The sequence below is a fragment of the Notamacropus eugenii genome, chromosome 5 (assembly GCF_028372415.1).
Source record: "Notamacropus eugenii isolate mMacEug1 chromosome 5, mMacEug1.pri_v2, whole genome shotgun sequence".
Lineage (NCBI taxonomy): Eukaryota > Metazoa > Chordata > Mammalia > Diprotodontia > Macropodidae > Notamacropus > Notamacropus eugenii.
This window is the reverse complement of record NC_092876.1, coordinates 20,625,094-20,769,272: the sequence shown is the minus strand read 5'-3', so window position 1 is coordinate 20,769,272 and position 144,179 is coordinate 20,625,094. Positions and strand designations below refer to the sequence as shown.

Genomic DNA, 144,179 nt, shown 5'->3' with positions numbered 1-144,179 from the left:
GGCTACTCACAATCTTAGGAGTAATTTCAAATGATCAGTTCCCGAAATATTTCTGATTAATTTCACAACATACAAATCTGCGAAAATGATTTTACCTAAGATGATCTAACTTTCCATTGTAATTCCAGGTTGGCCAGACCGGAATGACAAGGAAAAGTCTCAAAGTTTTGTTTATTTCCCTAGCTGCAGCCCTTGAAGTCTGGCTGCTTGCACTTAAATCTTACAAGATAACACACTCATTCACAGCACACATGATACAGACAGGGACATACACCAACAGACAAATTGACAACAGGACAAATACAAACGTAGCTCACAAAAAAAACAACCCAGAGAGAGAGGGCAATTAGAAGCTTGCTAGAAATCCCCATCATGAATTGGCTATTATCATTCTGAGGAAAGGGGGTTGCAAGAATCCAAGGTCTGATAATAAAGGGGAATCCTGCAGCCTTTGCTCAGAGCACCCCTGCGGTCATTGGAGGGGTGGGGAGCCTTGGTGCCCCAAAGTTTCCGACTGTCTTAAAGAAACAGGCCCCATGGGAATAGGTTCAGGCCTTTAGTTCTTAGGTGGATTGTAACTGTCCTCTTCAGGACCAGAGCCCTTACGGGAAAGCGGGAAGGGGGAATGGGGAGGAGGGAGGCAACAGAGGCTTGAACAGAAGCTGCCTTCCTCAGGTCTAAGGTAGGGGAAGGCCAGGGGGAAAGATTGCATCTAGGTGCCGTCATTTTCCCCAGATCAGAGGCCTTCAAGGGGAAGGGGAGGAAGGAAAGGGGTGAGGAATAGGACGGGGGGAGTGAAGGGAAGGACAGACTGGAGCCCTTGAAGAAGAAAGGAGTTTTGCCAGCTCATGGCTAGGTGCTGAAGCAGCTCCCAGCCTTACAGGGAAGAGGCTTCCTGTCTTTTGTTCTCTCTCAGCCAAGTCAGCAAGCCCAAGATGAAACATTCTCACTGCTGGGTAGTTGTTTTGTTGGCCTTTCTTAATTTGGTTGTAAGATAAAGTAACTTTGACTGGTCCAAAAGAGCCCTGTGGTGGCCAACGTAATTTAGGGCTATCTTTAATTAATTGACACTAGTGCTAGTAATACCTGTGATCATCAGGTTGGTAACGGCTTGACACAAAAGAAGCAGGGGTCTTGTCAGCCAGATTTCTACTTCTAGTTTTTGACTGACCCATAGCTAGCTGATTTCCCTAGATTGATCTTCAGAGGAGACCTAATTAATACAGAGGCGTTTTCACGCAGAGTGGTCTCTGTCCTGCGGTTATCTTGAAAGGGAATTTTTGAGTCCCTTGGAAGCTGGGAATGGAAGGACTTACCCCGACCCCGTCAAGGCCCAGGACTCTAGGAAAAACAGTTCCTATTGGCACCGGAGTCCTGGCGTTGGCGAGATGAGGCAATGCCCATTCGGTTCCACAGTTCCAATCCACGTTTGGGCGCCATAACTGTTGACCTGAAAACTTGTTAAGAAAAGGCAACAAGCTAAATGCATACATTTTATGATTTAATTAATTAATTCATCAATTCCCTACTAAAGACAACGGTAACATAATGCATTATGGAGCCAGAAATGTTCTGGCTACCCAGTGCAGAAATCTTCTGACTTATATACATTTTGCCATGAGAAAGGAACTCTCCTAGTTGAACAAATCATAAATTTAGAAAGACAAGACAATTAACAAAGCAATGTTGGTCAGGCCTTGGGATTCCAGGCTGGATAAACATATGTCTCGGTGATAAGGAAATCCCACCACTAGTGAGTGGCAGGCTTCCTGCCCTAAACAGATAACTGACATAGGAAAGGGTAAACAAAGTTCAATAGAAATTACGACCTAAGATGTCTGTGTTTTCTTTACCATTAACATGCCATAACATAGTGTATGTCTGCAAATATTAAGATATGGAAAACGTCCCATTATTCAAGATAGTGTCTTAGGTTAAAGGTCTCTTAAGGAATGTAGAGTGATAATGTTTAATATAAAATTTTGGAATAATCTCTTTGTTCTCTCTGAAGTAAACTCAGAGAATGCCTCTTCCTATGTCAGCAAAAGCCAGCCAAGGCTGACTCTGCATTCCTTGGAGACCTTTAACCTATGACATATCTTGAATAATGGGTCTTTCCTTTGTATCTTATTATCTATAGACACATACTATGTTATGACATATCTTGAATAATGGTAAAGAAAATATAGACATCTTAGGTCATAATTTCTATTGAACATTGTTTGCCCTTTCCTGCATCAGTTATCTGTTTGGGACAGGAAGCCTGCCACTTACTAGTGGTGGGATTTCCTTACCACCTGGGACATATGTTTACCCAGCTTGGAATCTCAAGACTTGACTGACATTGCTTTGTTAATTGTCCTGTCTTACTGAATTTATGATTTGTTCAACTAGGAGAGTTCCTTTCTCACGGCAAAATGTATATAAGCCAGAAGATTTCTGCACTGGGTAGCCAGAACATTTCTGGCTCCATAATGCATTATGTAACTGTTTTCTTTATGGGGAATTGATTAATTAATTAATTAAATCATAAAATGTATGCATTTAGCCATGTTGCCTTTCTTAAACAAGTTTTCAGGTCAACAAGAGTCAGCCTTGGCTGGCTTTGTTGACATAGGAGAGGCATTCTCTGAGTTTGCTTCAGAGAGAACAAAGAGATTATTCCAAAATTTTATATTAAACATTATCAAGGACTACTATGAAGTCCCATCAAGATCCTCCGTGAATTTGATCTACATTCCAGGCTGACCTCCCCTATCTAGACCATGGGGGTGGGGTGCCCCAGACTATTTGGCAACACTTGGATTCTTCCCTCAGTCTTTTTCTGTATTAAAATTCCATCTCATCTCCATGAAGGAGGTTAGATTCAGCTCTGACTCTGTCCAGCTGAGATTCTATCTGACCCACTTGTTAATACAAGCGTTACAAATGCTTAGGCTCCTGAAGAGTCAGCCCAGTATGGCGAATCTTAAACTTTGTTTTTCTTTGATTTTAAGAAGGCTTGTGTCGAATTCATTAGAGCTGGACCCAATGTGTTGGTATTTTGGGGTCCCCAGCACCCTGAACCTCAACAAGTGGAGCTAAAGATGCTGTTGGCTGTATCTGGGCACTCTAGCAGTTTCATTGCTAGGGACACAGTAGGAGCAGAAAGGTCTGGGGAAGAAAACAAAGAAAAGGGGGCTTACCTCTCATCACAATGGCTAAGAGAAGATCTTCAGAATCCAATTAATATTTGGACTCTTGGGTTTCACCACCATAATGTTGAAGAGAGAGGTGGGAGAGCTGGTTTAAATGTGAATGAATTCATTTAGACCTTCTCTTTAGCCAAAGGGAGCTTTATTGACTCAAAAGCAGGGGCCTAGCCCTGTTAGAAGGATTAGCAATTTATAGAGGGACAGGAGCTTGTTTTTATAAGGACAGGATAAGGGAGATAGGGAGAGACACGGAATTCCAAGGTCCAGGATAAAGAGGAAGTTTTATGGTATTCCAAGATAAAGGGAGACTTTAAGGTTCCAGGGAAAGAGCAACTCAACCCTTAGGGTGCTTTTGTATCAAGAGACTTTGGGCCACCTCTAGAGGATGAAGCAGAGAAAGGGCAGCTCAACCTTTAAGGCACCTTTGCATCCACATCAGGAGACAAGGTCAAGACGAGGGAGAAGTTTTATGGTTTAAAGATTTAAGAACAGGGCAAGAGGATACAAGTTAAAGATTAAAGAACGTGAGGGACACAACATAAGGGAGACAAAAGCAATTCTATTGGTACAGGTTCAAAATAAGTGGGGAAAGTAGTTTAGGGCACATTCAGGTTACAGAATAAACAAAGGGCCTCACAAAGAAACTCTTAATATTATTTTTTCACCCCTAGGGGACTGTATCTGTATCACCCAGGGTATGGGAGAGTCAAAGGAGACTGAAGGAGAACAAGGTGCCAGGCACAGTGCTAAGCACAAGGGATACTAAAAGAGGAAAAAGACAGTCCCTGTGCCCAGGCAGCTCACAATTCCATGGAGAAACCACATTCCAATGCTTACACCATGAGATATTTAGAGCATAAATAAGAGGAGATAACTAACACTGAGATGAAGGGGGGGTGGGGTTGGAGAAGGCTTTGTGTAGATGGGGGGATTTTAGGTGGGACTTAAAGGGAGCCACGGAGGTCAGTGGTCAAAGCAGAGGAGGGAGAGTGTCCCAGGTTTTGAAAGGCAGCCAGAGAGAATGCCACAGATGTACAGAAATGTTTCTGTTCCATTCCTCCCCTCTCTAGACTACCTAGTGAGGGTGACTTTTGTTTCTTGGGAGAATCGAATAAAGAACTTTTCATTTGTACTTTGAGATGCCTCCGAGTAGTCAATTTAAGTAGGAGTCTTGCCATCCCACACACAAGGAAAAAAGAATAAGGTCTGTGGGGAATCCTCAGTCTGACTCAGTCTGGGAGTCGGTGCAGGGGTGGGTCTGGGATCAGATCTCCCAACTCAAAGGAAGGAGAGGTCTTTGTTTCGAGGCAGCTCTGCATTATTGGGGCAGGGGCAGCAGCACTGACCCCAAGTCACCCAACTAACCCAGGGTGGTTAAAGGAAGCCTTGGACGTTCAGCCCTGTCCCACCCAATCGCCCCCCACTCCCACCCACACACACCAGGTTTTGGAGGAGCCAAGTTAACCTTGCCTGGCTAGGAAGGCAAAGGGGCAGAGGGAGGAGAGATATAAATACGCGTGGCTTTTCAGTCTCTGCTTCCGTACTGCTCTGTAGCAGGACCTAGAAGACATCAAAGAACCTGGAGTCTTTGGCCAGAGAAAGTAAGTCTGGGGTTCAGGTGCCCCCACCCTCACCCCTCCCAAACCCTGGTCTCCGCAGGCATCTGCCCTCCCCTCCCCTCATTAGATAGGTAGACCCCCTCGGGACCAGGAAATGAAGGGTTTTTCCGAATCTCATTAGCCTCCCTTTTGCCTTCCGGCCTTTGTTGGGGATCTGCTGGGACAATGAAATGCTAATGGTTCTCCCCGGATTTGTCCAAATCCCTCCTTCTCCCTGAATCCATCCCACCCACCCCCAGTCCTGAGTTTTTGCTTTTTTGTCTGGTCCATAGCCTCATGATCCCTTCCTCATCCCACTTTTCTTACAAAATGCCAGTCTCTGCCAATCAATTCCTGTAGAGAGAAAAATAAAACCATCCTTGCCCTGGGGGAGTTCACCCTCTAAAGTAATGTTGTGGGGGGGTGCCACATAATTATGAATATTGTGAGCTCTATGGGGTGGAGTGCCTGTCTTCTGGGAGATGATCCCAGACCTCTGAATATCAGAGCTGGCCTGGATCTTGGAAATATTCCAGGTCATTAATCTCTTCTCAGTGACTTGCTGAAGGTGTCTCTGCCAGCCAGGTCTGAGGCAGGGCTTGGACCCTGGCCCTCCTGACTTTGATTATGGCTCTCCATTCATAACAAGTGAAGAATTACTTTGATGAAGCATGTAGGGAGAGTAGACACATGGAAGGTAATCTCTGAGGAAGGCTCTAGCAACTGGGGATGAAGGAAAAAAACCAGGGCAAGCCTGAAGAAAGGAGGATTTGAACACCATCTTGAAGGATGCTAATGCTGAGGGGAGAAGAGGAGAACTTTATCAGACTGGAGGGAGCAGAGCTTGGGGATAGTTTTCTGTCTGTCTTGGGGGGGAGGGGCAGAAAGGCCAGTGAGTGGAGGCTGTGTCTGGAAGGGGGCTAATAATAAAAGAAGGATTGAGAAGTCTGCAGCTCACTTGTATTCCATCTCAAGGGTCTCATTTGAGGAATTAGGAGGTTGAATTAGATGACATACTTTCCCATACGTACATGGCATAGAGTTTGTAAAAGCCTTGGTTTCTATGACGAAGGCCATATAATTATAGAGGAGTGGCAAGTCACTTTCTCAGGATGAACATAACAATGTCTTGGTGGAATTTGAACTCAGGTCTTCTTTACAGCTGGGCAGGTTTGTGGAGAAGTAGATGGAGCCCCTGGTGTGGAAGACTCACCTTCTTGAGTTCAAATATAATGGCAGACCACTTACTAGTTATGTGACCCTGGGCAAGTCACCTAACCCTGTTTGCCTCAGTTTCCTCATCTGCAAAAGGAACTGGAGAAAGAAATGCCAAGGCACTCCAATGTCCCTGCCCAGAAAACTCAAAGTGGTGATTTTTTATACTTAATTGACTAAAGAGCTAACCCAAAATATGAAATGTCCACATCTCTCCCATCTTTAAAAACACTTCCCTTAGCCCTCTCATCCCTAAGCTTATCCTCTTTCCTCCTTTTCACCGGTAAATGCTTAATCAAAAAGCCCCCACCTCTTTGTGAGCTAGCTGGGTAGAGCAGTGAACACAGCAGTGGCTTAGAGCTAGGGGGATCTGAGTTCAAATGTGGCCTTAGATACTACTTGTGATCTTGAGTCAGTGACTTAACCAGTCTGCCAGAAAAAAAAAAAGCAAAAGAATAAGTGCCAGTACTGGATTTTCTTCCTTTTCCCACCCCTTCTCTCCCTTCTCCATCTCCTGCAAATTGGGTCTCATTCACTCAGCTGAAAGCCATGGTCTCCTTATTGCTAAAGACCTTAGCCCCTTCTTTGGCTTTTCCTGACTTCTCTGTACCCATCATTATGGACAGCTGTCACTTCCTGTGGGATAAACACTTACTCTGGGAGATTCTCTCTTTTCCTGGGTCTCCTCCTTCCTGTGGGACTCATAACCAAGGGATCCATAAGCCTTAGAAAGTCCTTCCTCTGATCTGACCTGGTGTCCTTTTCTCCCCTCCCACCTCCTTCCCCATGGGGGTAACTCTTCCTCAGTTCTAGGTCTGCTTTTTTGTATCTAACTCTCAGTCATCTCCATGAAGGGAAGTAGCTGGGTGGTGCAGTGGATAGTACTGGACCTCAGTCAACTAGACCTGAGTTCAAACCCTGCCTCAGATACCAATCAAGCTGTGTCAGGTCACAGTGATCTCTTAGCCTCAGTTTCCTCCTGTGCACTGGGGTGGAAAGGAGAAACTGTTCACCTGAAGTAAGTTGAGTTTAGTCCTGGGGAATCCTCAGCCCAGGTTTCTCAAGAACCTCCTGTAGAAAAATAAAAATAATAAAACCTGCCATTTATATCACACCCATGTGCCTGGCACTGCCAAGCACTTGGCCAATGGAATCCTCAGGGCAAACTTTGCGCAGAGGTGCCATTATTCTCCCCACTTTATAATTAAGGAAAGTGACACAAACAGGTCTAGTGACTTGTCCAGAGTCACACAGCTAGGATTTATAAGCACTTGCTTTACAGTCTTCCCCAGACTGCCTGCCACAGGGCCCTGGCATAGACTCTAATTCTCTGTCTCTGTCTCTGTCTCTTTGTCTCTCTGTGTCTCTGTCTATCTCTCTCTATCTTTGTCTGTCTGTCTGTCTCTACACACACACAAACACACTCTGCACAAAAAGCCCAAAAGTCCTAGCCTAACAGAAGTTTCTGTTCTCCCCAGAATAAGGAGAAAAGGGTGATGTGTGAGCAGCAGAAGGTGAACTTTGCTGAATGGATGACTGGGGGTGATGGGGGAAAGGAGGAAGCAAATTGGGAAGACAGGAAGGGGGCCATTTCTGGAGCTTTAATGGCCAGCATGGAGAGGACTTTCTAGTCCCTTGTATTTGTTGGAATCGGGAGCTTCTGCAGAGCAAGGAAAATGAAACCATTTCAGAAAAGTTTGTTTAGCACCCACCCTTCCCCACCCTATTCCCATCAGGCAAATATTCCTGGAAATTCTGTGCAATAGGGTACCTGGTCCAAATGAGGTTGGAGGGGTCTGGAGCAATGAGTTCTGATGAATCAATGCCCATATTCCCATTTCCAGGCTGTTTCAGGAAACATCCTTCTGTCTTCAAGGTTTCTTTGCTGTCCCATCCCTTGTTTTGGCTCCTGGAGGGTGGGGGAAGGGGCTGGACAAGGAAGTTTCATCTCTAGTGAAGACAAGCCATCTCATCTGCCTCCTTGAAGCCAGATTAGAAATACAGTGGGGGTCTCTAAGTTGTGGGGGACAGAAATTCCCCTGGTTTGTCCCAAATGGGATCCTCTGTGTTGACAGAGATAGGAAAGTATTTCCACTGGGCACATGACAGTTTGAGAAATTCCCACTGGAAAACAGGTAGGGAAGTTGTTGTCTAGTCTGAATTACCTGAGGAATGCTCCAAAAGTTCTAAGGATTGTCATCTGGGGTTGTATTTCTCTTCTCTCTGATGACTGTCCAATTATCCTTAAAGTGCTTGGCTGTCAGGGGCAGGTTGGGGGTGCAGTGGATAGAGTGCTGACCCTGGAGTCAGGAAGACATGAATTCAAATTCACACTACCTAGCTGTATGACCCTGGCCAAGTCACTTTACCCTGTTTCCCTCACTTCCCCATCTGTAAAATGGGACCACACTGGAGAAGAAAATGCAAAGCACTCCAGTATCTCTGCTGAGAATCCCATGAACTATGTCCATGGGGTCACAAAGAGCCAATTCCACAGTGACCAACACCACTGAATGACTCCAACACAACACGTGTTATTACTGTCATAGAATCAGAAGAATTATTGGATCTGGAGAAGACCACAGAGGCCAGGCAATTCTGTTCTCTTGAATTCAACATATCTAAAACAGGAAATATCATTTTTCCTCCCTCAATGACTTTTTAAAAATTTACTTAGTATTTAATTTTTCCCCAGTTACATCTAAAAACAATTTTTAACATTTGCTTTTAAAACTTTGAGGTCCAAATTAACTCCTCCCCAATCCCTCTCACTGAGAAGGCAGGCAGTTCCATATAGGTTATATATGTGTAGTCATGCAAAACATACCCATAATAGTCATGTTGGCAACGAAAACAGATGAAGAACTACAAGTAAAATGAAGAACATGAAAATAACAAAAACAAAAATTGCTTTGATCGGTATTCAGACATCATCAGTTCTTTCTCTGGGGACAGATAACTTTTTTCATCCTAAGTCCTTCAGAGCTGTCACAGATCCCTGTATTGCTGAGAACAGCCACGTCATTCCCTGCTGATCATCTTACACTATTGCTGTTGATTTGTACCCAGTTCATTTCACTTTGCTTCAACACATGTGAATCTTTCCAGGTCTTTCTGAGAGCATCCTGCTCATCATCTCTTAGAGTGTAATAGAATTCCTTCATAATGACATACCACAGTTTATTCAGCCATTCCCCAGTTGGTGAGCCTTCCCTCAACTTCTAATTCTTTACCCGCAGAAAAGAGCTGCTATAAACATTGTTCATACACGTCCTTTTCCTTTTTGTTTTTTATCTCTTTTGGGATACAGACCCAGTAGTGGTATCGCTAGGTCATTACGTGGTTTTATAGCCCTTTGGCATGGTTCCAAGTTACTCTGTAGCGTGGTTTAGTCAGTTTCCAACACTTCCATCAGTACATTAATGTCTCACTTTTCCCACGTCCCTCCACCATTTGAATGACTCCTCTTTTAAACCTTCCTGCTTCTATCAGGGTTTTCTGTGTTGTTCAGCTGACTCTTCATGAGGTCATTTGGGGTTTTCTGGTACACATACTGGAAGGGTTTGCCATTTCCTTCTCTGGCTCATTTCACAGATGAGGAATTAAGGCAAATGGGGAGAAGGGATTTGACCAGGGTCACCCAGCTGAGTATCTGAGGTTGTGATGAGTCTTCCTTATTCCAGGGTCAGTGCTGTGTCCACTCTGCCACCTAGTGGCCTTCAAGGGCACCACCAGCCTTTTCATTAACCAGGTTCACAACATTGTACCACCAGGTCCTAGCTTAGTGCCTGGTACATAGTTGGTCAAGAAGTCAACAGATATTTGCTCTGTCTTTGTGGTTTGCTTCCTTCAATTACAGTTGCTGCACCTGCCTGTTTTCCAACTAGTTTGAAAGACTGAAAGTAGTAGAAACATGTTGCTGTGTGGACCTTGGTTTCTCCAACTTCACTCTTGGGGCCCATCTTGCAACTCCCTGGTGACAGTTTTCATTTCTTGTGGCATTTTGCTACCTGACTTGCTGCAGTCTTTCCATGTCTTGGCCTCCCCTGACAGTGCAATTGGATAAAGTATCCTTTACCCTGGGGATAAAGATATCACTGTCAAGGTGGTCTAAGGTTAGAACGATGGGCCACTGTTTCACCCACCTTGAATCTAAATATAAGACCGAGCTCAGGTCAGATGCTTGGGACAGAATGCCCTCCCCCCAAAATCCCTCATCTTCCTTTCAGGACTGAGTGAGAATGCCTTCTCTGTCTATATCATGAGGGCATCACCCTGATGCAGTTTAATATGTTCATGGACCCCTCCCCATCAAACAGTCTAGTACAAGAGAGAATCCTCTGGAATGAATTCAGGGACTCCACATTCTTTAAGTCAAGGTGGCAAAGATTTGTTTTAACACCAATGTAGTAGGCAGAGCTCTTTAAGGAGCTTGATTTCCTCTAGGAACTTGCAACTTAACTGGGTGATGCTAAAGCTTATATAGGAAAAGCAGTAGATTATCTGGCAGTTATGGTAATTAGGTGATAACTTATAAACTTTTTCACAGGTGTCACTCACTTCTGGAAACCAGGGGAAGCAGTTCTTCAGGGGCGTAGTTTGTTTTTCTGTTACCTCTTTAGCAAGATAGTTTTGAGACGTGATGTCTATATCTTGACCTTTGGATTGAATATGATAACTTTGGGAATCAATACATGATAATTCTGTGGTTACAAGATAGTCCTGTTTTTAGAAGAGAATTTCTTCATATGTCATCTTGTTCTTTTGATAGGGAAAGATACTTTGTCTTACTGGGGCCCAGACATGAGTGATTGCTAGGTATAGCAATCCCCTTGGGCTGGGGAGAAAACTGTCAGTGATAGTGTTTTGAAGCTATGGAGAAATGTGATCTTGGAAATGGGGTCTAAGCACAAGCACCCCATCAATCTCAGAGAAACCATAAACACCCCTTCAAATCTCCAGTGGGTGCAACATTCACCAACAGTTCTGGCCTGTTTGACTGGGCCAACCCACTCCTGAAGCCAACTTATGGCAGAATTTAAGGGAAAGGTCAAACAGGAATGTGTTGTCCCCCAGCAAGTAGAGACAACACTGGCTGTGTGGAAGGATGCCATATAAGTGTGTGGACCAGTCCTTGCTACATGGCATTGCTTACCAACTGAAAGTGTCCAGCCAGAAAATGAGATTAAGATTCTGCGAGAGGCAGAAAACCCCAACTCTCATCAGTGCCCCTCCTCCAACACACAGACACACACACACACACACACACACACACACAAACACATACACACAACACAAAACAATGGTGGTGAGGGGAACTAGAGGGACAAAGGAGAGGCAGCCTGGAAGCTGAGTCAGGAGCCCTAGTTGAGCTCCTTCAGAACTTTCTGGTATTATGTTTCTCTCTCTACAGAGGAGATAGGGACCATCAACAGGGGACATAAAGCACCTCTCTTACACCAATAACCAGTATGAAATTCACCCTTTGGGTGCATGCATTTATTCACCAAAAATAGTGGGCAGTTAGGTGGTACAGTGGATAGAGCACCTGGCCTGAAGGCAGGAAGACTCATCTTCCTGAATTCAAATCTCGCCTCAGATACCTACTAGCTATATGATCCTGGATGAGTCACTTCACCTTGTCTAGGTACAGTTTCCTCAGTTGGAGAAGAAAAGGGCAACCCCCTTGAGTATCTCTTCTAAAAAACCCTCTAAGTCCTGATTCTCAGGGTTGCCCCTTCTACTTGTCCAGGCTTCCTGTCACATTCCAAACATTCTAGGGTGCAATCCCCAGTTTTACCAATGGGTCACAGTTGCCTGACCCACATATCTCACCCACAGTATCACTTGGAGGCAGAGCTCTTGTTCTAGTCATTGAGTCTCTGTTTGGTCTCATCCCTTCTGAGATCCCAAGCCCCTTCTGGTCTCTGCAGGAGGATGGGAGAGGGGCATGAGGTCAAAGGGAAGGAGTTAGAGAGGGTGGCAAATCCTCTTCGTGCTCAGACTAAGCTCACTTGCAAGTCTCACCCTCATTGTAGCCTACTCCTGAGGTGGAGTCTCTCCCCTGAGGGCAGAGCAGGGCTTTTGTGAGAGCTCACCCTGTGTCATTCCTGGCAGGTCAGCATCCACCCTAGGGAGAGAAGGCAAAGACAGTGTCTCTCCCAGTCTCACATTCTTCTCCCTTCCCAGGTCAGCTTGCAAAGAGTTTTTTCCTAAAAGAGAGTGTAGAACCAGAGAGAATGGCCCCTGGTACCCAGAGACCTTCATCCCAGGTGAGTGCAGTCCATCCACAGACCTGACCAGCATCAGCAAACCTGGATTCAAGAGAGCCACGGAAGTTTTATCCTGTTAGACTTAGTATCTCTCTTTAGAATCATTTTCATACTTTCAAGTAGTTAAGAATTTATTTCAGCCTTTTAGGAAATTTACTAGATCATTCTTTTTCCTTTGTTTTTCCTTCAGTAATTACTGTTTATTGTCTCCCCACATACACACACATACATAGGAATACACAGTACTTACCAGCTTCTCACAAAGTTTCCGCTGAATTTTCTTAATATGACACTTGTGGGGAGGAATTTTGGATGACCTTATCTCTTTCTCCATAGGTTCTTTTTAAAAATTATTTTATTTTTTATTTTCAGCAATCACTTTCTTAACCTTTTGAGTCAGTGTTCTCTGAGTCCCTCCCCTCCTCCTTCCCTAAGATGGTGTGCAATCTCATATGGGCTCTACACATACATTTATATTAACCATTTTCACATTATTCATGTTGACAAGAAGTATTAGAATGAATGGGAGGAACCAGAAGAAGCAAAATAAAAGAAAAAAAGTGCAAATAGTCTGCTTCCATCTGCAGTCAGACTCCATAGTTCTTTCTGTGGATATGAATAGCATTTTCCATCATAAGTCTTTTGGAGTTGTCTTAGTTCCTTGCTTTGGTGGGAAGAGCTAAGTCTCCCAAAGTTGACCATAATACAATGTTGCTTTTACTGTTTCCAATGTTCTCCTGGTTCTGCTCACATCACTCGGTATCAGTGCATAGAAGTCTTTCCAGATTTTTCTGAAGTCTGCCTGCTCCTCATTTGTTAGAGTACAATAGTATTTCATTACATTCATATACCACAACTTGTTCAGTCATTCCCCAGTTGATGGGCATCCCCTCAATTTTCAGTTCTTGATCACCACAAAAAAGAGCTGCTAGAAATATTTTTATACATGTTAGGCATTTTCCCATTTGTTTGATATCTTTGGGATACAGCCCTAGAAGTGGCATTGCTACGTCAAAAGGTATGCACTTTTCTATCTCTGGAATGGTTACATCAGTTCACAAGTCCACCAAAAATGAATTAATGTTCCAATTTTCCAACATTACCAACATTTACAACTTTCCTGTTTTATCATGTTGGCAATGTGATAGGTGTCATGTGGTCCCTAAGAGTTGTCTTAATTTGCATTTCTCTAATCAATAGTGATTTAGGGAATTTTTTCCTATGACTATAGATAGTTTTAATTTCTTCCTCTGAAAACTGCCAGTTCACATCCTTTGGCTATTTATCAATTGAAGAATGACTTGTATTCTAATAAATTTGTCTCACTTTTCTATATATTTATGGAAATGAGGTCTTTATTAGAAATACTTATTGTTAAAATTGTTTCCCATCTTTCTGCTCCCCTCCTAATTTTGGCTGCATTGTTTTTGTTTGTGCACAAAACCTTTGTAATTTAATGTAATCAAAATTATCCATTTTACATTTCATAATGTTCTCTATCTCTTGTTTGGTCATTAATTCCTCCATTCACCATAAATCTGAGGGGTAAACTATTCCTTGCTCTCTTAATTTGCATATAGTAATAGCCTTTATATCTAAATCATGTACCCCTTTGGATTTTATTTTGTTTTATGCTGTAAGATCTTCATCTATGCCCATTTCCTGCCATCCTTTTTTCTTGTTTTCCCAGCAGTTTTTGTCAAATAGTGATTTCTTACCCCTGAAATGTTTCTTTGAGTCTATCAAACAGTAGATTCCTACAGTCACTGACTATTTTGTCTTGTGTGCCCAACCTATTTCACTTATATACTTCTCTATTTCTTAGCCACTACCAAGTGCTTTTGATGATTGCTGCTTTATAATACAATTTAAGATCTGATGTGGCTAGGCTACCTTCCCTAGCATTTCTTTTCATTAATTCACTTCATATTCTTGATCTTTTGTTCTTCCAGATGAATTTTAACATTTTTAATAGCTCTATAAAATAATTTTTGGTAGTTTGATTGGTGTAGCACTGAATAAATAATGTGGAATTGTCATTATTATTATATTAGCTCAGCCTACCCATGAACAACTGTTATATTTTCCCAATTATTTAGAACTGACTTGTTTGTTTAAAAAGTTTTTTGTAATTATGTTCATATAGTTCTGGGTTTGTTTTGACTGGTAGACTCCCAATTATTTTATGATGTCTACGAAAACTTTAAATGGAATTTTTCTTTGTATCACTTGCTGTTGAGTTTTGTTAGTAATATATAAAAATGCCAGTAATTTATGTGGGTTTATTTTGTATCCTGAAACTTTGCTAAAGTTGCTTATTTTCTCAAGTAGTTTTTTACTTGATTTTCTAGTTTTCTCTAAGTATATCATCATATCATCTGCATAAATTGTTTTTTCTTTGCCTAGTCTAATTCCTTCAATTTATTTTTCTTTTCTTATTGCTAAAAGTAATGTTTCTAGTTGGCATACAGTTGGGCAAAATACTTCCTAATTATTGTTTTAATTTCCTCTTCATTGGTGGTGATGTATTCACCCTTTTCATTTTTTTTTGAGGGGGCAAGGCAAGGCAATTGGGGTTAAGTGACTTGCCCAGGGTCATACAACTAGGAAGTGGTGTCAAGTGTCTGAAGTCAAATTTGAAAGCAGGTCTTCCTGAATTCAGAGGCAGTGCTTTATTCACTGTGCCACCTAGCTGCCCCAACCCTTCTCATTTCTGATATTCACAAGTTGGTTTTCTTTTTTTAAATCAAATTAAACCAAAGATTTTATTGGTTTTTCCATAAAACAAGCTCTTAGGTTTTTTGTATTAGTTCAATAGTTTTCTTAATTTTAATTTTATTAATCTCCTTTGGTTATAAATATTTCTCAGATGGTGTTTAATTGGGAATTTTTAATGTGTTCTCTTGCTAGCTATTTTAGTTACATACCCAATTCACTGAATTCTTCTTTTTCTATTTTAATCATGTGAGCATTTAGAGATATAAAATTGCTCTTAAGAACTGCTTTCACTGTATCCCTTAAGTTTTGCTACATTGTCTCATTACAGTAATTTTATTGTATGAAATTATTCATTGTTTCTATGCTTTGTTGATGGACTCACTCATTTTTTAGGATTAGATGGTTTAGTTTCCAATTAATTTATCATCTCATTACAAATAACTTTTATTCTATCATGACCTGAGGAAGGTGCATATCATATTGCTGCCTTTCTGCATTGGATTATGAGGTTATTATTCCCAGAACATGGTCAGTTTTTGTGTAGGTGCCAAGTACTTCTGAGGAAAAGTATATTCCATTGTATCTCCATTCAATTTTCTCCAGAAGTCTACCATATCTAATTTTTCTAAAATTCTATTCATCTCCTTAACTTCTTCTTTTTTTTAACAATACTTTCATTTTCTTTGAATTTTTATTCTTTTCAGGGAAAACATGCATTTTTATCAACTTGTTTACACTGATTTGTGAGTATATGTTGTGAATCAATATGTTTACACTGATTTGGTACATTTTGGAATTTTGGAATACTTGTCAGTCCCAATGCAATATACAACAGCAAAAAAGGGAGGAATACATTAAATTAGGACAGTTTATGGTTTAAAATACTCATAGCCTCAGTTTTTTGAAAGACAATTTTATTAAATCAAGTCATTGCCCTTGGTACTTTTACTGCTACAGCAAAACAAGGCCATTTTATTATTTTTAACACCTTTCATTTCTAATTTTAATTGATTGTCTTATTCTTCTCATCCATTGTAAGTTTCCATGTGGATAAAATGTTTGAAAACAATTTGGAGCACATTTCATTGTGCTATGATCATAGTGAGAAATATAGAAAATAAATCTGTATGACATGAGACCTACTTTTCTATTTTAATCTTAATACTTGTAAGAAAAAAAGTTACAGACACAACAAACATTTTTAAAATTGGGAGCGTACATTTTTGATGCCTTCAGGAAGGTAATGAATACCGACTCAGTGCATTACACTTTAAAAACTGGTATACCTGTATATGTAGTACCTTCTCAGATAATTCAAAATTATAATAGCCACTACAAATATCGCACACTTGACTCAGGGTTTTGTGCTTATGGCTACATTTACAAAGAAATTAATCAGTAGATGAAAATTGCACCCCTTTTAATAATGCAAATTCCACATACCTACATACAGTATTTCTAAATACAATAATATGATGATATAGCTCTCATGAACAGGAATTTCTAGCTATGTCCTGTACCAAAACTGTACTGGTGGATTTCCATATTGAAGGAAGATTTTTCTTCTTTAAATGGAGATGAATAAGTTGAGATCAATAAGGCATTTTTTTTTCCTTATCTATTTAAGAAGGAAGTTAGGGTAAGAGCAGCTAACTGATACCAGGGACTTTCGTAAATAGTTATTTTTTTCATATCTCAAATTTTAAAAATTTTAAAAATCTTTGTCATCGTTGTGTTATGATCAACATATGAATAATCTTAACTGCCACCAAACCAAGGAAAGAATATTTAATTTCTCAACTTCTTGCCAAGAAGGAAAAGAAAACCTTTCTCAAATATACTTTCTAATGAAAATGATTCCTAGAATATAAAGAGCTTAACATTGTTTCCCCTTTAACACTATCATTAAAACTGGGTATGGGAAAAGGTTAGGGTAAAAAAAGAAAAACTTCATTTGCTTGGTCATTTTAAAAATGCACATAAAAAAATGCACATGAAATACCGGTAGGTAATTTTGATTAGTAGTCATTTCAGTGGGACAGAAGTCTGTAATTTATCCAGCTACCCCAAAAATTGCATTATGTATTATTTCTATACCTATATGAATCAGTATATTGATAATCCTGTATTGAACAAAATGTTTCACTTTTACAAAATTAAATTGCAAAGCAAAAGATTGTATTGAATTTTAAGTTAAAGTAACACAAAAAAACTTAAAACGTTCTGGCATACACACTGTCCCCCCACAACCTACAAGTCTTGTAATTTAATATATTGGAAATTCGCTGGCCATTTGCTATAATGGAACTATTCCCTGAACTGTGGTATTGTTTGAAATATTTTACTTCCTCTTCTCTTTATCTGGGTAATTTATATTTTTTGCAAATATTCATCCATTTCCCTAAGATTGTCAAATTTATTGGCATACAACTGAGTAAAATGGTTCCTAATTATTGTTTTAATTTCCTCTTCATTGTTAGTAAATTTACTCTTTTAATTTCTAATACTGGAAATTTGGTTTTCTTTTTTTTAATGAAATCAAACAAGAGTTTATCTATTTTGTTGGTTTTGTCATACATCCAGGTCTTAGTTTTATTTATTAGTTCAATCTTTTCTTATTCTTAATTTTACTAATCTCTCTTTTGGTTTTCAGTATTTCTAATTTGTTATTTAATTGGAGATGTTTAATGTGTTCTTTTTCTAGCTTTTTTAGTTGCATGCCTGATTCATTGACTTCCTCTTTCTGCATTTCATTTCATAGAAACATTTGGAGATATTAAACTTCTTCTAAGAACTGCTTTCACTGTATCCCTTGCATTTTCTCATTATTGTCATTTTCTTGTATGAAATTATTGAGTGTTTATGATTTGTTGTTTGAGCCACTCATTCTTCAGAATTAGATTATATAGTTTGCAATTAATTTTTAGTCTCTTTCTTTGGTCCCTTATTGCTTACAATTTTTATTCCATCAGGACCTGAAAAGGATGCATTTCACATTTCTGCCTTTGTGCATTGGACTTGGAGGTTTTTATGCCCTAGTACATGGTCAGTTTTTGTGTAGGTGTCATGTACTGCTGAGGAGAAGTATATTCCATTGTATCCCCATTCAATTTTCTCCAGAGGTCTACCATATCTAACTTTGTAATTGTATTCACCTCCTTAACTTCTTTACTGCTTATTTTATGGTTAGATGCATCTACTTCTGAGAGTAGGATGTTGAGGTACCCCACTAGTATTTTTTGGCCCTTTATTTCCTCCTGTAACTCCCTTAAATTCTCCTCTAAGAATGTGGACATCATACCACTTGATACATATGAAATTTCTTCATTATCTATGGTTCCTTTTAACAGGACGGAGTTTCCTCCCTTATCTCTTTTAATTAGATATATTTTTGCTTTTGTGTTCTGAGATCAGGATTGTTGTTACCCCTGCTTATTTTTTTCAACTGAAGCACAATATGTTTTATTCCAGTCTTTTGCCTTTACCCTATCTATATCCTTATGTTTCTTTTTTTTAATTCATAGATTTCTATACTTAATTGAGTGTGTTATTCCCTGCTTGAGCCATATCTGATGAGAGTATGGTTCAAATAATGCTCATCTCACACTAAGGCTGTTTTCTGCATTCAATGTTCTCTTGGTTCTATTCACTTCACTCAGCATCAGTTCATATAAGGCTTTCCAGGTTTTTCTGAAGTCTGCCTACTCATTTCTTATAGCACAAGAGTATTCTATTGCATTCATATACCACAACTTGTTCAGCCATTCCCCAATCGATGGGTATCCTCAGTTTCCAGTTCTTGGCCCTCACAAAAACAGCTGCTCTAAATATTTTTGTACATTTGGTTCCTTTTCCCATTTCTATGATTTCTTTGATATACAGCCCTGGAAGCAGTATTTCTGGGTCAAAGAGAATGCACATTTTTATAGCCCTTTGGGCATAGTTCCAAGTTCCTTTCCAGAATGGTTCTATGAGCCCACAGCTCCACCAATGAGTGTTCCAATTTTCCCACATCTTTTTCCTATTTTTGACATTTATCATTTTCCTATTTTGTCATATTAGCCAATCTGATAGGTGTGATATGATACCTTAGGATGTACTATCCCAAAGAAATCATAAAAACAGGACAAGGACCCATGTGTACAAAAATATCTATATCCCTCTGTTTCAGATGTGTTTCCTGTAAACAACATATTGTGGGATTACTGTTTTTAACTGCTTCTGCTTTCCACTTCCCTTTTGTGGTAGAGTTCATTCCATCCACATTCACAGTTGTAGTACATATTTGTGATGAACTAGTACTGTGCTATAAGAAATGATAAACTTGATGATTTTAGAAAAAAACATGGATAGACTTGAACAAAATATTGAAGAAAGGAGCAGTACCAAGAGATTGTTACATACAGTAACTGCAAAATATTTTTTAACAACTTTGAGTGAATAAGCCATTTTGGCTATTATAAACACCTTCAACATACAAAGGACATATGAAGGAAGATGCTGTCTGCCTCTAGAGAAAGAAGTGATGAATAGAAGTCTGTTTGGAATGATTTTCCATATCTATATATGTTTGTATCTTACGGTAGCCATCTCTAGGACAAAGGGTGAAAGGAAGGGGAAAAAAAGAAATTTAAAGGATAACTTTATAGGAACAGGAAGTTATACATAATTGATTATTATGTATTATACATATATATTAAATTATACGTAATTGAACATACTTTATGTGCAATTATCCTTTTTTTATTATATCACATTATGGAAATGCTTATTTAATTCCATGAGTTAAAACTGGAAAGGAGAGGGAAAGTTTGGGGATGAAAATGAAGGCAAAAGAAGGAAGATAGAGAAAAATTCCTAGATAAATACATATTTTTACACACATCCATTCATCCATTCACACACACACAAACAGATACACATATTCTTGGACTAGTGGTAAAATTTACTGCTCATTTGAGTATTAAGAGGTTTTTTTAGGGCTTTTCAAAGTCATTCGAGGATTCTAAGAGAGGAATGGCATTTTAACCAAGGGAGCAGACAGCATAAAGACAAAGCCTGGAGATGGAGCATCCCAAAGGAGGGGAAGTGAAAAAATCAGTTTGGCAGCTCAGTGCTGTGTGAAAAGAAGCTGTGTGTAACCAGTTTGGAGACATAACTGGGCTATTTTCTGAAAAGCTTTTAAATAGCAAACAAAGGCATCTATAATTGCTCCCAGATATTATGGGAGTCACTGGAAATTACTGAGTGAAAGTGATATATTAAGGACTGAACTTTAGGCCTGTAGAGGTTCATTACCTTTTTTTTTTTCCCAAATGGTATTAAGTCAGTTAAGTTAATCCAGTTAAGTTACTTGATAGGTCCCATGAGTGGAGGTGGCTCATATAGGTAATTTTATTCCCTTGGCCACATTAAAGAAAATTCTTTCTGCAGCTGGTATTCCAATGTGAATCAGGAAAATAGTAGAGGGGAGAGGTTATACACAGTACATGAAAGAGAAAAAAATGAAACTCAAAAAGAGATAGTAAAACTGTAATACTTGGGAGATAGTGATATACCATTTCTAAACTTAGACAAATTAAAAGGATAAACAAAAAAGAACTTAAAGACACACAAATAATTTGAGAAACATCAACAGTAATAGACTTGTTGATTACTGAATTGGAAAAGGAAGGAGTATACCTATCAGCTAACAAGTTTCTTGATTATTGCATCCATTCCTTGGAATCTGACTCTCCATGATCTAATTTGGGGTTTTCTTGGCAAAGATACAAGAAAGCTTTGCCACAGTGATCACATAAATGCTACTCTAAAATTTTTTTTTTTTTATTTCCAAACTTTGGGCTTTTTTCTTTCCAAGCTGGAAGGAATGTGTAGAGAGGTGCATCAGCCAGTTAGGTCTTAGAACCAGGTAGGTATTCAGAACTTTACATCATGGGAGGCATGAACTCACTTCAGATCTGATAGATTAAGATATAATTAAGGTGTGAATGTGGTTGGATGTATTTGTATCAAAAACACTCAGGCAACCAAGAAGTATCCTTTGAATGGGCTGCCCTTCAGTCATAAACTGAGTTTCTAATTGGTTTGCACTGCCACAATTCCCTCCTTCCTTCTCTATTGATTTCTTCCTCTGTATTCCCAACTTGGCCAGAATTAGGAATACAATGAAGGACACCATACCCTCTGAAGCTTTGACACTTTGCACACAAACTTTTCCACTCCCTTGACCCCCCTGTTTCCTTTGGTTGATCAAATCATACATCAGAATAAAGATCAAATACAGAGCATACAAATACAGAGAATCTGCTGGCACATAGTCTGTCTTACATAAAACAAATTAGCACAGGCAATAAGTCTCAGAAAACACAATCTTTTTCCTCTGCTCTGAACTCCTTTCTCACAGGACAGTTGATCAAGGCTGGGACAAGGACCTTTGGCAGATGCACAGATTTCCTGATGAACATGATGACTTCGATTCAGGTCACAGCCAAAGGCTGAGTGTCCTCAAGCCTGTGCTTCAGTGGTAGAGAAACTTCTGTCCTTTGAGACCCATGGGTGCTGACCTAGGCTTCGCTTCAGCTTGGGATCCTACACTTTCTCCATCACTGGCCACTATTCATACACTGCAGGTGAATAAATTTTCTTGTTATTCCTCAGTTATTTCAGTCACATCAGAGTCTTCATGACTCCATTTGGGGTTTTCCTGGAAGATACTCAAAGGCTTTGCCCTTTTCTTCACCAGCTGTGCAAACTCTACCTAAACAATGTGGAGTTACTTGCCTGGGATCATACAGCTAGTAGGTGTCTGAGGCTGGATTTGAATTCAGAAAGACTCATCTTCCTGACTCAGGCCAGGTGTCCTATCCATTGTATCACCTAAGTGCCCACCATTTTTGGTGAATAAATGCATGCACTCAAAGGGTGAATTACATAATGGTCATTGGTACAAGTCAGGTATTTTATGGCCCTAGTTGATGGTCCCTATCTCCTCTCCAGGGAGAGAAATATAATACCAGAATGTTCTGCAGGAGCTCAACTGGGTATCCTGACTCAACTTCCAGGCTGCCTCCCAGTTGTCCCTCTAGTTCCCTTCACTACTATGGTTTTGTGTTTTGTGTGTGTGTGTGTGTCTGTTTGTCTGTCTGTGTGTGTTGAAGAGGGGCAATAGTGAGAGGGGGGTTTTCAGCCTCTCCCAAGATCTTAATCTCATTTTCTGGCTGGACACTTTCAGTTGGTAAGCAGTGTCATGTAGCAAAGACTGGTTCACACAGTTACATGGCATCCTTCCACACAGCCAGTGTTGCCTCTTCTTGCTGGGGGACAACACATTTCTGTTTGATCTTTCCCTTAAACTCTGCCATAGGTTGGTTTCAGGGGTGGGTTGGTCAAAAGTTTATTATATTGTAACTCTGGTGGCAATGTGAGCAGGCCTCCCTGACAATGAGGACAGTCAAATGGTCACCCCTGGTACCTTGTGCTTTTCCTCAGTGGGCACCATGACCCTCAGACCCAGCACCTGGGCTACAACACCAACAGTGCTCATGGTAGGTCATCCTTCCTCAGACCAGGCGACCTCTAGTAAATTAAAACTTTCATACAAGGAGGATGTCTCCCCCTTCCAGAACCCTGCCTGGTGACCCCCTTGTCTTCTGCTTATCATCCCCCCTCCTCTCCTTAACAATGGATGAAGCAGGTGCCTGCAGTTATGGTGAGCCTGCCCCAACTCTCTGCATTCCCAGTGCTGTTCACTCCTAACTTCCACCACTCACTGTTATGGTCCCTGGGCTTGGCCTCCCTCCTGCTTCTCTACCCATCAGAATCCTCTTCATAAACTGTGTTGCTATTGAGTGTGAGCCTGGCCTAGACCACCATAGGAGAAGGCTTCCCCAGAACCTGGGCACAGTGGGCCAGAAGGCCCAGCCTGGGCCTGGTCTGTGGCTCAGGAATCTTAGGGGCAGAATGGAGGGAGGGATCCCTGTGGCTGAGGCCTGGGGTTCAGACTCCGGCCCTTGCTCTCTTCAGGGAGCCCTGTCCGTTAAGGGATGGCTTCCAGAAGACCTAGTCAGTACTCATGGATCTAAAAGGATTTCCCTATCTCTGGGGCCTGAGCCCCTCTATCGCTGAGTTCAAGTCTTGAATCAGTGCCAAACTTCTCAGGATGATCAGGGCAGCTACCTGGTTTTGGCAACAGAAATCTAAGAGGGGGGTGAGGAAGTGTTCTATCTCAGGGAAACCGTGACCCAGGCCCTCACGACTGTGAGCACCACTACGGCTCAAATTTAGTCAGTGGCTAAGAACTAAAGGGAGATACCTGGGGTCTACCTTGGCTGGTCACTAATCCAGCTGGTTCAGTCAGATTCTGTCAGGAAGAGAGAGTTCCAGGAGTCACTACAGGCAGCTTGATTAGTGCATGGCACAGCACTGCCACTTGGTGGGTAGGCTGCTCTTGTCTGGGGGCGGGTGGGGCATAGTAGCAGGAAAACCTAAATGGGGACAGGGAAAAGGAAGGGAAGGGTTGGGGCAGAGCCCAGGTGCATCCCATATGGGGGTTTGATGAGCCCTGTAGGACAAAGGAGAGGCTCTCTGGGCATCAGATGAGAAGGGCAGACAGTCCAATAGGCCAGGACTGTTGGTGAATGGTATACCCACTGCAGATTTGAGGGGGTGTTTATAGTTTCTCTGAGGTGAAGCCCTCATGATATGGACAGAGAAGGCATTCTCACCCAGCCATGAAGGGAAGATGGGGGAGATTCTCTCCTGTGTAGGGGGTAGGGGGTTATTCCCTCCCAAGCATCTGAACTGAGCTAGGTCTTACTTTTAGATTCGGGATGGGTAAAGCACTGGCCCAGTGTTCTAACCTTAGACTATCTTGACAGTGACATCCTGATGCCCAGGGTAAAGCAGAGTACTTTATCCAAAAGCACTGTCAGGGTAGGCCAAGACATGGAAAGCTGCAGCAAGTCACCTAGCAAAATGCCACAACAAATTAAAACTGTCACAAGTGAGTTGCAAGATGGGCCCCAAGTGCTGAGTTTGAGAAACCAAGGTCCACATGGCAAAATGTTTCTACTACATGGAATCAAACCAGTTTCAGTCTTTCCCACTAGTTTGAAAACAGGCAGGTCCAGCAATGGTAAAATTCAAGCAAGCAAACAACAAAGGTACCCCAAATGCTTGTTGACTTCTTGACCAACTAAGTATCAGGTACTGAGCTAGGACCTGGTGATGCAATGTTGTGAACCTGGTAAATGAAAAGGTTAGTGGTGCCCTTGAAGGCCACTAGGTGGCAGAGTGAACACAGTTGATCCTGGAGTCAGGAAGACTCATCTTTCTGAGTTCAAATCTAACCTCAGACACTCAGCTGGGTGACCCTGGCCAAGTCCCTTCTCCCCATTTGCCTTAGTTCCTCATCTGTGAAATGAATGAGGGAAGGAAATGGCAAACCCTTCCAGTACCTGTGCCAAGAAAACCCCAAATGAGATCATGAAGAGTCAGCTGAACAACACAGAAAACCCTGATAGAAGCAGGAAGGTTTAAAAGAGGAGTCATTCAAATGGTGGAGGGACGTGGGAAAAGTGAGATATTAATGTACTGATGGAAGTGTTGGAAACTGACTAAACCACGCTACAGAGTAACTTGGAACCATGCCAAAGGGCTATAAAGCCACGTAATGACCTAGCGGTACCTCTACTGGGTCTGTATCCCAAAAGAGATAAAAAAACAAAAAGGAAAAGGACATGTATGAACAATGTTTACAGCAGCTCTTTTCTGGGGGTAAAGAATTAGAAGTTGAGGAAAGGCTCACCAACTGGGGAACGGCTGAATAAACTGTGGTATGTCATTATGATGGAATTCTATTATACTATAAGAGATGATGAGCAGGATGTTCTCAGAAAGACCTGGAAAAATTCACATGTGTTGAAGCAAAGTGAAATGAACTGAGTACAAAGCAATGGCAATAGTGTAAGATGATCGTTGTGAATGACTTGGCTATTCTCAGCAACACAAGGATCCATGATAACTCTCTGATGGTATCTGAATACAGGTTGAACTATGTTTTGTTTTCTTTTTCACTTTATTTTTTTTTGGGGGGGGGTTTTGTTTTCTTTCACAACATGACTATTATGGATGTTTTACATGACTATGCACACATACACTCAAATGCACACATATAACCTATATGGCATTGCTTGTCATCTCAATGAGGGGGGGATATGCTGGGGAGGGAGGATGGAGTTAATTTAGAACTCAATTTTAAAAACAAATGTTAAAAATTGGTTTTAGGTATGACTGGGGAAAATGTAATACTAAATAAATTTTTAAAAAGGAGTCATTGAGGGAGGAGAGATGATATTTACTGGTTTAGATATATTGAATTCAAGATAGCAGCAGAATTAGCTGAGCTCTGAGGTCCTCTCCAGTTCCAATAATTCTTCTAATTCTACGACAGTAATAGCGCATATAGTAGATGGGGCATTCAGTGATCTGACTCTTCATGATCCCATGGAAAAAATTCATGGAATTTTCTCATTAAGAGAAAAGGTTTGCCATTTCCTTCTCCAGTGTGGTCCCTTTTTACAGAAGAGGAACTGAGGCAAACAGGGTAAAGTGACTTGCCCAGGGTCATATAGCTAGGTGGTATGAGTTTGAATTCAGGTCTTCCTGAGTCCAGGGCCAGCACTCTATCCACTGCACCCCCTAGTTGCCCCTGACAGCCAATCACTTTAAGGATAATTGGACAATTATCAAAGAGAAGAGAAAATTGACCCCAGATGGCGATCCTTAGAACTTTTGGAACATTCCTCAGGAAATTCAGACTAGACCACAACTGCTCTCCCTGTTTTCTGATGGGAGTTTCTCAAACTGTCATATGTCCAGTGCGGAGATTTTCTCCTCTCTACCAACAGAGAGGACCCCAATTAGGACAAACCAGGGGAAATGCTGTCCCCCACAACCTACAGACCCCCACTCTATTTCCATCTGGCTTCAGGGAGGCAAATGAGATGGCTTGTCTTCTCTGGAGATCAAACTTCCTTGTCTAGTCCCTTCCCCCACCCGCAGGAGCTGAAGGAAAGGGAGAGCAATGAGGCCTTGAAGATAGAAGGATGTCTGTCAGAGCATGGATTCATCAGAACTCATTGCTTCAGACCCCTCCAACCTCATTTAAACTAGACACCCTATTGCATAGAATTCCCAGGAATATTTACCAGGTGGGAAGTGGAGGAGGGGAAGGGTGGTTGCTAAAGAAACTTCTCTGAACTGGTTTCATTTCCTCACTCTGCAGAAGCTCCTGATTCCAACGAATATAAGAGAGTAGAAAGTCCTCTCTATGTTGGCCATTAAAGCTTCACAAGTTTCTCCCTTCCCACCTTCCCCAGTCTGCTTCCTCCATCCCCCAAGAACCCCTGCCATCCAGCCAGCAAGAATAGCCATACTTTTCCCCTGTTCTTGGGAGAATGGAAACTTTTTGAGGGCAGGGACTTTTGGGCTTTTTGTGCTGTGTGTGTGTGTGTGTGTAAGAGAAACAGAGAATTAGAGTCTGTGCCAGGGCCCTACACCTGTTTGTTTCACTTTCCTCAATTATAAAGTGGAAAGAATAATGGCACCTCCCCCCAAAGGCTGCCCTGATGATTCCATTGACCAAGTGCTTGGCAGTACCAGGCACATGGGTGTGATAAAAATGCCTGGTTTTATTATTTGTATTTTTCTCCAAGAGGTTCTTAGGACCTCTGGACTGAGGAATTCCCCAAAACTAACCACAGCTCGCTTAAGGTGAGATGCTGTTTCTCCTTTGTATCCCAGTGTGGTGTTTGGAACCTACACAGGAGGAAACTGAGGCTAAGAAATCACTGTGACTTGACACAGCTGATGGGTGTCTGAGGCAGGGTTTGAACTCAGGTCTAGCTAAGGTTCAACATTACCCACTGTACCACCCAGCTACTTCCCTTCATGGAGATGACTGAGAGTTAGCTACAAAAAAGCAGACCCAGGATGAAGGGAGAGTTACCCCCATGGGAAAGGAGGTGGGCAGGGAGAAAAAGAGAACAGGTCAGATGAGAGGAAGGACTTTCTAAGGCTTATGAATCCCTTGGTTATCAGTCCAACAGGCAGGAGAAGACCCAGGAAAAGAAAGAATCTCCCAGCACAAGTGTTTATCCAACAGGTAGTGATGCCTGACCATAACAACCACTACAGAGAAGTCAGGAAAAGCCAAGGAACGGGCTAGGGCCTTTAGCAATAAGCAGACCATTGCTTTCAGCTGACTGAGTAAGACCTGATTTGCAGGAGGTGGAGAAGGGAATGGGAAAAGGTGAGACAGTCTAGTACTGGGACTTGTTTTTTCACTTTTTTTGAGGCAAATAAGGGTTAATTGACTGGCTCAAGGTAACACATAGTGTCTGAAGCCATATTTGAACTCAGATTCCCTGACTCTAAGCCATTGATGTGACCATGGCACTACCAGCTGCTTCACAAAGCAGTTGGTACTTTTTGATTAAGCATTTACCTGTGAAAGGGAGGAAAGAGGATAAACTGATGGAAGACAGGGCTAAGGAGACTGTTTTAAAGATGGGTGAGATGTGGGTAATTCAAGAGTTATCTCTTCAGTGAACTGAGTGCTACAAACCACCATTTTGAGTTTTCTGGGTAGAGACCCTGGTTTGACATTTTCTTCTCCAGCTCATTTTGCAGATGAGGAAACTGAGGTCAACAGGGTTAAGTGACTTGCCCAGGGTCACACAATCAGTAAGTGGTTTGTCACTAGATATGAAGTCAGAAAGGTGAATCTTCCACACCAGGGGCTCCATCCACTTGCCCAGATGAAAAGGGAACCTGAGTTCAAATTCCACCAAGACGTTGTTATACTCATTCTGAGCACGACTTGCCTCTCTTCTATAATAATACGGTCTTTATCACAGAAACCAAATCTTTTTAAAACCCTATGCCCAGTACAAATGGGATGGTGTGTCATCTAATCCAACCCCTTACTGCCACTAATTGGAAAATGAAGCCACAGGATTGAATACAAGTGAGTTGCAGACCTCTCAGTCCTTTTTTTCATTGTTCCTCCTTCCAGGCTGGCATTTCTGCCCTTTCCCCACCCTCAGGCAAACAGAAAACTATCCCCAAGTTCTGCTCTCTACAGCCTGAAAGGCACCTCCCCTTCCCCCCTCAACATTAGCATCCTTCAAGATAACACTCCAATCCCCTTTTCTGCAGGCTTGCCCTGGTTTTCTCCCTCCATCTGCAGCTGCTAGTGCCTTCCTCTCAAAAGATTACCTTGTGTCTTCTCTCTCTACAAGCTTAATCTAAGACATTTTTACTTGTCAGGAATGACGAGGCTTAGGGGTGCTAGGGACCCCAAAATACCAACACACCGGGTCCTGCCGAATGAATTCGACTCAAGCCTTCTTAAAGCCAAAGAAAAACAAAGTTCATTGAAGATTCGCCAAATTGGGTTGGCTCTTAAGGAGCCTAAGCGTTTGTATCACTTGTATTGCAAAGCGGGCCAGACAGAATCTCAGCTAGACAGAGTCCATGTTGGATCCCACCTGAGCATCCTTATGGAGGCAAGATGGAACTTAATACAGAAAAGACTATAGGAGGGATCTGGGGTGGTCTGGTAGTCTAGAGTGATAAGAGGAGGGGTTTAGGGAGGGTCTTGAGGAGAAGTCCAAGGAGGACCTCAGTGGTACTAGGGTGACTCGTAAACAGCTAGAGGCAATCAAGAGATACCAGACCATGGAAGGCTTGGGTGGGAAGCAGTTGACTCAATCCCGAGATATGGATAGGGGTGGTATGGAAATGAATACAGATCTTGATGGGAATGGTCAGCAGCCTGGGGAATGGGGTTTTGATGGAATCAAGGGTGGGGGTACAACAGTGACCTGAGCACAGTGATAAAGAAAAGCTCAAGGACTTCCTGAGACTGCTGGAACAAATGGGAAGATTAGATTTGAGTAAGAAAGGCCAGATTAAGTGGGAAGATTCAAGGGGAGCTCAAGGAGGCTCCCGGAGTCTGAACCCCATCAGGAATGGAGAGCCATAACCAAAGTAAGAAAGGCCTGGGTCTAAGTCTTGCCTCAGACCAGGCTGGCAGAGACACCTTCAGCAAGTTACCGAGAAGAGATTAATGACATGGAATATTTCCTAGATCCAGGCCAGCTCTGATGTTCAGAGACAGGCACTTCACCCCCTGAGATCTCTCCAAATTTTGAAAGGATGTGGCAAAAAAACAAAACAAAACAAAAACAACCCATTCCATTAGAGGGTGAACTCCCCAAGGGCAAGGACTATTCTTTTTCTCTCTCTCCAAGAAAGAATTGACTGAGATGTGGAATGAGGAACAGGTCCATGGGGCTATTGCCCAGACCAAAAGCAAAACCTCAGGACTGGGGTTGGGGGAGGGATGGGGATGGACTCGGGGAGAGCTTCCGACTAGGACAAATTCTGGGGAGAACCATTAGCATTTCATTGTCCCAGCAGATCCCCAACAAAGGCCAGAAAGCAAAAGGGAGGCCTCATTGTAATTTTACAGATGAAAACAGCCCTGAGCGGATTTGGGCTTTCAAGACTGGGAAGAACTAGGACAAATCTTGGGGGGAGCAGAAGGAATATGGGGGGCTGGAGGAGGGAATATCCATGACCAGGCAGAGCCCCACCTGGTCTATGCAAGATTAAGAGAAGGGGGGAGGAGAGAAAGGGAGATGGGTGAGAGTGTGCAAGAAAGAAGAACCAGAAAAATGAGGGAGGGGAAAGGGGAATTCCAGAATCAGGGTGGGGTGGTAAGGAGGGGATGAATGAAAAAATAATAAATGAGAATCCAAGAATGGAGGAAGGGTCAGAAGTGAGAGAAGGGGGGATAAACCAATCCCCACAAGTCCATTCCCTCTACACTACGGAGCTCAGCAATCCAAAAGACTCGGATTTCAGGAAAGCTTTCCAAAGGTCATCTCTTGTAATGAGGTAGGCTAATGCGGGGCAGATCTGTGCTCTGGTGCTAGAGTCTGTATCTCCTACTGCAGATACGGGCGTGGATTAAGGACAAACTGAATAAATGACTTTTCATTCATTCATTCACTGGGAGAGGTAAGAGGAATTAAGAGCCATTTTCCTGGTCCTCAGTCATTAAAGAGGTAACCAAAAATTCCCTGGTTCTAAGGACCCTAGTCCCTTACCACTGGACACTTAGAAGTAAAGCTGAGCTGGGGCAGAAAGAGGTCATAGCACCAAGGCTCCTAGGTTCTTAGATGAAGGAGGAACCTCTTAGATCACCAACTTCCATGCCCCCTCAGCCAATAAGGCTGAACAGACCAATCAATCAATAAACATCAATTAAGCAGTGGACAGAGTGCCTGGTCTGGAATCAGGAAGACTTAAGTTCAAATTCAGCCTCAGACAATAGCTCTGTGACCCTGGGTAAGTCACTTAACCCTATTTGCCTCAGTTTTCCTCCTTTGTAAAATGAGCTGGAGATGACAAATCACTCTATTATTTTTTCTAAGAAAACTCAACATGAGTCCCAAAGAGTCAAACAAGACTGAAATCATCTAAGATAATCAAAAATACCCCCTAACAAACCCAGCATCTTCTATGTGTCAGGCACTGTGCTCAGGCCAACAAAGATTCTTGGAACAATTTTTGAAAATGGACCAGTGCTGAGAAGAGGAGAGGAGGGTATTTTATGCTTGTTCATTTAAAGATGAGATAGGAGAATGACTAGGAGGCCAGAGACTGTCTGTGAGAGAAGGGCAGAGCAAAGAGGAGTGGAAAATAAAAAGACCCCACTAGAATATATTTAGTCTGGGAAAACTGGAGCAGGGGAGAAAGTTGGTGGTTGAAATAGGATTCATTCAAGTCCCCAAAATGTGTTTGAAGGATTATCCCAACTGAGCCTGGGTCCCAGCATGGACTGGGGTGCTGTCCAAGGTAGGAGAATAACTGGTAACCAGGAAACTGAGAGGGGACAGAGAGGGTTTCTCAGGCTGGAGTAGGCTTTTCAAGTGACCAGCTCTCAGAGGACCTTGAGCTAGAGCCTGGAGGGGCCTCAGAATTCCAGGCCCTCACTTTGCCTGGAGAAACAAGGCTCAGAGCTGTCAATGACTGATCCAGGGTCACAGGGGCATTAAGGAACAGCCAGGATTCCAGCCTGGGTCATAGATTTACACCAGGAGGGAATTCCAAGATCATTTTTCTGACATCCTTCCAATTCCAAACATCCCTGATTTTTTTTTTTCTGAGCTGATCTCCAGAACAAAGGAATGCATCTTTATCGGAAACCTGAAATGGGCTTAGTTTGAGGTGATAACATTTAATGTAAAATTTTGGAATAATCTCTTTGTTCTCTCTGAAGCAAACTCAGAGAATGCCTCTCCTATGTCAACAAAGCCAGCCAAGGCTGACTCTACACTCCTTAAGAGACCTTTAACCTAAGACACTATCTTGAATAATGGGACGTTTTCCATATCTTAATATTTATAGACATATATTATGCCATGGCATATTAATGGTAAAGAAAATATAGACATCTTAGGTCATAATTTCTTGAACTTTGTTTATCCTTTCCTATGTCAGTTATCTGTTTAGGGCAGGAAGCCTGCCACTCACTAGTGGTGGGATTTCCTTCTTTATCACCGAGACATATGTTTACCCAGCTGGAATCCCAAGGCCTGACCAACATTACTTTGTTAATTGTCTTGTCTTACTAAATTTATGATTTGTTCAACTAGGAGAGTTCCTTTCTCATGGCAAAATGTATATAAGCCAGAAGATTTCTGCACTGGGTAGCCAGAACATTTCTGGCTCCATAATGCATTATGTAACTGTTTTCTTTATGGGGAATTGATCAATTAATTAATTAAATCATAAAATATATGCATTTAGCCTGTTGCCTTTTCTTCAAGTTTTCAGGTCAACAAAGGTCATCAAGTCCAGCCCCTTCATTTTACAAAGGAGAATACAGGTTCAGTGACTTACCAGCCAAGACAAAGTGGAGAGAGCCTGGAGTCAGACTCAAGAGAATCCTCCCTCTGACATGTCCTGGCTAAGACTGTGGGAAAGTCACTGCACCTCTCAGCCTCAGTTTCCTCATCTGTGAAATGAGAAAAACAGTCCTTCCCTGGTAGGGTTGTTGTAAGAATCAAAAGAGATTGCACATGTGAAGCACTGTCTAGAGTTCAGTAGTGGGACCTAGGAAGCTGGATTCAAGCCCAGGTGTTTCCAAATGCAGAATTCTTCCCCACCTCTACCAGGCAGCCTCCCATCCTGGGTTAGAAGGCAGGGCCCTGAAGAGTTTTCTCTTTGGAGGAAAGGAGAAGGATTTTGGGGGAGGGTGGACACTAGGCTAAAAGAGTTCTGAAAAATGCTTCATTTCCTGATCCCAAGGTGGTCTATCTACCAAAGGACGTTGGGAGAGGGCAGATACCTTCAGGGCTACTGGGAGTGTTTGAGAAGGGTTGGGGGGGGGGGGGGGGCACCTGAAACCCATACTTAATTTCTCCAGCCAAATATTCCAGGTTCTTTGATATCTTCTCCCTCTGACTAGAGAGGTGAATGAAGACAGAGACTGCTCTTCAGAGTGTATCCTCCAACCTTCTTTAGCTCCCAATATTTATATCTCTTCTCCCTCTAACCCTTTGCCTTCCTAGGCAGGCAAGGTTAAATTTAGCTCCACCCTGCCCCATCTCCTACCTGCCCAGACTTGGTGGGGTGATGTGGAGGGAGGACAGAAGGTCAAAAGCTCCCTTTATCCAGCCTGGGTTAGTTAGGTGGCCTGGGGTCAGTACTGCCACCCCTGCCCCTATAATGCAGAGATGCCTCCAAGCAAAGACCCCTCCCTCCTTTGAGCTTGGGGATCTGATCCCAGAGCTGCCCCTGCCCCCAGACTGAGTCAGTTTTAGGAAACCCCAGAGATCTTAGTTGTTCTCTGCTTGAGAGTAGACAAATACCCCATTCCAGTCCAGCCCCAGAGTCATTTTCCTAAAATGCAGGTCTGACCATGTCACCCCTGTCTCCCACTCAATAAACTCAATAAGCTCCCTGTTCTTTCTAGAAGCAAGTATAAAATGCTTTGCTTGACATCCAAAGCCCTCTTGGCCCTCTGCTACCTTTCCAGTCTTCTTACACCTTTCTCCCCTACCTGGCCACTGGACCCAGGTGGCCCTGGAGGAGAAAGTGAGGTTGACGACTTTGCACAGCCCTCCCCCCCTCACATCAAAGTCAACTGCAGGTCATGTCATCATCTCCCTTATGTCACTGTCCTCTTCCAGAATGAAAGGCAAACACAACAATACAACAGTAACCTGAGGCAGCAGGTGTCCCATTCCTGGGCTAGAGCATCAAATTGGCAAATGGATAAAGAGATTTTTCTATGTCAGCTAATTCAGACATGCATTCAGCTGAATTGATGTCATTCAATTGCCAAGAAGTTTATATGATTTATATTACTATGATTCTAATGTTTCTTTTATTGGGATATTTTTGTTAATTTGGAAAATAATACCTAGAGGCTGATCCAAATTTACCCTTAGGAAATTAACTTGCTTTGAACTAGATGCTGCAAAATGATGAGTTAAGCTGTTAATGTTTAAAAACTTATGTATGCAATTCGGTATATTTTGGTTTAAAATTAATGATAATATAAAGGCCTCATTTCTAGAATATATAGAGAACTGACTCAAATGTATAACCATGCAAGTCATTCCCCAATTGATAAATGGTCAAAGGATATGAACAGGCAATTTTCAAAAGAAGAAATTAAAGATATCTATAATCATATAAATCACTTTTGGTTAGAGAGATGCAAATCCAAACAACTCTGAGGTACTACATCACACCTATAAGATTGGCAAACATGACAGAACAAGAAAATGATAAATGCTGGAGAGGATGTGGGAGACTTGGAACACTAATTCATTGTTGGTGGAGCTGTGAGCTCATCCAACCATTCTGAAGAGCAATTTGGAACTATGCCCAAAGGGCTACAAAAATGTGCATACCCTTTGATCCAGCAATACTAGGACTGTATCCCCAAGAGAGCATAAAAATTGGAAAGGATCCCACATGCACAAAAATATTTATAGCAGCAGTCCTTGTAGTGGCCAAAAACTGGAAGTCAAGGGGATGCCCATCAATTGGGGAATAGCTGAGTAAATTATGGTATATGAATGTAATGGAGTACTATTGCACTTTAAGAAATGATGAACAAGAAGACTTCAGAGAGGCCTGGAAGGATTTATATGATCTGATGCTGAGTGAAAGGCGCAGAACCAAGTGAACTTTGTGCACAGCGACGACCACAGTGTGCGAGAGTTTTTTCTGGTGGACTTGGAATTTCATAATAACGCAAGAACTTATTAAAAAAAAAAATCCCAATGGTGGTTTTCTAAGGCAAAATGCCTTCCACACTCAGAGAAAGAAATATGGAAGTCATTTGCAGAATGTAGCAGATCATGTTTGTGTGTGTGTATGTGTTTTTGTGTATCATGTTTTGATTTGTTATATGATTTCTTCCATTTATTTTAGTTCGACTACATAGCATGACTATAGTGAAAATGTACTCAATAGGAAAGTATATGTGGAACCTATACAGAATTGTATGCTGTCGTGGGGAGGGAGGGGGGTAGTGGGGAGTAGGTGTGGGGGGGATAAAATCTTAATTTTATACCAGTGATTGTAAAACATTAAAAAATAATAATAATAAAATAAAATTTAAAAAAAATTAATGATAGTAACAACTTTCTCTTTGGGAAAAGTACAAAAGAGTCTGTAAATTCTCCTTATCTGGCAATGTTTTTGCAGACTTAGCAGGACATTCTAGGGACATAATTTTGGGCAGGGTCCTTATATCTTGTTGTTCTATGGTAGTCCTTTGTTGCTGAAGAAGACCTTGCCATCAGAGAAATGATGACATGACTTGCACTTGACTTTGTTTTGAGTGAGGGAGGGCTGTGCAAGGTCACCAGCCTCACTTCTCCAGAGCCATCTCAATCCAGTGACCTGATGTTCCTCAGGATGACTGGAGATGACCCAGGATGCACTGGGAGACCTTGGCCTAAAGGGGCAGGTACTCACTTAGGGTGAGGTAACACCCATTCATTGAATAGTCCTCTTTAAGAAGTAGCCAAGACATGACCCTTTTAATGAGGCAATGAAAAGAAAGACCTAAGACTGGGAGGGAAATGCAACAGTTACTATTCCTAATTACTCTGAAGCCAGGAGGTCCAGAAGACAGCCTTTAGGCCTGGGGCAGGGGCCCCCATGGTGTCTGAGCTTCAGAGTGAAGCTTCTAGGAAGGGAAGGGGAGGGAAGAGAAGAGAAGGAAAGGGAGATGAGACTAGCCAGTAAAACCCAAGTCTCCTGGGCTCCTTTTGGCCATCCAAATTCGCCTTCCTTTGGAGAGGAGATGGCTCTGGAGGAGAAGTGAGACTATTGACTTTGCACAGCCCTCCCCCACTCAAAACAAAGTCAAGTGCAAGTCATGTCATCATTTCTCTGATGGCATGGTGTTCTTTGGCAATGAAGGATGAACACAACCCTCTCAGCAGACTCAGCTCCCCCTCTCCTGTCTGTCTCCCCCTCCCCTTCCTAATATCTTATCAGCCTTGGAAAGAAGTTGCCTAAAGAAAGCAAAGAAATGGATAGGCGCATAATGTATAAACAAAGAAAAGATGGAGAGCACGGTGACATGCAAAATGGATAATTTAAATTACATCAAATTAAAATGTATTTTGTATATGTTACTTTCTGTATATATGTTTGTATATATAGTATATATATTTATATTTTGTATATATAAAAATACAAACGTAATTCATATATTGTGTACAAATAAAATCAATGTAGTGAAGGCCAGAAAGATAGCAGAAAATTGGGAGGAAAATTTATATATTTTATTATACATTTCAGATTATACATCTGATATAATTATAATTATACATCTCAGATAAAAGGTCTCATATCTCAAATATACAAAGAATTTTGTATGAGTCATTCCCCAATTGATACATGGTCAAAAGATAGGACTAGGCAGTTTCTGATGAAATCAAAACTCTTTACACTCATGAAAAAATAGATCATTGTTGATTAGAGAAATGAAAATTGAAACAACCTTGACATTGTCTTATACTTATCAGAGAAGCTAACATGATAGGATAGAAGAGGAAATATTGGAGGGAATGGGGAAAACTTAGGACACTAATTCTCCGATGGTAGAACTGTGAACTGATCCAACCATTTTCAAGAGCAATCTTGAATTATGCCCCTAAACCATGTATATATACTCTTTGACCCAGCAATGGTGATGTCATTTTGGTCCTCCTCGAGCACAAAGGACAACAACCAATCAGTATTAGGTCTATTTCTCAAGATGATTAAGGAAAAAGAAATGTATAATGCTTTTAGCAAGTCTCTATTTGTTGAAAAAGAATTCAAAATTTTGAGGATTCCTATCAATTGGGGAATGGCTAGAGAGGGATTGAGTACAACCTGAGGTAAATGGTCACTGGCTTCAAAAAAATTTTTTTTTGATGTTACTGTATCCAATATTCTCATGGTTCTGCTCCTTTCCCTCTTCATTATTTTATCCAAATCTATCCATGTTTTTCTAAGATCATCAAGAATTAGGAAGAAGGTAGGTCTTCCGTCAGTGAGGTTTAAGACTCTGTGGGAAAAGAAAGTGATGTCAAATTCCTCCCCACCAGAAGTGTCTTCAGTGACATATTAAGAAAATTCAATGAAGACTTTGTGAGAAGCTTCATTGATAACTTACTTCTTGAATCCCTAACTTGTTTTATCAGAAGCTCTTTTATTTCTCTTTCTTTTCCCAGCCTTACTAGCTGTGTGACCCTGGACAAGTCACTTAACTCTTTTGGCCTTAATCCACTGGAGAAGGAAATGGCAAACCACCTTAAAACAACTGGCAAGAAATCCTCGTGGACAATATTGGTCTGCTGTGGTCCACAGGGTAAATAAGGGACACTCAGAGAAGACTGACCAACAATGTTCCAGGCACAATGCTAAGCACAGGGGATACAAAAACAGGCAAGAGACAGGCCCTGCCCTCAGTCAGCTCCCAGTCATGTAGGGAAGGGAACACAAATAAGTTCAAAGCCAGCTATGAGCTATATGAAGGATAAATAGGAAATAACTAACACTGGAATGAAGAGGGGTTGGAGAAGCTGTGTGTAGAAGGGGAGATTTTAGCTGGGACTTAAAGGAATCCTGGAAGGTGAGTGATTAGAGCAGAGGAGGGAGAGTATCCCTGGCATGGGGGAAGGTCAGAGAAAATGCTGGGAGCTGAGAGCTGGAGGGTCTTGTGAGTGAAACCTGAAGGAAGCCAGTGTCACTGGATGGAGGAGGAGAAAGGTGTAAGAAGACTGAAAAGGTAGGAGAGGGCCAAGGAATGCAGGGCTTTGGATGCCAAGCAGAGCATTTTGTATTTTCTTCTGGAAGCAATAGGGAGCCACTAAAGTTTACTGAGTGAGGGCAGCGGGGTGACATGGTCAGACCTGCACTTTAGGAAAATGACTTTGGGGCTGGACTGGAGTGGGGAGATATTTGAGGCAGGTTAAAAGTCTTTGTGTCCTGTCAAGTATAAATTAACTAAGATCTCTGGGGAGTTTCCAGGCTCAAAGGAAGGAGGTGTCTTTGCTTGGAGACTTCTCTGCCTTATTGGGGCAGGAATAGCAGCACTGACCCTAGGCCAACTAACTAACCCAGCCTAAGTAAAGGGAGTTTTGGACATTCTGCCCTCCTCACACCTCACCCCCACACACCCAAGCTGGGAGGAGGCAGGGTAGGGTGTAGCCAATTTTAATCTTTTCTGACTAAAAAGACCAAAGGGTAGAGGGAGAAGAGATATAAATATCGGGAGCTCTGGAGGGCTGTAGGAGAGATTCCAGGGTACAGTCAGTGTCTGCTTTCATTCAACTTTGTAGTCAGAAGGAGAAGACATCAAAGAACCTGAAGTCTTTGGCCAAAAAAAGTAAGTCTAGGTCTCAGGTACCACCCTGCCCCCAATCCCTCCCAAACCCTTGTCTCAGCAGCCCCACAGGTATCTACCCTCTCCCCATCTCCTTTGGGAGATAAACCACCTTGGGATCAGGAAATAAAGTTCTTCTCAGAATGCCTTTAGTCTCCCCTACACCCTTCCCAAGAATTCTTCTCCTTTTCTCCCAAGAGAGAACTCTCCAACACCCTCACCCTTTCCCTGTGCTGGGAGGCTGCCTGGTAGAGGTAGGAAAAAGCTCTGAATTTGGAATCAAGATCTGTGTTCGAATCCTACTGCCCCATGTCCCAATACTAGACTCTATATAATCCTTTACACATGTGATCTCTTTTGATCCTCACAATAAACCTGCCAAATAGAAGCAGGTATTTCATAGGTGAGGAAACTGAGGCTGAGGAGGTGTAGTGAATTTCCTAGAGTTGTAGCTAGGATATCACTGAGAGAAGATTCTCTCAGGTGTAACTGACTCCAGGCTCTACCCAGTTAGCCGTGGCTGGTAAGTAACTGAACCCCTCAGGGTTCTCCTCTATAAAAGGAGGGTGACCTCAAACTAAGCTCCTTTCCAGTTTCAAATATATGTGCATTCCTGTGATCTGGAGATCAGCTCAGAAAAAAAAAATCGGGTATGTTTAGAATTGGAAGGATGTCAGAAAATGATCATGGAATTCCCAACTGTCTGTAAATCTATGACCCAGACTGGAATCCTGGCTATTCCTTAGAGCCCCTGGGACCCTAGATCAGTCATTGACAGCTCTGAGCCATATTCCTCCAGTCAGAATGAGGGCCTGGAGCTCTGTGGCCCCTCCTGACTCTAGCTCAGGGTCCTTTGAGAGGTGACTAGTTTCCTGATTCCCTGCTACTCTCCTACCTTGGACAGCACCCAAGCCCTTCTGCATACCCAGGTTCAGTTGGGAGAATCTTTCAAACACATATTGGGGACTTGAATGAATCTTACTCCAACCATGAGCTTTCTCCCCTGCTCCAGTTTCCCCAGTCTCAGTAGATTCCGGAGAGGTCTTTTATTCTCCACTGCTCTGTGCTCTACCCTTCTCTCAGGGACAGTCTCTGTCCTCCTAGTCATTCTCTTATCTCATCTTTAATGAACAAACATAAAATACCTTCTTCCCCTCCTCCAAACACTGGCCCCTTTTCAAAAATTGTTCCAAGAATCCTTGTTGGTCTGAGCACAGTGCCTGGCACATAGAAGATGCTGAATTTGTTGGGGGGTTTTCAGTCCTGTCTGACTCTTTGGGACTCATTCTGAGTGTGATCACAATAGAGTGATTTGTCATCTTCTGTTCATTTTACAAACCAGAAAAACCAGGCAAATAGGGGTAAGTGACTTACCCAGGGTCAGAGAACTAGTGTCTGAGGTTGGATTTGAACTTAGGTCTTCCTGACTCTAGACCAAGCACTCTGTACACTGCTTAATTGATATTTGTTGACTGATTGTCCTGCTCAACCTTATTGGCTGAAGGGGGCATGGAAGTTGGTGATCTCTGAGATTCCTCCTTCATCTAAGAACCCAGGAGCCTTGGTGCTGTGACCCCTTTCTGCCACAGCTCAGTGGGCAGGGACTGGGGTCCCCAGACCAGGGGACTTTGTGGCTACCTTTTAAATGACTGGGGATCAGGAACTTTGTTCTCAATTCCTCTTAACTTTCTTGAAGTCATTTATTCCTCTCTTCATTAATACATGCCAGGATCTGCACTACATTCTATAGACTCCAGAACCAGGTTGCAGATCTTCTCCCCATTATCCCACCTAATTACAGGAGCTGACCTTTGGAAAACCTTTCCTGAAATGCAAGTCTTTTTGATTACCGAGACCCAGACTGCAGATGGAATGGGAGTGTAGGGATTGGGTTATTCCCCTTTCTCCTACCTCTGAACTTTCTCCACTCACTTGGATTACCATTTGTTACTCCCTCATCCCTCCCTACCAGTTTATGGATTCTGGTATTCCATGTTCCCCTTCCCTTTTCTGGGCCTTCCTTCCTCCACCCTTTCACCATCCTCCTTCCTCTCAGACTGTATCCTTCTCTTCTTGGTGGATGGTCCATCATGGTGGTATCATCTTGGTCCTCTTGGAGAAGGAAGGACAACCACTAACAATGATGGACCAGGAGAAATTGGGGCTACTCCTTACCACTGAGACTCCCCCAGGTCCTTGGACTCCCCCCAACATTTACCCAAGTTCTTCCTAGTCCTGAAAGCCCAGAGTCCCTCTCCTATCTTTGTTTTCTTCAGTGAGATGCAAAGGTGCCCCTCCCTTTTGGCTTCTAGGTTTGTTGAGGGATCTGTTGGTATAATGAATTTCAAAAACTTTAGAAATGCTAATGTTTCTCTCCAGAATTTTCCAGATTCAGTTCCGTACCCCACCCCCACCTCCCAGCTCACATATTTTCCTTTTGTGTGGGGTTAATGGTCCAGCTGATCTATTTCTCAATCATTAGTTCCAATCTCAGCCAATTCCTGGACATACCTGGAGGAAAACACGCTTACCTTTGGGGAATGGGCTCTAATGGATTGATGTTGGGGGTTGCCACATAATTTAAGAATGTTGGGGAGATCTCTGGGGATGGAGTGCCAGGTCAGGCCTGCAAAAGGGGAGATTTGAAAGCCATCTTGAAGGCCCGTGGAAGAACGGAAGAGCCTTCCAAGCTGGAGGGAGTAGAGCTTTGGGACAGTTTTCTATTCATTGGAGGGAGGGGAAGGGGCAGAAAGGCCAGTGAGTGGAGCATCTGCCTGGAAGAGGCATAATCTAAGAATAATGGAGAGGTCTGCAGCACACCTATATTCAGCCTAATGGCCTCATTTTTTGAATAAGTGGAATTACAGGGTTGGATTAGATGACATAATATGCCATTTATATAGGTCATAGGGTTTTAAAAAATGTTTCTGAGACAAAGACCATATTATTACAGAGAAGTGTCTAACTACTCCAGTACCTTTGCCCAAGAAAACTCAAATGGGATTGATGAGGTTTAGGGGTGCTGGGGACTCCAAAATACCAACACACTGGGTCCTGCTTCAATGAATTTGACTCAAGGCTTCTTAAAGCCAAAGAAAAACAAAATTTAAGATTTGCCAAATTGAGTAGACTCTGGGGGAGCCTAAGCATTTGTAATGCTTGTATTCACAAGAAGGCCAGATAAAATCTCAGCTAGACAGAGTCTGAGCTGGATTGAATCTGAGAGCCTTCATGGAGCCAAGATGGAACTTAAATACAGAAAAGACTACAGGAGGGATCTGGGGGTGGTCTGGTGGTCTTGAGTGACAGAAGGAGGGGTTTAGGGAGGGTCTTGAGGAGAAGTCCAAGGAGGACCTCAGTGGGAATAGGGTGACTCATAAGCAACTAGAGGTAATCAGGAGATATAATCAGGAGATATCAGACAATGGAGGGCTTGGGTCAGAAGCAGGTAGGGCAATCTAGAGATCTCGGTAGGGGCTGTATGGGAATGACCAGTACCCTGGGGTGAATATAGATAGACTCTAGGGAAGATCTTGGTGGGAGTGGTTAGCAGCCTAGGGAATGGGGTTTTGATGGGATCAAGGGTGGGGAGTGCAACAGAGACCAGAGCAAAGTGATAATGAAAAGCCCATGGGCTTCCTGAGACTGCCAGAACTAATGGGAAGATTAAATTTGAGTAAGAAGGCCAGATTAAGTGGGAAGATTCAAAGAGGCTCCTAGAGTCTGAACCCCATCAGGATCAGGAAGAGTGTGACCTGACTGAAAATAACTGAACCACAACTTCCTTTCAGCCCTCCATCCACTGAACTGCTAACTCCAAACATGAAATGTCCAGGTCTCCCCTACCTTTAAAAGACCTTCTTAACTTTCTCATCTTTAAGGTATCCTCCTTCCTCCTTTTCACAGGTAACTTACTAGAAAAAAGACCTTGTCATGTAGGGTCTCTCCTTCTCCCACCCTCTCGTCCCTTCTCCAACTCCTGCAAACCATTCAGGCAGCTAAAAGCAATGGTATCCTTATTTGTAAAGACCCTAGCCCAGGCGTGGGGAACCATTGGGCTTTGTTACTTTAAAATTAACAAATAGTTTTCACTTTTTGAAATTATTCATAGTAGTTAGATTTTTACAAAAGAATGTACATTTTAAACTATATCTAATTGAAGTGTCTTGAATGCAGCCTGATTTGATCATAGCTAAATTAGTATAATGAAAAGGTTCCCCACCCCTGGAGTAGCCCCTTCGCTGGCTTTTTCCTGACTTTTTTATAGGGAGTTATAGTCAACCATCACTACCTGTTGTCCTTGGAGATTCTCTCCTGCCTTAGTTCTCCTCCTGCCTTTTGGACTGATAACCAAGGGATCCATAAGTCCTTAGTAAGTCCTTCCTCTGATCTGACCTGATCTCCTATTATTCCTGCTCACCTCCTTCCCTATGGAAGTAATTTCACCTCAATCCTGGGCCTGTTTTTTCGTACCTAACTCTCAATCATCTCCATGATGGGAACTAGCTGAGTTGTGCAGTGGGTAGTGCCAGACCTTAGTCAGCTTGACCTGAGTTCAAACTCTGCCTCAGACACCATCAGCTGTGTCAGTTCATGTGATCTCTTAGCCTCAGTTTCCTCCTGTGTAGGTTCCAAACACTGTAACAGGGTGCAAAGGAGAAATAGTGTCTTACCTGAAGCAAATTGAGGTTAGTGTTGGAGAATTTCTTAACCTAGTGTCTAAAGTCAGATGTGAACTCAGGGTCACAAATGCTTAGGCTCCTTAAGAGCCAACCCAATTTGGCGAATCTTTAAGAAACTTTGCTTTCTTTGCCTTTAAGAAGGCTTGAGTCGAATTCATTGGAGCACGACCCGGACTGTCAGTATTTTGAGGTCCCCGGTCACCCCTGAACCTCATCACCCTGACTCTAGGCCCAGGCCTCTTTCCCCTGTTCCAGCTAGCTGGAATTCCTCCCAGAAGATAAAATAGCATCAACTCTCTTTGTCTTTTACTTTGGAAACTGAGATCTCTCTGTCTTTCCTCAGAGTAGAGATCTCTCTGCATTCTTTTGTTGCAACTGAGATCTCCCTGACTCCTTCTCCTGGAGTTCAGATCTTTCTGCCTCTTCCATTGGTGGTGAGATCTTTCTGCCTTCTTTTTTGGAGCTGAGATCTCTCAGTCTTCTTCCCTAAGAGCAGAGATCCCTCTGACTTCTGGGAGCTGGCTCTATACATGCAGGTGCCAGGAAGGCCTGAACAAGGTCCCCTCATCCCCACATATCTGTTCTGCTGGCTAACCTCTAAACTGGGCCTGATCTTCTCCCTCTGACCTCTTGCTGAGTGTCCTCCAGGCTTGTCAGGACTGGGCCTCCTTCCAAGCCCTGGCTCTGCGGGTTGCCCCTGCTACTTGTCCAGGCTCCCTGTCACATCTCAAAGGTCCTAGGGTGTGTAAAGGGATTTATGATTCTCATATTAATTGATATCACATGTGTGATGAATATGCTAACTATCTAAATTATTCAGAACTGCCATTTTCCCAGGGAATTTTGGCTTGGGAGTCAGAGATTCACACTAGCTTAAAAAGATGAATCAGCTTTTGACAATTTTGACATTCCTAGACTTGTATAAATTCAGTGAAGTGAATCAGTGTATAAAACCCGTTCCTGCCTCAGAACACTGATTGGACAACAATAGGTCCCTGCCCAAGGCCCACTTCATGGCTCAGGGAGATTATCAATAGTAACCGTTTCTGTTTTCCTCCCAGTTTGATTTAGTTATTTTTTTCTTTTGCTCATTAAAAGGGCCATTCCCTGACCACTTCTTAAAGAGGCCTATCCACTCAATGAGTGTTACCTCCCCCTGAGTATTTGAAAAGACCTAGCCTAAAAAGGCCAAGGTCTCTCACTACACTGGGGCCATCTCCAGTCATCCTCATGAATACCTGGTCACTGAATCCAGATTGTTCAGGAGGAGAAAGTGAGGCTGCTAACCTTGCACAGCCCTCCCTCAGTCAACACAAAGTCAAGTGCAAGTCATGTCATCATTTCTCTGATGTCATGGTCTTCTTCGAAAACAAAGGACGAACACAGCAACCACCTGTGGTACCTGTTGGACGTTAATTCCTCTGATGCTTTCTTTAAGGGGCTAGGTGACCTGGTTAATGAAGTGCTGTGCTTGGAACCACAAGGCCTGAATTCCAATTTAGCCTCTACTACTTCCTATCGTATGTCCCTGGGCAATTCTGTCTGAGTTTCCCTCTCTGTAGAATGGGGATAATAAGGGCATTCACCTCCCAGAGTTGAGGTGAGGATTGGATTAAACAATACTTGTTAATGCTTTGCAAACATTAAATCACTGTGGAAATACTGGCTACTTTTATGACTATGATTCCTTGGATCTTTAGTCTCCTAATAGTCAGTTGGCTAAAACATGGAAAGTTCAACTGAGAAAAAAGTGGGAGACAGAAAGAGAAAGAGGCATAGTCAGAGAGACAGCGTTCCAGATCTTCCCCAAGGGAAATCTGCTTACATTTCTTAATACCACAGAGTTCTTCAACCAATTGCAGCATATGTTGTAAAACACCTTTTATCTGAGATCTTTTAATACTGTTTTAAGCTAGTGGGCCTTTTTAAAAAAAGGAAACTGGGAAATGATCCTTTGATTCATTATCATATGATATCAAAGGATTATCATATGTAGCATATGAATGTTACTCCTGAACTCCCAGCCAGTGGAGGGGGTGGTCCTAGTTAATCAGATGTTTCCACATCCTAGGGGACATAAGCAAGGTCATCAAACCATGATGACAAATGAAGCTTCTGGCAAATGTTTAATGGAAGCCTCAGAAAGGACTGAACACCAGAGCAAACCCCATGTGCCAAGCAGTGTGCTAAGCCCAGTGGCCGACAACAGTCCTTGCCCTTGGGGAGTTTACAATGGAAGAGGAGATGACCTAAAAATCTGTACAAAGTGAGCTATAGAAAGGATAGATGGGGCACAGTTAGTAGAGTGAAGACAGTGGGATGAAGAGGGCTTGGAGAGGACTTACTGCCAAAGGCAGGGTTTTAGCTAGGACTTAAAGGAAGCCAAGCAGGTCAGTCATCAGAGCAGAGGGTGGGGAGTATTCCAGGCCTGGGGCATAGCCAGAGAAAATGCCTGGAGCTGAGAGACAGAGGATCTTGAGCTTGAAACATCTGGGGGACAACTGTCATTTGATCAAATACAAAGTGAGGGAGAAAGGTATAAGAAGAATGGAAAGATGGGAGAGGGCCAAGTTATGCAGGGTTTTGAATGCCAAACTGAGCATTTTGTATCTGCTCCTAGAAACAGTAGGGAGCCACTGGGGTTTATTAAGTGGGAGAGTGGCATCAAATTGTCAGAGCTTCAGGAAAATGACTCTGGGGCTGAACTGGAATGGAGAGAGACAGAGAGATAGAGCCCCTCCCCTGGCAGCTATTCTATTAGTCCAAGTGCGAGGTGATGGTGTTTTGTTGAAAGGTGATTGAGAAACCTTAATGTGAAGTATAGAGGTGAATGATTATAATTCATTACTTTGTAGGGAAGAAAGGGGCCTGGGTAAGTGGGGAGGGGAGCAGGCTACTGGTCTTTGTTTCCTCTCAGGCACAAAAGAATAACTGAGATCTCTCTGGAAAGTCTGATTCATTCTGGCATTGGGGTGGAGGGGGCATCCGATCAAAGGAAGGAGTCTCTGCTTGGAGACAACTCTGCATTATTGGGGCAGGGGTGGCAGCAGTGAACAGGTCACCTGACTCACTCGGGATGGGCAAAGCAACCTTTGGACTTTCAGCCCTCCCCTACCTGCACTAAGAGGAGGCCACCCAAGCAGGCTGGAATCAAGTTTGAATTCTCCTGCTGAGAATTCCCCCGAGATTAACATGTTCATTTTCCATGAGCTACCTCAGCAGGCACATGCCCTGGACACAGGGGAGCCTCTTTACTGGAAGGAGCCCGCAGGGAGACAGGGTCTTGCTCACTCCCAGATGCCTCTGCTGGGGTTCGCTGGCTGACCACAGTGACTTGTAACCCCGCACCCCCCCCCCCCCCCCCCCAAACTAGCCCAAACCAGCCTTGCAGTCAGCTGCTCCTGCGGAAGGTCCTGCTTCTGTGTCCTGGGAAAGATCCATCCTTCTGCCGTTTTCGTGCACACGTGGTCCCCGCTCCCCACCCCCAAGGCTGGTCCCTGTCCAGCGCCAGGGGCTGGTTCCCTCTCTTTCACCCAGCTCGGCCTCCTCTGCATCTTCACGTGGCAGGAAAGGCTTCATCAGACGTGCCTGCCTTCCTTCTGCCACCGCAAGCATGGCATGCTGACTTGGGTTACTGCAAGTTCCCTGGAGAATCTCCTAGGGGGAGGGGCGTTGTAAGAGATAAACTCACACCCAGGAGGGCTGCTGGCACAGGCTTCCTCAGGATGTGCTCAGGCGGGACACCCAGGAGGGGTTACTAATCTTCCTTTATCCTAGTCTGGCTGTCTCAGAAGAGGTTTCTGATGAGGAGAGCACGAACTCTGACTGCAATCCCTCATCAGCCTTCTAGCAGGAGCTGGGGAGAATGGGGGGAGCAGGGCAACGATCCCTACTTCTCAAGGGGGTCCGAGGAGACAGGGACAAATTGTGCACAAGGGGGACCTGGTGAGGCAAAGACAGACTCCCCCCAAGCCTTGCTGGGGCCATGGAGGCCCCCACAGCGTTCGTGCTCCCCACCCTAAGGGTTCCCCTTCCCTGTCTAGTGACCACGTGCTTCATAGGCCAGCAGACAAAGGAGGCTCTTTGCCAGCCATCGCCTCATCCCGGTGTCTTGCTGGGTAGACACGGCGGAGGTCTGTACTATTTAACATTACCGAGCTCGGTGCCAGCGGTGGAGACGTTCTGAACCCTGACTGCGGGTCCTTGTATCTAGGACCTGGTCACGGCCACGGATCCTGGGAAACTGAACTCAGAAAGAGTAACAAAGATGCACTCCATGCTCCCGCCGCCTTCCTCCCCCGCCCCTGGCAGGCACGCCCTCCCCATGCCCCTCGGCCTGGGGCATCGGGGAGAGGCGGGGGCGGGCCGGGATCCCGGGGGTGCCCAGTGGGCAGCGCCCAGCGCGCTCGGTGGGAGTCTCTGGGGTCTCTGACCGCTCTCCCCAACCAGCCCTGAGCAGCTGCAGCCGCGGGAACTCGGCGGGGGGCGGGGCGGGGGGCGGAGCTCTCCCGTCTGGTAAAGAGATATTCTCGTTGCCTTGGAGACCAAGTCCCGCAGAGGATTCTGGGAAGATGGCGGCGTGAGGCGGCTCGCTGCAATCCCTCCAGATGTTCCTCCGCCCCAGAGATCAAAGAGCAGGTTCGGGCGGACCCGGAGCCGGGACCAGGTCAGAGTCGGGGCCCAGCGGGGGGAGCCCCGAAGGGAAATCCCGCGAGATTTCCTCCGCCGGAGCGGGGCCCCTTTAACAGCGGCGGCGAGGCCTGGGGTCGAGAGGCGGCCTCGGCCCCGCCACGGGGACTAGTACCGGGAGAGCGAGGGGAGCGCGGGGTGTGAGCCCGGGAAGGCCCCGGGGACCAGGAACGGGAGACCCGGATGTGGGGGGAGGGGCAGACCCGGCGGTGCGGGGGGCCTCGCTTTGAGGGGCAGGCTGTCCGGGGCACCTTAGTCACCAAAAGCAGGGTCCGAGGTCGCGGGGCATCATGGGAAGGCGTGAGAGGCAGGAAGGGCCCGCGCAGGGATCGGGGGCTGCTCGGTGCCCGGAGCCCGGGGCGGGATTCCGCGAGGACGGGCCGGAGTCTGCCCGCGGTCTCGGACGTGCCCGCCTCCTTCACGGCCCGAGGAAGCCTCGAGGACGTCGGATCCCGACCTGGATCCGCGGCCGAAGCCCCCGCGCGTGGGGATCTCTCGGTCCCGTGGGGTCACTAGGGGAGTCCACGGTCCGTGCGTGGGATGGGAGTCTGGTCCTGTAGGGTCCGTGGGATCCCGCTTTGTGGAAGGAGAATTCGGTGAGAAATGGCCGAAATGGTCGGTCTGAGAGCACGGACCGGACCGGGCTCTGCAGGGACGGGGTCTGCGGGGAGACCCCGGGAGGAGAGGAGCAGTGTTAGACGTTATTAAAAGCGTGAAGCCTTTTCATTGGAAGCAGATGCTTTTAAACACGTAATGTTGTGTAAAGCTTTCCTTAGATACCACAACATGTTGTTAGGGGCCGATTCCCTGTTGAGTTTTTAAAATGAACATGATAAACGTCTTTAAAAATCTGTAACAATGTAGCGCCTTTTGCCTTCAGTTCTTCTAAGTTAATAAAAGGAGTTGTGATTGAAACTTTGTAACTCTTCTTGGGTCAGTTACTTTGAAATGGACTAAATTGTTGTCCTTTGGCAAAATAAGGTTAGCATCTTGTGAAATGGACTTAGAAAGACAGCAGGACTGTTTTAAAAATACTATTAAATGGGTTATATTTTCTTCTAAACTAGCCCCTTGAAAGGAAGGACTTCAGGCTTACTATTTATGACTACCCTATGATGTGAGTTACCAAGTGGTTCAAGGAATGCCTAAGGAATCAAAAAGAAAATATTCTAAAATACTACAGGAAGCAGATCTCTGAAATTCTTTTTAAGTTTCTTGAAGATGCCTGTTTTATTCGACCTGGTCTTGGATGAGTGAACAAGTCTCAGTCCTGCTTTGAGTACTCTCACTAACCTCCTAAGAAATACTCTTTGAGGAGACTGTAAAGTTTCCCTTTCCATCTGTGTTGAGGGCAGGGGGGGACCTTAGGGAACCCTTCACTTACCTTCTGACAATTAAAAAAGAAAGAACAAGTATTAAAGCAGAAAATACAAACTGTTTTTTTTCCCCAGAGTTTACAGGTAAAGCATGTACTAGCATTTCCCCAGCTCCATCTTCCTCTCCCTCGTCTGGATTTATCTTAAATAGTTCCTTTTTTTGTAGAGCAGGACTGCCTTCCCAGAGGCAAGTAACTCTCTGTAACTGCATTATGTAATATTTGGAATGATGATTGTAAAAATGTACAGAGTCTTTATGACCACAGTAGAACTTTGAGGATATTTACCTCCAACATACTTACTCATCACCTTTACCTTTCCAGTTGTTAAATGCCAAGCAGTCAAGTGCCCTGCCCCCCAAAAGGCCTGCCAGTCATTTTTATTGGGGGCCAATTCATCATGTCACACTCTTTGACTAGAACAAAAACCCCATTAAAAAACCACACTGTCCATTCAGAATTATTTGTGCTACAAAAATAGAGGGTCCAGATTCATCATAGCCCTACTTGGTGATCCACATCTGTTGGAAGATGGACAAAGGCCAGAATGGAGACTCCAAAGTGGACAGGACATTGGTGCTAAGGTGGGGCAAATGTCTTCATTTTCCTTGTGCTGAGGCCAGGGCTCTAATCTCTTTTTGCATCCTGTCAGCATTTCCTGTGTCCGTGGTGGTATCACCAGACTATACTGTAATGGCATGGAAATCCTTACAAATGTCAACTTAACACTTCATGATTGAGTAGATACTAGTTTTATGGATTTCACAGGATTCCAAACCTAAGAAGGATGGTTGGAAGACAGCTTCTGGGCACCAGAATCACTTCACAGTTTCACCAACAATGAATTAGTATTCCCATTTTTCCACATCCCTTCCAACATTTGATCCTTTTCAGTCATTTTAGGCAGCCGGATCGGTAAAAAATATCTCAAGATTGCTTTAATTTGCATTTCTCTACTCAATAATGATTTAAAGCACTTTTTCATTTGACTGTAAATTGTTTGAATTTCTCCATCAATTGGGAAATGACTCATATCTTATAGATTTTACAAAGATCTTGGTCTATTTTGTATATTGGAGATATGAGAACTTTATCTTTAATCCCCCTCACCAATTTTCTGCTTTCCTTCTGATCTTCATTGCATTGCTTTTATTTGTACAGAACCTTTTTAATTTTCGTAATCAAAATGATCTATTTCACACCTTACTCCCTTCCTTATCTCTTGTTTATCCATAAATTATTCTCCGGTCCATAAATCTCAACATGTTTCATGACCTTCAGATTTTCTTGTAATGTCTCTCTTTAGGTACCTCATGTATCCATTTTGACCCTATCTTGATAAATAATGTAAAATGTTGATCTAGGCATAATTTCTGCCATATGTCCTTCTGGTTTTCCCAGCAGTTTTTTTTTTACCAGATAATGAATTCGTATCCCCAAATCTAAAGTCTTTATACTTGTCAAATACAAGGTTCCTTTATTTATTTTTTTCTGTAAATTGTATGTCTACTGTGTTGCATTGATCTACCTTTCTAGTTCTCAGCCAGTCCCAGACAGTTTTGATAATTACTGCTATATGATGCAGTTTAAGATCAGGTTCTGCCAAACCTTTTTTCCTTTACATTACTTTTTTATTAGTTTCTTTCCTATTCTCGACCTTTTGTACTTCCAAATGAATTTTATTATTTTTTTCTAACTCATTAAAATAAAGTTTTGATAATTTAATTGGGTTAGCATTGAAGATATAAATTAGCTCAGGTAAAATTGTTGTTATTATTATTGTACGTGCCATGCCAACCCATGAAGACTTAATATCACTCTAATGACTTAAATCTGATTTTATTTGTATAACATTTTATATATTTATGTTCATGTAGTTTCTGGGTTCCTTCTGGCAGGTGTACTCCCTGGAATTTTATACTGTCTAGAGTTATTTTAAATGGGGTATCTCTTACTGTCTTTTCTTGCAAGGTTTTGTTGGAATATAGGAATTCTGATGATCTGTGTGAATTTACATTTATATATTACAACTTGTTCAGCTATTCCTCAATCCATAGGCATAGCTAATGTCAGTCCCCACTGTCCTGGACCTTATCTTGCAATGGGGAGTGGTGAACAGGGAGGGGCTTAGTGGTTGTAAAAGTTACTGGGCCTCCCAGCATACATTGACACTCATCTACCAGGTACTGGGGTAAAGTGGCCATTGATCTTGGTTCTTGTGAGCTGAATGGGAAAGTTTGGGGATGAAAATGAAGGCAAAAGTAGGACTTACATGCACACACACCCCCACGCATATATACATATATGTACATACGATGTAGATATACATGCACATACGATGCATTTTGGAGTTGCTGGGAACCCTGAAATGTCAGGGTGCTGGGTGAGTCTGCTTGGAAAGAATTCAAGCACTTCCGTCATAGGGGCAAGGTTTTTTGTAATGCAAATAGAAGTGGCTAGATTCCTAGTGAATTTGCTCCTTAATGGGAATTAAAGATTGATTACCAGATTGATAAAAAAGGAACTATGAAAAGATCTGGATTGGATCTAGGTATGGTAAATAGTCTGGGGTGACCCAGGTATACTGGTCTGGAATTAAGTGGTCTGGGATGTGTCTAAGAGCCACAGTGAAAGGGCTGTTGAGTATCTAGGTGGGCTGGGCTAGGCCAGATGTCTCTGGAGAAACCAAGGACTGGGTTGCATGGGAAAATTCAGAGTCCAGGTCATATCAACCCTTATTCCACCCTCAAACAAATGGGACCCAAAATCTTTTCGGGTAAGGGGCAAAGGTCTTGGCTTCTGAAACCGCTTCCTGCTAGCAAAGGGTTGTCCTTGCCTTGAAGGGGTCCCCAGGAGGAGGTCGAATGGAATTGAGCCTAGGTTGCATTCAGGGGAAGATGGGGGGACATGGTCTATACTTTCTGTTGCTACCAGCTGTTGGTGAATGGGCTATAGTCTGGAAGACAAAATCCTGACAAGCAAGTTGGATATGTGGGGCCAGATGTAGGGAGAATTAAAAGTGATGTGAGAGTGGGGGCGGGGAGCAAAAAAAGTAAGAGCCCCATTAGAATCCTTCCACTGGACGTAGAACGTCATGTGATCTCGGTAGTTCCCTAAGCTTCCCCTCTGACTCCAGTTCCTTTAGGAGGATCAGATGCTATTGGGAAGTTTTCCATCCTGTATAAGCGTTATTGTTACTGTTGTCATCACTGTTACTACAATTATATATAAACTAATGGATTACTTAGAACCAGAAAACAAGATACACCATAACTCCAATGCAACTGGAAAAAATAACCAGGACAAAACATCTTGAATGCTGTGATGTTATCATGCCCAACCTTGGCCTTCAGCGGTAGACATGAAAATTCCTTCCCTCTCCTGCCCCCTTTCTTTGCAGAATTTTAACGTATTTTGAATCGTGTACCTGTTTTGACTTTGGTTCACCACATAAAATACTGGTCTCTGCCTACTTTCTGCCATGCAGTTTTCCAGTTTTCCCAGCAGTTTTTGTGACTTCTTATCCCAGAAGCTGGGGTCTTCTGTTTATCAAGTAGCAGATTACTGTAGTCATTGATAACTGCTTCTTGTGTCCCTGACCTGGTATGCCTAGGCCAACTTCCCTTGCATGTCTTTCCATTAATTCCTTTGGTATTCTTGACCTTTGGTTCTTCCAGATGAATTTTGCTGTTATTTTTTCTAGTGTTATAAAATAGTATTTTAGTAGTAAGGTATGGCCCTGAATAAGTAAATTAATTTAGGTAGAATTATCATTTTTATTATATTAGCTTGGCGTACCTTTGAGCAACTGGTATTTTTCCAGTTATTTATATCTAACTTTATTTGTGTGAAAAGTGTTTTGTAATTATGTTTGTGTTGTACTGTAGACTCCCAAATATTTTATAATTATTTATAGTTACGTTAAATGGAACTTCTTTTTCCGTCTCTTGCTGCTGGGTTTTGTTAGTAATATATGGAAATGATGATGACCTTCGTGGGCTTATCGTATATCCTGCAGTTTTGCTCAAGTTGTTAATTATTTCTAGAAGTTCTTTAATTGGTTCTTTAGGATTCTCTAAGTATACCCTTGTACTACCTGTACAGGGTGATGGTTTTGTTTCTTCACTGCCTGTTCTAATTCCTTGTATTTCTTTTTTCTTATAGCTAAAGCTAACATTTCTAAAACAGTCTTAAATAATAGTGGTGATAATGGACATCTTTGTTTCACCCTTGATCTTACTGGAAATACTTCTAGCTTATTCATCTTCCATATAATGGTTGTTGATAGTTTTAGACAAATGCTGCCTCTCATTTAAGGAAAACTGCTGACTCCTGTGTTCTCATATTTTTAATAGGAATGGGTGTTTTGGTTTTATTTTGTTTTGTTTTGGTCAAAACCTTTATCTGCATCTATTTGAGATAATCATAAGGTTTCTGTTAGTTTTGTTGCTGATAATTTTCCTGATATTGAATCAGCCCTGCATTCCTGGCATAAATCCCACCTTGTCATATAGTGTTATCATCGTTGTAAGTTGTTGTAAACTCTTTGCTAATATTTTATTTAAAATTTTTGCATATTGGTCTATAGCTTTCTCTCTGTTTTGGCTCTTCCTAGTTTAGGCATCAGCGCTGTGTTTGCACCACAAGAAGACTTTGGTAGAACTTTTTCTTTCCCTGTTTTTGCAACTGGTTTATGTAGTATTGGAATTAATTGTTCTTTAAATGTTTGGTAGAATTGACTTGCAAATCTCTCTGGCCCTGGCGATTTTTTCTTAGGCAGTTTACTGAGGGTTTATTCAATTTCTTTTTCTGAAATGGGGCTATTTAAGTATTTTATTTCCTCTTCTGTTAATCTGAGCACTTCATATCATTTATTAAAAAAAGTATTTTTAATTTTCAACATTCATTTTCTTTTAAAAAAAATTTTTTTTTCAGTTTTCTGCAATCACTTCCATAAGTCTTAGATTTTCTCCTCCTCGAGACAGCATGCAATCTTATGTGGGTTCTACACATACATTCTTATTAAATACATTTTCACCTTAGTCATGTTACATAGTAGAATTAAAATGAATGGAAGAAACCATGAGAAAAAAACAAAACATAACTCAAGAGAAAACATTCTGCTTCATTCAGCATTCCAGTTCCATAGTTCTTTCTCTGGATGTGAATGGCATTTCCTTTGGAAGTGTTTTAGATCCTTGCATTCCTGTGAAGGGCTAAATCTGCCAGAAAAATTTCTCCCACACTGTGCTTGTTACTGTGTACTGTGTACAGTGTTCTCCTGGTTCTGCTCCTTTCACTCAGCATCAGTTCATATAAGTCCTTCCAGTCCTCTCTGAAGTCTTACTGTTCATCATTTCTTATAGCACAATAGTATTCCTTTACATTCATATACCACAACATATTCAACCATTCCCCAATTGATGGGCATCCCCTTGATTTCCAGTTTTTGACCACCAAAAAAAGAGCCACTCTGAATATTTTTGAACATGTGGGACCCTTTCCCATTTTTATGATCTCTTTGGAGTATAGTCCTAGAAGAGATATAACTGGATCAAAAGGTATGCACATTTTTGTAGCCCTTTGGACATAGTTCCAGATTGCTCTCCAGAATGTTTGAATCAGCTCTCAGCTCCACCAACTCTCCTCCTGTTTTGTCATGTTAGCCAATCTCATAGGTGTGATGTGTACCTCAGAGTTGTTTGGAATTGCATCTCTCTAATCAATAGTGATTTAGAGCATTTTTTCGTGTGACTGGATTGCTTTAATGTCTTCCTCTGAAAACTGCCTGTTCATATCCTTTTTTTTTTTGCTTCAATTTTGTTTTTTAATTAATTAATTTTATTTGTTTTCAGTGTTCTACAATCACTACCATGTAACTTAAGATGATTATTTTTCCCTGCCTACCTCCTCCCTCCCCTAGACAGCATACAGTTTTGTGTAGGTTCTACACATACGTTCCTATTAAATACATTTTCACTATTGTCATTCTGTGTAGAAGAATTATAATGAGTGGGAGAAATCATCTAACACACCGAAACGCAACATACACACACACACACACACACAATCTGCTTCATTCTGCGATTGACTTCCATAGTTCTTTGTCTGGACATGGAAGGCATTTTGCCTTAGAAGACCATTGGGAATTTTAAGTCCGTGCATTGTAATGAAGTTCCAAGTCTACCAGGAAAAACTCTTGCACACTGTGGTCATTGCTGTGCACAAGGTTCTCCTGGTTCTGCTCCTTTTGCTCAGCATTAGATCATAGAAGTCTTTCCAGGCCTCTCTGAAGTCTTCCTGTTCATCATTTCTTATAGCACAGTAGTATTCCATTACATTCATATACCATAATTTATTCAGCCATTCCCCAATTGACAGGTATCCCATCAATTGATTCCCAGTTTTTGGTCACCACAAAGAGTGCTGCTATAAATATTTTTGTACATGTGGGACCCTTTCCCATTTTTATGATCTCTTGGGGATACAGTCCTAGAAGCAATATTACTGGGTCAAAGGGTATGCACATTTTTGTAGCCCTTTGGGTATAGTTCCAAATTGCTCCCCAGAATGGCTGGATCAGATCACAACTCTGCCAACAATGCATTAGTGTTCCACCTCTCCCACATCCTCGCCAACGTTTATCATCTTCCTGTTGTCATGTTTGCCAGTCTGATAGGTGTGATGTGGTACCTCAGAGTTGTTTTGATTTGTGTCTCACTAATCAATAGTGATTTAGAGCATTCATCCCATTCACATTCACAATTAGGATTACTATCGGTATGTCTCCATCCTGTTTCTCACATTTATGCTTTTAGTTCTCCCTTTTCCCTTCCCCTCCACAATAGTTTTAATTCTTGACTGCTGTCTCCCTCAGTCTTCCCTCCTTTCTATCCTCCCCCCTCCCTTTTGTTCCCCTTTTTTCTTGCTACTTCTTCCTTCCTTTTTAACCTCCCCTCCCTTTTCTTTCCCCTTTCCCCTCCTACTGCCCCTAGGGAAAGTTAGATTTGTATATTTAACTGAGTGTGGTGTTCCCTCCTTGAACCAAATCAGATGAGAGTAAATCTCAAACAGTGCTCATTTCCTCCCTCTTTTCCTCTACTATAATGTTTTTGTGCCTCTTCTTGTGATGTAATTTACCTTTTCCTCCTTCCACATCTCCCATTACAATCCCTTCGCACCCTTAAATCACATTTTTATTGTCACATCAGTTAATTTATACTGTCCTAGGCTGATATGTTTGAGAATCCACACTGCTTCTGCTGCTTCTGCTGCAGTCCGTCCCAAGTGGTTCCTGCTTCTCTCAGCTATGGTGGGGTCTGTGCTGGTACAGCCTGTGCACTCTGTGCTCCTCTAGTCCTGTGGAACAGATCCTTCCACTTGACCTTCTGGGATGTCTTGGGCTGGAAATCTGCTATACACTCTGTCTCCTAGTGAATTCTGCCACTTCTAAAACTTGTTCAGATTCCCTTTTTAGAGGTATCTGAAAAATTTTGTGCTAGAGCTTAGGAGAGTATGTGCTCTCACTCCGCCATCTTGGCTCTGCCCTCTCAGCATTCACAAATTTTGAGTTCCAAATTTTCTCCCCATCTCTCCCCTCCTTAAGCCAAGTTTGATAAGAGTAAGGTTCACTCTTTCTTACCTCCCCCCTTTTTCCCTCCATTGAAAAAGCTTTTTCTTGCCTCTTTTATGTGAGAGATAATTTACCCCATTCTGTATTTCCCTTTCTCCTCCCAATATATCCTCTCTCACCCTTAAATTTTAATTTTTTTAGATATCTTTCCTTTGAAAGTCCTCTATTTCACAGAATGATCATTTTTTTTTCCTGAAGTATTATACTCTGTTTTTTTTGGGTGAGTGATTCTTGGTTTTAATCCTACCTCCTTTGACTTCTTAAATATTGTATTCCAAGCCCTCTGATTCCTTAATATAGAAGCTGCTAGATCTTGTGATATCCTGCTTGTGTTTCCACAATACTGGATTTGTTTCTTTCTCACTGCTTGCCATATTTTCTCCTTGACCTGGGAGCTGTGGAATTTGGACAGTATTCCTAGGAGTTTTCCTTTTGGCATGTCATTCAGGAGGTGATCTGGGGATTCTTTCCATATACGTTTTACCCTCTGGTTCTCAAATATCAAGACAGTTTTCCTTGATAATTTCTTGAAAGATGATGTCTAGGATCTTTTTTTGTTCATGACTTTCAGGTAGTCTAATTTTTAAATTATGTCTCTTGGATCTATTTTTCAGGTCAGTTGTCTTTCCAATGAATATTTCACATTGCTATTTTTTCATTCCTGTGATCTTTTTTTTATAATTTCTTAATTTTTCATAAAGTTACTAGCTTCCATCTGCTCCATTCTAATCTTTAAAGAATTATTTTCTTCAGTGAGCTTTTGGACCTCCTTTTCCATCTGGCCAGTTCTTTTTTAAGGCATTCTTCTCCTCATTAGCTTTTTGGGTCTCTTTTGCCATTTGGATTAGTCTATTTTTTTTTTCATTTTTACTTTTTAAAAAAATTTATTCATTTATTTTTAGTTTTCAGCAGACACTTCCACAAGATTTTTTGAGTTCCAAATTTTCTCCCCAGCTCTACCCTCCACCCACTCCAAGACAGTGTGCATTCTGTTTACCACTTCCCCCAATCTGCCTTCCCTTCTATCACACCCCTCCATTCTCTTATCCCCTTCCCCTCTATTTTCTTGTAGGGCAAGATAGATTTCTAAACCACATTGCCTGTATATCTTATTTCCCAGTTACATGTAAAAACAATTTTTTAACATTTCTTTTTTAAAATTTTAAGTTCCAACTATACTCACTCTCTCTCCCCACCCATCCCCACTGAGAATGCAAGCAATTGAATATAGGTTATACATGTGGTTATGCAAAACACTTTCATAACAGCCACATTGTGAAAGACTAACAATATTTCCCTCCATCCTATCCTGTACCCCATTTATTCTATTCTCTCCTTTGACGTTGTCCCTCACCAAAAGGGTTTACTTCTAATTACTCCCTCCTCCTATTTGTCCTCCCTTTTATCATCCCCTCCATCCCACTTGTTTCCTTCTCCCCTACTTTCCTTTAGTATAAGTTAGATTTTCATACCAAATTGAGTGAGCATGTTATTGCTTTCTTAAGCCAAATGTGAAGACAGTAAGCTTCACTTTTCCCCTCTCACCTCTTCCCTTTTCTTCTCCACTGAAAAAGCTTTTTATTGCATCTTTTATGAGAGATAATTTGCCCCATTCCATTTTTCCCTTTCTCCTTCCAACATATTCCTCTCTCACCCCTTAATTTTATTTTTTTAGATATCATCCCTTCTTATTCAACTCACCCTGTGTGTGTGTGTGTGTGTGTGTGTGTGTGTATGTGTATGTATGTGTGGTGTGTGTGTGTAATCCCTCCAACTACTCAAATACTGAGAAAAGTCTCAGGAGTTACAAATATTATCTTTCTGAATGTAAACAGTTCAGCTTTAGAAAGTCTTTTGTGATTTCTCAGTCCTGTTTATTTTTTCATGCTTCTCTTGAGTCTTTTGTTTGAAAGTCAGATTTTCTATTCAACTCTAGTCTTTTCATCAAGAATTCTTGAAAATCCTTTATTTCATTGAATGACTATTTTTCCTCTGAAGTGTTATACTCATTTTTGCTGAGGAGGTGATTCTTGGTTTTAATCCTAGCTCCTCTGACCTCTGATACATATTTGAAGCCCTCCAATCCCTTAGTGTGGAAGCTGCTAAGTCATGTGCTAGCCTGACTGTGTTTCCACAATACTGGAATTATTTCTTTCTGGCTGCTTGTAATATTTTCTCCTTAATTTGGCTACAATATTCCTAGGATTTTTCCTTTGGGGATTTCTTTCAGGAAGTGATTGGTAGAGTCTTTCAATATCTATTTTACCCTCTAGTTATACAATATTAGGGCAGTTTTCCTTGATAATTTCTTGAAAGATGATCTCGGCTTTCAGGTAGTCCAATAATTTTTAAATTGTCTCCATTTTCCAGGTCAGTTGTTTTTCCAATGAGATATTTCACATTTTCTGCTAGTTTTTCATTCCTTTGGCTTTGTTTTATAATTTCTTGATTTTTCATAAAGTCATTAGCTTCCATCTGCTCCATTCTAATCTTTAAGGAATTATTTTCTTCAGTGAGCTTTCGGACCTCCTTTTCTATCTGGTCAATTCTGCTTTTTAGGACATTCTTTTCCTCATTGACTTTTTGGATCTCTTTTGCCATTTGGGTTAGTCTAGTTTTTAAGATGTTATTTTCTTCAGCATTATTTTGGGTCTCATTTAGCAAGCATTTGACTCTGTTTTCATGATTCTCTTGCATCACTCTCATTTATCTTACCAGTTTTCTCTCTACTTCTCTTACTTGATTTTCAGAATCCTTTTTTGAGTCCTTACATGGCCTGAGACCAATTCATATTTTTCTTGGAGGCTTTGGATGTAGGAGGTTTGACTTTGTTGTTTTCTCCTGTTTGTATATTTTTGTCTTCCTTGGCCCCAAAGTAAGATTCTACAATATAATTCTTTTTCCAGTTTTTGCTCATTTCCCCAGCCAATTACTTGAGTTTTGAGTTCTTTGTCAAGGTAGTTCTCTGCTTCCTGTGTGTGTGTGTGTGGGGTATACTGTCAGCTGCTTGAGGCACCCCCCCCCCCCCCCACACACACACACATACACACACAATTTGTGGGGCTAGAGCTCCAGAAGCAGGTGCTGCCTCTGCCCCTGCTTTGGCTGCCATTGGGCTCCTCCACCCCCTTTGCCACCCTGTGGCTGGAGCCCCCGACCACTCTACTATCTCACACAGGTCTTGACAGATTTTTTTCCATTTATCTTCCAATGTGTCCTAGTTGTTTTGGGGTTGTGAGGCCAGGAAACCACCACAGGTGCCACAGATTCAATCCCGCCCCCCTCATCCCTTCCACACACCAGGCCTGCTCAGGTCCTGCATGTGTGGATGCAGCCCATGCTGGACTGTACTCTGCCCCCAGCATCATGTGATACACACTTCTCCTCGACCTTACAGGCTCTCTTGGGCTGCGAATTTGCATCACTCCATCATTCTGTGGGTTCTCCAGCTCCAGATTTTGTTTAGAGTAATTTTTTCCAGTTATTTGTCTGGGCTTGGTGGGAGAGCTCTAGAAGTTTTCCTGCTTCTACTCCACTATTTTGGCTCCACTCCCCAGCAATTTATATTCTTGTAAATATCCATCCATGTCACTTAATTTGTTAGATTTATTGGCACAGAGTTGGAGAAAATAGCTCCTAATTATTCCTTTAATTTCCTTTGCATTGGTGGTGAATTTACCTTTTTCATCTTTGATACTGGTAATTTAGTTTTCTTCTTTTAATCAAATTAAACATGTCTATCTGTTTTGTTTTTTTTTCATAAAACCATTCTTAGTTTTATTTATTAGTTCATTAGTTTTCTTAATTTTAATTTTGTCAATGTCTCCTTTGATTTTCAGAATTTCTAATTTGATGTTTAATTGGAGATTTTAATTTGTTCTTTTTCTAGCTTTTTGAGTTGTATGCCCAATTGATTGACTTCCTCTTTCTCTGTTTTATTCATGTAAGCATTTCAAGATATAAAACTTCTCCCAAGATCTGCTTTTGGTCTATCCCCTTAAGCTTTGCTTCTTTGTCTCATTTCTGTCATTCTCTTGTATGAAATTATTGCTTGTTTCTGTGATTTGATGTTTGATCCACTCGTGCTTTAGGATTAGGTTATATAGTTTTCAATTAATTTTTGTCTGTCTTTCCATGGCCCTTTATTGCATGTGATTTTTATTGCATCATAATCTGAAAAGGATATATTTAATTTTTCTGCCTTTCTCCATTGGATTGTAAGTTTTTTGTGCCCTTAATACATGGTAAGTTTTTGTGTAGGTGCCATGTACTGCTGAGAAAAAGGGATATTCTTTTCTGTCCCCATTCAGTTTTCTCCAGATGCATACCATGTCTAACTTTTCTAAAACTCTGTTCACCAACTTAACTTCTTTTTTTTTTATTTTGTGGTTAGATTTGTCTGCTTCTGAGAGGGGTACATTGAGGTCCCCTACTTGTAGAGCTTTGCTTTCTTTTTCTTCCTTTAACTCACTTAACTTTGCCTGTAAGAATTGAGATGATATACCACTTGGTGCATATATTAGAATATTGATATTACTTCCTTGTCTATGGTATCTTTTAGCAGAATATAGTTTCTTAACTTACCTCTTGTAATTTGATCTATTTTTCCTTTTGTTTGTCTAAGATCAGAATTGATATCCCTGCTTTTTTTTTTTACTTTAGCTGAACTGTAATATATCCTGCTCCCACCGTTTGCCTTTATTCTATGTGTATCTGTCTGCTTCAGATGTGTTTCTTGTAAACAACATATTGTAGAATTATGATTTTTAATCCACTCTTCTATCTGCTTCCACTTTATGGGACAGTTTATCCCACACAGTTAGGATTACTGTATTTCCCCCCTTTATGATTTCCTGCTTTCTCCCTTTCCCTCCTCCCCAGTATTTTGCTTCTGACTACTGCCTCCCTCCATCTGTCCCCCTTCTATCATCCCCATCCTTTTCTTTTCTCTTTTCCCTCACTACTTCTTTTCTCCCTTTTCTCCACCCCTCCCTTTTCTTTCGCCTCCTACTTACTTAAGTAAGATAGATTTCTATGCTCTCCTTCAGTCAAATCTAGAGAGTGTAAAGTTCAAACAATGCTCACCTCTCTCCCTTCTTTCCCTCTACTCTAATAGATCATTGCACCTCTTCTTGTGAGACAATTTAATTTACCCTTTTCTGCAGCCTCCTTTCTTCTTCTCCCATTGCAATCTTTTTTTTACTACTTAATTTTTAATCATCATATCAAACTCAAGTTATACCCATACCCTCTGTCTATCTATATCCTTTCGAAATACTGTAATCAAAAGACAGTTCTCTGGAGTTACAAGTATCATCTTCCTGTGTAGGGATGTAAACATTTAAACCTTATTGAATAATAGCTTTTTATTTCTTTCCTCTTCACCTTTTTTGTGCTTTTCTTCAGTCTTGCACACCCCTGAACACAACACCCCTGGAAGACTGGTGCTATTATCATTATTCCCATTTTACAGATGAAGAAACTGAGGCAAATACAGGTTTAAGAGAGAGAACCAGCAAGTGTCAAAGGCTGGATTTGAACTCAAGTCTTCCTCACTCCAGGTACAGCATTTCATCCATTTTGCCACTTGGGGTCTTCCCAGCAGTCTCTGTATTCAGCTTTTCTTATGGTAGGGTAACATATTCCATTGTATTCATGTAGTGGAACGTTCTTTGTTTTTACTATTCAGTCATTTAAATAGTCATGTTTGTGACTCTTTATGATTCCATTTGGGGTTTTCTTTGCAGTGATAACTGGATTGCTGTTTCCTTTTCCAGCCTATTTTACAGATAAGAAATGGAGCCAAATAGAGTTTAGTGACTTACCCAGAACCAAATAGCTAGTAAATGTCTGAGATAGGATTTGAACTCAGATCGTTACCACACCTACGTCATCTGCAGAAGGAGGGAATATAGAGAAATAAAGAGTGAGGAAATAGAGAGGTTTGAAGTAACCCTGACTCTTAACAGGAAGGACAAAGCTGCTTAACCTCACTTCTGCTTCTGTATCTATGTTCCTAGTGAGCACCACACTAGCTTCCTCTAGAGAAATGTAAAAAAACAATTAAAAGTCTTCTTTGCCCACTCTTGTCTTTGAATTCCTTCAGGGAGAATGGGGCTATCTTAAGCTATCCTCTTTCCTCCTTTTCACAGGTAATTACCTAGAAAAAGCTCCCTGTACTGAGTGGTGCCTCCTTTTCCACTCCCTTGCTCCCTTTTCCGCCTTCTGCTGAGCATTCAGGCTACTAAAATCAGTGGTGTCTTTATTTGTAAAAACCCTAGCTCAGGGGAGGTTAACCTGTGGACTTTGTTACTTTAAAATTAATGAACAGTTTTCATTTTTAAAAAATTATTTACAGTATTTAGGTTTTTATGAAAGAATGTCCATTTTTAAGTATATGTAGTTGACGTTTCTTGACTACAACCTTATTTGATTATAGCCAAATTGATAACATGAAAACGTTTCCCCGCCCCTGGCGTATCCCCTTCATTGTCTGTTTCCTGACTTCTTTGTAGCAATTGTTATTGTCCACCATCGTTGCCTGTTGGATAAACACTTGTCCTTAGAGGTTCTCTTCTATCCTGGTTCTCCTGCTGCATGTGAGACTGATAACCAAGATATCCATGAGTCCTTTGGCCTTTCTCTGACCTGATCAGAGCTGGTCTCCTTTGCTCACCTGTGTGTTCCAGACACTGTACTGGGGCACAAAGGAGAAACGGTGTCTTGTCATAACCAAAATTGAAGTTAGTGTTGGGTTATTCCTCAGCCAGGAGATCCTAAGAACCTCCTAGAGAGAAAGAAAAAATAATAACGCATTTATAGCATGCCCATGTGCCAGGTACTGCCAGGCACTTGACTGGTGGAATCCTTAGAACAGCCTTTAGAGGGAGGTGCCATGATTTCCTCCACTTTGTAACTGGGAAAAGTGAGACAGACAGGTTGAGTGACTTGCCAGGAATCACTCAGCTAGGAAATGTCTGACATCAAATGTGAGCTTAGTTCTTCCTGACTCCAGGCCAGGCCTCTCTCCCCTTTCCCACCCAGCTGATACCAGAAGATAAAGTAGCACCAGCGTCCTGACAGTTACCTTCTGGGTAGCACCTCAGGGGGAAATGGAGACATAAATAGTGCTTGGCTCTGCCTCAGTTCTTGGGTCTGGGCAGCCATTTTTCTCATTGGGGTGGTTGGATAATAGAGATGGGATGTCAGGTGATTTGGGTTTGAGGAGAATGTTAATCTTGATGTGCTGCAAATTTTCTTTCAGTTAGGATATTTTCCCTTGTCCAGAATGTCTGGTGGAGCCAGGGAAGGTAGGCCTCTAGTTAATTCTCTCAGAATATCTTAGTGGGGACTGCCTAGTAATAAGTAATAAGGAGGCCTCCTTCAATATTGAATCAGTGGGCTTATGCTGTGAAAAAAAGTACACCTGAGTCTGTTTCTGTTTCCGTAACCCTGTAAGGAAGCTCAATTTCTTTGACATCTAAGGTAAGTGCTTCTGGAGAGAAGCTATTTCCCCCAAATTCAGTTTATTTTTTCCATGTTAGCAACCTCGAAGCCATCACTGATTCTTTACTCTTTCTTGGATCCCTTTCCCGATAGCACGTTAGTTACTCAATTTTCTTGTTTATCCTTTTAATTTGTCTGAGTCCAAAAGTGGTATGTTGTTATCTCCAAGTATTATTTTTGCCTTTCATTTTTTCTTTTGAGTCCTATTTGTCTCTCTCCCTTCCACTATTTTGCTGAACCATGTTGGAACACTGGCTACAGAAAGAATCCTCTTTGATGGGGCCAAGTATACAAAAGTGCCCAAATGAACCACCTGTTCTCAAAAGGACTTGACTAAGAACTTAACTGGATTGACTTAATAAACTTAATAAACATTGGGGGGAGGGGAGAATCTACGCTGAAGGTGATGGATCTTTATAGGCCTAAAGTTCAGTCCTTACCACATCACTTCCACTTAGTAAATTCTAGTGCCTCCTGTACTATCTGTGTGCAGTTATGGATGCATCTGTTTGCTAGCTCTTCAGAACCTAGCCCAAGCTACCTCTCCAAGTTGGTTACACACACTTTTGGTGGTTTAGGAGTTGGTGACATTCAAGGATGTGGTTGTGGCCTTCGCTGAGGAGGAGTGGGGCCTCTTGGACCATTCTCAGAAAGAGTTTTACAAAGAGGTCATGCTGGAAAATAGCCAGAATAAGGACCATTTCTTCTCTTCTCTTGATGTTCATTGTCAGGCCTAAATTTTCACAAGTGGCAGAGAATGGATCTGTGTTTGTTTCATGTCAACTTCAAAAGCTTCATTGAGTTGCAGTTACCTACCTGCACCAACTCACCATCCACTTTGGTCTTGGCTTGTCAGGTTTTCAAGTTAAAAAATTCACCATCAGTCAGGTGTAGGACCTTGATGCCATATTCCTCCTCTGTGAAAGTGTCTGACAACTTCACTGAAAATACCATGCAAAAAAGAATAGGCAAGATATCAGAACAGGACAGGAAATACTTGGCTCTCCAAGAATCTCCTTAACTCTAGATAGTACAAAATTCTTGGGAGTCCAACTGCCAAATCAAAAACCGAAACTATGTAAACCAAATGAAAACCTAGATTTTCAAATAAAGTCAGATTTCAATAATAGGAGAAATAAAGGTAGGCCAGGCCAATATTATAAAAATACTAATTTTATCCAACCTGACATATATTCAGTACCATTCCAGTGAAATTACCACAATTATTTTTTATTCAATTAGAAGAAGTAATAAGAAAGTTCTTTTGGGAAGACAGTCAAAAATATCGAAGAAAATAATGAAAAAAATGTCAAGGAAGGTTTAGCAGTACCAGATGTTATGCTCTGTTGTAAGGCACTAAATATCAACACTCTAGTACTGGGTAAGAAATAGAAAGATAGATCAATGGAATATAATGGTTGTTGTTGTGTTTGTCCTTTGTTCTCAAAGAGGAAATGATGGCATGACTTGCAGTTGACTTTTGTGTGAGGGAGGGCTGTGCAAGGTCACCAGCCTAACCATCTGGGTCGAGTGGCCTGATATTCATCAAGAGGACTGGAGATGGTCCAGGATGCAATGTGAAACCCTGGCCATTTTAGGCTAAGGTCTTATCAGATTCTCACTTTGAGTGAGGTAAAGTCAGTTCAGTGAAGAGGCCTCTTTAAGAAATGTCAAGCAATGGCCCCTTTAATTAAAAAAAAAAAAATCGAACTGGGAGGGGAAGACCCTCAGGGTTGCTGGTCAAAAGACAACCAGTTACTATTTAGTATTTATTATATGTAATAGTTGTCAATGCTGAGTGGAGGGAGAAAAATCAAGATATTTATATAATATCCTGTTTTAAATTTGAAAGGAACAGGAAGTTGTCCAGAGTAGATTTGCAATTTCATGCACAATCATCTTTTTTCATATGTTACAGAAATGCTTGTTTCATTACATAAATTCAAAGAAAATTAAAAAGTAACTTTTCAAAGAGGTGGAAATAGTTTATTTCAGGGGCCTGTGAAATTCATATGACCTAAGCACTATCGAAAACCTATGATGAGGTATAAGCAATACGGGTATGGCCCAAATGGACAGTTTGTTTAAGGCATGCTTAATAGTCAGTATGATCAAAGTGTGGTTTTATGACAGCGTATGGAATATGTGTCAAAGTGTCTAAAATGAATGCCAAAGTATGTTAAAAAAAAGAAAGAAAGAAAAAGAATAACAACCTAGGAGTTATCACAAAAGGAGGATGCGTTGGACATTAAAAGGTGTTTTATTGGTTAAAAAAAGTAGGTAGAGGGAGGTAAAAATGGAGTAATTGTCGCATAAAAATTAATCTTGGGATTAGGTGAGAGTGAGGGCAGGTAGTGCTGGAGTTAACTGGGATTAACAGAATGAGAAATAAGAGTATCTTAAGTAACCCTATTTTAGAAAAAGAAATTAAACAGGCCAGGAACAAATGGATTTGAAAGGGAATTTTACCAAGCATTAAAGATTAACTAATTCCAATATTAAATCAGTGATTTGGAAAAAATAGGCAAAGAAGAGGTACTACAAAGTCCTTTTATGAAACAAATATGGTATTGATATCCACATTTGGGAAAAGAGAAAGAAAATAATAGACCAATTTCGTGAATGAATGTGGATACAAAAATCCTGAATAAAATAAATAGCTAGGGAATGACCACAATATATTACAAGGTTGTATATTGAGCCTAATTTGGATTTATCCCAGGAATGGAGGGATGCTTGAACTTACAGAAAATTATTCACATAATTGATTCTATCACAAATAAGTAACAAAAAATCATTTGGTTATATCAGTAGCTGAAGAATAAGCTTTTGATCAAATACAACATACATTTCTATTAAAAAACCTCGAAAGTATAGGCGTTAATAGATTTTTCCTTAAACTGATAAAAAATTCATTTACCTTAACACATCAGCAAGCAATATTTGTAATGGAGATAAGCCTTCCCAGTAAGATCAGGTGTGAAACAAGGATGCCCATTGCCACCTATACTATTCTGTGTTGTTTTGGAAATACAATAAGAGCAGTAGAAATAGAAATAATCAGAATAGGGAATGAGGTGATAATGTTTCTTTTGTTACATATAAGATGATATACTTGGAAAATTCCAAAGACTCAATCAAAAATTTTATTAAAGCAGTTCATTTTTAGCAAAGTAGCCGGGTATAATTTAAAGCCATACAGATCATCAACACTCCTATATATCACCAAGAAAACCATGCAGAAAGAGATAGTGAGATATACCCCATTTAAAACAACTAGCCAGTAAATGATTCCTGTTATTACAGCTGCAAAAACAAACTCGGACTGGTAGGCCCTGTGGAGTTTTCGTTATTTCTTTATTAGCTTTTGCATTTCCCCATCATTTTCCTCCAATCAGTTTAGTGGTTTACAAGTGTTCTGGCTCAGATAAGTAAATGTGGTGCTGTTGAACAAACCTCTAAAAAGCTCCCCACTGCTTTTCTGCCGGAATGCGGTAAACCTTCTGTTGGCTCACTTTTCTCTCCAAGTTAGTAACAAATTGTTCTCCCATGGAAAATCACTCTAATCTGTTGACATTAAGTCTGGTAGCCATCTTGCCTTATGGCCGCTGCTTTCATTGAATGTGAATGTTTAGCTTGGAGTGAATGAGGCTCTGGGTCTAGCATTCTGTGGTGTACACCTCTTTGGGCTTTCAGCTAGAGATCATCTCTTACTTCAGGTTATCAGAGGATTAACTGTGTAGAGAAGCCTCACAAATGTGCTACTGGGCGCCTATGCTTTTCTTGGAGGAGGTTGATCAGTAGACAAACTTGCAGTAGATAAACTTGTTCCTACTGGAATGAAGGTGCATAAAGGCAATGTATGTGGGGAGGGCTTACCCCAGAAGTTCTACATGACTGTACTTTGGAGAAATCATGCTGGTGACAAAGCTTTGGATCTAATTACTAAGGGAAGGCCTCCTGCTGCAGCACAGACTCATTAGACTTCCCACCAAAAGAGACCTTATTAAACATCCCCAAATTCCTTCCTCTGCATAAAACCCCATATATGTAAGGAATTTTCACTGAAGTCCCACATTTATCATCCTTCCTCAATATTTTATGATGTGTATAGACTTCATTTCTTTAGCCATTCCCCCATTAGTTAATTTTCTCTTGTTTGCTTTGGCAGATTCCTTCTTTTAATGTTTTGGTATGTGTTGGACATTAATTTCTGCAATGCTTTCTTAAAGGGGCTAGGTGACATGTGAATGAAGAGCTGTGCTTGGAACCACAAGACCCGAATTCCAATTCAGCCTCCCATATTTCCTAGTTGTATGTCTCTGGGCAAGTCATGTCATCTTCTCCTGCCTGAGTTTCCCCATCTGTAGAATGGGGATAATAAGGGCATGTACCTCCCAGAGTTGAGGTGAGGTACTTAAGTAAGCAGTATTCGTTAGGTGCTTAGCAAATATGAAATCACTATGGATATACTGGCTATTTTTATGACTGTCATTCCTTGGATCATCAAAGGAAAGTCAGCTGGCTAAAACATATGGATAGCTCAGCTGCGAGAGAGAGGGAAACAGAAAGATAGACATAGTTGGAGACAGAGTCCCAGATCTTCTGCAAGAGAAATTTGTTTGCATTTCTGAATTCCACAGAGGAAATCCATTTTCTTCAAACAATTGCAGTGTATGTTGTAAAACATCCTCTTTTATTTGAGATTTATTGATATATTTTTTTTTTAGGTAAGTGGGTGGATTTAAAAATTGAAATGGGGAAATAATTAAAGACATGATTATTATATATATTATATGAATGCAATTACTGAACCCCCAGTCAGTGGAGGGTATGGCCCTAGTTCATCAGAATTTTCCATATCCCAGGGGACATTAGCAAGGTCATCAAACTAAGATGCCACCACTTACCTAAAAAAAATCAATATATCTCAAATAAAACAGTTAATTGTTGTGCTAGGCTACTTAGCCCTCACATACTGTCCATGGTCCATGTTCCCTGTTTCACATTCCTCTCCCCGAGTTTAAAGGGAAAAAGGTGGCAAGCCTAGAGGCCTGTATTGGGCTACCCGAGTCTTTCTTACCTGTCCAGGTCTTCGGCTGGCCACGCCGGATGCACGTATGAGAGAAAGGACGTTCCAGAGTCAAACAGGGGTTGAGCTTTATTACAGGGTTTCGATTACAAGTGCAGGGGGGTCTTCCTTAGGAGGAAATTTCCTAAGGAGGCTAAGCTTAAGGGATTGGAAGTAGAAGTACAAGCAGGGAGAGAGGGGGAGGGGAGAGAGGAAAGAAAAGAAGCGGAGCCCTACTTTTCTCTTTGGCTCCACACGTGCTAAGAGCTTTCTGGCTTCCTCAATCCTACTTAATCTTCAGCCACACAGTTTGCATCTCAATACCATGCTGTTAGGTAACTAGGTGTGCTCCAATCCGGGACGACCTCGAGGGCAGGGAGACTCCACCCATCAGGTATCTCCGGGGGAGAGGCGGAAATACCCGAGCTAGCCGAGCTAGCTCGGTCTGACCTTCTCGAACCCCCGCTGTTCATGGAGGGCCTCGTAAGACTCTAAGATTTAGAAGTCCCACTTTTACCTGCCCGAGACTGTCCACACGGAATTGAGCTTCCAGTCCCAACAAAAAGGAAATAATGAAGGGAGGGGACATGTATCACTTTCTCTGCCTCTCTCACCACTTCCTTCCTCTGTTAGCCTCATAGTACCTCACATTTTTCTGAGTCACATCATTCTCACAAGACCCTCCCATCTGACTTTCCTATCCCTGCTACCTGCCTATCTACTCCCCTCCCCTCAAGCCTGCTAAAGATGTGATGTCCTACAATGAGTAGGGGAAAAACTAAACAAATTCTGGTATGTGAATATTATGGACCAAAAACATGTCATGAAACCCAGGCAATTTCAGTGAAACCTGGAATACTTATGTGGACTAATGCAGACTAATTCATTTTATTTCATGTTTGTGAATTGTCAATTAAAAAAAATAAAATCTGATGATTTCTCATCTGTCATTTTCACCCATTTTGGGGGCATGACAAGAAACTGTGAAACTATTTTCATATGACTTTCTTATTATCAGAAAACTGGGAGTTTTTACAACTAGTATCTAATAAAGCCCTCATTTCTGAAATATATAGAGAAGTGAGTCAAATGTACAGGAATTCAAGTCATTCCCCTGTTGATAAATGGTCAAAGGATATGAACAGGCAGTTTTCAGAAGAAGAAATTAAAACTACTTATAATCATGAAAAAATGCTCTAAATCACTATTGATCAGAGAGATGCAAATCAAAACCACATTACACCTATGTAATTGACTAACATGAGAAAACTGTAAAATGATAAATATTGGAGAAGATGTGGGAGAGTTGGAACACTAATTCATTGTTGGTGGAGTTTTGAGCTCATCCAACCATTCAGGATAGGAATGTAAAACTATCGTCATAGGGCTATAAAAATGTGCATACCCTTTGACCCAGCTGTAACACTTCTAGGGCTGTATTCTAAAGAGATCATAGAAATGGGGAAAGGACCCACATGTACAAAAGTATTTAGAGCATTTAGAGCATATAGGGTATATAGCAGCTCTTTTTGTGGTGGCCAAGAACTGGAAATCGAGGGGATGTCCATCAGTTGGGGAATGGCTGAACCAGATGTGGTATATGAATGTAATGGAGTGTTATTGGGCTATAAGAAATGATGAGCAGGCTGACTTCAGAAAAACCTGGAAAGACTTATGTATACTGACGCTGAGTGAAGTGAGCAGAACCAGGAGAATATTGTACACAGTGATACCCATAGTGTGTGAGGACTGATTTTGATAGACTTAATTCTTCTCAGCAATGCAAGGACCTAAATAAAGCATTTCCGAAGGGCGTATGATGCAAGATGCCATCCACATCCAGAGAAGGAACTCTGGAGTTGAAAAGCAGAATAAAGGAGACTATTAGCTAATTTCTTATGTTTTGTTTTTTGCATTGGTTTTTCTCATGATTTCTCCCATTAGTTATAATTCTTCTATCCAGCATGACTGATGTGAAAATGTGTTTAATAGGAAAGCATATGTATGGCCCATATAGGATTGCATACCATCTTGAGGAGGGAAGAGTAAGGGAGGGGGAGAAAATTTAAAACTTGTGGAAGTGAATGTTGAAAACAAATTAATAAATTTGGAAACAAAAAAAAGAAAAAAAGAAACGATTTTCTAATCAATACTTTTATTTTGTTGTATTTGATTGCTTCAGTGACTGGAGTAGAAAATAATTTCTCCCAGTCTGTTTTTCTTTTTAGGAATGTTTTGAATACCCCTATCTTTTTGAGGTTTCATCTACTTTAATTTAAAATTTGTTGACCTGAAAAATCTACAGAGTTTAATCTAAGAAAGACAAACTAGATTAGTTCTGGGCCACATTTTAATTTCTCTCAAGGTGACTTGACATGCATTGTTTGGGAATTGTATGGGAGTCCAGAATTGGGTCCCCCTGTAAGAACTGGCTTGATTTGAGACTTGGTGTACAGAGTTATATGGCCTTTAAAGTGTAAGTGTTCCCAAGGGTGCCAATCAACTGTGATTGGTCAACACACTGGAAGGTGCACTCTATTAAAATAAGGGTCTTGAGTAAATGACTGAGGTCACCTAAATCCTGGTATACTACTGTTCAAGAGTGGCTGATATCACCCCACCTGGGAACAGAGGAAATGCCTCTTCTATTAGATCACCCCCCCCCCCCCCCCCTTGCCCACCATACCAGACCACTCCCAACCTTGGGCTATCTGAGCAGAAGAACCTTGTCTCCACCCAAGCCTGGGCAGCTTCCAGTGCAATCTCCTTATCAGGAAATGTCCTTCTGAAGAACGTTGCCGAAGGAAGCTGGAGCTCTGAGCTGTTCAGCCTAAAATTGTATTCCTTTTTGTATGGGCAAGAGAAAATATCCTCACTGAAACCAAAGATAACATTCTCCCCAAACCCCAAATCACCTGATGTCTTGTGTCTTGTTTCCCCAATGGAGAAAGTGACTACCCAGCCTCTCCAGATGAACTGAGGCTGGAAGAACCCCTATTTATGTCTCTATCTCCTCGTTCCCTTGATTTGCTACGCACAGAGTAGCTTTCAGGGAGCTGATGCTGCTTTATCTTTTGGGAGGAATTTCATCTAGGTGTAACAGGCGAGACAGGCCTGGGCCTGGAGTCACCAAGTCACTAGACCTGTTTGTCTCACTTTCCTCAGTTATAACGTGGGGAGAATAATGGCACCTCCCCTCAAAAGGTTACTCTCTAAGGATTCCATTGGTCAAGTGCTTGGCAATGCCAGGCACATGGGTGTGATATAAATGCCAGGTATTATTTTTATTTCTCTCTAGGATGTTCTTAGGACCCCTGCGCTGAGGAATTCCCTGAAACTCACTTCAGTTTGCTTAAGATAAGACACTTTTTCTCCTCTGCTCCCCAGTGCAGTGTCTCAAACAAACAGATGAGGAAACTGAGGCTGATTGAGTGACCTAACACAGCTGATAGGTATCTAAGGCAGTGTTTGAATGCAGGTCTACGTGAGGTCCAGCACAACCCACTGCACCACCCTGCTAGTTCCCATCATGGGGTTGAGAGTTAGGTACAAAAAACAGGCCCAGGATTGAGGTTAAATTACCCCTAAGGGGAAGAAGGTGGGTAGGGATAACAGGAGATCAAGTCAGATCAGAGAAAGGACTTACTAAGGTCTTATGGATTCCTTAGTTATCAATCCAAAAGGCAGGAAGAGAACCAGGATAGGAGAGAATTTCCCAGGACAAGTGTTTATCCAACACATAGTGATTGGTTGACAATAACATTCCCTACAGAGAAGACAGGAAAAAGCCAAAAAAGGGGCTACACCAGGGGTAGAGAACCGTTTCATGTTATTAATTTAGCTATAATCAAATAAGGCTGCATTCAAGAAACTTCAGTTAGATATACTTAAAAAATGTATATTCTTTTGTAAAAATTGAATAGGAATAATTTCAGAATGAAAACTATTTGTTGCTTTTTAAGCAACTAAGGCAACAGGTTCCCCACCTCTGACCTAAGGTCTTTACAAATAAGGACACCATTGCTTTTAGCTGCCTGAGTGATATGCAGGAGGTGCAGCAGAGGGTGGAAAAAGGAGAGACCATCCAGTACTGGGACCTTTTTTCTAGGAAATTGCCTGTGAAAAGGAGGAGAAATGATAGCTTAAGGATGAGAAGGTTAAGTGAAGATCTTTTAAAGTTGGGGAACATTTGGGCATTTCCCGTTTGGAGTTAGCAGTTCAGTGCATTGAGGACTGAAAGGAAGTTGTAGTTCAGTCATTTTCAGTCAGGTTGGACTCTAACTGACCCCATTTGAGGTTTTCTTGGGCAAAGGTACTGGAGGAGTCTGACACTCCTCTGTAATAATATGGCCTTTGTCACAGAAACATTTTTTAAAACCCTGTGACCTGTATAAATGGCATATTATGTCATCTAATCCAAACCCATAATTCCACTGGTTTCAAAATGAGGCCATTAGACTGAATATGTGTGCTGCAGACCTCTCCATTCTTCTTAGATTATGCCCCTTCCAGGCACAAGCTCCACTCACTGTCCTTTCTGCCCCTTCCCCACCCTCCAATTGCCTTGAGCCTGGAAGGCTCTTTCCTTCCCCCACGGACCTTAGTGTCCTTCAGAATGACACTCAAGTCCTCCCTTCTGCAGGCCTGCCCTGGTTTTTTTTTCCTCCCCAGCTGCTAGTGTTCTCTTCTCAGATCACCGTCCATCTGTTTCCTCTCTGTCTAGAAGCTTGATCTAAGAAATCATGTAAAAGTTATGAATAGAGAGCCAGACTCAAAATCAGGAAGCCCTGGGTCCAAGCCTGGTCTCAGACCCAAGCTTGAAGGGACACCTTCAGCAAGTCACTGAGGAGAGATGAATGGCCTGGATATTTCCAAAATCCCGGCTAGCTCTGATGTCCAGAGATGTGGGATCATCTCCCAGGAGACAGGGCACTCCACTCCCAGAGATCCCCCAATATTCATACATTGTGTGGCAACCCCCACATCAGTCCATTAGACAGTAAACTCTCCAAGGCCCAAGAATGTTTTTGTTTTAATATGTCCAGGAATTGCGTGAGACTGGGACTAGTGATTGAGAAATAGATCAGCTGGGCCATTAACCCCACACTAAAGGAAGAACTCAGAGCTGGGGGGTGGAGGTGGGGAGAGTTTTCCTGGATAAATTCTGAGGAGAAACATTAGTATTTCTAAAGTTTTTGAAATTCATCATCCCATCAGATCTCCTAACAAAACTAGAAGCCAAAAGGGAGAGGCTCCCTTGTATCTCACTGAAGCCAAGACAGAAACCAGAGGGAATCTGAGTTTTCTGGACTAGAAAGAACTTGGGTGAATGTTGGGGGCAGCCCAAGGACCTGGGGGGGTCTCAGTGGTCAGGAGTAGCCCCAGCCCCTTCTGGGCCAGCCTGGCTGGTTGGTGGTTGTCCTTCCTTCTCCAAAAGGACTGAGATGACATCACTGTACTGGTCTGTCCACCCAGAAGAAAAGGATGGGGTCTGAGAAGAAAGGGAATGGTGAGAGGCAGGAGGAAGGAAGACCCAGGAAAAAGAAGGGGAACATGGAATTCCAGAATCCGTGAGTTGGTGGGTAGGGGTGAGGGAGTAACAAGTGAATGAAGTTCAGAGGTGGGGAGATGGGGGGATAACCCAATCTCCACACTCCTATTCCACCTACAGTCTGGGAATCAGTAATCAAAAACACTTGAATTTCAGGAAAGGCTAATGGGCATATCTGCACCCTAGTACTAGAGTCTAGAGCACAGCAGAACCTGGCATGGATTAATGAAGTGCTGGATAAATGACTTTTCATTCATTCATCATCAAGGTTTGTAAGAGTAATTGAGAACCAAGTTCCAGGTCCCCAGTCATTTAAGAAGTAGCCAGAAATCGCGTGGCTCTGGGGACAGTCTGTGCCCACTGGGTACTTAGAAGTAAAGCTGAGCAGGAAGGGGTCACAGCACCAAGGCTCCTTGGTTCTAAGATGAAGGAGGAACCTCAGGGATCACCACTTTCCAGGCACTGTTCAGCCAATAAGGCTGAACAGATCAATCAGTCAGTAAATATCAGTGAAGTGGTGTGCCAGGTCTGCAATCAGGAAGACAGACCTAAGTTCAAATCTAACCTCAGACGTTAGTTCTTTGACCCTGGGTAACTCTTTTAACCCTATTTGCCTCAGTTTTCTGTCTTTGTAAAATGAGCTGGAGGAGTTGACAAATCACTCTAGTATTTTTTCTAACAAAACCGGAAATAAGTCCCAAAGAGTCAGACAGACTGAAAACCTGTAAAGTGATCAGAACACCCCCAACAATCAAGTGACTTGCCCAAGGTCACACAGCTAGTATCAAGTATCTGAGGTGAAATTTGAACTCAGGTCCTCCTGACTCCTGCACTGGTGCACCATCCACTGCACCACCTAGCTGCCTCTAAAGCATGTTGCATTTGCTTCTGAAAGAAACAGGGAGCCATAGGAGTTTATTGAGTGGGAGACAGGGGTGTCATGGACAGACCTGCACTTTAAATGACTTTGGGGCTGAACTGGAATGGGGAGAGATTTGAGGCAGGCTATAGGTATTTGTCTTCTTCCACTCATAGAAGAATAACACATCTCTGGGGAGTCCTCAGTCTGATTCAGTGGGGAGAGGGGGACGGGTCTGGGTTCAGAACTCCTGGCTCAAAGGAAAGGGGTCTTTTCTTGGAAGTATCTCTGCATTATTGGGACAGGGGTGGCAGCATTGACCCCAGGCCACCCAGCTAATCTTGGTTGGGTAAAGGAGTTGGACTTTTGGCCCTCCCCCCACCACACCCCCACACACTTGAGCTGAGAGGAGGCGGGGCAGGGTGGAGCCAAGTTTAGTCTTGCCTGTCTAGTGTAGGCAAAAGAGTGGAGGGAGAAGAAATATAAATATTGGGAGCTATGCAAGGTTGGAGGATACTTTCTGAAGAGCAGTCTGTCTTCATTCACCTCCCTAACCAAACGGAGCAGATATCAAAGAATCTGGAATCTTTGGCCAGAAAAAGTAAGTCTGGGTCTCAGGTGCCCCACCCTAACCCTTCCCAAACCTTTGTCTCAACTGCCTGGCAGGTATCTGCCCTGCCCCTACCTTCTTTGGTAGACAGACCAGATCAGAAAATGAAGCATTTTTTCAGAATCTGTTTGGACTCCTGTTCCCCCTCCCCAAGAATCCTTTTCCTTTCCTCCCAAGAGAGAACTCTCCATCACCCTGACCCTTGCCCCCTGCTGGGAGGCTGCCTGGTAGAGGTGGGGAAGAGCTCTGCATTTGGAATCAAGGCCTGGGTTAAATTCTACTGCCCCAGGTCCCAATACTAGACTCCATACAATCCTTTACACATGTGATCTCTTTGGGTTCTCACAACATCCCTGCCAGGTAGGAGATGTTATTCCCATTTCACAGATGAGGAAACTGAGGCTGAGAGGGCCAGTGAATTTCCTAGAGTCGTAGCTGGTATATTGCTGAAGGAGGGTTCTCTCGGGTCTAACTAACTCTAGGTTCTCTCCACTTAGCCTTGGCAGGTAAGTCACTGAACCTCAGTGTTCTCCTCTGTAAAATAAGGGGACTGGGCTTGGTGAATTCAAACTAAGGCCCTTTCAGGATTCAGATATTTGTGCATTCCTGTGATCTGGAGATCAGCTCAGAAAAAAAAGTTCAGGGATGTTTAGAGTTAGAAGGATTTCAGAAGATGGTCTTGGAATTCCCTCCTGGTGTAAATCTATGACCCAGACTGGAATCCTGGCTGTTCCTTAAACCCCCTGTGACCCTGGGCCAGTTCCTCCAGTCAGAAAGAGGGCCTGGAGCTCTGGCTATAGTCCTGGGTCCTTTGAGAACTGGCCACTTGAAAAATGGACTCGAGCCTGTGAACCGTTCTCTGTCCCCACTCAGTTTCCTGGTTCCCTGCGACTCTCCTACCTTGGACAGCAACTACACCCCAGCACACGCTGGGGCCCCGGCTCAGGGAGAATCCTTCCAACACTTTTTGAGCACCTGAATGAATCCTGGTCCTACAATCAGCTTTGTACTGGGAATCCATTATTCCCAGGCTAATTAGGTTGACTTGGACTCTTTTTATTTTCCACACCTCCTCTCTGCCCTTCCCTTGGGGTCAGGCTCTGGCTTCCTTGTCATTGTTCTCTTATCTCAACTTAAATGAACCAACTTAAAATACTTTCCTCCCCCTCCTCCCAGCATGGGCCCATTTTCAAAAATTCTTCCATTAGAAGCCTCCTTGGCCTGAGCACAATTCCTGGTACGTAGAAGGTGATGGGCTTGTTAGGTTTTTTGTGTTTTGTTTTAGAGGTTTTTAGTGCTGTCTGACTCTTTGGGACTCATTTTGAGTTTTTCTAGAAAAAAATACTAGAGTGATATGTCTTCTCCTCCAGCTCATTTTACAAAGGAAGAAACCTGAGTTAAATAGGTTAAATGAGTTACCCAGGGTCACAGAGCTAGTGTGTGAGGTTGACTTTGAACTTAGGTCTTCCTGACTGCAGACCAGGCACTCTGTCTGATGTTTATTGATTGATTGGCCTGTTCAGCCTTATTGGCTGAGGGGGGCATGGAATTTGATGATCTCTGAGGTTCCTCCTTCGTCTTAGAACCAAGGAGCCTTGGTGCTGTGACCCCTTTCCTGCCCAGTGGGCAGGGACTGGGGTCCCTAGAACCAGGGAATTTCTGGCTGCCTCTTAAATGACTGAGACCTGGAATTTGGCTCTCAATTCCTCTTACCTCTCCCAGTGAATGACTGAGTGAAGGAATAAAAGGTCATTTATTCAACTCTTCATTAAACCATGCCAGGATTTGCAGTAAGAGCTGTAGGCTGTAGGATCAGAGATCTGCCCCCATTAGCCCATCTAATTTCCAGGGCTGACCTCTGGAAACCTTTATCTGAAATCCAAGTCTTGTTGATTACTGAGCCCCAGACTGTAGTTGGAATGGGCTTGTGGGGGTTGGGTAATCACCCCTCCTCCCACCTCTGACCCTTCCTCCATTCTCTTGTATTAGCATTTATTATTGTTTCATTCACCACCCCCAGATTCTGGAATTCCCCTTCCTCATTTTTTTTGGACTTTCCTCCACCTCACACTCATCTCCCTTTATTTTCTTTCCCCTTCTTTTTATAAGATTCTCTCCCCCCTACATATTCTTCTGCTCCCCCCAAGATTCACCCTAGTTCTTCCCAGTCTCGTGAGCCCAGATTCCCTCAGGTCTCTTTGTTTTCTTCTGTAAAATACAAATGAGGCCTCCCTTTTGCTTTCTGGCCTTTGTTGGGGATCCGCTGGGACAATGAAATCCTAATGGTTCTCCCCAGAATTTGTCCAAGTCCTAGGAGTTCTTCCCTACCCCTTCTTTCGCCACCTCCAGGCCTGAGTTTTTGCTTTTGTTCTGATCAGTTGCCCAGTTCATCCCTTCCTCATTCCACATCTCTTACAAAGTTGCAGTCTCTGTTAATTCCTGAGGAAAGAAAAAAGTCCTTGCCTTTGGGGAGTTCACTCTCTAATGTAATGGGGGGGGGGCAGGAGTTTGCCATGTTGTTTGAAAATTTTTGGAGATTTTTGAGGGTGGAGTGCCCTATCTTCTGGGAAATGATCCTAGGTCTCTGAATATCAGAGCTGGCCTGGATCTTGGAAATATTCCAGGTCATTAATCTCTTCTAAGTGATTTGCTAAAGGTGTCTCTGCCAGCTGGGTCTGAGGCAGGGCTTGGATCTTGACATTCCTGACTTTGGTTATGGCTCTCCATCCACAACAAGTAAAGATTTCCTTAGATGAAGCCTGTAGAGAGAGAAGACACAAAGTAATCTTTTGAGAGGAAGGCTCTAGCAGCTGGGGATGGAGGGAGAAAACCAGGGCAAACCAGCAGGAAAGAGGATTTGAGCGCCATCTTTAAGGATGCTGAGGAGAGAAGGAAGGAGCCTTCCAGGCTGGAGGGAGCAGAGCTTGGAGATGGTTTTCTTGGAAATTGTCTGAGGTTGGGGAAGGGGCAGAAAGGCCAGCTTGGAAGGGGGATAATAGAAGAATTATGAGGTCTGTTGCTCATTTATATTCAATCCTACGGCTTTATTTTCCAATTAGTGGAATTAGTGGGTTGGATTAGATGACATACTATCCCATTTGTACTGGGCATAGGGTTTTAAAAAGATTTGGTTTCTGTGACAAAGGCCATATAATTATAGAGAAGTGTCAAGTCACTTGCTCAGGATGAACATAACAACGTCTTGGCAGAATTTGAACTCAGGTCTTCTTTTCATCTCGGCAAGTTTATGGAGAAATGGATGGAGCCCCTGGTGTGGAAGATTCACCTTCCTGACTTCAAATCTAGTGACAGATGACTTACTAGTTGTGTGACCTTGGGCAAGTCACCCAACTCTGCCTCAGTTTCCTCATCTGCAAAATGAGTTGGAGAAGGAAATGTCAAACCATTCCAGAGTTTTTGCCCAGAAAACTCAAAAATGGTGGTTTTTAGCACTCAGTTGACTGAAGAGCTAACTCAGTATGAAAAGCTTGCATTTCCCCATCTTTAAAAACTGAAAAACACTTCCTTTAGCTCTTTCATCCCTAAGCTTATCCTCTTTCCTCCCTTCCTGCTTAACCAAAAGCCACTGATCTCTTTGTAAGGCAGCTGATAGTGCCATGGGCACAGGCAGTGGCTTAGAGCCAGGAGGAATCTGAGTTCAAATATGGCTTCAGACAGTCACTTAACCCTTATTTACCTCAAAAATAATAAAAGGTCCCAGTACTCTATTGTCTCTCCTTTTCCCACCCCCTTGTCTCCCTTCTCCATCTTCTGCAAATCAGATCTCACTCGGTCAGCTGAAAGCCATGGTCTCCTTATTGCTAAAAACCCTAGCCTGTTCTTTGGCTTTTCCTAACTTCTCTGGGGTGATTATTGTGGTCAGCCATCACGGCCTGTTGGATAAACACTTGTTCTGTGGGAGTCTTTTCCTGGGTCCCCTCCTGCCTGTTGGACTGATGACGTAAGTCCTTTCTCTGATCTGACCTGGCTTCCTTTTCTCCCCTCCCACCTCCTTCTCCATGGGGATAACTGTCCCTCAGGGGCAGCTTGGTGATGCAGTAGATAGAGCACCAGTGCAGCAGTCAGGAGGATCTGAGTTCAAATCTCATCTCAGATACTTGACACTCATTAGCTGTGTGACCTTAGGTAAGTCACTTAACCCCAATTGCCTCATCCTGGGTCATCTCTCGTCATCCTGATGAATATCTGGTCACTGGATTCAGATGGCTCTGGAGGAGAAGTAAGGCTGGTGACCTGCACAGCCCTCCCTCACTCAAAACAAAGTCAAGTGCAAGTCATGTCATCATTTCTCTGATGGCATGGTGTTCTGCAGTGAAGGATGAACACTCAACTGTCCCTCAGTCCTGGGCCTGCTTTTTTGTAGTCATCCCCATTAAGGAAAGTAGCTGGGTATTGCAGTGGCTGGACCTCGGTCAGCTAGACCTGAGTTCAAACCCTGCCTCAGACACCCATCAGCTGTGTCTTGATCATTTAGCCTCAGTTTCCTCCTGACGCTGCACTGGGGTGGAAAGGAGAAACAGTGTCTCTCCAGAAGCAAGTTGAGGTTGATGTTGGGCAATTCCTCAGAAGCCTCAGGAGAGAAAACAACAGAAACTAGCATTGCTATCACTTCCTTGTGCCTGGCACTGCCAAGCACTTGGCCAATGGAATCCTCAGGGCAGCCTTTGGGGGGAGGTGCCAGTGTTCTCCCCACTTAATGATTGAGGACAGTGATATAAACAGGTCTAGTGACTTGCCCAGAGTCACACAGCTTGGATTTATAAGCACTTGCTTGACATTCTTTCCCAGAGTGCCACAGGGCTGAGGCAGACTCTCATTCTCTGTCTCTCTGTCTCTCTTTCTAACACACACACACACACACACACACACCCACATCCACACACACACACACACACACACACACACACACACACATCCACATCCACACACATCACAAAAAGCCCAAAAGTCCCCACCCTCAAAAAGCTACCATTCTCCCCAGAACAGGGAGATGAGGGCGATGTGTGAGCAACAGAAGCTGGCTACTCACACTGGATGAATGGCTGGGAGTCTTGGGGGAAGGAGGAAACAGACTGGGAAGGCAGGATGGGGGTCACGTGTGAAGCTTCTGTGGCCATTATGAAGAGGACTTTCTAGTCCCTCATAATTGATTGTAATTGGGAACTTCTGCAGAGCAAGGAAATGAAATCAGTCCAGAGAAGTTTCTTTAGCAACCACTCTTCCCCACCTCCATTCCCACCTGGCATATATACCTGGGAATTCTATGGGTGTCTAAGTTTAAATGAGGTTGGAGGGGTCTGAAGCAATGAGTTCTGATGAATCCATGCCCTTGTTCCCATTTCCAGGATGTTCCAAGAAAGACATCCTTCAGTGCTGTCCCATCCCCTATTTTAGCTCGTGGGGGTGGGGGAAGGGGCTGGACAAGGAAATTTGGTCTCCAGAGAAGAAAAGCCATCTCACCTACCTCCCTGAAGCCAGATGGAAATAGAGTAGGGGTCTGTAGGTTGTGGTAGACTGAACTTCCCTTGGCTTGTCCTAATTGGGGTCCTCTCTGTTGGTAGAGATGAGAATGTCTTCCCGCTGGGCATGACAATTTGAGAAATTCCCACCAGAAAACATGGAGGCCAGTTGTGGTGTAGTCTAAAATTAGAATTGTGGTGTAGTCTAGAATTACCCGAGGAATGCTCTAAAAGTCCTAAGGATTGCCATCTGGGGTAGCTTTTCTCTCTGATGACTGATCAATTACCCTTAAAGTGCTTTGCTCTCAGGGGCAAGTAGGGAGTGCAGTGGATAAAGTGCTGGCCCTGGAGTCAGGAAGACCTGAATTCAGATTCACGCTACCTACCTATGTGACCCTGGGCAAGTCACTTTACTCTGTTTGTCTCAGTTCCCCATCTGTAAAATGGGACTACACTGGAGAAGGAAATGGCAAATATCTCCAATATCCTTGCTGAGAAAATCTCATGTACTTTTTCTATGGGATCATGAAGAGGCAGACTATTGAACAGCCCCACCACAATATGTGTTACTACTGTCTTAGGATCAGAAGAATTATTGGAGCTAGAAAGGACCTCAGAGGTCAGATATTTGTGCTGCTATCTTGAATTTCACATATCTAAACCAGTAAATATCGTCTTTCCTCCCTCCCTGACTTCTTTTTTAAAATGTATTTAGTATTCTATTTTTCCCAGTTATGCCTAAAAATAATTGGGGTCCAAGCACATACACCCAAGCATCCCATCAGATTAATATAACTGACTTAATAGGATTTGAAAAAAAAAAAAAAGCTAAAGGTGATGATCCTCTACAGATCTGAAGTTGAGCCCTTAATATGTCACTTCCACTCAGTAATTTCCAGTGGCTCCCATAATATCTGGGAGCAATTACAGATGCCTCTGTTTGCTATTTGAAAGGTCTTCAGAATCTGGCCGAGCTACCTCTCCAGGGTGGTTGCTTATACACACACAGCTTCTCTTCACACAGCCCTGAGCTGCTCACTGGGCTTTTGGCTTCTCTGCCTTTGTGATGTTCTGTCCCCAGGCTTTGTCTTTATGCTGGTAGTTCTCATGGTTAAGATGCCATCCTTCTCTTAGAATCCCTGAATTACCTTGAAAAGCTCTAAAAAAAGCTCTTAATTCTCAGTGGAGCAGTAATTTTTACCACCAGTCCAAGAGAGTGTGTGTGTGTGTGTGTGTGTGTGTGTGTGTGTGTGTGTGTGTGTGTGTGTGTGTGTGTGTGTGTGTGAATGAATGGATGGATGTGTGGTGTATATATGTATATCTCTATATTTTTCTCTACCTTCTTTTGGCTTCATTTTCATCCCAAAACTTTCCCTCCCCTTTCCAATTCAGCTAACACGTACCAAGATCTATACCTACCCTGCTGTAGTACCTGGATTTTGAGAGTCAATCTATGCTGTGAGGCCCCATTCCCCAGGGGAGCCATAGAGCCCCTCCCTGCCCACCATTCCCCTGGCAAGATAAAATCCTGGATGGTGGAAACTGTCTTTTGTAATCGGGAGTACTGAACTCCCCCCACCCCCATCAGAATCTCACTTCAGTCCTTTTCTGTCCTCCTTCCTAATTTCCTGACATCTTGGTGCCTCAAGACTAACAGTTCTGTTTTCTATAGCTCTCCATTTCCCATTAGAACCTGGGTTTGGAGGGGTGAAAAGGGAGATAGTGGGACCTCCAAAGGGATGGATTTCAGTTGCTTAATCAAGTAACAGTCAAACCCCTAGATATACTGGGAGATGTGCAGGTTTATATAAGTGGCTAGTGGAAGTTTATAGTGTGAACTGTAACCTATGCCCTGGGACCAAGTGTCCTGATGTCCTGGCCTCAGCTCCTCATTAGGATCTAGCTGTCTTCCACTGGGAAATAAGAAGGAAATAAAATCTAGAAAGAGGGCAATATCTCCTTAGTGTTAGGATTGGGCTCTAGATCAAGAATGGAGGTGGGCCATGGTGGTAAACATCTTTAATTTGGAGGAGAGTTCTAGGGGAGAAGGGAGGGGGGTAGGCAGGTCTGGGCTTGTGCTACAGAGAACAATGTGGGGGGGGAGGTTTACGGGGTAGAGAATGGGGAGGGGGGATTTCTGGGAGAACCAGGAGGGATGTAGGGTGGGCATATCCTTGTGGGGCAGAAGATGAGTGTAGCAGGGGGAGAACTGGAAGATTCTGCAGAGGAAGTCAGGAGTCTCTGAGCAGGCTGATGGTGGGAGGGAGAGAGGGGGTGGAACTATGGGGGAGGAGAGCTCAGAGATGACCAGCCAGGTGGGTGAGTGTCCTGGTGGAATTCTTGCCCTGGGGGGAAGTTTGGAAGCCTGAGAGGGGAGGGGGAAAGAGGGTTCATTCCTTTAGACTCTGGGGAGGGCAAGGCAGGACTCCTGGGATTGGGAGGGCCCAACCAGAATAGTCTAAAAAAAAAGTCCTAGGATCTGAGGACTTTCTTTCTGCCTTCTTCTTTGGAGCTCAGATCTCTGTGCCTTCTGGGAGCCAGCTCTGCACATGCAGGTGCCAGGTAGGTCTAAAGGAGGGCCCCTCCCTGCACCCCACTTCTGCTGGCTTCCCTTTCCATTGGGCCTCATCTTCCCCCTCTGACCTCTTGGGGACTGTCCTCCAGAATTCCCTGGAGCAGGCCTCCCTGCAAGTCCTAGCTCAGGGGGGGTTGGCCCTGCTACTTGTCCAGGTTCCCTGTCACATCCCAGAGGTCCTAGGGTGTCCAGTTTTACCATTGGGTCACAGTGGCCTGATGTATGTATCTCAGCCATAGTATCAGGTAGAGGTCTGAGTCTGGGATCATTAAGGCTCTGCCTGGTCTCATCCCATCTGGGATCCCAAGCCCCTTCTGCCTTCTGATCTCTTTTGGAGGATGGGGGATGGGCATGAGGTCAAAGGGAAGGAGTTAGAGAGGATGCCAAGTCCTCTTCCTACGCAGACCAAGCTCCTTTCCAAGCCTGACCCTCCCTGCTTCCCTCTTCCTGAGATGGAGTCTCTCTTCTGAGGGCATAGGGCCTTTGTAACCATTCTGGGAGCTCACCCTGTGTCATTTCTGTCAGGTCCGCATCCACCCTAGGAAGAGAAGGCAAAGACAATGTCTCTCCCAGTCTGACATTCTTCTCCCTCCCCAGGTCAGCTTGCAGAGACCAAAGCCTTTTCCTAGGAGAGAGTCTAGAACTGGAGAGAATGGCCCCTGGCACCCCGAGACCCTCATCCCAGGTGAGTGCAGTCCTTCAATAGACCTGACCAGCATCAGTAAACCTGGAATCCAAGAGAGCCAAGGAATCTTTATCCTGTTAGACGTAGGTAGTGCTTGCAGTGTTGTCAGTAGAGCAGAAATTGTCCTCCTGGTTCTGCTCATGTCCTCCTGCTTCAGGCCACACAAGTCTTCCCAGGTGTCTCTGAATACCTCTCATTTGTCCTTTCTTAGGTCAACTTAATAAGCATTTAGAAAGTGGCTCCTCTGTGCCAAGCACTGTGCTAATTTACTAGGGATGCAGAGGTTTACAAAATAAAAATCCCTGCTTTCCATTTGCTCACAGTCCAGTGGAGAGAGAATATAACATGATCTGTGTACAACCAGGCTTTGTACCATATGGAAGGGAGGCACCTTGAGAGGGAAGGTTCTGGCAGTGTCAGGGACCAGGAAAAGTTTGTTTTCAGGTGAGACGTTACCTGAGATAGGAAGGAAACCAGGAGGTCCAGGTGAGGGGGAATGAGACACAGCCATTGGGAAGGCACAGACAGGGTCAAGGGATCAAGGGTCTTGGTGAAGGATCAGCCAGGAGGCCAGGGTCCCTGGGTCAGAGAGAAGAGGACCAAGGTGCAAGAAGGCTGGAAAGGATTAAGCGTCTGGTTCTGTGGCGTGTGTTGTGGGCCAGGAACCACATAAATAATATTTCATTTAATCTTGTAAAAATGTCAGGGTCGGCTGTGGACAGCCAGAGTAAGGGAGCCCAGGTTACAGACAGACAATAAACTGTGGTGCATTTGTCCATGCAAGATTGTGACATGCTCCAGGAGTGAGTGATGGACATGTGTGTCTTATAGTTCCACGGAGGACAGAGAGACACTCTCCTCCTAAGCTACAGGACCTATCCTATGGGTAGGAAATGTGGGATCTTGTAGGCAAGCTTTCAAAGAAGTTTTGGGTAAGATCAGGTTAGGGGACACAGAGGAAAAGGTACATTTTTAGAAAGACAGTTACCTCATTTCAAAGGGTTGGTCCCTCTAGCCAGGAGGTCTAGCAGGAGGAGGAGTTCAAGGCAGAGCTTGCCCAGAAAGCTTGGCCATGTGCAAAGCTGAAGAGGCTCCATGGGCCTCAGTGGGCCAAGCCCTTTCTGGGGTGGTGGTCCAAGAGATCCTCTCTGCCTGGATCTGAGGCCCCAGGATCATCCTTTTCCCCCATTCAACACTCAGGGCCGGAAACTCAGGTCCCTGCCTTGCTCTATGCCCCATTCCTTGTCTCCATCAGCTGCAATGCCATGGTCATGGGAATGACCCCTCTTCTACCTTGACCTTCTCCTTGTCCACCAACTTCCACCCCTAGGCTCAAATTCTACCTGGGCCAAAATGCAAAAGACTGGTTCCCCTTGAGAGGTCCTTGTCCCTCCTCTGTCCATCAAATCTCATTCTCCCTTCTCTCACCTTTGGAACTCAGACCCTTCTCCTTCTAAGTTGAGAGACAGCCACAAGAAAAGTTTAGCCGTACACTGACCCAAAGGACTGGGTTCTATATTTTGACATCATGGTCCCAAATGGAACTACTTTGGTCCTAAATGAAATTATAATATGGTCTCATTTAATATCACGTGTTCTCTTAGGATGCTTGTGACATTTAACCTTTTAAAGATGGATTATACCTCAATGAAAAATACTCTTAAAATTTGGCATTTAGTAGCTTTAGGGATTATAAAAATAAGAATTAAGAGCACCATTGGATCAAAATGACTCTATCCTGTTGTCTGAAAGTAACAGACTGTCAAGTCAATAAATTGATAAAAGTGATTTTCTAGGTAAAAAATTTAGAAATGCTTTCAACTGAATTGATTTCATTTGATCCACAATAAGTTTACGTTCTTTATATCATGAATCTGATTTTGTTTTATTGTGATGATTTTAATTTTTAAAAACAATTCCAAATTTACAGAGGATCCTATAAATTCTCCCTATCTGGACAGGTCTTTGGGAACTCAGCAGGTAGATAGCTTGGGACTCTCTTTGTAGCAAGGCCATTAAATCTTCCCCACCTTGGAAAGAAGTTGCTTAAAGATAGTAATGAAATGGTTTAGGAAATTTACAAAACGCCACCTGGAATATCACATAGTGTTTATATGTTTGAGGTAATCAGTGACTACAGTGCCCAGCCTTCATTCATAATGGGACCCTTGATATTGTCAGATCTTGGAATACACAAAATTAGAGAATGGCTCCAGTCTCATGATTTGGGTGGTGATCATGGTAATTCAATAAGCATTGATTTTGTGCCAGGCACTCTGTTAAGTGCTGGGGGTATAAAGCAAGGTGAGCAGCCCCTCCCCTCAAGGAGTTTACTTTCCAGTAGCTTTAGTGAAGTCAACAAATCAATGAGGTTTTATTAAGCATCTGGTATAGTCTAAGCAACTCATAGGCTCTTGGGATTCCAAGAATGGAAATGGAAAACAGGAGACAATTTATAAATAATTGCAAACATACATACATACATATCTATCTCCATAAACAGAGGTGAGGAGGTACAGTGGATAGAGTTCTGGGCCTGGGTTCAGGAAAAGCTGAGTTCACATCTGACCTTGGAAACTTCCTAGAGAGCTGGTCTCAGTTTTCTCTACTGTAAAATGGTATCAGTAGGACCTATAAGGCAGAGTTCCTGTGAGGAGCACATTAGATGATGTTTGTAAAATGCTTGTCCCTGGCACATAGTAGGCACATTATATAAGGTAAATTACAGGAAACCAAAGAGGAAAAGTGGACCAAGAAGGGCTTCATAGAGAAGATGGATGGGCAAGAATATTGAATGAAGCACAGAGGTCAGTTAGGAGGAGGATTGAGAAAAGACCCATCACAGTGGGTGGTTCAACCATCAAGGCTAATGTGTGAGAGAGCACTTTGGGAAAAGGGAACATGAAAGCCAAGTTGTAAAGGGTTAAGGAGTGAGGAGGTGATGGCAAGGTGGCCCAGTGGTAGAACACTAGGCTTGGAATCAGAAAGACTCATCTTCATGAGTTTAGATCTGGCCTCAGACACTTACTAGCTATGTGATCCTGAGGCACTTAAGTCTCTTAACTATTTGCCTCAGTTCATCATATCTAAAGTGACCATAAGCAGGAAATGGGAAACCACTCCTGTATCTTTGCTCTTAGGCCCACAAATGGGATCTAGAAGAGAGAGACACAACTGAAACAACTGAATAATCACTAAGGAGTGAGTGAGAGAGGAAAGTAGAAAGTTATGCCAGATGTTTAAGGGAGTTTTGCTGAAAAAAGGGGGTGAGAGAATGATTGTTCAAATGGTGGTGAAGTTTAGGGAAGGCTTCCTTAAAGATGGGAGAGATGGGTATATTGAAGTCCCCAGGAAAGGGACCAGATGATAGAGAAAAGTTAACAATGTGAGGGACCTGGGTGTGGGGAGTGATTGAGTGTGCTAACTGGTGGGGAGGAGAATCACATGGCCATGCACGTGGTTGCTCTTTGTCCCCTTTCTTAGAGAATGGAGGGAAAGAAGGTATTGTAAGATCCCATGAAGAGGTTCTGAGGAGAGAATGCAGGCAGTTATTCACTCTACACTTATTAAGTGCCTACTATGTTAAATGCCTGGCACTGTGCTTAGTAAGGGTTGTGCAGAAAGAGTCTAACAGCAGTGTCTGCCCTCAAGGAGCTCACAGTCTAAGGGGGTGACTACAAGGAACCAGAGAGGTACCCAAAAGGTATAGACAAGTCAATTGGATATGGTTAACAGAATGAAGGCAGTAGAATAAAGGGGAGCTCGGACAAATAGACAGTGAGATTTTGGCTGAGATTTGAAGGACCCTGGGAGATCTAAATGAGGAGGCAGAGAATTCCAGTCACTCAGGAGTGTCCATAGCCTAGACATGGAGTATCTTCTTCCTGGTATATAAAGGAGGCCAGTGTCATTGGATCTGAGAAGGTGGCAGGAAATAAGAAGACTGCAGAAGTAAGTGATGTCTTAGTCATGATGGACTTTTAAAGCAAAGTAAGCATGATACTCAGTTGAAAGTGTTGATAGTCAGTAGTCAATAAAGCATTTATTAAGAATATTCTGTATGACATGAACTTTTGTCACGGCTGGGGGATTTAAATAGAAGAAAGACTGCCCTATTTCCATGGAATTTACATTTTCTAGGGGAAGACCACAAACCAAAGGAAGAGATTTTGGGCTAAAGACATCAGACCGTGGAAAGGGTGGCAAAGTCAGTGAAAAGGTCAAAGGTAGGGCAGCCAGGTTCAAGCGTGTGAGCTTCTCCTCTCCTTATGGGGAGATTTGGAAGTACTTGAGCTCACCCCATCATGGGGAAGAGAGAATGCAGGAAGATAGAGAAGGAAAGAGATATAGGAGAGCTTCTGTTCAGAACTAGTTAGGGATTCAAAAGATGAATTATCAGTGAATTAAAGCATGGCCTTCCTAACGTAATTATTCATAATATGGATATATATAATGCAGTCAAGAATCATAACTCAGAACAAGTGAAAAGAAAAATGTTGTAAATTCTTGGGAATCTAAAAAATCAGGAAAAGTCTAATAATTCCGTTAGTTTTTCAAAAGTTCAATAATAGAAGTAAAGGAAACTAAAAGTGAAATATAGATTATTAATATTACATAAATCTTTTAAATAGAATCAAAATGACAAGAAAGTGAAAAGAGATTTTTTGCATGAAGGAGAATTGCCCTCAAATAATAGAAAGATTGAAAAAGTGACTCATCTTCTGCTGGAAATGGAAGAAAATGAAATGGAAAAGCATGGAATGCCAAGTGCATTGACTGACCATGTATTCTGTATGTAGCAGGCTGGACAAATAGGGGAGCCCTCCCACGCATCAAAAGCTTTACCGATGTGGCCACTTTCTTGTGTGACATCCACCAGTCTGACTCTTGACTCCTGATCACCAGTGTTCTTGAATTCTAGTGGCCCATTGAAATAATTCATTTTTTATTACCAGTGCCAATATCTTTCTTATGCATTAGCTCAATCTCCTACCTCAGCTCATAAAATATTATATTTTTACTGAATCAAGGAACCCTCCTTCCCCACATAGTTAGTTTTGTTTCTCTATAATATAATAATACAATATATTCCTTGAAGATTTGCAAGCAGTCGTGAAGCAATCGCAGCCTATGCTTTTGACCATGGCTCATCATACTTAGTATCATCTGAACCCCTCGCTATAAGAGTGGAGAACTCTACTTCACCTGACTGCAAACAGCCTCACACCACTCAGTTGAGGCGAGCTTGTGAGTGATCTCTCTTTCTCTGCCTCCTTGCCCCATTCCCTCCCCAGGACAGCTCTACATATACATTCATATAAAACATTTTCATATTATTCATGTTGTGAAGAATATGTTAGAAAGAATGGGAGAAACCAGGAGAGAGAAGAAACAAATTAATAAAAGAATAAATAGTATCCCTCAATCTGCATTCAGACTCCATAGTTCTTTCTCCAGATGTGGACAGTCTTTTCCATCATGAGTTTTTTGGAATTGTCTTCGTTTCATTTTTGAGAAGAACCCCACTGCCTTGAGAGACCCAGGATCTTCCCCTGGGTTTCTGACAGGTGGCTTTCCACAGGCTTGCTGGCACACCTCTTACACTGTTCCCCTTCAACCACAGCAAGAGGGACCTTTCCTGTTAATCCCCATAGTGTTCCAAGGTAAAAGAGTGCTTCATCCAGCCTTTCTGCTGACTCCACTATTGTAGGATTTTTCCTGGGACAATATTCTCTGTGTTTTTCAAGATCTATAAGGGAAGGTGAGAGCACTTCACTTGGTGGCTTTCCATATGTGGGACGATTGCTCTACCAGCAGCCAGTGCCTCCAATGCCACTGCTGCTACCACAGCCTATTCATTCACTCCTGTGGCTTGCTCCTTGGTTGCTGGGGCTGTACTGGCACAACTTGTGTTTGGCTGCACTTCTGTCTTAGGGAACTGTAGCTCAGTTCCCACAGAGCCCTCCTGCTGCCCTTCTAAGTAGTCTCTGGCATTTGTGGGCTGAGAAGTCTTGAAACTGCCACTGCTGCTAGTCCCCTGAGGCCTGCTGCAGCTTTGCTGGGGCTAGGTCTGTGCTGGTGAGGCGTGCAATAGACTGCACTCCTCTCAGCTGTGTGCAACAGACCCTTCCTGTTCATCTTTCAGATTATCTTGGGCTAGAAATCTGCCTCACTGTGTCTCTTTGTGGGTTCTGCTGCTCTATAATTTGTTGAGAATCACTTTTTAGAGGTATTGGAAGGTTTTTGGGGCAGAACTCAGGCGAAGAATCCCTGCTTTCAGTCCACCATCTTGGCTCACCATCTTATACCTCACTGATGGAACACTTGCCTTTTCCCTAATTCTATTGGGCTGAGCGTTGTATAGTAAGACATTTTTCAGCTTTTACTATTCCATCATGATTCTCATTTCAAATAGAAAATGCTTTTTTAAATATTCAGTTGGGCTCTTAATAATTGGTTTCAAGTATTGGCTTATGAAGGTTATATGAGTTGTAGGCAGATCCCTTCTCTGAGCTTCACTTTCATCTTAGAAGTTCATGAGGGACTAAGTGAATTCTGGAGTGTGTCTTTCAGCTGTAAATCATGTGATTTTTGATGGTTTAGGAGTTGGTGACATTCAACGATGTGGTTGTGAACTTCACCGAGGAGGAGTGGGGCCACTTGGACTATTCTCAGAAAGAGCTGTACAAGGAGGTCATGCTGGAGAATATTCAGAATCTGCTGTCCCTGGGTAAGGACCATTTCCTTTCTTTTCTTGGTGTTAGTTGTTAGGTCAAAATTAGTACAAGTGGCAGAGAATGGATCCATATTCTGTTGCATCTCAGTCACAGAAACACCGTTATCTGTATGTACCAATTCTCTGTCCACTTTGTACTTGACTTTCAGCATTTTCAAGTTAAATAACTTCCCATCAGTCAGGTAGCTGGAGATAAAAGAGAGAAAGGGAGTAAAGGTAAAAAAAAAAAGCCACTTCTACTTCAAAGAGAAAAATGTCATATGGTCACAAGCCCAAAAAGTGTTTTTGGGAAGAACTTAAGGACCTCATGAGAAACTGAGAAAACATTAGAAAAAAAAAATAGGAGTAGTCCAGCAAAACAAGAAAATTATGAAAAGAACATCAACTAATTAGGAAAACAGATTCAAAAACTTAAAAAAAATAACTTCTTCAAGACTAGAATTGGACATGAGGACTAATGATTAAAAGCCGAAAGAATGAAAAAGTAGAGAATGTGAACCACCTCATTAGAAAAACAAATGATCTGGAGAATAGATCAGGGAGACGCAACGTAAGAAGCCTGGGAGGGAAGATCCGAGCAGACGGTATAGATGCAATATTTCAAGACTTTAAGGAAAATTACCCTGAAGTTCTAGAACAAGAAAGAGATAAAGTAGAAAAAAAACCAAAACCTCACCGTTCAGCCCCTGAGAGAGACACCAAAATGAAAACTTATAGGAGCATTACAGGCAAGTTTCAGCACTCCCAAATTAAGGAGACAATGCTAGAAGCAACAAGAAAATAGCAAGGTAAATACCATGGATAACCCAAGACCTAGCAGCTTCTGCATTAAAAGACTTAGGGGCATTGTATTTCACAGAACCAGTGAGGTGGGTGTGTGAACAAAAATACTCACTAAAACTGAGTATAATCCTGAATGGAAAACAAAAAAGGGACATTAATGAATGGAAAGACATTCAGTTATTTATGAGTAAAAGAACAGGACCCAAAGGAAAACTGGATGTGGAAGATCCAAGAGAAATGTAAGATAAATATTAAAGACCAGTGATAAGGGACCTAATAAGGTCAAACTGTTTACTTTTTGTGTGTGAAAATGTTATCAGTACCCTTAAGAATGGCATGATTACTGGGATAGTTTGAAAGCAAAGCTTAAGCTGACATGAATATGATGTATTCCTTCTCAAAAGTAAAATTGGGTAGGGAGAGGGAAAATGGAGCAGTTGTTACACACTGACAAGTCCTGAAAGGGCGTGATGCAGAGGAAGCAGATGGCAGTGCAGCTATGCTAGTTCTGGAACCTTATTCTCGTGGGATTACCAGGGAAAATAGAACATCTAAGGCATTTTGTTTTAGAAAAAGAAATTGAACTGGCCACAAATGTGCTTGCTAAGAGTAAAGAAACAGGACCAGATGGATTTGCAGTGGTATTGTAATGAACGTATAAAGGTCAGCTAATTCCAGTATTAAATAAATGATTTGGAAAAATAAGGCAAAGAAGGGAGAATTACCAAACTCCTTTTATGAGACAAATATATTCAAATCAGGAAGAATAAAAAAAGAGCATTATAGACCAATTTCATTAATGTCTATGGATGCCACAATCCTAAATAATGCAGCTCGGAGATTATAATAATATATTTCAAAGGCAGTACATCATGACCATCTGGGATTCATACCAGGAATGCAGGGTTGCTGTAGCGTAAGGAAAATTACACACATAAGCTATCAGATAAGTCACAAATGCCATATAGCTGTAGAAGAAGCTTTTGATAAAATAGAACGCTCACTTGTATTAGAAACACTTGCAAGTACAGGGAAAATGTGTTTTTCTTTAAGTTGATAAAACAGCGCTTACCTAAAACTGTCAGCAAGAGCTACTTGTAATAGGGAGAAGGTGGTTAGCATCCGTCTCTGTGAGATCAGATGTTCAACAAGGATGGCCGTTGTCACTAATGTTAGTATTCTATTGGACATCCTTCAATAGCAGTAAGAAATGGAAGAAATGAGCCTAGGGAATGAGGTAATAAAAATGTGTCTTTTGCAGATGATATGATATCTGTGGAAAATCTAAAAGACTCGACCAAACAACAATTGATTATTTTAGCAAAGAAGCAGGATATGATTAAATTCATAGAAATCACCAGTATTCCCATATATATCCAAGAAAACCCTGCAAGAAGAGATAATAAGAGATACCCTCTTTAAAATCAGGCTAGTTCCCTTCCCTTCCCTTCCCTCCCTTTCTCCTCCCCTCCCCTGCTCTTCCCTTCCCTGTCCTTTCCTTTCCCAAAACCTTAAACCTACTGTACTCTGAAGATGGGATGCCAGTGGGCCCCTGGGAGGGTTCCCCTTCACCCTCCTGGCTTCAGAGTGATTATCAATAGTGATTGTTGCTGTTTCCCTCCCAGCCTGATATCTTTCTTTTTCTTGGCCTTATTAAAGGGGCCATGCCCTGGCTGCTTTTTAAACAGGCCTATTCAGTGAATGGACATTACCTCACCCTGAGTGAGTACCTGCAAAGACCTTGGCCTAAATGGCCAAAGTCTCCCAGTGGATTCAGATGACTGTAGAAGAGAAGTGACTCTGGTGACCTGCACAGCCCTCCCTCACTCAAAACAAAGTCAAGTGCAAGTCATGTCTTCATTTCTCTGATGGCATGCAGTGAAGGATGAACGCGAAAGATCAGGGGTAGGGAATCTGTGACCTTGAGGCCACATGTGGTCCTAGGTCTAGGTCCTCAAGTGTTGCCCTTTCACTTAATCCAAACATCACAGAAGAAATTACCTTAATAAAAGGGTTTGTAATGTAAAACTTGGACAAAAGGCAGCACACAAGGACCTGGAAGGCCATAGGTTCCCCAACCTTGCTCTAGACATTGTAAACTTCCTGGGATCATACATGCCAGAACAAACCCAGGAACTACATGAACACACAAAAAAAGTTTTATTCAAATAAAAGCAGATTTAAATAATTGGAGAGATATCAATTGTTTATGGGTATGCAAGACCAATGTAATAGAAATGACAATTTTATCTAAAATTTATAATTTATACCTTCAGTGCCACCATAGTTGGATAGGCCATCCCAATGAAATTACCAAAACCTTCTTTACTGAATTAGAAAAAAATAACAAAATTCATTTGGAAGAACAAAAGCTTAAGAATATGAAAGGAAGTAATGAAAAATAATGTTAAGAAAAGTTTAGCAGATCTTAGCAGAACTGTTTATATAATGCAGTAATTATCAAGACTAATATTGGCTAAAAAATAGAAAAGTTGGTCAGTGGAACAGAGTAGATACACAGTTTACAGCAGCAAACAAATACAGTAACCATCTATTTGAGAAGTGTAAGACTTAAGATTTTAGAATAAGAATTCATAACTTGGGGAAAATTGTTGGGAAAACTGGAAAGAGGTGTGACAAAAATTGGGCATAAACCAACATTTTACAGTTTATCAAGATAAGGTCAGTGTATACATGACCTTCTTTCAAAGAGAGAATAGTTAGTACAAGACAGTTGGAAAATCATGGAATGTGATCCTTATCAGACTTACTAGACAGGTCAACAATTTTTGAATAAATGAAACATGGAAGGGAATGAGGTGTGGCATGGATAATTTTAATTACATTTAAAAGGTTTTGTACAGATACGAGCAATATAACCAAGATCAGAAGGAAAGTAAAAAAAAAAAAACTAGGGTGGTGGAAAAATTTTGTATGAGATTTCTCAGGTAAAGTTCTCATATCTCATATACAAAATATAGAAAGATCTTGGTTTCTTTTTATTGGTTTTGTGGAGCAATTAAACTGTCTACCTCTGGATCTAGTAATGCTATTTTGAGGTCTGTTTTGCAAGATGATTAAGGAAAACAGAGTGAGTGTGTGTGTAAGTACTTTTAGTAGCTCTCTTTATGATATTAAGAATTGTAAATTGTGGGGATGCCCATCAATTGGGGAATGGCTTGAAAAGGATGGAATAAAACCTGAGGTAAATGGTCAGTAGCTTCAGCAGTTGTTGAGGATGGTCCCTTAAGAATGCTATGGAAATGTTCAGCCCAACTCTACAGGATCATGTCCTTATCACTAATCAGTGTGGCTCCATCTTCTCTGAGAAGGTGAGGTGCACCATAGTTGGATAGGTCTTTGGCCCATAAATAGCCTTCAGGGGGCTTGGCCATCTCTATCTGGCTAGTGGAACCAGTTGGTTTTGGAGCAGAACGTGACCTTGCACAGCTCTCCTTCACTTGAATCTAATTCAAATGCAAGTCATAGTGTCATCTTCCTGATGTCAAAGGTCCTCTTTGAGAATGAAGGACTATATATATAGCCTTCAGGGCATCATAAAAGTGCTTTGAATTTTTACAATCAGAGGAAAACTGAATTCTGTCTGCCTTCTTGCTGAGCCAAGACTCCTGAATCTCTCTGAGCCTTCCTTTCATTTAACTTTGGCTGGAGTTCAGTACAGCCTTCTTAGAGATGAATGAAGTAGAACCCACTGGTGCGCCTGTCAGATGCCCATTTTTTATTTGGTACCTTGTGAATTTCTCCATCATTTTCATCAAAACCAATTTAGATTTTTACTCGTGTTCTGGCCCAGCTGAGTCAGTGTGGTACTGGACAGTAAATCCCTGAAAGCTGGCCACTCCTTTCCTTCTGAAATGCTGAAAGCCATGTTTGGGCTCAGCCTTCTCTCCAGGTTAGAAACAGTGTGTTCTCCCATGGAAAGTCAACTTTCCCTTGGATATGCTGCTTTTGTTGAATGTGAAAGTATAGGCTCTGACGGGTCCAACACTCTGTGGTACACATCTCCTTTGTCACTATCACATCCTGTCTGTCTCTTTTCCTTACGGTAACATACTTTATATAATACCAGTGTTGGCTCCAAGAGTACATCCATGATGTTTTGTTGCATTTACGTTGGTGAGGATAAGGCCAAGAGCTGTATAAGTCTTCAGGAATTACTGCTATTGCATTTATTTATGTGTCTATATCTTATTCTGTATATATGTTTGATTGTTTTCTTTAGATGTAGAGACCAGGTTCGAAGTAAATGAAATAAGTAGAAAGCTGGGAATTTTTTTGGAAGAGCATGACCAGCAAAGATTCATGAGTGATGGTCCCTGGGACTTCAGTTTGAGACAAATTCATGACTTTTTTATCAAAGTAGATAAAAATCGAAAGAATGACTGTAAATTTGATGAATTTGGAAAGAGATTCACACAGTCCTTCATCCTAAATCACTGTAAGGAAATGATCTCACAGCGTGACTGTCTTCAGGATAGTGAATATAGCAAGTGCTTTACTGAAGAGGTAAAGATTTTTCAGTCTCTGGAGAAGACTTCTGAAGTGCAAATGTATCCAGGTAATGAATGGGAAATGGCCTTGACCTGGAGTTCACTCTTCCTTAGACATCAGAAAAGTGATAGTAGAGAAATGTGTTCTGTAAGTAATGAAGGTGGGAAGGCCTTTACTCATCAGCAAATTCCCATTAAGAAGGAACCTGATGAAAGTAATGAATGGGAAGCAACCTCATCCCATCACTCATCTCTTCTTTGTCAACCTGTGTTTCACTCCGGAATGAAAAGATATGAATGTGTTCAGTGTGAGGACTTTGGTTGGAACTCAGATATGGATAGATCTCAAAAGATTCAGACTGGGGAGAAGTTTAATGAATATAATGAATGTGGAAAGGCTGTCTGCTACAGATCTTTCCTTATTTGCCTTCAGAGAATCCACAGTGGAAAGAAGCCTTATAGATGTTATCAGTGTTTAAAGGCTTTCACACAGAGGTCCCATCTTGTTATACATCAGAAAATGCACAGGAGAAAGAGGCCTTTTGAATGTAATCAGTGTGGAAAAACTTTCCCCCATAGGGGTAATCTTGCTGCACATGAGAGAATTCACACTGGAGAGAAGCCTTTTAGATGTGATGAATGTGGGAAAGCTTTCACACAGGTGGGCAATCTGGCTGCACATCAAAAAATCCACACTGGAGAAAGACCTTTTGAATGTAATCAGTGTGGAAAGGCTTTTACACAGAACTCCAGTCTTGCTAAACATCAGAGAATCCACACTGGAGAGAAGCCATGTGAATGTGATCAATGTGGAAAGGCTTTCACAGAGAGCTCCACTCTTTCTAAACATCAGAGAATCCATAGTGGAGAGAAGCCTTACGTATGTAATCAATGTGGAAAGGCTTTCACAGAGAGCTCCAATCTTGCTGCACATAAGAGAATCCACAGTGGAGAGAAGCGTTTTGGATGTAATCAGTGTGGAAAGGCTTTCAGAGAGAGCTCCCATCTTGCTGCACATAAGAGAATTCACACTGGAGAGAAACCTTTTGTATGTAATCAATGTGGGAGGACTTTCACACAGATTTCCAATCTTGCTAGACATCAGAAAATCCACACTGGAGAGAAACCTTATGGATGTAATCAGTGTGGAAGGGCTTTCACGCAGAGTTCCAATCTTGTGAGACATCAGAAAATCCACAGTGGAGAGAAGCTTTATGGATGTTAACAATGTGGAAAGACTTTCAGATTTATCTCCATCCTTGCTTTACATCAGAGAATTCCCACTTGGAAGAAACCCTAGGAACTTCATTCATCATAATGTTAGGGCAGGATGCAGTTATTGAGTTCATGTGACAATTCTTAACAGTGTTGGTTCAGGTTCATGCAATATTCATTAACCTTTCCATACATTCATATATTTGTTGGAGGCAAAATTCACCACGTGCACATCCGTTTTCAGTTATATCCAAATACGTATTTGATAGATTTTAAAACTCTCCACTTGGTCTGGTCTGTAGGTGGCTAGAGGAAGGGGGAGTGCATCTGGCCACTGCAGGTGGGCTTCAGAGTAAAGCTTGCTAATAGGAATTAAAAAGCTTTGATCCACTGAGTAAGTAGAAGGGAACGATTAACGCAGGAAATGTTGGGGGAGAGAGCTTGTTGAGTGTTGGATAAGGTAGGTAATCAACACAAATAGTACATTCTGGAGTCTTACATGAATACAGTGAACACTAGTTTACATGCAGTGAATAGGTGGTTCAAAAATGTAACTTTTTACTACATGCTAATTATTAACAGATAGCATTTCATGGTTTTCTAAATGATGGCAGATGAAATTCATTATTTAACCCATAGCTTTCCTTACTTTGACTGGGAGCAGTCCGAGTGCCTTAAACTGCACAGCTTTACAGAGTCTTTGAACACTGTTAGCCAGGGTGGGGGAGATCATTTCACAGGTTAAGGAAGATGTCCAAAGAAACCTCATAGAGAGATCTTCAGAGGATTTTGTGCTGCTTTTGTCCCCACAATTACACATTTATCATTATCATTAGTTTGTTCATTAAAATAATATACCTCATTATTTTTTCAAAAACACTGTTACACTGATTCATTTAAGATCTAACAGCGTTCAGATCAAAAGTAACCTGCCTTACCATCTTTTTTTAAAAAAGGTTATAAGACAAGAGAAAAACAGTGCAATGGAATGCATTTTCAAAAAAACGTTACAGGAAAAATCAGTCATCCTATCTCCCTTGACATTTTTTAAATCACATCTAATGACATTGAAAACCCTGTATTTAGTATGGCGTAAGTATAGTCAATTAAAGAGGTTAGCAATAGTTCATTTCTATAGTATTTACCACATGCCTGGCTTTTCTCCTACAGAATTTCTGAGAGCTGTGAGGTCTTTCATCCAGCTTGCACTTGCCTCCCCCTGCCTCTAGGTGTCATACCACCTCCTCTCTTGTCAAGGGTTTAAACTTGCAACTTCAAAGTTCACCCTGCAAGGTGATATTGCTGCCCTCATTGTGGACAATTGCTCCAGATTGTGCAAAGCTGGCTTTGCAGGAGACAGTGCCCCTCTGGTTGTCTTCCCTTCCATTATTGTGGACCTCAAATATCATGGTGTGATAGTGGGTATGGGTCAGAAAGACAACTCTATGTGGGATGAGGCCCAGAGCAAGAGATATTCTGACCCTGAAGTGCATCATTGAACATGGAATTGTCACGCCTTAGTTCTTTCTCTGGATGCAAATTGCATTTTTGCATCATGAATCCTTTGGAATTGTCTTGGATCATTGATTGCTGAGAACAGCTAAGTCTAATAAAGTTGGTCATCACACAATGCTGCTTCTGTTGTGTATATTTCATTCAACATTAGTTCATGCAAGCCTTTCCAGGTTTTTCTGAAGTTCATCTGCTCATAATTTGTTATGGAACAATAGTACTCCATGACATTCATATACCACAACTTGTTCAGCCATTCCCCAATTGATGGGCATCCCCTGAAAAGTAAAGGCAGGCCTTACCCTCCTGGACCTTACCTTGCAATGGGGTTGTGGTGGGCAAGGAGGGACTCCATGGTTTAAAAAGTTACAGAGCTGGGCTGTGGGGCATTAGGGCACAGATTGACACTCATCAGCCAGGAACTGGAGCAGAGTGGGTATTGATGTTGGTTCTTGCTAGCTGAATTGGAAAGGAGAGGGAAAGTTTGGGGATTAAAATGAAGGCAAAACAAGGAAGATACATGCATATACATACACCCATATACACATGTATGTATGTATGTGTATATAAATGTGGTTTGGAGTTGCTGGGAACTCTGAAATGTCAGGGCACAAGGGGAGTCTGCATGGAAAGAAGTTGAGCACTTGTTAAAGTGGTAAGGTTTATTGTAATTCCAGCGGCAGAGGGCTGCATTTCTTGCTCAAAGATCAAGCCTTAAACCCAATTCACTCTGCAGCTCATAGACTGGACCACAAGTCCCCACTCACCTAGCACAGAGTGATTGTAATTACTAAATAATAATTGTTTCTGTTTTACCCAGGAACCCTGATGGTCTTCCCCTCCCAGTTTGATTTTTTTTTCCTCTTTGATTAAAGGGGCCATCCCTTGAGTAACTACTTTAAAAAGCCTATTAATTGACTAGGTGTATCTCACTCAAAATGAGAATGTGGTAAGATCCTAGCCCTGGACCATCTATCTCCAGTCATCCTGATGAATATCAGGTCACTGGATCCAGTTGGCTCAGGAGAAGAAAGTGATGTTGGTGACCTTGCACTGCCCTCTGTGTCTCAAAGTCAGCTGCAAGTCATGTCATCATCTTGATGTCAGGGTTCTCTTCAGGACCTGAAGGACAAACCCAACCACTGCAGAGAGCTGGATTCCTAGTGAAGCAGTTCCCTAGTGGGGATTAAAGAATAGGAAACAGGAACTATGAGATGATCTGCATAGCATTAAAGGTGGTAAATAGCCTGGGGTGGCCCAGGTGCTACAGGGGTCTGGGGTGGGTCAGAACCACAGTGAAAGGCCTGCTGAATATCCAAGTGGGCTGAGCTGGGCCATCTGCCAGAGAATGGTTTGCTGAAATGCTTGGGAAAATTCAGAGTCTGGTCCGTCACCTCATCATTCATCTCAAACAACATCATTCCCTGGCTACTGAAACTGCTTCCTGCTGGAAGGACCATTGAGCTGTCCCTGTTTTGAAGGGTCACAGGAAGAGGCTGACTGAAGCCAAGCACAGGCTTCACCCAGGGGAAGAAGGGGCCATGGGCTGGTGCCCACTGTTGGCCACCAACTGTAGGTGAATGGCCTGGAATCTGGAAGACAAATCTGACAAGCAAGTGTGACAGGCAAGTTCAATATGTAGGGCCCAAATGTAGGGAGAATCAAAAGTGATGTCAGTATGGGGAAAAACAACTAAAAGCTGCATTAGAGTCATTTCTATTTGACAGCGTTATCTGATCTTGTTACTTCCCCCAGAGAGGCTTCCTCTCTGATTCGAATTCCTTTTGGAGGATCAGATGCTGTTGGGAGACAAGTTTTGTAGGGGGAAATTTTTCATCCTTGTCCAGAGATTGACTAGTTATATCAAAAGACAGGAGGGATACAGGAAAATTGATTGCCCTGAAATTCTCTTCCCCAAATCAAACTGAAGATGTTACTGATTTAATTTCAGTGATTAATAGCAATACCTAATTACCAAGTTGTTTAGTAATGTTGACCTGGAAGTTTGGTTAGAAAAGGCAAACAGGCTGAGTGCATATTATTTATTCCCTTAAAGCTAGTGGTTACATGATCATGGAACCAGAAAAACTTCTGACTGATTGTTGCAGGAATGACCAAGCTTAAATCTGTTTTAGGAAAATCCAAGGATATCTGTGTCCCTCAGATTTATGATCTCCATATGTGTTTATCTATACCATGAGAAAAGAATTTAATTGGATAAGTTGTAAATACAATAAGATAACAGTTTATAGTTTCAGCTGAAATTAGGACCCAGGATATCTGTGTTTTCTTCATCATTAATATGCTATAACATAGTATATGTCCACAAAATAATAAGATATGGGAAAAGCCCCATTACTCAAAATAGTGTCTTGGGTTAAGGGTCTCATAAAGTATGCTAAATGAGCCCCATCTGACCTAATTGACATAGGAATAGGTATTTTCTGAGTTTACTTCAGAGAACAAAGAGACTGTTAGGCCCAGGCTCTTTGGATTGATTAATTCAAGCTCTGATCCTTATCAAAGTCCAAAAAGTGATATTAAATGTCAGTATATGTTAAGGAATGTAATTTTAGGCTGAATAGCTCAGATCTCCAGCTCCCTTCTGAAAAAGTCTTCCAAAGGACCTTCCTGATAATGAGATTGCATTGGAATTTGCCCAGGGTTGGATGGAAACTGATTCTTCTGCCTGGGTAGTCCAAGGTTGGGAGTGGTCTGGTAGGGTTGGGGGAGAGGGGTGTGATCTGATAAAAGAGGTATTTCCTATGTTCCCAGGTGGGGTGATACCTGCAACTGTTGAAAAGGTATTGTACCAAGTCACGTAATCAAGACTCTCATTTTAATATAGCCCACCTCCCAGTGTGTTGGCCAATCAGTTGATTGGCACTCCTGGGAACACCTACTCTTGGAAAGGCATATAACTCTATCCCAAGTCCCAAACTGAGCCAGATCTGGACAGGCCCTCTTAGGGGAGCAGTTCTGAATTGTTATTCCCATTCAATGCATGTCAAGCCAGCTTCAGAGAAATTAAAATCTGACCCAACCTAAAAGAGTCTGTCTTTCTTAGATTAAACTGTGGATTTGAGGGGTCAACAAACTTTAAATGTAAGTAGATGGACCCTCCAAAAAAAATGGATATTCAAAACAATTCTAGAAAGAAACCAGACTGGAGAAATCATTTGCTTCTCACACCACTGAAGCAAGTGCAGCACACAATTACAACCACATACAACAAAATAAAAGAGCGGTGATTAAGAGAATTGTTTCTTATTGTACAATGTGGACCCCAAGGTGAAGGTAAAAATGAAAAAGAAGTGAAAGTGAGAGAAATAGAATTGAGACATCATAAACTAATCCTTGTACCATCTTCCAGATGAATTGATATATTTCTGGAACTAAATTACAGAATGTGAAAAGGCATAAACAAGAGGGAAAGAAACTCATAGAGGAGGATATGTGATGTACCTTAAGTCAAAGGCTAACAAAGGAAATTTAATCTTGTAGTCTGCTGGGAATGAGAGGACCTAGAGAAGTATAAAGAGAAAAAAGGAAGGATAGAAAATGGGAGAAAGAAAAGAGGTAAATCTTGCTTCACTATTTGAATGGGGTGCCACTGATTAATGCACCAATGGAATGTCATCATCTTGATGTCATGGTCCTCTTCGAGAACAAAGGACAAACACAACAACCACCACCTATGGAATAAGATAACTTGGTTTTGTTCCCCTTTAAGTAGTATTTATCCCCAATACATTTTTGTTTGCAGTAAATCAATACTTTATTGTTTTATTGATTGTCTTTTTAAAATTTTTTTTCCATTTTCAGGTAAAGATAGTTTTTTAAATTAAATTATTTTGTTTGTTTTCAGTGTTCTACAATCACTTACATATGTCTTAGATTTTTCCCCCATACAATTTTATATAGGTTCTACACATACATTCCTATGAAATACATTTTCACCTTAGTCATGTTGCATAGAAGAATTAAAATGAATGGGAGAAATCATAAAACAAAACAATGCAAAATAAAATGGTCTGCTTCATTCTGCGATCAAATCCCATAGTTCTTTCTCGGGATGTGGAAGGCATTTTGCCTCAAGATAGTTTTCAACATTCACTTTTTATAAGATTTTGAGTTTCAAATTTTTTCTCCCTTCTTTCCATCCCCCTCCCAAGATAGAAAACAATCTGATATAGGTTATACATGTGCAATCATGTAAACATTTCTACATCAGTTATGCTGTGAAAGAAGAAACAGAAAAAGAGGGAAAAACCACAAAATAAAGTGAAAGTAGTATGCTTTGATGTGCATTCAGACTGCATAGTTTTCTGGATGTGGATAGCATTTTCCACTGTGAATCTTTTCAAATTGTCTTAGATCATCGTATTGCTAAGAAGAGCTAAATCAATCATAGCTGATCCTCACATATTGTTGCTATTACTATGGACAATGTTCTCCTGGTTTTGCTCAGTCCACTCAACATCAGTTCATGTAAGTCCTTCCAGGTTTTTCTGAAAGCTGCTCATTATTTCTTGTAGCACAATAGCATTCCACTACATTCATATACCACAACTAGTTCAGTTATTCCACAGTTGATGGATATTCCCTTAATTTCCAATTCTTTGTCACCAAAAATAGAGCTGCAATACAAATTTTTGTTCATGTGAGGCCTTTTCCATTTTTTAATGAACTCTTTGGGATACAGAGCTAGTAGTGAAATTGTTAGATCAAAGATTATGCACAGTTTGATTGGCTTTTGGACATACCTCCAAATTGCTCTCCAGAATGACTGAGTTCACAACTCCAACAATGCATTAGTGTACAAATTTTCCCACGTTTTCTTCACCATTTCTTATTTTCCTTTTCTTTCATATTAGCCAATCTGTCATGAGGTGGTAACTCAGAGTTGTTTTAATTGACATTTTTCTAATCAATAGTGATTTGGAGCATTTTTTTTTGATATGATTATAGATAGCTTTAATGTCTTCATCTGAAATCTGCCTGTTCACATTTTGACTATCAATTGGGGCAGTGACTTGTGTTTCTAAAAATTTAACTCAGTTCTCCATGTATTTCAGAAACGAGACCTTAATTGGAAATACTTATTGTAAAAATTGTTTCCCATCTTTCTGCTTTCCTCCTTATCTTGGTTGTGTTGCTTTTGTCTGTGCAAAATCTTTTTAATTTAATGTAATCAAAATTATCCATTTTGCATTTCATAATTTATTTTTATATCCTGTTTGTTATATATTCTCCCCTTCACCTATCTGATAGGCAAACTATTTCTTGCTCTTCTAATTTCCTTATGGTATCATCCTTTCTGTCAAAATCATTGACCCATTTAGATGTTATCTTGTCATCAGGTGTGAAATGTCGGTCTGTCCTTGGTTTCTGCCACACCATATTCCAGTTCTCCCAGGAGTTTTTGTCAAATGGAGTTCTTATTCCAGAAACTGGACTTTTTGGGTTTATCTTACATATTATTAGATTACTTTAGTCTTTTAATGCTGTGTCTTGTGAAAACAATCTAGTCCACTGATCCACCACATTATTTCTTAGGCAGTACCAAATAGTTTTGATGATTGCTGCATTCTAATATAGTGTTCGATCTGGTTCTATAAAGGATTCCTAAAGAAGTCCTTTGTATTTTTTTTCATTAATTCCCTTGCTATTCTTTAGCTTTTTTTAAAAATTAAAACACTAAAATACAGAAGAAAATATATTATAAATATTAAATATAAGAAAAAAAGCATTGCCATGTACAGAGCACAATGTTGAGAGGATTCAAAGTATACAGCAATATATTTCCATTTCAAGAAAGCCTATATAGTAAATACTACACGTTGTGTTCCAAGCTGTTCATCTCTTCTTTGTTTCCTTGTAAGTTTTCATTAGTTCTCTGCTGCGAACTTTTTACTTTGTTCTTTTCCCCCCTTCATGGCTCCCTTCTCCCCCCAAAAGACTACAATTGAAACTATAGATGTATACACAAACGTATATATACATATAAAACTATAAACATATATACCTATACAGGGGACAGCCAGCATCCCCAAGTAGTGCAGTGGAGTGGTGACCAAGAAAGACACGAGTCAGGCGGAGAGTGTACAGAGCAGCTCCTATTTATTAATCTGAGGGTAAGGGTTTATATAGTGATTTTACAGGCAAGCAAGCAAGGTTATTCCCATGAGAACATTTTTAGTTTACTTCTTAAACTTCCTAATCTAATTCCTCCAGTGGGACCACCTTGGGGTACATGGTCAGGTTCAGGGCTTTCTCTTCCTTGCATATCAGGAGTGAGATGGTGAGCCAATTATCTTCAGAATGTTAGTACAAGTCTCAAGTAAAACCTAGGCAGTACCTCACATTCCAGACTCCATCAGTACTGGCCCTCTACATACCTACCACTCTTCAAAGAATCCTCCCTTATGCTCTCCCTCCACCTTTTCCCCCTTCCTATTGTTTCTTTCTGAATTTATAAGACTTTTTATAGTCTTCCACATTATATACGTGGGTGTGTGTTTAACTCCCTCTTTATTCCATTCTTGTTAATCTAGACACCCTTCTACTTGCACCTCATCATATTCTTCGCCCTCTTTAGAAGACTTTTATTCCCTTCTAAATGTGTATATTTTTCTCCTTATCCCAGATCTGATGTGTGTAGGGTTCCCTCTAAAAATCCTTCCTTTATACTCTTCCCCCTCCCTATATCCTTAGCCTTTTATTTCTTCCTAAATTTAGAGGACCCTTCTAGATAGATATGATAGTTCCTCCTTGAACCCATTCTCAATGACAGTAGGTTTCCAGAACTATCCAGCCTCCTTCATCTAATTCCTCTGTCCATTCTTCCTCTTGCACCTTATTTGTATAAGATTTTTTGTCTCTTCGTAAATAATTTGATTTTTAGAAACTCCTTTTTACTAATAAGCAATTTGGGACCTACATTTTACATTTCCTCTATAAAGAGGAAACAGGCTCTCCTTTATGAGTCCCTTGTAATTAGGCTTTGATGTGAACCTTATGTTAATGTTGGATGTTGTATGTCACATCTTCTTTTAAGTTCAGGTTTATTATTGCTGAAAGTCTGACAATTCACTAAATGTCCATTTTTTTTTTTTCCATTCAGGATTACACTTAATTGCTGAGTATGGTGTTTCTGGCCACATTTCCAATTCTTTTGCTCTTCAATGTATGTGTCCATGACCTGCAGGGTTTTAGTGTTTCTAATTGTGGCTTCTCCACATTTAAATTGGTTTTTTCCTTGTTGCTTGTAATATTTTCTCCCTGAGCTGGGGGTTTCAGAATTTGAGTAAGACATTCCTGTAGGTGTTTCTGGGAGGATTACTTTCAGTGGTGATGTGTGAATTTTTTCTATTTCTACTTTCTCGCCTTGAACTTATGCCTCATGACAATTTTCTTTAATTGTTTCTTGTACTATTATATCAAGACTTTTTTTTTTTTATCATAGCTTTCAGGAAGTCCAGTTATTCTTATGTTTGCTGCTCTTTGATCTGCTCTCCAAACCAGTTTTTTTTTTATGAGATGTTTCACATTCTTTTCTATTTTTTTCACTTTTTCTATTTTATTATTTCTTGGTCTCCCATAACTTTGCTGACTTCCCCTTGCCCAATTCTAACTTTCAAGGAGTCATTTTCTTCCTTACGATGCTGGATCTCCTTTTCTGGTTAGTTGACTTGTGAAAGTAATCTTTAAGAATGAGGAATGAGGGAGGAAAGCCTGGCATGTGGTTAATACTGTAGAAATGAACTATTGCTACCTCTTTAATTCACTGAATTTACAACACACTAAATACTAGATTTTCACTTATCATTAAATGTGATTATAAAAATGTCAAATGTGATAGGTAGGATGACTGACTTTGACTGTAACATCTTTTGGTTTTTAGACCAAAGTTTTATTGAAGGTTTTCATACCATATCCTTCATGACCCTTTTTCAATACACATTTGATGGTATGTTTTACATGTTACTGTCTTCAAGTAGAAATTATGAGGTATACTCCTATAGATTTATTCTGTTGCACTTGAGCAAATCATAATTTCTTATTTCCGCACTTAAAAATCAAATTACGACATTGTCCTTAAAATCTGATCTCGATATGCAAAACGAGTTAGTACTGAAAGAGTTGGTCTGATGCCCCAATCTTCAGTGAAAACTCAAACCCTAATAAGAGGAAGCAGGGAAGTTATGTATTCTGCAACTCAGTTTAAACGTCCACTGCTTAGAAAGGTTTGAGTAATTTTATTCACAGTACTTCAGATGCAAAATATCCTACTCTATAGCTGTTCATAAAAGCCATACTAAATTGCATGCATACACACACACACACATACACATGCGCACACACACACATACACATGCACACACCGCATAGCAACCAAGTCCCTGGGACTTACTGCAGTTGAAGTAAATGTTGATATAATTTATGAAAACATAAGACCCACTACCTCTAATCTAATATATCTATAACAGAATCTTCAACCAGCCTGAAAAACACATGACATATAGACAAAAATATTCCAGAACACACTATAACCCAGGGGAAAGTTTACGTGTCATCAAAAAAGACTGGAAAGTTATAGAAGTGGCTGTATGTTGGTGTTGAGAATTTTCAGGCAGGGTGGTCACTGCAACTTACAGTATTTGGAGGTAGAAGAAAGAGAATGAAAGTTAAAATAGATACATGATTTGTTATGCAAAGTACAGCCTCCTTTTCAAAGGAATTTGAAATCCAGATCAGTTTCCAACTTGATACACTACAATCAAAAAGCCCCCTTTCTTTCAGATATTATATATGTCAAATATATGTCATCAAAATTTACACAGATATGGGAATGCTCATCACATAGTGGGGACAAGTTTGACTTTGGAACGTGCTGTGAAAAATACCTAAACTTGAGACACCTTAGACTTTTTAACCCCAGTTCTTCCAATTAGCTATGTGATAATATAAAAGACAAATAATGTTCTCCTGCTTCCACTTCATCTGCTAAAAACAAAACAAAAAAATATTGTCTTACCAGAATATTTTTTTAAAGTCCAGTTATTATTCTTTGAATACAGTTGATATTAACATATCTTGGAATGCATAAAATAAGAGAATGGCTTAGATCCCCATGATCTGGAGACTCACTCATGGAATTCAACAAGCATTGATTATGTGTCAGGGAATATGTGTAAGTGCTGGGGATACAAAGAGAGGTCAGCAGCACCTCCACTCAATGAGCTCATTTGCAATGAGTTTAGTCAAGTCAAAGCTTTTATTAAGCATCTGGTATAGTCCAAGCAACTTATAGGCTCATGGGAGTCTGAGTGGAGAGATAAAACAGGACAGAATTTGTAAATAACTACAAACTAACATGCACACACACATATGTATATATATGTGTGTAAAATGTGAAGCTAGGAGGTACAGTGGATGGAGTTCTGAACCTGGATTCAGGAAAACCTCAGCTCAAATCTTGCCTCAGATGTTTCCTAGAGAGTTGGTCTCAGTTTTCTCTACTGTAAAATGGTGGCAATTGGGCCTGCATAACAGTGTACCTACTAGGAGCAGATGAGATAATGCCTTTAATGCTCTTGTGCCTGGCACATAGTAGGCACTTAAGAAATGTTTGTTTCCTTCTTTCCTACATTCAAAATATGTACAAAGTAAATTTCAGGATACCGAAGGGAGAAAATGGACCAAGAAAGGATTCTGGTAGAAGATGGATGATCAAGAGTGTTGAATGAAGCAGAGAGGTGAGTTAGGATGAGGACTGAGCAAAGATCTTCAGATTTGGCAATTAAAGAGTTGATAAGTTTGGAGAGAGCACTTTCAGGAGAGTGAGGATGAAATCCAATTTGTAAGGGGTTAAGGAGTAAGTAGGGGGTAGCAAGATGGCCCAGGGGATAGAATACTGATCTTGAAATCAGGAACACACATCTTCAAGAGTTCAAACTCTCACCTCAGACACTTATCAGCTGAATGTTCCTGTTTCCCTCAGTTCTTCAGCTCTGAAAGGATCTGGAGAAGGAAATGGCAAACCACTCTAGTATCCTTGCCAGAAAAACCCCAAACTGGGTCAGGAAGAGACATTACTGAAACAACTGAATACCAACTAAGGAGTGAGTGAGAGAGGAAAGTAGAAAGTTCAGACTCTAAGAATTAAAAACTCCTAGAGACAGAGTTTGTGGGTAATTAATAATCAGTTTATTATTTCAGCTAGCAAATAATCAAATTGAGGGTCAGAATAATCAAGGGGGTGGCATTAATGAGGTGACCAAAGTCTTCAGCAATTCCTGCTGAGGTGTAGCTTGATCGTGAGACAGCCCTTCTAGTTATCTGGACAAAAGTATCCATCTCCATCTAGGTCACCTAAATTGAATAATGGTGGGAGGGGGTTTGTGGTGGGTTTTAATGGCATTGGCCTAATGGTTTGGGGAACAGAATTCACCTATGCTAGATTTTCTTTACACTTTAGTCTGACATTTCTGTAAGTTGGGTGAGGTCGTGCCACTGATTAAGGCCAATTTTCCCTGAGAGTTAGGCTCTTCTCATCAGCAGCATTTTCAGAGATCTACAAGGATTGGTCCCTGGATGAGGAAGTAAAAAAAGAAAAAACCCTGGTTCCTGACATAAATAATTGGTTATTAATAATTGTTTCAGATTTTTTTCAATGAGTTTGGCTGAGAAGAGGAGATAGAAAGATAGCTCAAGCTTAGTGAAGGTTTTCTTAAAGATTCAGGAGACAGGTTTGTTTGAAATCCATAGGAAAGGAACCAGCTGATAGAGAAAGGTTAAACATTTGAGAGAACTGGGGTTGGGGATGATCTTGGATGCTAACTGTTGGAAAAGACTGGATGGGGTGGGATCAGATGCCCTCATACATGGTTGGCCTTAGCAAAGACAAGGGCTCCTACTTTAGAGAATGAAGAAGCCACAGTAAGAGGTTTTGAGATGAGTGAATGCCAGTGGGTATTCAATAAACTTATCAAGTGCCTACTATGTGTCAGGCACTGTGCTTAGTAGGCCCCATGCAAAAAGAGGCAAACAGCAGTGTCTGCCTTCTGGAAGCTCACAGTCTAAGGGGGAGACAACAAACACCCAGAAATATACAGACAAGGCTTAGACAGGTCAGTGTAATTAAAGAAGGATGGCACCAGAATGAAGAGGAGCTGGGAAAGGCTTCCTATAGAAGGTGGGATTTGAGTGGAAACTTGAAGGGATCCAGGAGACCTAGATGAAGAGACAGAGAAGAGGCCCAAAACTAGAGATGGAGTGTCTTCTTCCTGGAATATCAAGGAGATCAAAAAGAATATGGCAGGAAGTAAGGTACAAGAAGACTGGAAAAGATGGGAATGTCTCAGTCATGATGGGCTTTTAAAGCAAAATAAAAAAGTATTGTCAGGTGAGAGTGTCAATAAGCATTTATTAAGCCCCTTCTGTGTGCCATGTACTGTGCTAAGGCCTGAGGATTCAAACAGAAGAGAATACTGTCCTGTCCCATGGAGTTTACACTTTCAAGGGGAAGACAACACACCAAAGGAAGAGATTTAGGGGAAAAGATACTAGACTCTGAGGCATGGTGGCAAAGTCAATGAGGAGGTCTAAAGTAGGGCAGCCAGGTGCAAACATGGAGATGTGTGAGCTGACCCTCCCCTTCTGTGGATGGTTGGAGACATGAGCTAACCCCAAGGTGGAGAAGAGAGAAGGGAAGAGAAGTGGAAGAGCTTCTGATAACAAGTTAGAGTTTCAATAGATGAATTATCAAGGAATAAAAACATGCCCTTCCTCTAGTGATTGTTCATCCTGTGAACATAGTGCAATGAAGGATCATGACTCAGAACACCCAGTGAAAAGAAAAATTTTGTAAATTCTTGGAAATTCAAAAAGTAAGGAAAAGACTAATAACCTACAAGAAAGAGAGTTTCTCCAAAATAATAGAGCTTCTGAAAAAGTGAATCATATCATTCTGCTAGAAATGGGGGAAAAGATGAAATGTAAGAGCATGAAATACTGAGTGCATTGGCTGAACGTATTCTCCATGTAGTAGCTCGGAGAAAAATAGATGACCCACCCAAAGTGTCAAAGAATTTGCAGATGACGCCACTCTTGTATGTAATCCATCAGTCTGCCTCTTGACTCCTGCTCTTCAAATAATTTCATTTACCTCAATAAATTGTCAGTGTTTTGTATATTTGCTTAATCTCCATTCCCAGGTGATCAAATATCACATTTTTACTGAAAGAAGGAACCCTTCCTTTCTCACAGTTACTCTTATTTCTCTCTAATTAAATATTAAAATGAATGAATATATTCCATGAACAAGTTAACACAATGCCAATAGATGTTTTTGATTCTGACACATCACACCTTAGTGTCACCTCAAACCCTCAGTATAAGAATACAGAAATCTTCACATGGTTGGCTAGACAGCATCTTACACCACTCAGGTGAGGACAGATTGTGAGTAATTTCTCTTCATAATTCTTTTCATGTTTTCATCTACTTAAGATTTTATTTAAGACATTTAGGAAATTTTCTAGATAATTTCTTTTATCCTCAATCATCACTGTCAATGTTATTATTATTATTATTATTATTTTACCTCAGAATACACAGTACTACTAACCCTTCATAGAGTTTGCTTAATATTATCACTTATGCACTTCTGGTGGAGAGAAATTTCACATGACCTTCTCTCATTCTCCTTCACAGATTCTTATAACTTGCTGATGGAGCTCATACCTTCTCCCTAATTCCATTGGGAGAAACATTGTATAGTAAGACATTTTCTCCAGCTTTGATGATTCCAACACGATTCTCATTCAAATCCAAAATGCTTTTTTCAGTATTTCATTGGGCGCTTAAATACTGGTTTCAAGTGTTGACTCTGACACTCATAAAGGTTATATGAGTTTTAGGCAAATCCCTTCTCTGTGCCTCAGTTTCCTCTTCTGAGTTGAAGAGGGTTGGACTAGATGAATTCTGGAGTCTCAGCTCAAAACCTTGTGACTTTTGATGGTTTAGAAGTTGATGCCATTCAAGCTTGTGATTTTGAACTTCACTGAGGAGGAATGGGATCTCTTGGACCATTCTCAGAAAGAGCTGTGCAAGGAGGTCATGCTGGAGAATGTCCAGAACCTGCTGTCCCTGTTTGAGGACCATTTCCTTCTTTTTCTTAGTGTTAATTATCATTCCAAATAAGAGCAGAGAATTAATTTTTACTCTCTTGCATCTCTCAGAAGCTTCATTGAGTTCACAGTCATCTTCCTGCACCAACTCTCCATTCATTTTGGTCTTGGTTTTGTTGAAGTGAAATAATTGGCCATCAGTCAGATAGCTGACCTGGGTGCCATATTCCCCCTTGGTGTAGATGTCTGACAAGGTCACTGAATATGTCATGCTTAAAAGAGTGAGAGGGGATTCTGGGAAGATGGCAGAACAAAAACAACTTACCTAGCAAAGGTGAATATAATCCTGAATGAAAAAAAGAATGGACATGTAAAATAAATTGAAGACATCCAGGTATTTGTGACAAAAAGTCCAAAGCCCAGTGAAAAATTAGACATAGAAGATCCAAGAGAAACATAAGGTTTAAAGACTAGGAAGACTAGTTATAAGCAACTCCATTGGGTCAAACTGTTTACTTTTTATATGTGAAAATGTAATCAGTACTCTTAAGAATGTCATCATTACGTGGAGAGTTTGAAGGAAAAACTTGTGCTGAATGGGGTGGTTCTAAAAAATAAAATTGGGCAAAGAGTATAAAATGGAGGAATTATCACATCCAGATGAGTCCTCAAAAGAAGAAATGATATAGAGGAAGCAGGTGGGGATGGAGGGCTGGTAGTGTTGGAACCTTGTTCTCTGGGGATTATCAGAAGAGGAAAGAGAAAATTTAACTAAACTTATTTTAGAAAAAAAGAAATTGAACAGGCCCCAAATGAGCTGCCTAAGTAAAAAGCATCAGGACCAGATGAATTTGCAAGGGAATTCTACCAAACATTTAAATGTGAACTAATTCCAATATGGAATAAATGATTTGGAAAAACAGGCAAAGAATGTGTACTACTAAACTACTTTTATGAACCAAATATGGCATTGATATTTAAACCCTAAAGAATAAAAAAGAGAAAGAAAAGCACAGAACAATTTTATTAATGCACATGGATATAAAAATTTTAATAAAATATTGGCTAAGAAATTACAATATATTACAAAGATCTACAACATAACCAATTTGGATTTATACCAGGAAGGCAAGAATGTTTTAATCTAGCAAAAATTGTTCACATAATTGATTATATCAATGATAAATAATGCATTCCATCCCCAAAGTCAGGAGGTCCCAGGATAGGGTCTTCCCTAGCATGACAAATCTTTAAAGGGTAGCAGAAAATACCACACCATCCACCTGTAGGTCACTGTAAGAACAGTCTACTTAATCATTACAGAGTGTTCAAGTAAAGTCCTCTCTCATCTTGACTCAAGGCTGACTTCCAAACCCCAGGGTTCCTCCTACGTGGGCCGACAGCTCCCAGTTCTTGCCTAGGTTCACATGCAGGCACCTCTCTGCTCCTGCTTCTTGTCTCAGTTCATGGGGACTGTTCCACTCCAAACTCTTCCTGCTTCTTCCTGACATCAGGGTCAGGGTCTCCTGCCTGCAGCTTCTGTTTGTTGACTTCTCTCTCTCTCTCAGTTCTGCTTCTCTCTCTATTCTGTCTTCTTCCTCCAAGGGATACAATATATATATGTGTATGTGTGTGTGTGTGTATGTATATATATGTACACATATATATTATATAACAATATATATAATATATACTATTTCCAGTCAAAGACTCGATTCAATCAGAGGCAAGACTCAGTCAAAGGCACTTGATTGGCTAAAAGTCAATCCAGAAAAACAGCAACAACAAAAAATCCTACTTTGCTTGCTGTTTATATGGTGAGGTACAAAATGGATAATTTTGATTACAGCAAATTAATAGGTTACTGCATAAATAAAACCAATGTAGTGAAGAACAGAAGGAAAGCAGAAAATTGGGGAAAGAAATTTTATACATAACTTCTCATATAAAAGTTTTCATATCTCAAATATATAAAGATTTTTGTCAAATGTATAAGAGTACGAGTCATTCCCCAATTGATACATGGTCAAAGGATAGGACTGGGCAGATTCTGAGGTTGAAATCAAAACTATTTGTACTCATGAAAAAATGCTCTAAATCATTATTGCTGGGAGACATGCAATTTAAAACAATGATACTGTCTTATACTTCTCAGATAGACTAAAATGATAGGATAGAAAAGTGTTAGAAACACGCTCGACACACAAAATGATATGAATGAAATTTATTATAGTAGAGTTCAGAGGAATTGAACACCTTGGCTAAAGTGAACTCCATCTTTCTGCAAAAAGGGAGAGAGAGAGAAAGAGATATGGAAGTGAGGGCATTTTTATAAAGTTAGTGCAGGACAGATCCTCCCATCAGAGGACAGAATGGTCCATTCTCTTTTAGGTCACAATCTTTTGACATGCCCACTGTAAGTCATTAACAAGTGCAGTTGGAGTTTTAGGTGCCTCTTACAATTTCATGTTCTCCTCTCCGACATGCTGTCCCTCAAACAGTTCTTCAAGCCTGTGCACAAGTTTCTGACCTTCAGTCTGACTGGGCTAGGTCACAACTCTGATCACTTACAGCTGTGGAAACAGAATTTCTTCCTTGTTTCCCACAAAGTAGCAGATGTTGGAGGGGATTCGCTGGTGGTGGAATTGTGAATTGATTCAACCATTTTCAAAAATTCAAGATTTCAAAATCTTGAATTATGACCCTAAGTCATATATTTATACTCTTTGGCCCAGCAATACCCTGCAATATTAGGTCTATTTCTCAAGATCATTAAGGAAAGAGGAATGTTTTATATTTTAAACTATTTATAGCAAGTCTCTCTTGGTGACAAAGAACTCAAAATTAAGGGAATTCCCATCAATTGGGGAATGGCTAGAGAGGGACTGAGTACAATCTGAGGTAAATGGTTATTGTCTACAGCCATGGTTGAGGATGGTCTGTTGAGAATGCTATGAAAGTGTTCAGCCCACGCCTCCAGGATTATGTCCTTATCACTAATCAATGTGGCTGCATCAGCACTGAATAGTTTGATGCACCATAAGACTTTGTTCCATTCATAGGCTTCAGAGCTTCATAAAAGTATCAGTATAAAATGGAATTTTCATCTGCCTTCCTACTGAGCCAGGAATAGTACATCCAGGATCTCCTACATCTTTGCTTGCACATAACTCTCAGTTGAATTAAACACTGCTTCATTTTGTGTTCCACTTTTGTAGTTCTTTCTCAGGACGTGGATGGCATTTTGTCTCAAGAATTCTTTGGGAATGTTTTAGGTCCTTGCATTGCTGTGAAGAACTAACTCTACCAGAAAAATTCCTCACACACTGTGGTTGTTGCTGTGTACAGTGTTCTCCTGGTTCTTCTTTCACTCAGCATCAGTTCGTGTAAGTCCTTCCAGGCTTCATGTTCATCATTTCTTATAGTGCAATAGTATTTCATTACATTCATATACCACAACTCGTTCAGCCATTCATCAATTGATAAATGGTCAACAGATATGAACAGGCAGTTTTCATTGCTGTTGTATATATTGTTCTGTGTATGTTTTTGTGTGTATATATGTTTGATTGTTTTATTCAGCTGTAGAGACCAGGTTTGAAGTAAGCGAGATGCCTAGAAAGCTGGGAATTTTTGTGTAAGAATGTGACCTGCAAAGATTCATGAGTTCCTGTGACTTCAATTTGAGAGGAATCCATGACTAACATCAAGGTAGAGAGAAATCCAAAGGATGACTGTTAATTTTATGAAATTGGAAAGAAATTCAGATGGTGTTCTACCCTAAATCACTGGAAGAAAATTACTTCAAGGAATGACTGTCTTCAGGATAGTGAATATAGCAAGTGCTTTACTGAAGAGATAGAAACTTTTCAGTCTCTGGAGAGAGCTCCTAGAAAGCAAATGTATCCAGGTAATAGTGGGAGATGACCTTGAGCTGGAGTTCAGACATCATTAGACATCAGAAAAGTGATACTGGAGAAATGTTTTCTGTGAGTAATAAGGGTGGGAAAGCCTTGAGTGAGAACTCTAAACTCATTAGTCATCAGCAAATTCCCATTAGAAATGAGCCTGATGATTATAACAAATGAGACGCAACCTCATGTCATTATTCAAATCTTCCTTGCCTGCCCACATTTGACCCTGGGATGAAAAGATATGGATGTCCTCAATGTGGGAAGGCCTTTGGTTGCGACTCATATCTTGATAGTCCTCAAAAGATTCTTATTGGGGAGAAATTTTATAAATGTAATAACCATGGAAAGACTTTCTGCTACAGATCACACTTTATTAGCCGACAGAGCATCCACACTAGAGAGAAACCTTTTGAATGTAATCAATGTGGAAAGGATTTCACAAAGAACTACAAACTTGCCAGATAACTGACAATCCACAGTGGAGAGTAGCCTTATGAATGTACTCCATGTGGAAAGACTTTCATAATTAGGCAGTATCTTGTTGCACATCAGAAAATTCATACTAAAAAGAAACCTTATGAATGTACTCAGTGTGGAAAGACATTCACATGGAAAAACAATGCCAGAAAATCCACACTTCAGAGAAACAATTTGTCGCTAACTTGGCAGAAAGCTGAACCAAAGCTGGGTTTTCAACAATCAAGCAGGAAAGGACTGGTCAGTCAGCTTTCAGAGATCTCTTGTATAGCACCGTATTAACTCATCCGGGCCAGAACACATTTAGATATCCAAAGTGGCTTGATGAAAATGACGGAGAAATTCAGAAGGTGATGAGTAAAAAAATTGAGATCTCTACAGGTCTACCGGTAGACTACTTCATCCATCTCTAAGAAGGCCCTGTTTAACTCTAGCAAAAGTTAAATGCAAGGAAAGCTTAGAGAGATTCAGGATTCTTGGCTCCCTATGAAGGTAGATGAGAATCAGTTTTGTGGTGATAGTAAGAAGTGCTTTTATCATGCCTTGAAAGCTATGTATGGGTGAAAGACCTATGCTATAGTGCATCTCAACTACTCAGTGCTGATGGGGCAACACTGATTAGTGATAAGGAGATCCTGGAGAGTTGAGCTGAACACTTCCATGGCATTCTCAAGAGACCATCTTCAACCACTGCTGAAGCTACTGACCATTTACTTCAGGTTGTATTCAGTCTTTCTCAAGCCATTCCCCAATTGATGGACATCCATGCAATTTACAGTTCTTGCCACCAAAAAGAGAGCTGCTACAAATATTTTAAAACATACAGTTTTTTCCCATTTTCCTTAATCTTCTTGGCATATAGATCTAAAAGTAGTGGAATTGGATAAAATGGTAGACACAGTTTCAGGAATCTTTGGGCATGATTACAGAATGCATGGATCAGTTTAGTTCCAACAGTGAATTAGTGCCCCATATTTCCATATCCCCTCTGAGGAAAGAATTTATAATTTTGATATTAATCAATATGATATGTGTAGTGAATATACTAATAATTTCATTTTCTCAAGAGCTACTTTTTCCAGCTTGTGAATCAGACTCACCATGTTGCTTGAACTGATCAATCAAACCTTGACAATGCTCAGAATCACTGACATCTTTCTGCCTGCATACCTGAAGTGAAATGAATCCAGGACTGTGGAACCTGTTCCTGTCACAGAACTCTGGTTCTGTACTTTAGAAGAGTTGGCCACAACTCCCAAAGACTTGTCGCCAGAACTGTTGTATTGTGGGACTTAAGGGTTTCTCATGGGAAACCACTAAATCATTATTTATAATTCACTTTCCCCCTTCATTCTCCATTTATGATGTAGGTATATAACCTATGCTTTCAATTCAGCTAAGAGAGCCTTCCTCCCTCTGAAATGGATGAATTAAACCACTTGATTACTGACACTCCGATCTCTTGCCCTGTTATGTGGGGCTCCAAGCATTCTCAAGTTAGGGACTGGTTCCATAAAAACTTATTAACACCTGCAATGTTTGTCATTTTCCCCTTCTATCCTTGTAGCCTAGCTCATGGGTATAAGATGGTATCCCAAGGTTGTTTTAATTTGAATTTCTGTAATAAATGATTGAGAACATGTTATCATATGACTATATAATTTTAATTTTTTATCAGAAATTGCCTGTTCCTAACCTTTGAGAATTTAGAATTGGGGAATGATTCATATTCTTTTAGATTTGACTACATTCTTTATATATTTGAGATATAAGACCTTTATCTGAGATACTGGCTATAGATTCCCCTTCCCCCAAGTTTTGCTTTCCAAATCTTTATATACAAATAAAATCAGATTAAATAATTGGAGAAGTATTAATTGTTCATGGGTAGGTAGGGCCAATATAATAAAAATGACAATTTTATCCATACTGATTTATATATTCAATAGCATTCCAATGAAATTACCAAAATGAAATTAATTTTCAATTACAAAAAGTAAAAAGAAAATTCATTTGAGATAACAAAAAGTCAAGAATATCAAAGGAAATAATGAAAAACAAATGTCAAGAAAGGAGGTTTAGCAGTACCAGGTCTTATGCTTTGGTGTAAGGCAGTAAGTATCAAAATTCTCTGGTTCTGGGTAAGAAATAGAAAGCTAGATCAATGGAATAGTGTATACATACAGCAGCAAATAAATGTAATAACCTTGTATTTGACAAGTGTGAAGAGTTAATATTTTGGGATAAGATTTCAATATTTGGTAAAAAAAAAATTGTTGGGAAAACTGGAATACAGAGTTTCTGAAACTGTACACACTCACACACATACACACACACCTGTTTGTGTGTAATGGTAGCCAACTCTGAGAGGAGGGAGAATTCTGTTCTTAATTTGAATGGAATAGGGACTTGTCCACAGTAGATTTGCAGTTTCATTCACAATCATCTTTTTTATACTACTACATTAAGGAAATGTTTGTTTCATTACATAAATTTAAAAAAAATAAAAAGTAATTTGTCAAAGACTGGGAATCATTTATTTCAGTGTGTTATGAATTCACTTGATCCAAGCAGCAACAAAAACCTATGATGAGCTATAAGCAACACTATTTGGGGCCAAATGGACAGTTTGTCTAAGGCATGCTTCATATCCAATATGATCAAGGTGTGGTTTTGTGACAATTTATGGGAAATGTTTCAAAATATCTGAATTGAATGCCCAAATATGTTTTTTTAAAAAAGGAACAAAACCCCAGGAATTGCCCCAAAAGGAGGATATGTTGAACATTAAAAAGTGTTTGAATAGGTAAAAAAATAAAATAAAATTAGGTAAGGAGAGGTAAAATGGAGCAATTATCACATAAAAATTAATCCTCTTGGAATTAGGTTGGAGTGAGGGCAGGTAGTGCTGGAACCTTACTCTCAGGGGATTAACAGAAGAGAAACTAGAATATCTAAGTAAACCTGTTTTACAGAAAGAAATTAAACAGGCCATAAATAAGCTTCCTTAGAAAAAAGCACCAGGAGCTGATAGATTTGAAAGGGAATTTTACCAAACATTAAAGATCAACTAATTCCAATATTAAATCAATGATTTGGAAAAACTAAAGAAGGGGTACTACAAACTCCTTTTCCCCAAAATTTATTAATTTATTTGTTTTCAGTTTTCAATAATCACTTCCATAAGTTTTAAATTTTCTCCTTCTCTCCTTCAACCTCCCTGAAGATGGCATGGAATTTTATATGGGTTCTACACATACATTCTTATTAAGCACATTTTCACATTAGTCGTGTTGCATAGAAGAATTGAAAGGAATGGGAGGAATCATGATAAAAACATAACAAAAGAGAAAATAGTCTGCTTCATTCTGCATTCCCCAGCCAATTACTTGACTATCAAGCTCTTTGTCAGGTAGATCTCTGCTTCCAATGAGGGTGGGGGTGTGTACTATCAGCTGCTCATTCCCCCCAACAATCTGTCCACTTAGAGCTCCAGAAACAGCTGCTGCCAATTGCCCCTGCTGCTGCCATGACTCCTCTGCCCCCTCCACCAACCTGGGCCTTGGGCCAGACCATTCTACTCTCTCACACAGGTCCAACAGGTTTTTTCCTCTGACCTTCCCATTTGTCCTCTGCATTTTAAGATTGTCAAGTCTAGAAACTGCCACAAGTGCCGATGATTCTGTCTTCCTGAGGCCTGCTCAGGTCCCATCTGTGCCAGTGCAGCCTAGGCTGGACTGTGCTTTGCTTCCAGCCCAGCATGATAGATGCTTCCCATTGACTTTTTAGGCTATCTTGGGCTTGAGATTTTCTTCGCTCTGTCATTCTGTGGGCTCTGCAGCTCCAGAATTTAAGAGTCATTTTTTTTACAGGTATTTGGCTGAGTTTGTGCAGAGAGCTCTAGCAAGTCTGTGCTTTTACTCTGCCTTCTTAGCTTTTGCCCCTGCCTTTTCCCATTTTTATAATTTCTTTGGGATACAGTCCTAGAAGTGATATCTCTGGGTCAAAGGGTATGCACATTTTTATAGCTCTTTCCAGAATGGTTGGATTTCTCTCCAGAATGGCTGACTGAGCCCACAACTTCACCAACAATGAATTAGTGTTCCAACACTCCCATATGTTTTCCAATATTTAGCATTTTCCTGTTTTGTCATGTTAGCCCATCTGTTAGGTATGATGTGGTACTTCAGAGTTGTTTTGATTTGTATCTCTCTAATCCTTAGTGATTTAGAGCATTTTTTCGTGACTATAGATAGCTTTAATTTCTTCCTCTGAAAACTTGTTCATATCCTTTCACCATTTATTAATTGGGGAATGACTTGTATTCTTGTAAATTTGACTCAGTTCTCTATATATTTTGGAAATGAAGTATTTATCACAGACAGTAGTTGTAAAAATTCTTTCCCAGTTTTCTGCTTCCCTACTAATCTTGGTTGCATTGGCTTTGTTTGTGCACAGACTTTTCAATTTAATATAATAAAAATTATCCATTTTGCCTTTGAAAATGTTCTCTATCTCTTGTTTGGTCATAGATTCCTCCATTCTCTGTAAATCTGACAAATAATCTATTCCTTGATCCTCTAATTTTTTTTTTAGTATCAGCCTTTATACCCAGATCATGAATCCATTTGGACTTTATTCAGGTATATAGTTTCAGGCATTGGTTTATACCCAGTTTTTGCCACACTATTTCCCAGTTTCCCCAGTAGTTTTTGTCAAACAGTGAGTTCTTATCCCAGAAGCTGAGGTCCTTGGGTTTATCAAATAGTAGACTGCTATAGTCATTGACTACCATGTCGTGTGTACCTAACCTATTCCACTGATCTACCCCTCTACTTCTTAGCCAGTACCATGTGGTACATATGGTACATGACTCATACACAAAAATTGACCATGTACTTGGCCATAAAAACCTCACAATCCAGTAAAGAAAGGCAGAAATAGTCAATGCATCCTTTTCAGATAATGATGCAATAAAAATTATATGCAATAAAGGGCCATGGAAAGATAGACCAAAAATTCATTGGAAATTAAATAATCTAATCCTAAATAATGCGTGGGTCAAACAACAAATCATAGAAACAATCAATAACTTCATTCAAGAGAATGACAATAATGAAACAACCTGCCAAAACCTATAGGATGTAATGAAAGCAGTTTAGAGAATCCATTGCATGAGATGTGTAAATAAATGCCTTCCTTAGCCCACTCTAGTTTTTGAACTGTTTTCATGAGAATGGCATGTTTTCAGCATGGTTGGTTGGTTGATTGGTTTCTGTGTTTTCACATGTATAATTGATATATTTCTTGCCCTAACAGGATATCAGGGAAAGGTAGAAGAGGGAATTCAGAATTCAAAATTCTCTTTTTTATTTTAATTTATTCTCTTTTAATTAAATAATATTTTACTTTTCCACAATTATGTTTCTTTTTAAATTTTTAAAAATTTTAATTTTCAAATAACAAGTATTTTTAAAATCATCCTTTCTTGCTCTATCCCCTATTCCACTGAGTAAATGAAATTTTAAAAATTAAAATAAATTTAATTAATTTTTTGAAATAAAATACAAAAAACACACAAAATAAATTCCTCTCTACAAAACTGCATTAGTTTTGCTGAAAATATTGCCATATTAACCATAATTGAAAATGCTTTTCTCTTTTTGAATTTTAAATTCATTACCTTTCTTTTAAGAGGTGAGTGGCATATTTCTTCATTCTTTTGGACTCATAGTTCATTGATCAGAGTTCTAAAGTCTTTCAAGTCATGTACACATTTTGACCTTATCTTGGTATATGATATAAGATGCTGGTCTATGGCTAGTTTCTGCCATTCTGTTTTCTACTTTTCCCAGCAGTTTTTGTCAAATAGTGAGTTATTATTCCAGAAACTGGAGTCTTTGGGTTTATCAAACAGTAGATGACTATAGTCATTGACTACTGTGTCTTGTATACCTAACCTATTCCACTGATCTACCACTCTACTTCTTAGCCAATACCAAGTAGTTTTGATGATTGCTGCTCTGAGATACAGTTTTACATCTTGTACAGCTAGGTCAGCTTCCCTTGCATTTCTTTTCATTAATTCCCTTGATATTCTGGACCTTTTGTCCTTCCAGATGAATTTTGTTATCATTTTTTCTAGCACTATAAAGTAGTTTTTTTGAAGTTTGGTATAATTTATATGCTATACATTAATATTAATATATTTTATGATCTATTATATTATATATAATAAATATACACAATTTTATATAACATAATAAATGTATAATTATATAGAATATATTACATATACACATATTATCATATGTTAATATATTTTTAATTAATATATTCATAGAATAAGTAAATTCATTTAGATAGAATTGTCATTTTTATTATATTAGCTCAGCCACCCCATAAGCAAATGATATTTTTCCAATTATTTAGATCTGACTTTATTTGTGTGAAAGGTATTTTATAATTATGTTCATATAGTTCATGGGTTTGTCTTGGTCTATAGACACTCAAATATTTTATAACTATATTGTCTACAGTTAAATGAAATTTCTCCTTCTATCTCTTGCTGCTGTGTTTGTTAGCAATATACAGACATGATGACAATCTATGTGGGCTTATTTTATATCCCGCAATTTTGCTCAAGTTGTTAATTATTGCAAGAAGTTTTTTAGTTGGTTCTTTAGGATTTCCTAAATATGCCATTCTATCATCTGCAAAAGGTGATAGTTTTATTTCTTCACTGCCTATTCTAATTTCTTCAATTTCTTTTTTTCTTTTCATATAACTAAAGCTAACATTTTCAGTGCAATATTAAATATTAGTGGTGATAATGGACATCCTTATTTCAGTCTTGTTCTTATTAGAAATACTTCTAACTTATCCACATTCCATATTATGCTTGCTGGCTATTTGAGATAGGTACTGTTTATCATTTTAAGGAAAACTCCACTGATTCCTCTGCTCTCAGGTGTTTTCAATAGGAATGGTGCTCGGGGTCAGGGTCTGAGCCCCCTGGGGTCCTCCTGACCAACAGGTCTCTGAATGCCTGTCAGTCTGGGTTGAGCGATCTGTGAGCTTTGAAGGAAGGAGACTGGAGACAAGATGATAAGCAACTCCAAGCAACTCTGTTTATTCAACTGAAAGTCAGGGTTATAAAGGCTGTAACCACAATCATGTACAAGCTGAGCTCATCCCATTACTTCACCATCTAATGACATTACTTCACCATCCCATGACTTACCCACGTCTTTGTACCTGAAGCAAGTAACGAAGCTTATCTTGTTCCTGAAGCTAGTTCCCGGGTTCCCAGGCTCACTTGCAACTTTACTGTATGGAACATCAGTATCTGCAGGAACATCAGGTTCCAGGGTCATACAGAGCTTCTGCCAGGGTTTGAATAAGCACAAGTCCCACGGGAAAAGGCTTTGCCTCTGCTATACAGAACTTGCACCCCCTTGGGTGCCTTACAGAATGGGTGTTGTTTTTTGTCAAAATCTTTATCCTTATCAATTGAGATAATCATATGGTTCTGTTAGTATTCTTATGTATACGGTCAATTGTGCTGATAGTTTTCCTAATATTGAACAAGCCTTGCATTCCTGGTATAAATCCCATTTCATCATAGAGTGTTATTATGATGATAAGTAGCTGAAAACCCTTTGCTAGTATTTTATTTAAAATATTTGCATCCGTTTTCATTAGGGAAATTAGTCTATAACTTTCTTGCTCTGTTTTGGCTCTTCCTGGTTTAGGTATCAACATCATATTTGCACCATAAGAAGAATTTGGTAGGACTCTTTTTTTGCCTATTTTTCTAAATAGTTTTTATAGTATTGGAATTAATTGTTCTTTAAATTTTTGATAGAATTCACCTGTAAATCTATCTGGCCCTGGAGATTTTTTCTTAGCTTATTCAACTTCTTTTTCAGAAATAGGGTTTTTTAAGTATTTTATTTCCTCTTCTGTTAATCTGGGCAATTTATATTTTTGTAAATATTCATCCATTTCGCTTAGTTTGTCAGATTTATTGGCATAGAGTTGGGGAAAATGGCCCCTATTTATTGCTTTAATTTCCTCTTAATTGGTGATGAATTCACCCTTTTCATCTCTGATATGGGTTATTTAGTCTTCTTTCTTTTTTTTTTAAATTTATTTTTATTTATTTATTTTGTTTTCAACATTCATTTCCACATAATTTTGAGTTCCAAATTTTCTCCCCATCTCACCTTCCTGCCCCAAAATACTGTGCATTCTGATTGCCCCTCCCACCAATATGCCCTCCCTTCCTTTATCCCCATCTTCTCTCTCGTCCTGTAGGGCAAGATAAATTTCTATAATCCATTACCTGTATTTCTTATTTTCCAATTGTATGCAAAACAATTTTCAACATTTGTTCCTAAAACTTTGAGTTCCAACTTCTCTTCTTTCCTCCCTCCCCACTTATCCCACTGAGAAGGCAAGCAATTCAATATAGGCTATATATGTGTAGTTTTGCAAATGACTTCCATAATAGTCATGTTGTATAAGACTAACTATATTTCCCTCCATCCTATCCTGCTCCCCATTGCTTCTATTCTCTCTTTTGATCCTGTCCCTCCCCAAGAGTGTTTACTTCTAATTACTCCCTCCCATTTGTCTTCCCTTCCATCATCTCCCCTACCCTGCTTATCCCTTTCTTCCCTACTTTCCTGTAGTGTAAGATAGCTTTTCATACCAAATTGAGTGTGCATGTTATTCCTTCCTTGAGCCTAATGTGATGAGAGTAAGCTTCATGTTTTTTCTCTCACCTCCCGTCTTTTCTCCTCCACTGAGAAGTCTTTTACTTGCCTCTTTTATGAGAGATACTTTGCCCCATTCCATTTCTCCCTTTCTCCTCCCAATATATTTCCCCCTCACTGCTTAATTTCATTTTTTTAAGATATGATCCCATCCCATTCAATTCACTCTGTGCTCTCTGTCTCTCTCTCTGTGTGTGTATGTGTGTGTAATCCCACCAACTACCCAGATACTGAAAAAAGTTTCAAGAGTTACAAATTTTGTCTTTCCATGTAGGAATGTAAACAGTTCAACTTTAGTAAGTCCCTTATGACTTCTCTTTGCTGTTTACCTTTTCATGCTTCTCTTCATTCTTGTGTTTGAAAGTCAAATTTTCTTTTCAGCTCTGGTCTTTCCATCAAGAATGCTTGAAAGTCCTCGATTTCATTGAAAGACCATTTTGTCCCCTGAAGTATTATACTCAGTTTTGCTGGGTAGGTGATTCTTGATTTTAGTCCTAGTTCCTTTGACTTCTGGAATATCCTATTCCATGCCCTTTGATCCCTTAATGTAGAAGCTGCCAGATCTTGTGTTATCCTGATTGTATTTCCACAGTACTTGTTTCTTTCTAGCTGCTTGCAATATTTTCTCCTTGACCAGGGAACTCTGGAATTTGGCCACAATGTTCCTAGGAGTTTCTCTTTTTGGATCTCTTTCAAGAGGTGATCGGTGGATTCTTTTAATATTTATTTTGCCCCGTGATTCTAGAATATCAGGGCAGTTTTCCTTGATAATTTCATGAAAGATGATGTCTAGGCTCTTTTTTTTGATCAAGGCTTTCAGGTAGTCCCATAATTTTTAAATTGTCTCTTCTGGATCTATTCTCCAGGTCAGTTGTTTTTCCAATGAGATATTTCACATTATCTTCGATTTTGTCATTCTTTTGGTTTTGTTTTGTGATGTCTTGGTTTCTCATAAAGTCATTAGCCTCCATCTGTTCCATTCTAATTTTGAAAGAACTATTTTCTTCAGTGAGCTTTTGAACCTCCTTTTCCATTTGGCTAATTCTGCTTTTTAAAGCATTCTTCTCCTCATTGACTTTTTGAACCTCTTTTGCCAATTAAGTTAGCCTATTTTTAAAGATATTATTTTCTTCAGCACTTTTTGGGTCTCCTTTAGCAAGGTGTTGACCATCTTTTCATGCTTTTCTTGCATCTCTCTCATTTCTATTCCCAGTTTTTCTTCCACCTCTCTAACTTGATTTTCAAAATTCTTTTTTTAATTTTTTTATTTTTTAATGTTTAACAATCACTGCCATACAATTGAGATTTTATCCCCCCCACACCTACCCCCCACTACCCCCCTCCCTCCCCACGACTGCATACAGTTCTGTATAGGTTCTACATATACTTTCCTATTGAGTACATTTTCACTATAGTCATGCTATGTAGTCAGACTAAAATAAATGGAAGAAATCATATAACAAATCAAAACATGATTCACAAAAACATACACATACACAAACATGATCTGCTACATTCTGCGAATGACTTCCATATTTCTTTCTCTGAGTGTGGAAGGCATTTTGCCTTAGAGAACCACCACTGGGATTTTTTTTTTTTTAAGAAGTTCTTGCGTTATTACGAAATTCCAAGTCTACCAGAAAAAACTCTTGCACACTGTGGTCGTTGCTGTGCACAAGGTTCTCCTGGTTCTGCTCCTTTCACTCAGCATCAGGTCATATAAGTCCTTCCAGGCCTCTCTGAAGTCTTCTTGTTCATCATTTCTTATGGCACAATAGTACTCCATTACATTCATATACCATAATTTATTCAGCCATTCCCCAATTGATGGACATCCCCTTGACTTCCAGTTTTTGGCAACTACAAAGAGTGCTGCTATAAATATTTTTGTACATGTGGGACCCTTTCCCATTTTTATGATCTCTTGGGGATACAGTCCTAGTAGCAATATTGCTGGGTCAAAGGGTATGCACATTTTTGTAGCCCTTTGGGCATAGTTCCAAATTGCTCTCCAGAATGGTTGGATGCTCTCACAGCTCCACCAACAATGAATTAGTGTTCCAACTCTCCCACATCCTCTCCAGCATTTATCATTTTCTTGTTCTGTCATGTTTGCCAATCTTATAGGTGTGATGTGGTACCTCAGAGTTGTTTTGATTTGCATCTCTCTAATCAAGTGATTTACAGCATTTTTTCATATGATTATAGATATCTTTAATTTCTTCTTTTGAAAATTGCCTGTTCATATCCTTTGACCATTTATCAATTGGGGAATGACTTGTATGATTATACATTTGAGTCAGTTCTCTATATATTCTAGAAATGAGGCCTTTATCCCTGAGCTTAGCTGTAAAAATTCTTTCCCAATTTACTACATCCCTCTGGATTTTGGTTGCATTGGGTTTGATTGTGCAAAAACATCTCAGTTTAATGTAATCAAAATTATCCATTTTGCATTTCATAATGCTTTCTATCTCTTCTTTAGTAAAAAATTCTTGCCTTCTCCATAATTCTGATAAATACACTATTGCTTGCTTCTCCAGTTTATTCATGGTATCAATCTTTATACCTAAATCATGTACCCATTTGGACTTTATTCTTGTGTACGGTGTCAGGTATGGGTCTATGCCTAATTTCCGCCACACTGTTATCCAGTTTTCCCAGCAATTTTTGTCAAACAGTGAGTTCTTATCCCAGAAGCTGGGGTCCTTGGGTTTATCAAACAGAAGGTTGCTATATTCCTTGCCTGCTGCGTCTTGAGTGCCAAGTCTATTCCACTTGTCTACCTCTTTGTTTCTTAGCCAATACCAAGTGGTTTTGATAATTGCTGCTTTATAGTACAATTTGAGGTCTGGTAGCGCTAGGCCACCTTCCCAAGCATTTCTTGTCGTTAGTCCCTTTGATATTCTGGACCTTTTGTTTTTTCAAATGAATTTTGATATTATTTTATCCAGCTCTAGAAAATAATTTTCTGATAGTTTAATTGGTATGGCACTAAATAAGTAAATTAATTTAGGTAGAATTGTCATTTTTATTATATTAGCACAGCCTACCTCAAAATTCTTTTTGAGCTCTTCCATGGCCTGAGACCATTGAATATTTATTTTGGATGTTTGGGATACAGAAGCCTTAACTTTTATGGCTTTCCCTGATGGTAAGCACTGTTCTTCCTCATCTGAAAGGATGGGAGGAGATATCTGTTCACCAAGAAAGTAACCTTCTATGGTCTTATTTTTTTCCCCTTTTTTGGGAATTTCCCAACCAGTTACTTGACTTTTGGGTCCTTTGTCAAGAGTAGGGTATTCTCTGGGAATCTGCAAGATCTCATTTCCTCCAAGGTGGCACAATCAAGTGTGTACTGGTCTGGGCACAGGGAGGGATTTTTGTGCCCAGAGTCTTAGCAGAGTTTCCTCTCCACAGCCACCTGGCCTCTAGTTCTGTCAAGCCAGCACTGGGGGGGTGGGATTCAGTCAAGCTGTGGGGGGCAGGTCCACCAATCTCCCTCAGGGCCTCTACACAGGGGGAGGCAAGAATCAGCATCTCAGTGCCCCCAGGCGTTTTTATGATCCAACAATGGTCTCAGGCTGCCGTGAAAACTGGTGCTGCCTGCCCCATGTGGCCTCTGAGGCGGCTGCCTAAGGCCGGAGCTATGTGAAGGCCCTTCTCCCTTCCTGGCCAGCTGAAAAAACCCTGTCACTGACCTCTGTGGGTTGAGGGATCTGCGAACCTGTTGCTGCTGGGACTGGGGATTTTGCGACTGGAGGTTCTGCCCCTGAGGGCTGTTCACAAGCCACGTTGCACGACCAAGGCTGGGCTGGCCTCCACTCAGTGTCCAGTGCAACAGACATTTCCCATGGGCCTTTCAGATCACCCTGGGCTGGAAATCTCCTCCACTCTGTTGTTCTCCACTTCTGCTGCTCCAAAATTTCTTGAGAGTCCCTCTCTACAGGTATTTTATGGGCTGTGTAGGGAGACCCTGTGTATGTGTGTCTTTCTAGTCCACCATCTTGGCTCCACCCCCTCCAGGATGTACTTTCTTTACTTATCTCTTTTAATTTGACCTATTTTTGCTTTTGTTTTTCTGAAATCAGGATTAATACCCCTGCTTTTTTTTTTTTACTTCAGATGAACCATAATACATTTTGCTCCAGTCTTTTACCTTTACTCTGTGTCTCTCTTTGCTTCAGATGTGTTTCTTGTAAACAGCCATATTGTAGAATTAAGTTTTTTAATCCACTCTGCTATCTGCTTCCATTTAATGGGAGTTTATCCCACACAGTTATGATTGCTGTGTCTTTCTCTCCATTTTATTCCCCCACCCCCATTTATGGTTTCCTCCTCCTTTCTTCCTTTTCTTCCTCACCAGTATTTTGCTTCTGATAACTGCCTCCCTCAATCTGCCCTCCCTTCTATCATCCCCTCCCTTTTCTCTTCCTCTTTCCCCTACTACTTCTTCCCTCCCTTTTCATTCCTCTCCTATTTGCTATAAAGTAAGATAGATTTCTATACCCAGTTGTGTATGTCATTCCCTCTTTTTTAAGTCAAATACAATGAGTATAAGGTTCAAACAACGCTCACCTCCCTGCCTTCTTTCCCTCTACTGTAATAGATCATTACACCTCTTCTTGTGATACAATTTACCCTTTTCTGCAGCCTCCTTTATTCTCCCAGTGCAAACCCTTTTCCCCCGCTTTATTAATTACTTTTTTAATCTTCATATCACATTCAACCTATATACCCACACCTTCTGTCTATTTGTACCCCTTCAAAATTCTGTAATTAAGGTACAGTTCTCAAGAATTACAGGCATCATCTTCCTGTGTAGGGATGTAAACATTTTAACCTTATTGAATAATATCTTTACTTTCTTTCCTGTTTACCTTTTTATGCTTCTCATCAATCTTGTATTTGAAGACGGAATTTTCTGGTTTTGTTTTTTTAAATCAGGAATGACTGAAAGTTCTCTATTTCATTGGCTATCCATCATTTCCCCTGAAAGAGGATACTCAATTTTGCTGGAGAATTGATTCTTGATTTTTAGATAATGGATTCTTGTTTTGTGTGGTGGTGTTTTTTTTGTTTTTTGTTTTTTTTGCCTTCCAGAATACCACATTCCAGGCCCTTTGATCCTTCATGTAGAAGCTGCTAAGTTTTTTGTAATCTTGGTTGTGGGTTCATCGTTTTTGAATTGTTTCTTTCTGGCTGCTTGCAGTATTTTCTCCTTCACCTGATAATTCTGGAATTTGACTACAATATTCCTTGAAACTTTCATTTTTGTATGTTGTTCTGGAGGTGATTGGTGGATTCTTTCAATGGTTAATTTGTCTTATGCTTCTAGGACCTCAGGAAACTTTTCCTTGATAATTTTGAAAGATGCTGTCCAGGTTCTTTTTTTTATCTTGGCTTTCAGGTAGTCCAATAACACCCATGTTATCTTTTCTGGATCTATTTTCCAAGTCAGTTGTTCTTCCAGTGAGTTATTTTACATTTTCTTCTATTTTCTTCTTCTTTTCATTTTGTTTCACTGAAACTTGACAGCTTATAGAGTCATTAGCTTCCACTTATCTGATTCTAACTTTTAAGGAATTATTTTCTTCAGTTTGCTTTTGTACTTTCTTTTCCTGGCCAATTTTACTTTTTCCTTTTACATTTTAAGGAGTTGTTTTCTTCAGTCAACTTTGGTCTTTCCTTTTCCAAGCTGTTGACTCTCTCACATACATCTCATGTCTTTTCTGAGTTTTCCTTCTACTTCTCTTATTTGACTTTAAAAATCCTTCTTAAGCTTTTTCAAGAAGGCTTTTTGGGCTTGAGACCAATTCATATTCCCCTTTGGGTTTCAGATGTAGGTATATTAAAAGTTGTCCTCTTATGAGTTTTTATTTTGATCTTCTCTGTCACCATAAAAACTCTCAATGGTCAATGTTCATTTTTGTTTCTTCATCTTGTTTGCTCATCTCCTGACTTTTAAAGTTGAACTCTTCTGTTAGAGAACAGGAGGCAGTGTTCCCAGCTTCTTGTGCTAGGGGCCAAGTGCCTGGTCACTACCTTTGTGAGCTGAGGTCTCAGGTGTTGACCACTAGAGGCTATAGGGGTATGGCAGCTTACCTGGTGCTGAGCTGGGGTCCTAGTGGTATAAGGTGGCATATGCCAAGGCCAGGTGGGACTTTTCTGTGCTTCCCTGGGGCTACACTGAAGTCCATGGAGATCCGTAAAGAAATGGGGGGCGGTGGAGGGCATTCTCATATTTCTAGTTCAAGGCCAAGTTCAGGCATGATAATGTCACAGCATTCAGCCTCAGTTGTTTGGCCTGGTTGTTTTTTCCAGTTCCATTATAGTAGATCTTGTTTTCTGGTTCTGTTTAATTCATTACTTTATATGTAATAGCAGTAACTTGAACGATAACAGTAACAATAGCCAGCACTTATACATTATTGTAAGATTTGCAAGCCACCTTATAAATGTTATTTCATTTGACCCTCACAAGACCCCTGGGAGATTGATACTATTATCATTATTCCCATTTTACAGATGAATAAACTGAGGCAGACACAGGTTAAGAGACAGAACCAGCAAGTGTCAAAGGCTGGATTTGAACTCAAGTCTTCCTGACTCCAGGTACAGTATTCTGTCCACTTTGCTACTTGGGAGCCTTCCCAGGAGTCTCTGTATTCAGCTTTTCTTATGGCACAGGTAGTACATATTTCCTTGCATTCATGTAGTGAAACTTTCTTTGTTGTTGCCATTCAGTCATTTCAGCAGTGCCCCTTGTGACTCTGTGATTCCATTTGGGGTTTTCTTTGCAGTGACACTGGATTGACATTTCCTCCTCCAATCTATTTTACAGATGAGAAATTGAAGCAAATGGGGTTAAGAGACTTGTCCAGGGCTACACAGCTAGTAAATGTCTGAGACAGGATTTGAACTCAGGTCCTCCTGACTCCATTCACAGTAATGCATATACTGTACCATGTAGCTGCCCCAAAATGATTTATCAGTTCCCAAAAGGATGGGCATCTGCTTTGTTTTCTGTTCTTTACTACTAGAAAAAGCACTATTTTAAATTTTGGGCATATGTGGTGTCCTTCCTTCTGTCACTGACCTTCCTGTGGCTGCCAGTGGAATCTCTGACTCCCAATGTAGAGATGTTTTAGTTAGTTTCTTCATATATTTCTATTTTTTTACAGAGTGATTGGAACAGTTCACATATCTATCAGCAGGGTATCAGTGGGCCTGGATTACCACAATCCTTTCATGTTTTTCTTTTCCCATCATCTTTATTCTAATATGACTCTAAGGTGAAAACTCAGAGTTGTTTGGATTTGGACTTCTCTAATTATTAGTGACCACTAGCTCATGTAGTGGATAGAACTCTGGGCCTGAAGTGAGGAACAGGCATCTTCCTGAATTTAAATCTGGCCTCAGACCCTTCCTAGCTGTGCAACCCTGGGGAAATCACTTACCCGTTTGACTTTAACCCATTAGAGAAGGAAATGACCAACCATTGGAGAATAGTTTCCAAGAAAATCCCTTGGACTGGTGTGCTGTGGTCCAGAGGGAAAGGGAGAGGGAAACAAGACTGACCAACAATGACATGCCTGGCACCACGCTGAACACAGGGGATACAGACAGGTAAAAGAGCCTTCAGGGAGCTCACAGTCACCTAGGGGAGACAACATATTATTGGTTACAAAGTGAGCTATATGAAGTATAAATAGGGAATAACTATGACTGCAGCGAGGAGGGGTTGGAAAGGGAGGATTTTTGTTGTGTCTTAAAGGAAGCCAGGAAGGGCAGTCGTCAGAGAAGAGGAGAGGGCATGTCCCAGGAAAAGGGGATGGCTAGAGAGATGGAGAATCTCCTGAGAGAAACCTCTAGGAGCCCAGTGTCACTGAATGCAGGAGGACAGGTGTCACAAGACTGGAAAGGTAGGAGAGGGTCAAGCTATGCAGGACTTTGGATGCCAAGCAGAGTCTTCTGTATTTGCTCCTGGAAGCAACAGGGAGCCACTGGAGTTTACTGAGTGGGAGAGGAGAGGTGACATGTGAAGCCCTGCACTTTAGGAAAATGACTTCGTGGCTGGAGCAGAATGAGGAGAGGCTTGAGGCAGGCAGAGTCCCTCCTGGAGCAGCTGTTCTGTTACAGCAGGGTTGAGGTGATGGTGTTTTGTTAAAAGCTGAGTGAGAAACCTTATTGTGGAATATAAAGGTGAATGATTCTAATTCATTATTTTATAGGGAAGAATAATTTTTTGAAATTATTCATAGTAATTAGATTTTTACAAAAGAATATACATTTTTAAGTGTATTTAACTGACATTTCTTGAATGTGGACTTATTTGATTATGGCTAAATTAATAACATGAAAAGGTTCCCCACCCCTGGAGTAGCCCCTTCATTGGCTTTTTCCTGACTTCTCTGTAGCAATTGTTATTGTCAACCATCCTCACCTATTGGATAAACACTTGTCCTTGCAGATTCTCTCCTGTCCTGGTTCTCCTGCCTGTTGGACTGATAACCAAGGGATCCATAAGTCCTTAGTAAATACTTCCTCTGATCTGTCCTGGTCTCCTTTGCTCCCTTCCCACCTCCTTCCGTGCCCATGTGGATAACTTTCCCTCAGTGCTAGGCCTGCTTTTTTGTAGCTCTCAATCATCTCCATGAAGGGAACTAGTGAGGTGGTGGAGTGGGTAGTACTAAACCTTAGTCAGCTGCACCTGAATTCAAACCTTGCCTCAGACACCTATCAGCTGTGTCAGACCACTTGATCTTGTAGCCTCAGTTTCCTCACCTGTATGTTCCAGGTGAGTGTAAAGTACAAACAGTGTATTGTCTTAAGCAAATTGAAGTGATTGTTGGGGAATTCCTTAGCCCAGAGTTCCTAAGAACCTCATAGAGAGAAAGAAAAATAATATATTTATATCACATCCATGTGCCAGGCACTGCCAAGCACTTCACCAATGGAATCCTCAGAGCAGCCTTTGTGGGGACTTGCCATTATTCTCCCCACTTTATAATTGAGGAAAGTGAAACAAACTGGGCAAGTGACCCGTCCAGAGTTACACAGCTAGGAAGTGTCTGAGGTCAAATATGAACTTAGTTTTTCCTGACTCCAGACCCAGGCCTCTCTCCATCTTCTACCTAGCTGGAATCCCTACCAGAAGATAAGTTGCACCAGCTTCCTTGCAGTTACCCTGTGGATAGCACCTCAAGGCAAGAAGGGGAAATAGAGATATAAATAGGGTTTGTCCCAGCCTCAGTTCATCTGTGGAGACTGGGCAGCCACTTTCCTCATTGGGGCAGTTGACTTAATAGAGCCAGTAGTAGTCAGGTAATTTGGGTTTGGGGAGAATGTTAACTTTGATCTCAGGTATTATAAAGTTTGTTTCAGTGAGGATGTTTTCCCTTGCCCAAAATGTCTGGTGAGGCCAGGGGAGGTAGGTCTCTAGTTAATTCCCTCAGAATATCTTGGTGGGGACTGTCCAGTTATTGGAGGCCTCCTTCAAGAAAGAATCAGTGGGTTTATGCTGTGGGGAAAAAAAAGTACAACTGACTCTCAGAGAGTCTGTTTTCATAAACATGTAAGGAAGCTCAGTTTCTTTGGCATCTAAGGTAACTTTCTGGAGAGAATCTATTTCCCCCAAATTCAGTTTATTTCTTTCACATTGGCAACCTAGAAGTCATTTCTGACTCTTTATTCTGTCTTGGCTCCCTATCCCAATAGCACATTAGGTGCTAAATCTGCTTGTTTATCCTTTTAATTTGTCTAAGTCTGAAAGTCATATATTGTTATCTCCAAGTTTTTGTCTATTTTTGCCTCTCATTTTTTTCTTTTGAGAACTATCTATCTCTCTCCCTTCCACTATTTTGTTGAACCATGTTGGAATACTGGCTACTGAAAGAATTCTAATTGGGCCAAGTAAACAAAACTGCCCATATGAGCCACCTCCACTCAAAAGACCTGTCCATGAACTTAATTAGATTGACTTAACTAACTTAATAGGCATTCAGGGAAAACAAATCTATTCTGAAGGTGACGAATCTCTACTGGCCTAAAATTCAGTCCTCCCCATACCACTTCCACTCAGTACATTCCAGTAGCTCCCCTAATATCTATGTTCAGTTATAGATGCATCTGTTTGCTATTTAAAAGGTCTCAGAACTCCCCAGCTCCCTCTCCAAGTTGGTTACACACAGCTCCTCTTCACGCAGCACTGAGGTGCCAAACTGGCCTTTTGGCTTCTCCTCCTTGGTGATGCACCATCCCAGGCATTATCTTTATCCTGGTGGTTCCCAGGGTTAGAATGCCATTGTTAGGATGCTCTTAAATTCTCTGAGTTCCCTTGAAAATCTCTAAAAATGCTCTTAAATCTCAACTGAACAGTAAGTTTTACTACCAAGCCAAGTAGGTTTATAGATATATATTTAAATATTTGAATATGTAAATCTGTATGTAGGCATGTGTATATACTCCACCTTTTGGCTTTATTTTTCATCCCCAAACTTTCTCTTTCCTCTCCAGTTGAGGAAATGAGAACCAAGGTGTACCCTGCTCTGCTCTATTATCTAGGGGAGGAGAATCAGTCTAGGTTGTAACACTTCACTGCCCAGCCCAAGTCCCTCGCTGCCCATCACTCCTCATTGCCAGATAAAGTCTGTGGGGTGGGGAGAGACTGTCTTTACTTTTGTAAAAAGAAAAAAAAAATGCCAGAAGAATCATTATGAAATCTGTGCTTCCATATTGTGCTTCCCCCCTCCTCAGCCCCCCATAGCAATCTCACATCAGTCCTTCTCTGGTATCTTTTCTAATGTCCTGCCATGCTTGTGCGCCAGGACCAATACTTCCTGTACCCGGCACCTCTTCCCTTCCCATTAGAATCCAGGTTTTGAGGGGTGAAGAGAGAAACCGGCCTCTCAGGGGATAGATTTTGAATCCTTAACCAGGTAACAGACAAGCCCCTAAACTTAGAGGCAGATATGAAGGTTTATATAAGGAGAAAAAGTTTATAATATGAGCTGTAACATATGATATCCTGGCCTCAGATCCTCATTCAGATCCAGCTGTCTTCCATGAGAAGATCCCTTGGGAAAAAGAAATAAGATAGAGGGGAAAGCATCTGTGTTAGTATTGGGGTATGGAATGTCAGGAATGGACATGGACCAAGATAGTAAATGTCTCTAGTTTGGAGGAGAGTTCAGTGGGGGTGGGCAGGTCTGGGCCCAGGCTGTAGAGAAGAAAGGGGGTGTGAAAGGGGAGGGAAATCACTGGGAGAACCTGGAGGGATGTAGGTAGGGCTTATCCTCCTGGGAAAGAAGATGAGTGTAGTGGAGGGAGAACTGGAAGAACAGGAGATTCTGCTAAGGAGAGTTGGAATCTTACAGCAAGGTAAGGGAGGGAGAAAGAGACCTGGTAGAGAAATGGGGGAGGGGAGCTCAGAGATGATTAGTTAGGTGGGGGGGGTGGGCCCTGGTGAAATTCTTTACCTGGGGTGAAGTTTGGAACCCTGGGAGGACAGGGGAGAAGAGGGGTCAGTCTAGAAGATGGACAGCAGGGCTGGGCAGGACTCTTGGGATTAGCAAGACCCAGCCATAGCAGGTTGACTGGGAACAGAAGCTCTAGGAGCTGAGATCTCTCTCTCTTTTTTGGATCTAAGGTCTCTCTACCTTCTTCCTTTGGAGCTGGAATGTCTCTGCATTTTTCCCTCAGAAGGGATATTACTCTGAATTCCCCTGAAGGTGAGATCTCTCTCTCTCTCTGCCTTCCTCCCTTGGTGATGAGATGTCTTTGCAGTTTTCCTTTGGAATCTAAGATCTCTCTGCCTTCTTCCCTCATAGCAGAGATCTCTTTGCATTCTTTCCTCAGAACAGAGATCTCTACCTTCTTTGGATCTAAGGTCTCTGCCTTCTTCATTTGGAGCTAAGGTCAGTCCCTCTGCCATTTTCCTTTGAAAGCTGAGATCTTTCTTCCCTCTTCCCTTGTTGGTGAGATCTCTCTATTTACTTTGGAAGCTGTCATCTCTGTGCCTTCTTTCTTTGGATCGAAGAGCTCTCAGCATTGTTCCTTTGGAGCTTGTTTCTCTGCATCCTTCCTTCAGAAAAGAGAACTCTCCATGTTACTTGGAACTGAGATCTCCATCTTTCTCCTTTGGAGCTGAGATCTCTCTCCCTTCTTCCCTTGGTGCTAAAATCTCTTGACTTTAGAATGTGAGATCTCTGTTTTCCTTGAGAGATTTCTCTGTATTCTTTTATTGCAGCTGAGATCTCTCTGACTTCTGGGAGTCAGCTCGGCACATGCTGGTGCCAGGAAGGTCTAAACAAGGGCCCCTCCCCACAGCCCCCTTCTGCTGACTGACCTTACCATCGGGGCTCATCTTTTCCTTCTGACCTTTTGTTGAGTGTCCTCCAGGCTTGTCAGGTGGGTCCTGCAAGTCCTCTTCCTGGTCAGACCAAGTTCACTTCCAAGCCTTACCCTCCCTGCTGTCCTCCTGAGCTTGAGTCTCTGCCCTAAGGGCAGAGCAGGGTCTTTGTAACTGCTCTGGGAGCTCACACTGTGTCCTTCCTGGCAGGTCAGCATCCACCCTGGGAAGAGAAGGCAAAGACCATGTCTCTCCCAGTCTGACATTCTTCTTCCTCCCCAGGTCAGCTCACAGAGACCAAAGTCTTTTCCTAGGAGACAGCCTAGAACCAGAGGCAATGGCCCCTGGCACCCAGAGACCCTCATCCCAGGTGAGTGCAGTCCATCCACAGGCCTGACCAGCATCAGCAAACCTGGAATCCAAGAGAGGCAAGGAAGCAAAGAGCAAAGAAATCTTTATCTTGTTAGACATAGGTTGTCCTTGGCAGTGCTGTCAACAGAGCAGAAATTGTCCTGCTGGTTCTGCTCATGTCCTCCTGCCTCAGGCCACACAAGCCTCCCCAGGTCTCTCTGAATCCCTCCCATTTGCCATGTATTTTTCAGGATAAGTCAATAAGCATTTAGAGAGTGGCTCCTCTGTGCCAAGCACTGTGCTAATATATTGGTTGTGCAAAGAAGGTTTAAGAAAATAACCCTTCCTGCTCTCCACAAGCTCACAGTCTAATTGGGAGAAAACATGTCAGCATCTGTGTCCAAACAAGCTCTGTAGGGGATGGATGGGAGGTGCTATGAGAGGGAAAGAACCAGAAACAACTGGTTTTCAGGTAAGATGTTATCTGAGATGTGAAGGAAGCCGGGAGGCCTAGGTGAGGGGGGAGGGCATTCCCAACATGAGAGACAGATTTTGAAAACGCACAGGGTCATGGGATGGAGGGTGTGTTGGTCAAGGATCAGCCAGAAGGCCAGTGTCCCTGGGTCAGAGAGAAGAGGACCAAGGTGAAAGACTGGAAAGTGTTGAGGGGCTGATTACATGGTGTGTGCCATGTGTCAGGAGCCATGTAAATATTATCTCATTTGATCCTATTGTGAGAATTTTCAGGTTCTTGCTAAGGACAGGCAGAATAAAGTTACACACAAACAGTATACTGTGGTTTATTTATCCATTCAAGAGTGTGACACACTCCCTGATGGACATGTTTGCCTTCACTGTTCCACGGACATACAAACAGTCTCTCCTCTTGAGGTACATAACCAATGTTTTGGGTAAGATCCCTGAGGTCTTGTAGATAGGCTTACAAAGAAGTCTTGGATAACATCAGGTTAGGGGATAGAGAGAAGGAAAGGAAGATTTTTAGGAAAAGAAAAAAAATGTGAATTTAGAGTTAGAAAGGTCTGTTACAAAGGTCTTTAGCATAGCTATTTATACCAGTCCAAAGAAAGTAGTAGCTGCTTGACTAGTTAGGTAGTTAATTAACACTTACTAAGCCCTTTGTGCCTTCTTAGAATAACAGGACAGGAAGTGGGTCCTGAGTTTTATCAAAAAGATTAGGGGAAGGGAGGTACTGAAGGGGACATTGACCTACCTCAGGACATCCAGTATAGCATCAAAAGGAATCAGTCATATTTTCTCCAAAATCCACTTCAAAAATCATTACCAACTTGCTTTGTGAAAGCCTCAGTGGTAAGAGTTGGGGAATATTACTGCCAAAGGTGTGAGTGTGCTTCCCAGAGTTAAAGAAGGAAAGGAATTGGGGAGGGGGGCAGGGGACCAGCAAGTAGCAGTCAGGGGATACAGGTTGGGCTGATTGAGGTGAACTCTCTCCAATCTGGAGATAGGGCCTCTGGGTGGGATCTTAGAGGGCTGAGGGAAGCAGGAATCATGGCATGAAGTTGGCCTCAGAGACCACTTCTTGGTTTTTGAGGGGTAGTCAGGAAACAGGTAGGCCATCTGACCTCCTGACTTAGACCTACCTGGGAACTGCAAGCCTAGCCCTGGATTTTTAGGAGACATCTTCATGTCAAGGGAGAGGGCTGCTTCTGCCAGCCAGGGAGTCTGTCAGGAGGAGGAGTCCAAGGCAGAGGTTGCCCAGAAAGGTAGGCCATGTGGAAAGCAGAAGAGTCCCTACTTACCTCAGTGAACCAAGCCCTTTCTGAAAGGACCCACCAGTCTCTTTCTGCCTCAGTCATGAGACCCCAGGATCATCTTCTTCCTCCATTCACATTCATGGCTAGAAACTCAGACCCTGCCTTCTTCTCTACCCCTATTCCTCATCTACATCAGATGCAATGCCATGGCCACAGGAATGACCCTCTTCTTCCTTGATCTTGTCCTAGTGCATCAACTTCCACTGGAAAACTCACATTTCTACCTGGGCTAAAATGTAAACAGTGGTTCCCCTGAGAGTTCCTCTTTCCTCATCTATCCATCAACTCCCATTCTCCCTGCTTCATCCTTTTTGTGGACTGAGATCCTTCTGTTTCTCAGTAGAAAGACTGCCACAAGAAAACTGGCAGTAGACTAATCCAAAGGTGGGCCCTATTTTTTGAGATCCTGGCAACAAATGGAACTGAGTTTGTCCTAAAGTAAATTATAATGTGTCTCCTTACATGGATACTTGTGATGTTTTACCCTCTATCTGTGGGTCATACCCTCTGGAAAAATACTCTTAAAATTTGGTAGTTAAGGTCATAGGTTCAAAAATTATGAAGATAAGAGTGAAAAACGTCATTGGATCAAAATGACTCTGTCCTGCTATCTGAATGCAATCAGTCTAGAGCAGGGCTGGTGAGCCTGTGGTGTTCATGCCACATGAGTCTTCTGGATCGGTAAGCATGGTCTTTTAACTGAATCCAAATTTTACAGCACAAGTTTGTCAGATTTGTCAATTAAAGTATCAATGCGAAATTTGACAAGAGCCCTTGCAGGAAAAGATGGAAGCTAAGTTGTGTAAAGGGTTAAGGAGTGATTAGAGGGCAGGAAGGTGGCCCACTGCATAGAGCCCTGGGCTTGGAATCAGGAAGACTCCTGTGCATGAGTTCGAATCTAGCCTCAGACCCTTACTATCTCTGTGATTCTGAGTCACTTAAGTCACTTAACTGTGTTTGCCACAGTTCATCATTTTTAAAATGACCATGAGCAGGAAAAGGCAAACTACTCCTCTATCTTTGCTTAGAAAATCTCAGATGGGGTGTAGAAAACTGAGACACAACTGAAACAACTGAATAATGCCATGTACTGTGTTAAGGTCTGGGAATTCAAACAGAAAAGAAGAAAAACTGTCCCCGTAGAGATTACACTTTCAATGGGAAGACAACACACCAAAGGAAGACATTTTGGGCAAAAGACAATGGGACATGGTGGCAAAGTGAGAAGTCCCAAAGTTCCAAAGTAAGTCACCCAGGTGCAAATGTGGAAATCTATGAGCTGAACCTCTTATGTAAGTGTTTGGACATAATTTTCCATAAGTCCTCATGACTAACATTATTGCAGGCCTTGGTCAGACCTAGAAATCTTGTATACAGCGCTCCCAGCATTTCTCTTGGAGTTGTTGGGCAGCAAACATCATATCAACAGTTCCTCTGCCCTTTCTGGCTCTCAGGTAGATGACCATCTTCCAGGTAAACGATCAGCCTGTTAAAGAGGACTCTGGCAAGAATCTTGCCAGCAACAACAAAGAGAGAGGAAACCCCCTTCCCCCTGGGATTGTCACAGGACAATCTATTTCCTTTACATTTAGAGATAGACTCCTGGGGGATAACCCCTTGCCATGTAACCTGGAAAATTTTTTCAGTCAGTTTTTGGATGAGCATTGGACCCCCTATCTTGTAAATCTGAGATGTAATAGTATAAGCACCAGGTGCTGTGCCACATGAAAGGAGCCTAATGGCATTCAAAGCCTCTTCTTCAGTTGGAACTTCAGCTAGGGAGGGATTGACTTCAACTTGAGGTAAAAGGTCAATGGCTTCAGCATTGATTGATGCTAGTTTGTTGAGAACACCATGGAAGTGTTCAGCCCATCCAGGAATATATGCTTATCACTAATCAATGTTGGCTCCATCAGCACTGAGTAGTTGAGATGCACAATAGTTCTTTGGTCCATAAATAACTTTCAGGGCATCATAAAAGCACTTTGGATTGTTACTATCAACATAAAACTAATTTCCTCTGCCTTCTTACTAAGCCAAGACCCTGCATCTCTCTTAAGTTTTGCTTGTACTTTACTTTTGATGGAATTAAATGCTGCCTTCTTAGATCTGGATGAATTATCCTGCTGGCAAACCCTATAGAGTTTCATTTTTCATTTAGGAGCTTCTGAATTTCCCCATCATTTTCATCACGCTGGTCTTGATGTGTTTGAGTGTTCAACCCAGATGAGCAAATGCAGTGCTATATACCAAATCTCCTTTTCTGCTCCACTGTTGCCAACTGTGTGTTGGTTCAACTTTCCCTCTAAATTAGCAACAATCTTTTCCAAATCAGAGAAGAGCTCTAATCTGTTGACATTAATTTTTCTGGTAGTCATTTTGCCTTGGGGCTGATGCTTTTGTTGAATGGTAATGTCTACTTTGGAGAGGATAAGTCTAAATCAGTCCAGCATTCTGAACCTTCCATTGCCTTTGTCACTCTCACACCCTGTCTGTCCCTTCTCCTTATAATCACATAATCTATTAAATACCAATGTTTGCTGCAAGGGTACAACCATGAAGTTTTATTGTATTTAGCTCAACAGAAGACAGTGTTGGTGATGAGGTCATGAGATGCACAAGTCTTCAAGAGTACATGACCATTGCTCTTGCTGTTTCCAACTCAGTTCCTCCCTAAGATTCCCTGTCAGGTGTGGTAGTCTGAGCCTACTCTAGCATTAAAGTCACCCAGAATTATAAGCTCGTCCTCTTTTGGCACATTGATAGGGACCTCCAAGTCTTCATTAAATTTCTCTTTGACCTTATCAGTAGTCATCATGGTTGGAGCACAGGCACTCAAGAAGGTGGCATGACATTTTCCTGCAAGTGGTAATCTTATTGTCATGAGCCTGTCTATTCACTCCTTTTGGCAGGCATATAAGCTTGTTGACTAGATTAGTTTTGATTGCAAAACCTACACCAGCCTCTTAGCACTCCCCTTTACAGCAGCCACTCCAGAAGGTGTATCCAACTCCAACTTCAGTAATGTGGCTTTAATTTGCCAGCCTTGTTTCACTGAGGGCTACTACTTGGATGCAACCTCTGCTGAGTTCTCTTGCAAGAAGAGCTATCCATCTTTCAAGTGTACTAGATTTTGTGTTGTCTATAAGTGCACACATTCCATGTGTTGATAGTGAGTGGCATTTCTTTGCAGATGTTTTTGTACATTTTTTTTGTGTGTGAACACCAGCAAAGGCATCTGGGAGTGAGCAAGAGTGGCTCACTGCAGCTCCTTCTATCACACATGCTTATTCTGTGTCCAGTGCATATGCCTAGTAAAGTAACTCATGGAAAATGAATATATAGGTCTCAGGGGAACTTCTCAGCAGGCAAGTTTCAACTTGATTCCACCCCTACTTGGTTGGCCTCCTCTTAGTACAGGAGGAGGAGAGGTAAGTGGGGGGTTGGGGGCAAGGAGGGATGAAAGTCCAAAGGTCATTTTACCCAGTCTAGGTGAGTTAGGTTCCCTGTGTTCAGTGTTGCCACCCCTGCCCCAATAATGCATGGAAGTCTCCAAGCAGACACTCCTTCCTTTGAGCTTGGGGATCTGATTCACCCCAACATGCCAGACTGAATAAGATTTAGGACACCCCAGAGATATGTTATTCTTCTGTGCCTGGAAGGAAACAAAGACCTATAGACTGCTCCCCTCCCCATTTACCAAGGACCCTTTCTGCCTAACAAAATACCATTCACCTTTATACTCCACATTAAGGTTTCTCAATCAGCTTCCAAAAAAATACCATCACCTCACATCTGGGCTATTACAAAAGCTGCAAGGGAGTGGTCTACCTGCCTCAAGTCTCTTCCCATTTCTGTCCAGTCCCAAAGTCATTTTCCTAAAGTGTAGATGTGATCATATCACCTCCCTCCTCCACTCAATAAA

The 144,179-nt window shown here is 41.4% G+C and overlaps 1 protein-coding gene and 1 non-coding gene across 4 annotated transcripts; one reads left to right on the top strand and one right to left on the bottom strand.

Moving 5' to 3' along the window:
• Nucleotides 1–47,196: 47,196 nt before the first annotated feature.
• LOC140508336 (uncharacterized) lies at nt 47,197–99,569 on the top strand. Of its 3 annotated transcripts, none has more exons than XM_072616174.1 (5): nt 47,197–47,326; nt 83,952–83,996; nt 84,607–84,694; nt 91,298–91,424; nt 96,457–99,569. In XM_072616174.1, the coding sequence occupies exons 1-5, from the start codon at nt 47,268–47,270 to the stop codon at nt 97,947–97,949; spliced, it is 1,812 nt and encodes a 603-aa protein (XP_072472275.1). In that variant the 5' UTR covers nt 47,197–47,267; the 3' UTR covers nt 97,950–99,569. The 3 variants fall into 3 exon arrangements, with proteins under 3 accessions (XP_072472275.1, XP_072472276.1, XP_072472274.1); XM_072616173.1 differs by lacking the exon at nt 47,197–47,326 and adding an exon at nt 66,871–74,504; XM_072616175.1 differs by lacking the exon at nt 83,952–83,996.
• On the bottom strand, nt 63,344–63,471 carry LOC140509400 (small nucleolar RNA SNORA17). The gene has a single exon (XR_011968724.1). It is a non-coding gene; the product is annotated as a small nucleolar RNA SNORA17 (small nucleolar RNA).
• Nucleotides 99,570–144,179: the final 44,610 nt, after the last annotated feature.

Bases quoted from the DNA above. Each gene is read 5' to 3' on its own strand.
- LOC140508336 (XM_072616173.1), top strand. From the start codon at position 74,419: ATGGGGTCTGAGAAGAAAGGGAATGGTGAGAGGCAGGAGGAAGGAAGA. The intron at 74,505-83,951 runs GTGAGTTGGTGG...TTTGGAGCTCAG, and splicing joins AACATGGAATTCCAGAATCC to ATCTCTGTGCCTTCTGGGAG. The intron at 91,425-96,456 runs GTAAGGACCATT...TGTTTTCTTTAG, and splicing joins TCAGAATCTGCTGTCCCTGG to ATGTAGAGACCAGGTTCGAA.